At 47.2% G+C, this 144,179-nt stretch overlaps 2 protein-coding genes and 1 long non-coding RNA gene across 3 annotated transcripts in view; all 3 read right to left on the bottom strand.

The window, feature by feature from the left end:
- LOC119445743 (monocarboxylate transporter 12-like) overlaps nucleotides 1-834 on the bottom strand; it is a 438,947-nt gene extending 438,113 nt beyond the window's left edge. The window contains exon 1 of the mRNA XM_049663576.1: nucleotides 715-834. The gene's annotated coding sequence lies outside the window, so the exon portion shown is untranslated. The remainder of the gene's footprint in view (nucleotides 1-714) is intronic.
- Nucleotides 835-32,187: 31,353 nt separating this feature from the next.
- Nucleotides 32,188-100,949, bottom strand: LOC125943957 (monocarboxylate transporter 13-like). Its single transcript, XM_049663575.1, has 6 exons — nucleotides 100,839-100,949; nucleotides 84,992-85,233; nucleotides 77,292-77,435; nucleotides 42,204-42,507; nucleotides 39,019-39,551; nucleotides 32,188-32,556 (listed from the first exon to the last, which is right to left on the bottom strand). The coding sequence occupies exons 2-6, from the start codon at nucleotides 85,224-85,226 to the stop codon at nucleotides 32,390-32,392; spliced, it is 1,383 nt and encodes a 460-aa protein (XP_049519532.1). The 5' UTR covers nucleotides 85,227-85,233; nucleotides 100,839-100,949; the 3' UTR covers nucleotides 32,188-32,389.
- On the bottom strand, nucleotides 48,577-52,897 carry LOC125943958 (uncharacterized). The gene is made up of 4 exons (XR_007466018.1): nucleotides 52,569-52,897; nucleotides 50,879-50,935; nucleotides 49,734-49,854; nucleotides 48,577-48,650 (listed from the first exon to the last, which is right to left on the bottom strand). It is a non-coding gene; the product is annotated as an uncharacterized LOC125943958 (long non-coding RNA).
- Nucleotides 100,950-144,179: the final 43,230 nt, after the last annotated feature.

Below are 144,179 nucleotides of genomic sequence, written 5' to 3'. Positions count from 1 at the left end.
GCGCGAAACTGAGTTAGGCATCCCCTCCATGTGCTTTATTCAGCAGGCGCCCAGGAGCGTCATTCATATCGGCGGCAACCGTCACGACAAGATGACGCCATTGTTTTATTTCCGTTACACCCGAAGCTGTCATCACTGCCGTTGTCGAGGATTGGCGTTGCGATTGACGAAGTGTTCGCCAGAGAAATCGAGACGCTAAATATTTCCCTTTGCGACTCGTAGCGCATGCGCCTTCTCACTGTTGTGCCAAGCCAGTAACACAAAGAAAATTAAGAGACTAGCGAGGATGTCAGGCGCGGGAGTGCTCGGTGCGTCCTCTCTAGTTGTCGTATAACCAAACTGCATGTGTGATAGTTGAACTCGCATCGAAAATTATCAACGTAAAGAAATTGCTTGCATTTGATGTGCGTTTGTGGGGCTTTGAAACTAACGCCGCACCTGAAAACAAACACTTGCGTCATTGTTATATTTGCGTGAACGGGTTAGGTTTGGATAAACAATGCATGTAATTTGCCATCATCTACGTTACATGTCACCAAGATTTCATTTCATATATGTCATGTTGCGCAAACATTTTCCATCAGGAGAGTTAGGTTTTCACATTAATTTGATATTTGCGCCGGAATCAAAGAATGATTCGCATGACACTTACAGAAACAATGCATGATTTCGGCAAACATTTCCTCTATAGTTTAGTACCACGTTCCTGTTTACCTTCTATGGGTGGACTCACCCTTGGCACCGGTATATTAAGAATGACGCTGATGACGAGGAACAACCACCATGAGCTAAGTGCCAATGTGCAGGGCAACGATTACGTCCCCGATGCATAAGATGTATCCCTGCAATCGTCCAACCAACAGTGCCAGCATTACATTTCCGGCAGATGTCATATAGATAGGGGGCAGAGACAATTCATCCGCAAGCGGATAGAAAAGTGAACTGTTAAAATCTGACCAACCAGAAACCGTGGAGGTAGCCTGGTACTGCCGGACTAGATCTTCACCAGCACTCCGGGAGGGTCCCAGGCACAGACGCGAGGCGACCCACGTAACGATCAACAAAGAACTATTAAAGGGACACTAAAGAGAAACAGGAAGTTCAGCTGGAATAAAAGAGGACCTTCAGGAATGCATGCCGTTTTTGTTGGGTGCAAAAATATGAGTTATTAGCGGAGAAATTCGTAAACAAAGACCAAATATCTCTTCCTCAATTTCTCTCACCCCAGATTTGGCGCTGAAGCAGTGTCGTCACAGATTGCATTGCTCTCAGCGAATCAGAATGCGCCATGATACGTCACCGCTTGCGTAAACGGCCGAGGCGCTGGGCTGGATGCATCATGGCTGCATGCATGGTCGCTGCGTTTGCGTTCGCCGCGATGGATACCGTAGCTGCCGCTGAACCTTGCAACGAAGAGCACGCCAGGAAAGCAGGACTGCATTTCAGCGATATTCAGTGAAACGGAGCGCGAAATGATCCTCTGTGCTCGAGCGGTAGGTGTTTCCGCGTGCGATGGCGGTGAGCCGCCGGCCGCGCCGGCGGAATGCAGAGCTTCGTTTTCGTCGACGGGAGGCGAAGCGTCCGGTCCGCCAGGCGACGATGTTCCCGACAGAACAAGCGTAGAAAGTTGTGCACGTACTCGGTATGGTTATTTCGTGGCTTTATTTAATGACATTCAGCACTCACCGAGCCGCCAGTTTGCTGCTGCAGGGGCACCGGTAGGAGGTTTGATGAAGGCCGCATTGAGGGAACAGCTGCTCGAGAAAGGACTGGCCTCTGAGGCACGCCAAGATACTTTCCGAGGGCAAGATTATACACATAATGTGAGGGCGAGAAATGCAGAGAGCACACCATCGGTTTCTCTGGCTCTTTTGCCGTTTTATCATCGGCAGAGCACTGAGCCATTGCGAACGCCGTGGAGCCGGGGCTCTCCGAGCGACGCCACATGAAAGGACACAATCGAGTCAACACAGCCGCTGCCCCTGATCAAGCGCCTTGGGCCATTTATACAGCCCTCAACACTACACACACGAGGCATTTTCTGGCTGTTTCCCGCGAAGTCAACGTTTTTCGAGCCATGCAACACTCAACCAAACACCGTAGAACGGAACAGGCGCGCGCGACGATGCATTGACCAAAAACGAAACTACGAAACTATCACGGCCGCATGTATCACCATGCCTTCTTATTTATTTAATTTTGTGCTAAACTTGTACTTCCTCGCTTGAAACGATTTAAAAAGTTGGCAAATGCTGTTTATGTACGTTTAAGGTGTATTTCGTTCTGCATTTTATTAACAGCCATAAATCGCTCTCGACCAATCGCGACCGGCCTGCGTTTGTAATCTCCGACGTCACGACACGTAGTGCGGGAATTTCGAAGGGGCGTCAGCACCTATTCTTCAGTTTTTCGCCATTTTCTCGCTTATTAAACATCTGTTTGCAGTAAGAATGGTATGGCTGTGATCGTGAAAGGATAATCTACCATTTAAGCTCAACTTCCGGTTTCTCTTTAGTGTCCCTTTAAGGAGCGGTAAGCTATACACGCTTCCTGGTGGCGAGCGGCACACACTGTATCTTGTGCTCAAGTTTTCTGAATGCCGAAGCCTTTTTACAGAGTCTGGAACGCCCTCGCTCAGGAGAAGGAGAGAGCGAACGTTCTTCACGCTTGCACCCGCATCTCGGTACATGGAAGCCAGCTACACGGATTTCGTAACCACCAATGGCCCAGCAGAGGAAAAGGCACTGACGCGCACGCACGCACACACAGACTCCACCAGTTTCTTTCTTGCCGAGGAGGAGGAGGAGGAGAAGGAGCGAATCCGCCCACGAAGCTTAACCTTCCCGCTCACTGAAGGGAGAGAGCACTGGCGAGCATACACAGACATTAGGGAGTCACGCGCGCCATGGGGAAGGAGGCGAGAATGCGTTAGCCTAACGCCTTTTCGCCATTGCGGCCTCTTAGGCTTTTTATTGTGATAACAATTATGTGGACACTCCAAGCACAATTCTGCCGTTGGCGTCGCCGTCCTCGTCGCCGTCTTCGCCGTCGCCATGAGGTTCCGTGTAAAGTCCGACGGCGATAAAATCGTCTACGCGCGCCATACGCTGTGTGTGCGAGTGAAAGCGTACGAGGGTGAGATAGCGAACGCGAAGGAGGAAGGCAGGCCGGAAGCGCGCGGTCTTCTTTCGCGCGCGAGGCACGGGGGCAAGATGAGGGAGAGGGAGGGGGTGCTTTCTGCTTTGTCGACTGCTGCTCACAGTGCGGCCGCGCGGGCGCCGTGTGTTGACAGCGATCTGCGATGTGGGCGAGGGGTGCGCCCGCACGGCCCTCATCTTCAAAGCGATCTGTGATGGGGAAAAAGTGCACGCACCGAGTGCCGTTAGCTTCATATGTGCTTTGCTTTCGACGTTTTATCCGCGTTGAAGAGAGCCAAGAGACAACGCGAAGGTCAATATGCCCGCTGCTGCTGGCGCTATTTCTCACTTCGGCATTTCAAAGCGAGTTTCCGGGGTCATCGAGCGAGATGAGTTCATGTTTGCCTGTGCGCGAGTAACACCGTGCTTGTCTATTTAGTTAGTAAGCGAATGTTCACGACATTAAGTTTACGGCCCATTCAACTACTATGCTTGCTTCGTGTAGATCTCTACAAATTTGATATCGCAATCGATGCTGCGCCTTTCGGGCGATACTGTGACTTTTTTCATTGGTTACGGGTGGCACGACGCATTGGAAACGACCGGGCTTTCGCCGTGGCCTAGGCGGCGCGAGACATATATTGTTTATTTGCACAGGCCAGTCGTAGCACCACGTACACAGGACGGCGGATGAACGGCACGCAGACTGTCAGTAGAGGCACAGCAAGACTTCGCAGAAACAGTCCAACTAAAATAAAGGTTATCAAGTGCTCGTCATTATGTAGCACTATGCCTTGGTCAATCGCGTAGTCCATCATTCTCTCTATTGTCTGCTTATGTGTAGTCTGCAGGGCATATGGTGAACCACGAGAACACGAAGTGCCGCAACGATAAATAGCTCCAGGACTTGACTGAACGAAGCGGTTTCTCAATGTCACGGCATATACGTGTTCTGGGTGCGTTCTGTTTATCGCGGGTTTCTTAGCTAAATAACAATGGATATAATTTAATATATTGCTAGGATTAACATTTCTTGCATGACTGTGATGAGATGAGAATTCTGAAATGATAACCATGGTTGGGCGACAGTGTGACGACGGTGGCATGAGGGCAATAGAATGAAGATGACTATATGACGACGATGGCATGCCCAGGACGGCCTGAGGAGATGAGAACAACAAAGCTGGAATGGCGACGGTGAAACCATCATGACAGCATCACGATGACGGTGTGGCAACAAAGGCATGACGGTCACTCTATGAGGACGAAGCAGTGACGACGATGGCATGGCAATGGTGGTATTATCACGATTTAATGACAGCATGATTACGGTGGCATGATGACGCGAAGCTTGAAAAGATTTTGAATACATACTACACTTAACCCAGGAGAAAAACAGTCCGCCCGTTCGTCCCGTAAGGCGATCACTTTTAATATAGGGCCCGTAGAACCAATGAATTGACCTTCGTGCCCCCTCTCACTAAGCCACGAGAACACAGCGCTCACGGAGCTATCAGCACTAGCCGCACCCTCTCGCACATCACAGATTGCTTTCAAGATGGCGGCCCGCGCGTCTCGCTTCAACGCGACCTAAGCCAGACTGAGCAACGAGAACCCAACGCGCATGAAGCTATCAGCAGTTGTCCCGCTGTGTCCTCATCGCAGATCGATTTCAAGATACGGGACCGCAGCCGCGCCATACGCAGCCGCCGCCGGAGTACAGTTGGTCACGGCTGATAAATGTTCAACGAGGATGGTTAAGGCGCTAAAGATCTATATCGACTAATAATGTTGAGAAAGTTATGAGCACGCCTGGCCCCACCGCCTGCAGTAGTTTACTTGCCTCATCAATTCAGCTTGCGCCGCCATCCAAAACCGTTCGTGTCGCCGCACCGCAGTCCTTTATACTGGACGGATCAAGTTTCATAACATTGATAATGACACCGGGCTGCGTGGACATGAGAAAGTGGCACAATGTGTACACATACTTATGCAACTCGCAGAGGAGTTTCTGCGTGAATATTTTCAATGCAAAGAATTTCTGGTGAACATTTGCCACTTTGACAGCATCTATCTATCTAGCCGCCTACGTCTGGGTGCTCTCATGGCCGTTTCGTTTATTTGGCATGTGCCAATATTGGCATATTATGAGAAGAGTGTATGACGAACATAAATGATAGGTCAAGAAGTAAATGTCATGACATACGTGTCATGTAGGCCATGAAACAGTCACCTACGTCTTTGTGCTCTCATGGTCGTTTGTTTCATTAGCTTGGCAGGTACCAAAATTGGCATAGTATGACAAGTGTATGAGGAACATAAATGGTAGTTCATGACATGAACGTCATGACATCCGTGCCATCTAGGTCATGAAAGAGCCACCTAAAATGACAATGACCTAGCGAATAAAAAGATCAACACTAAAAAACCACTGAAATGTGTTTGGACAAGGATGATGGTATAAGTCATAGTCATGAGCATGACTCAGCAAAACTGGCAGTGGCTAAGCTAAAAAAATATTAACACCCAAAAAACACAGGAATGGGTTCAGACGTGGGTACTAACTGAAGAAAACACTAAAGAATGATGGTAGAAGTCATAGTCATGAGCACGACTCAGGAAGAATGACAATGACTCAACGAAAAAACAAGAACACTCAAATACCACTGAAATGGGTTTGAACGTGGGTACTAAGTGAAGAAGACATTAAAGGATGGTGGTAGAAGTCATAGTCATGAGCATGACTCAGCAAAAATGACAATGACTCAACAAAAAGGAATACCGCTGAATTGGGTTCCGATGTGGGTATCAAGCGAAGAAAACACTAAAGGATGGTGGTAGAAAACAGTCATGAGCATGACTAAGCAAAAATGGCGATGACTCAACGAAAAAAGAATAACACTCAAATACCACTGAAATTGATTATACTTCGGTACTAAGTGAAGGAAACACTAAAGGATGGTGGTAGAAGTCAGTCATCAGCATGACTCAGCGAAAATGAGAATAACTCAGTGAACAAAGAATAACACTCAAATACCACTGAAATAGGTGTGGACGTCGGGTACCAAGTGAAGGAAACTCTAAAGGAGGGTGGTAGAAGTCTTAGTCATCAGCATGACTCAGAACAAATGACAATCACTCAACGAAAAAATAATAACACTTAAATGCCACCGAAATGGGTTCGGACGTGGGTACTAATTGAAGGAAACACTAAAGGAATGTGGTAGAAGTCGTCATCATGACCATGACTCACCAAAATTGACAATGACTCAGCGAAAAAAGATGAATGCTCAATAACCAATTGAATGCGTTTTAATGGGGTACTAAGTGAAGAAAAAGGTTAAAGGTTGATGGTCGAAGGCATAGTAATAAGCATGATTAAGGCTCTCGCTTTAGGTCTCTTAGGCGTAGCTAAAGGGACTTCTTACTGAGGACTCATGACATGAATCTCATGACATGCGTGTCATGTAGGTCACAAAACAGCCACCTACGTAATGGTGCTCTCATGGTTGTTTCCTTAAGTTCGTAGGCTCCCCGCACACTGCTTCACATAACATAACATTGATTCCCACAGGACGTGGGATCTGCCGATTTTTTCTTGCAGAGCGGCGGAAAGATGCTAGATAGAAAAACCGCACAAAGTGACTGTGCTTGGATAATAACCCTGATGGCGTGAACAAGCTATTTGACGAAAGTACGGGAAATAATGGTACAGCAAGCACTCTTCACAAAGATCGTCTGGAGAACTCGTTGCAAGCAAAGCACTAAGCCATACTTACTGGCACCGAGAGCACGCGCCACTCCACTAGGGCGAAAAGCTGCGACGATCGAGGTAAACTGTTTTCCAGGACAACTTTTAGCAAACTGACCAAATGGCCTTGCTATGAAGAGCAAAGGGGCGTTAGAGGTTTAATCGTTTAAGGTTAGCTTCTTTTTATCGCCGTGGCAGTCAACTGTCGCTTAAAAAAATTCCCGCACATGGTGTTGTTCCCGCACATGGTGTTGTGACATCTGTTATGGCGGGGCCTCTCCCCCACTCACGGAGCTCAGGCATGGGAAGTTTTAACAGATATATTTAGCTGCCTGCAAGGATTTCATGCGACGGCACGTGGCGGTATGCATACATGGGTAAAACGTTTGCTACACTGTTATGCTGGCAGCTGCCCTTGGCTTTAGCACTTCCTTTCACATTCCTGGAAAACACAGTCTGGTACAGGAGGAGCAGGGAACGAAAAGAAAAGGTAGGGATATTAACCAAAAAATAAACTGGTTGGGAGAATAGAAGGGAAAGGCGGATAGAAAGATGAGAAAGAGAGGAATGAAGGAAAGACGTGGTGGGTTCTCGCACACGCGTGGAGGGCACCACTCAATAAAGCGCGGAGGAACCGCAAGAAACAGAAAGTCCATTCGCAGCTTTGTCAACTGATGAGCGGTGGGGATGGTGCTCCAGTAGTGCCTCCACGGCCAATGTCCGATAGTCCAGTCGTCGCAATGCGATAGATAGTGTTTGTCTTTCTGATTTTTCTCGACGACTATGGCACAATAAATGCTCGATGTTCTCTTCGATGACGCAGAGGTCGCACGCGTCACTTTACGCCATTGCAATATACGGAGTCTAAGCCTTCGTGCAGACCACTTCCAATCACAGCCGCTATAGAAGTGGTGCCTCACGGGAATGAACCCCGGTTCGAAGTTGAGCCGGATTGAACGGTTCAGTCCGTTTAATCTGGTGAGGTTTACATTCGGCGTATTCTACTCCGCTGCATAGAGCGTGAGTGCCAGGTGATGATGAGGCCCTGTAGCGCTCGTCCTGGAAGGAGGAATGGGAACGTTGTGTTCTTTTTAATGTGACGCTCGGGCAGCTTTCTTGGTTAGCGTGATCATTTCGAATGATGGAGAAATGACCAAGTAACCACTGTAAAATAATTAGGTGTTGCTTTTGTTTGGCATCGTTGTGAATTTTGATCATTTGGTACGTCAGCAGTTCGTGAAATCCACGTCGCATGACCGTCTGCGCAAAGTGTATTGATTCGCAAAACAATGCCCATTTTCCTTGACTGACTGAATGGAAGTGCACTGAGCAGAGCCGCGAATTCTGCAGCCGTAGATGTCATGACATGTGACGTCTTGAATTCCAGTGTTACTCCTTGTCTCGTGATGAACACAGCACCGCCAGAACTGATCGTTGTGTTCGATTTATCTGAATTGATGTGTACATGGGTTCTCTAATTATCGTACAACTGGAGTGAGTTGAGTTGTTTTAGTGAAGTCGGTGGTAGATATGACTTTTCCGAAGTGCTGGAATCGTGAAGTGTAAATCAAGATTGCACAAACACGATAGAGGAAACACCGGCCTGGCCACAGGTGCGTACACCAATGTAAGCAAGATGCCATATGCCCCGAACAAACCTCCGCGAAGAGGTTGTGAGAAGTGTCCGCCAGTTTTTTGTATATGCCTTGATGTGCACTGCGTTACCACTAATACCTCCATACATTATGAAAAACACTGTATTCGATATTCGAGTGCGTTTATAAGGAGATTTACTGACGGCAAGCGGCAGGCGAAAAACCAGCACAGTCAGAAGAGAGCGATGGTCTCGGCGCCAACAGCTCGTGATCTGCGCTCACACCCTACATCTGAGAGCGCCCCACTACTGCTTGCACCCTGTTCTTCTGCATTACAATAACCCCGGCGGCGAAGGGGAGCCATCCTGGCGACTCAAGGTGACGAAAGGATGCGAAGGTCGGGATGCGGCTTGAGGTGACGTGGACCGTGTCGCGACCGAGACGGCGCTTGTCCGAGGAGGGGTTGACCGGCTCAATGACATAAGTAACGGGATACCGGCGCTCGATGACGCGGTATGGCCCGTAGTACTTGGCAGCAAACTTGGGAGTAAGGCCAGGACAGTTAAAGGTATTCGAAGCCAGATGAGGGATCCAACGGCAAAACTGTGCACATGCTGATCGGTGTCGCGGCGATCTTTCTCAAGAGCTTGGCTGTCGGACCTGAACGAGCGGGCCAGCTGACGACACTCTTCTGCATGCTGGGCGCGTCAGAAATTAGACTGAATTCGGAGGCGCCCGGCGGTACGGTAAAATTCCGTAAAGTGTGGAGGATGGTGCACGGCCATAAAAGAAAAAAATGGTGAAAAGCCAGTCGTAGACTGTGTAGTGGTGTTATACGCATAAGTCACGAAGGTAAGTATGACGTCCCAATTGGTATGATCAGAATCGACAGCATGTCAGCATGTACATCGACAGCATGTCACCGAGCGAGCGGTTGAAACGTTCCGTGAGCCCATTCGTTTGAGGGTGGTAGGCAGTAGATGTGCGATGAACAATACGGCACGAGCGGAGGAGGTCTTGTATGACGTTGGACAAAAAAACACTGGCCTCTGTCGCTCAGCAGCTCCCGTGGCGCACCATTATGGAGTATGAATTGACGCAATATGAAGGAAGCGACGTCACGAGCACCAGCTGCAGGGAGTGGAGTTGTTTCTGCGTATGGCGTGAGATGGTCCACCGCGGCAATTATCCAGCGATTGCCAGCAACAGAGCACGGAAGCGGTCCATAAAGGTCTGATCCGATGCGTTCAAAAGGGCGGACAGGGCATGGTAAAGCCTGCAGCTGACCGGGTGTATGTTTAAACGTCTTCCGTCGTTGACATCCGGAACAAGACCGTATATATTTACGGAGAAATGTGTACATCCCACGGCAGTAGTAGCATTGGCGGAGCTGCTGATACGTTTTCAGTCGCACCAGCATGGGCACGTTGCGGATCAGCATGGAAGTTTGCAAACACATTGGCTCGCAAGTACTTGGGTATGACCAGCAGCCATTTACGTCCGTCCTCCAGGTAGTTGCGGCGGTATAAAAGTACATTGCGTATTGCGAAATGCTTGGCTTGGCGACGAAGGGCATGGGTTGGCTAGCGGATGAAGAGGCGCAGAGAACTTTCAAGAGGGACGTGATCCATGGGTCCTCACACTGTTCCGAAGGCATGTCGGTGATGGTGAGAGCATCCAGGGAAAAGTCGACTACAGAAGGGGGCCCTGCTTCGGATTTCACGGGTGAACGAGAGAGCGCATCCGCATCAAAATGCTTGCGCCCGGATCGGTAAATGACGCGAATGTCGAGTTCTTGAATACGAAGAGCCGATCGACCGAGACGACCAGAGGGATCTTTGAGAGAAGCCAGCCAGCAGAGAGGATGGTCAGTTGCAACGTCGAAAGGCCTGCCGTACAAATAGGGGCGACACTTTCCCAACACCTATAAAATCGCGAGGCACTCTTTTTTGGTGACCAAATTATTTGCTTCCGCCTTGGTGAGGACGCGCCTTGCCTAGGCCACCACATACTCAGGGAAGCCGGGCTTGCGTTGCGCGAGAAGTGCACCAAGGCCGATAACACTGGCGTCATAATGGCGTAGCACGGGTGGGGAAGTAAGTAGGTGGAGCAGTGTCGCAAATGCGTCGTCCCAGGCCGCTGTCCAGTGGGAAAGGTCGCAGGGGCCGGCGATGAGCTTCGTAAGCGGTGCGATAATGGAGGCGAAATTTCGGAAGAAGCGATGAAAATAGGAGGCCAAGCCGACAAAGCTTAGAAGTTCTTTGAGGGTGGAAGACTTCGGAAACTCGGCAACAGCACGTAGTTTGTCCGGATCAAGGAAAATGCCATATTTGGAGACGACGTGGCCGAGCATGGTGAGCCGGCGAGCACCGAAGTTACATTTCTTCAGGTTGAGTTAAGGTGTGCATTTGTAAGGCAGCGTAGAATAGTGCGTAAATGAGAGATGTGTGGCGAAATCTGGGGAGAACATGACGACGTCATCCAGATATCACAGACATCTTCCATTTCAAACCACGTAAAATGCCCTCCGTCAACCGTTCAAATGTTGCGGGCGCATTGCAAAGTCCGAAAGGTATAGCGGTAAATTCATACAGGCTATCCATCCGGTGTGATCAACGCCGTCTTGAGACGATCACACTCTGCCATAGGGACCTGCCAATATCGCGATCGCAAGTCGAGGGAAGAAAAAAAATCGGCAACTTGAAGGTAATCGAGGGCGTCGTTTGTTCGAGGAAGAGGATAAACGTCTTTGCGAGTTATCTTGTTGAGGCGTCGGTAGTCCACGCAAAATCAAATAGGGCCATTTTTCTTTTTGACCAGTACAACAGGAGAGGTCCAGGGGCTGCAAGAAGGCGTAATGACTCCGCGCTGAAGCATGTCGTCAACCTGCTGCGTAATGACACGACGTTCTGCAGATGAAACACGGTAGGGGCGCTGTCGCAAAGGAGCGTTAGGCCCAGTGTCAATCGTGTGAGCAACCGCATTAGTTCGGCCTAGTGACACTTGCGGTAAGTCGAACGAAGTGCGGAACTCATGTAGAAGCGCAAGAATCTGCATCCGTGCAGCCGGATCGAGGTCGCCGTCGATGGAACGTTGAAAAGAATCCGAGAGCACGGAGTCGGACGCAAGGTGAGGGGCCAGGGCGTTCAGCTGATACTGAGTCTCAGGCTCAGAGGGATCAAGGGGTACGATAACATCAGCGTCTACAGGCTGAAGGTAGCCAAGCGTTTCATTACGGTACAAAGTCAGAGGGCCTGAGTTGGGGTTGCAAACAAGTACTCCGGGACTGTCCTGATGAAGCCCAAGGATGGAAAAAGGCAGTGACGTATTGTGGCGGCATCGATGGCGTGAACAGAACGGTGGCGTCGGAAAGGGCGGCACAGGAAACGGGAACAATGACGGCACTCTGAGATGGCAGGTCAGTATCGGCGGTGACGACAAGCTTTCTATCCCCAGGACCGGCCACATGGGTGCAAGGCGTCTCAGGAAATACAGATAGCTCTACATGATCACGAGCGCAGTCGATAACAGCGTGGTTACGCGACAAAAAAACCCCTCCGAGGATGAGGTGATGGGAGCACAAAGGTGGGTGGGTGGGTGGGATAACTTTATTGTAAGGAACACGAAGCTAGCACAGGAAACTGAACGCTGTAGATAACGTCTTGTAGGAGCACCCTGGCCGTACATGCTGCAACGGGTTCAATATATTGTGTGCTCGCAGTACGGAGAGAAAACCCTGAAGGTGGCGTCGTCACTTTACGGATCGAACGGCAAAACGTATGGCTGATCAAAGAAATAGCGGCGCCTGTGTCCAGAAGCGCAAGAGTTCTACACCGCCCACAAACACTTCAATAACAATCGCGGGGGACAAGCGAGGATTTAGACAAGTGAACGGCGGCGCAGCTCGTGCCTCAGGTGCTGCGGCAGTCACTTTTCCGCCTCAACAGCACTGCACCGGAGACGCATAGGCGAAAGAGAACGGCGGCGTGGTGAGGGTGACGGACAAGCAGGAAAACGTTGCGCATCGGAAGTCGGCTGGGCATCACGGGCGTATGCTGCAGGCTCTCGTTCTCGCTGCGTGCGATAGGGAGGTCGGAAGGAGTACTCAGGATATCTCGGTGTACCTGTGGTCGCCGCGAAGCGTCGGCGACAGAAGCGTGCAACATGACCCGGAATTCCGCAAGCGTAGCAGATGGGGCCGTTGTCTGCAGTGCGCCAAGGATTTGCGTACTGTGGCTGCGCCCCGAAAAGTGGCGTCGCTGGCGGTCGAATTGGTGGTTGAGGGGTCACTACTGGCAGAGGACGTGGCTTCATGCCGGCATCCGCATACGTCAGAGGCGCGGCGACAGGAGTCGGCGGCGCAGCAGACCGCAGCACAAATGATAACGGTGCTGTAACAGCAGTCGACTGACAGTCAGACGGCAAAGCCTCGGCGACCTACTTGTGTATCACCTGTCGGATGGTTGGTGTCAGACAGGGCGTAGGCACTTGCGCGGTAGGAAAAAACGAAAGCTGTCAAGGGACTTCCTCACGCACAAGCTCCTTAATCCGTGACAGGAGCGCCCCGTGGCCGCCGCCGATGATGAGCGCAGCCAGGGAATCGTCTGTTGATGTCTGCCGCCGAGCTAGGACGCGCTGCTTACGTAGTTTGTCGAAGCTCTGGCACAAGGTCACGAGTTAAGGCACGGTGCGTGAGTCCTTGACCAGTAACATTTGAAAGACGTCGTCGTCTATGCCTTTCATGATGTGTTTTGTCCTGTCTTGCTCCATCATTGAAGGATTCACGACCTTGCACAAGTCAATGATGTCTTCAATATAGCTCGTGATGTTCTCGCCCTGCTGCTGCGCCCACCCGCGTATACGCTGTTCAGTGCGAAGCTTGCGCACTGCGGGGCGACCGAACACTTCCGGGAAGCTCGTCTTGAAAGCAGTCCAAGTGGTGATGTCGGATTCATGGTTATGAAACGAGAGGTTCACGAGGTCTGTTAGTTAGAATAGGACGTTCAGTAGTTTCGTAGCGTCGCCTCACTTGTTGTGCGCGCTCATCCTTTCAAACAACGATAGCCCATCTTCTATGTCGTGGTCAACGGCGCCGCTAAAGAAAGCGGCATCGCGCTGGCGCAACACGCTTGAGATGATAATCGACGGAGATTGGGCCGCGCCTTGCTAAGTGGCGTCATCAGGCATTGTCGGAGCGGAAGTAGGCAGTGTCCGGCTTGGGAGTTACAGGTTTGAAGAGGTTATCCAGCGCCTCCACCACATTTGATAAGGAGATTTACTGATGGCAAGCGGGAAGCGAAAAATTAGCAAAGTTACAGGAGAGCAATAGTCTCGGCGTCAACAGCTCGTAATTTGCACTCACGCCCTACATCTATGAGAGCGCCCCACTACTGATTGTTCCCTGTTCTTTTTTCATTACAGCATAAAATAATTCAACAATGTGATACGTTGATAAACCTTGCGCGTTAACGTGGGATACATGACTTACCTGCGGTTTTCAGACAACTTGTGCTGTTGATCAACCGGTGAGATGACTTACAGCAAATTAGTAAGAGCCTGAGAGGGCAAGTTGAGAGGTTATACGGTTGCAGATCATTATAAAAATGTGATATACTGCTCGTTAGGCTGACAAGAACACAGGACTTCCTAAGTAGTAAAAAATCTCTTATAACGCTGATGGAGCATATTTATATTGGTGAACTAAATGCAGAAGAACCGGACCATGAAAAATAAGTGCATTATTGATCGCATTGAACGCGTCCGGAAACACTTTATCTGTATTCTAAAGCCCCGGTATGCGCTTCAGGCGACCATGGTCCAACTCTCTCATCTGTACCTCAACGCGTTAATCTAAAAATCAAAACGTAATAGATCAGACCTTTCTTTTGCTCCTTTACAGGGTGGTTCATGGCACAATGCATTGCTCAATGCTACATGAAAGCACACAATTTGTCATGCCGCAAAAGTACATCAGCAAGCATTCCGCGCTTTCTGCGGAGCCTTGTTACAGTAGTCACTGTCCTATAGAACAGTGACTACTGCTGTTTTTAATAATGTTTTTAATAGACCTATATATAGGTCTATTAAAAAACAAAATTGATACCCCGCCTGCAGTGATCCATTTCAAAGTTAATCATCTGTGTTCTGCACATACGTAGGCATTAATTTTTGTAGGAATTACTGCCTTTGAAGCCTGCCTCCTCGCTTTCTTTATTCGTATTTCCTTCTCTCCCAGAAATGGTTTTGTCGACCACATTTGTATTTTCCATACATAGTGTATTTTGCATTAGCATTTAGGTGCGGCAGTACAAAGCTTCTGTAGCTGCTACTGGGCATCAAAATAAACACTTGGTTGATTTATTTAGTTACTCATTGTAATATTGTATAAGGTGGTAGTGGTAAGCCCTGTAAAGTAGATGCAGCCAAGGAAACGAACAACTTTAGAGCTATTTTTAAGATTAGCATGTGCCCTAATAATGAAAGTACGAGTTGTAAATTTATAGAATAAAAGCATTATTACCATTCAAGACGGTATAACTTCCGTGTGTCTTCTGGTTCGTGGCATGTATGTCCTATACTACTCCCAATGTGGATATCTAGAGTGACGGAAGAATCGGCTGAATTTCATGAGAATTGGAAGCTGCTATCAGCAATTGAATATTGCTGAAGCGTTGTCACAATACAGTGAAAGATCCTGTACAAGTGGGGGATGGCGACGACTATAGATAAGCATGATCGATGGTCCTCAAACCAAGCGAAGTGGCTAAAAGGCTGTCCAATGTATACACAGACCTTGACCGCATAAGTTTGATAAGCTGCTATAATTATCGGTTATCAGATGTCTGTGATTGACCTGTAGACCTTTCTACATGACACATGTAGACTTTCCTACATATGACTGGAACCGCGAGAGGCAAGTACGCTCAGGTAACGCGTTCTCATCTCGTGGGATGACCTAAATGTGACATAGCGTAATTCTTTTATTCTAAGAAAACGTGCGCGGTAAGATTCACGCAGCTGAAGGCGTCGACACAATTATTCTGACACATTCTATGAGACAGCCATCGTTTCATTTGCAAAGTTGTCAATATTGCTCAGGGTCGTCATACCGTTATTATTTGTCGTGGTCGTCGCTACATCATCGGCAGTCATCATCATCAGCCGTCGGCGTCGTCGTGCACACCTAACCACATCCACTTAACCATCAAATGCGGTGATCTGTAAGAAAACTTATGTTTGCAGATGACATTTTCCTATTCAGCAAAAGTGGGGACAAATTACAGCAAATGATTGAGGACCTTAACCGAGAAAGTGTAATAGTGGGGTCGAACAATAATATGCAGAAGACAAAGATAATGTTCAATAGCTTGGCAAGGCAACAGGAATTCAGGATCGCCAGTCAGCCTCTCGAGTCTGTAAAGGAGTACGTTTATCTAGGTCAATTACTCACAGGGGATTCTGATCACGAGAAATAAATTTACAGAAGAATAAAATTGGGTTGGAGTGCATACGGCAGGCATTGCCAAATCCTGACTGGTAGCTGGCCACTGTCGTTGAAAAGAAAGTGTACTATCATTGCATTCTACCGGTGCTAACATATGTGGCAGAGCCATGGAGGTTAAGAAAGAAGCTCGACAACAAGTTAAGTACCGCACAAAGAGCGATGGAACGAAAAATGTTAGGCCTAACATTAAGACACAGGGAGAGAGCGGTGTGGATCAGGGAAGAAACAGGCAAAGCCGATATTATAGTTGACATTAAGCGGAAAAAGTGGAGCTGGGCAGGCCATTTATTGCGTAGGATGGATAACCGGTGGATCATTAGAGTTACAGAATGGATACCAAGAGAAGGGAAACGCAGTCGAGGACGGGAGAAAACCAGGTGGAGTGATGAAGTTAGGGATTTCACAGGCGCATGTTGGAAGCACCTAGCTCAAGACAGGGGTAATTGGAGATCGCCTTCGTCCTGCAGTGGACATAACTATAGGCTGATGATGAAGATGATGATCCCAGGGTGAATTTTTTTGAAGTCCCATGACTGGTATGTTTCGTGCAAGGTTGCGCGCAATGAAATAAAAGAAAGGTCTTGTTGAGAAGAAACCTTCCGCGTGCCAAGGTAGACTGATGCAGCCGGATAATCTCGTAATCAGCACACAAGTAAAACATGTTTACTCAGCAAAGCAAATTCAAAATTTGGCTATGACCGTTGTCGTGCGGGAGCTCAAAAATATTTTCAACCACCTACTAAACCAAAACTAAACCCAAAGATCGCTGTGCAAGTTTTTCTTTTTCTTTTCAGTGTTTAACAAACGGAATGAAGTTGCTGCTTGGAGGCAAAGAACCTCTCAGTCACAGATCAACGCACACAATTCACACCAGCAATAAAGTGGCGTGCCTGCAGCGCCTTGTTTTTATATATATATATATATATATATATATATATATATAACATACTGCGGACCACAAATCGGTTCTTGCAGGAAGGACACTCAAGCGTCCCAGGCAAAAAATAAATTATAAAAGTAAAAAAAAAGAAAAAAAAACTAGGCAAGCAGTAAAAAATACGCAAATATAGAAATATAAATAAAATACAGTAAATACAAATAAATGTACATAACAGAGAACATATTAGCAACGCACTTCATTAGGGAGGTTTCAATACATCGCGGGACGGGAGTTCCACTCAGACACTGTTCTGGGGAAGAAGGTTTCTATGTATTTGTCCGGGCGATATGAGGAGTTGATGCATATGTGTGATCATGATGTGCATGCCTTGTGGATAAAGGGGTAACGTAAACCGCGGGGTCTAAGGATAATTCATGATTAATTAGTTGCTTCAGGAAATTCAGGAGACGCACCTGCCTCCGTGTCTCGAGGAGGGTAATGTCATTTGCTATCATAAGCTGCGTGGAGGAATCGGTGCGCTTACGCATAGAATAAATGAAACGAACAGCCTTTCTCTGAATTCTCTCCATGATTTTAATGTTATGTTTAGTGTATGCATCCCATGTGATTGAAGCGTACTCTAGTTTAGGTCTGTTGAAAGTAAAAAGACTTAATAATTTATTGCTGGCAGGCGGATTTCTTAGTTTGCGCTTTAAGAAGCAAAGTTTACGAAAGGCAGAACAACAGATTTTGCTAATATGTAAATTCCAGGAAAGGTAATTAGAAAATGTTACGCCTAGATTTGTATAACTTTCAACTTCCTTTAACGGTGAAGCAGCCAGTGTGCATTCATATTGGAAAGTGCTGCTTCTTGCGAGTAAAACGAAGGAATACTGCTTTGTCTTTGTTCAAAGCCATGCTCGACCTATCACAGCATTCTTGTATATTTTGTAAGCTTAAATTAGGTTCGGTCTCGTCATGTACTGAAGATATTCCACGAAATAAGACGCAGTCTCAGAAGCGCCTGCCTCCGCAAACAATTTAATTTGTGTACCTGGTGTAACAACGGTGACAGTGTCATTTATGTAGAGTAGAAACACCAATGGCACCAGGATGCTATCTTGGGTTACACCGGATGTTACGGGTAGACAGCTGGAGTTGTTACCTTCAATTGAGACAAACTGCACGCGATCCAAAAGATAAGCTGCTATCTAAGAAACTATAATGTTAGGAAGATTATTATCTGTAAGTTTTTGAATCAGTTTATAATGAACTACTCTGTCGAATGCCTTACTAAAATCTAAAAAAAGGAGCGTCAATTTGACCAGTTGCTATCTAAGGATTTTGCGAATGTATGAATTACAGTTAACAGTTGTGTGGGAGTTGAATGTCTTTTTCTAAAGCCATGCTGGTAATCTATTATCATAGAATTTCTTTCTAAAATTTTTGTGATATGGTTGACGATGGTATGCTCAATTATTTGCAGCATGACGAATTTAATGATATTGGGCGGTATTTTTCAACCGACAAGGGATTACCCTTTTTAAAAATTCGCACAACTTGAGCTGTCCTCCAGTCGTTGCGCACTTGAGCAGACAACAAAGAAGCTCCTAAACAGTATAAAAAAATCTACCAATAACCTCGTCATAACGCTTAAGAAACACATCTGGTAGATCATCTGGGCCACACGACTTAATTCTTTGTCTTCAAGTTTAAGAGCATCGACAAAATAACATTGTATGAAATGAAGTTCACTTCGTGTGGCTGAAAAACAGTACAATCACAGAAGTTACCCGCGTTAGACTTAGAAAAAATACAATGAAAGTAGTTGTTGAAATGTTCGGCCGAATTCATTCGTGTCTTTGATAGTCGTTCCGTCGATCATTATTTCATTTACAGGCCCCTTCTTGTCACTTAAGTACCCCCAAAAAATTTCCGGTGCGTTTTTCATGAACCGAGGTAGCACTGTTTCAAAGTAGTAATCTTTAGAACTATGAACCGCTGATTCCAATTTGCCTTTTATTGCAATGATAAGCTGTAGCGGAGCGCGCTTCTTTTTGTTCCGTTTTAAGTTGGCGCTTTAGTTGCCAAATCTTACACGTCATTCACGGCGTTTGTTTGCTGACTTTTTTTGTGTTTTATTAGGCACAAATGTACTTATACAATGCCACACATTTTGAGAAACATTGCCCAGAGCGTGAATGCGTCATTCTCACCATCACCGAAATCACTGAGGAACGTTTCCATGTATTCTATTATGTTTGAATCATCGGCTCTATAGAGAGAGAGAGAGAGAGAGAGAGAGAAACAACTTTATTGAAATAAAGATCATGCTCGGTTATTGTGTGTTGAGCCCCTCTTCCAGGGCGCCACTGGCTATTGCGGCACGCCGGGCCTGGTCGAGCGTCGCCAATTGGCTTCCCAAGTCCAGTTCGTAGAGTCGCGCCTCCCACTACCAATTGCTAAGTGTATCGCTAAATAGCGGCGAGACGGCGTCGGCCGGACGCTGCGTGCATTGGTAAGTTATGTGTTCTAGTGTCGCGGTGGAGTAGCACCATGGACATCTGTCGCTGTGTTTGTTGGGAAATATTTTGTGGTGTCTATTTAAGTGCACGTAGGTGCTTGTCTGTATTCGGCGCCAGTCCCTCGCCTGTCGCCTGTTGAGCTTGGGGTGAGCTGGAGCTTTGGTTCGTCTTCCAAGTCGTTGTGCCTCAAGTATGTCTCTTGGTGTGCTGTCGGGTGTCGGAGAGGAGTCCATTCGAGCGGTATGTATCGCGGATCGGCCTGTTATACCTCGAGCCAGACGATCCGCCCGATCGTTGCCTTCCACTCCGGTGTGCGTGGGACACCAGGTTATCCCGTGGTCCATTTGGAAGCTTGGTCCTAGTATGCGAAGGACCCCGGCCGGTAGAACTCCCCGTAGAAAGAGCCCGCAGGCGTCTTGCGAGTATGTGAGTATATAAGCCGACAGGCTCTTGGCCTGATGTCAAGGGCGGAATCCGCAGCCATAGCCCTAGTCATCAGCTCTAGAATAGTCCTTGAAGCAATGTTTTTTTAGTGCTTTCAGTGATGACAGGCCCAATTATAGGCAAGGAGACAGTTACAAGCTGGTGATGGGACACACCATAATCAACAACATAATCAAAGCCACGATTCACAAAAATCAGATCAAGTGGAGTACTCGAAGAACCTTGTACACGAGTACGTTCTATAACTACTTGAAATAAGTCATGGCCTGGCATAACGTCAGAGATAACGTCAGTGTTTTGGTCAGCCTTAGAGCCTGCCTGAAGTGATTCCCAATTAACGCTAGGCAGATTAAAATCGCCAACAAGAAAAACTTTCTTATGCTGAAAACGAGACATGTATATCTTTAGCTTGATCATGTAATGGGGTGTGAAATGTGGGGATCTGTAAACCGCAAACGATACAAAAAATTCCCCCAGCATGATAACTTAATCTTAGGCACTCGACGTCGGGATTTTCATCGTTAAGCGTTGCTTCTAGCGTCTGCATTATAAGAACAGCTACACCCCCCCCCCCCCAATTGCCTCTGTCCCTACGAACAATTTCATAACATGGAAGGAAAACTAGGTCATTTGTAACCTGTTGATGTAACCAGGTCTCTGTAATGACAGTAACATGGAGGTCGTGTAGGAGCAACTGAATTTACAATGCGTCTGCCTTATTGATCCCACTTCGGGCGTTTATTTTGGCCGTACTAAACTGTTTTCTTTGTGGTGGACCCAAATGACCATGAACAACAAGATTGGCGTTATCTGTGAATGGGAGATTTAAATCGTTACTTTGGAAATTGTGGGCTTGCTGACCTAAGTCTGCACACGTGCATGACTTCTTGTCATAGGGCAATTTGGTTTTCCGCCCTCGTTTTTTTTAGTGGGCATTTTATCATTTTTTTTGTCCCAAACATAAGCCACCTTGTCAATGTGCATGTATGACCAAGTAGTCCCTTAGGACAAAATAGAGTTTCTTGTCTGTCTGTCTGTCAAGGTAACTTTCTCGTGCTTATCCCGGTTTGTCTTAGCACTTGCCCACAATTTTCGTCACGTCTCGAACCTTCGAAGAAAAATCTTCACCAATTAAAATATACGTGTTTTCAACTTATAGCCCTTTCTTAGAACGGCGTATTCATCTCGCGAGTTCAAAAGCCTTACGATAACCGGGCTTTTCTTGTTTGTTGCCGGTTGGCCTAATCTATGAATCCGCTCTAAGGTATACACGTTGTCGAGTTCAAGGATGCTTTAAAAATATCTTTTGTTAACGATTATTTCTAAACTTTCTGTATTTTCGCCTTTTGTTTCACTTATTTCGTAAATTATTAGGGCTAGATCGTCAGCTGCAGTTTTCCAGTTCATTGACTTTTCTTTCAAGTGACTGAACTACACTGTCAATGCGGTCAAGCTCTTTCTGGCAAGAGTTCATCTTCTCGTCCAGGTTTGGAAAGAGCTTCTGCTTTCTGTTCGATTTGTACTAGCCGCTTGTCTTTAAAATCCTTAATATCACTTGCTATTTCCTTCAGCTGCTTTGAAATCTGAACAAGATCAGGACCAGGGTTCGATTCAATGTCCCGTCCAAGAAGAAACAATTTTCTGAGAGCGAAACTAACGGCATTCAGCAAACAACTCGGCCGCGAGCACGGTAGCACCAGCCAAAAGGGGTCGCTTGTGCGAAAACATTTACCATCGCGTTTTCTCATCTGCACAGCAAGAAGAAGGGGGTTCTGAGCGATACACATCGTTACAGTGCCGCCGTGCCCTGAGACCAAGCGGCCAAAGGGTGGCCTCTGTATAGGCTCCCCGAAAGGTGTCGCTCCACACAGGCCATGCGTAAAGTCCCTATATAAGAAAAGTACCGCCATCCTTCGATAAACGCCGCTTCTCTCTCTCCTGTCTCTCCGATTGGACGATGATAGCGCGCGCTTTTCACTTCTTTATATTTTCTTTTTTTCCGCCTCAGAGCCTTGTTGAAAGTCCTCTGCGCAGCCGCAGTCGCCGCCGGCGGCGGCGGCGGCGCGCGCCCGGCCTGAAAGCTTCAACGTGGACTTTCTAGGTGCGCCACCGTCGATTTGGCTTTCGCAAGCAAAAAGTAAAGAAAAAAGCAAGCGCTTTAGGAGAGGAGGCGGCGGAGGAAAGAGTAGATGGCGGTACTTTTCTTGTATAGGGACTTTAGCCATGCGCGTAGTCCTGTGCGCCTGCTCATGAAGAGTGACCTGGCAGCCTGGCGAACGGCGCCAAGACGAGCTTGCCGGTTCCACGATTGTAGATGTCGCGGGGGACATGCGTAGTAGCGCTGAGCGCAAGCCGTTCTGGGCAGCTCGCAGTATGCAGGAGACCGAGTAGCGGCACGCGGCAAGAAGGAGAGGGTTTTGAGCGATCCACATCGTCACGGTGCCACCGTGCCCTGTTAAAACACGCATGATGTCTTTTCGTATTCTGTAAACCATAAGAGCTTTTCTGCGGCTTCCTCTACATACTCATGTTGATGTTGTCATTTAAATTAAATTCCCGTTTTTTTCGATTTTTTGGCAAGTGTTCAGTACTGGGTCGCCAGCGAAACGACTGCTTCACTTATTCAGGCACTCGATTCCAAGGTGAATGGGCTGTCTGGTGCACATGGAAGTGGGTTCGAGAACATTGGACAGATGGCGCCGTATACGGAACATCGTCTGTACGCTCCTGCCGTCAGGCTATATTAGAGCGAAACATTTTTTCCTAACTATAGGCACATTGAGTCTGTCTGTATGTGTTTGTCCTCTTACACCATCGGGATGCCACAGTGGTCGTTTCTTTAATTAAATCGCCACTAACTGGAGTTAATCATGATATGCATGACAGGACTCGAATGCATTGCCAAACATTCATCAGTGAGATGATTGTCAAGATCTAGTATCTTGCGCCATCATGATACCGCCAATGACATTTATTTAAATATATCATATCAGGGATATGTATGACGTGCATGCGCGACATGAATGACATTACATGAATGGCAAGCTTTCGCGACATGCATGGTATGTTATGATGTGCGTGCGGGACGTAATGTTAAGGTGTTCATGCCTGAAATAATATGTATATTATGATATGGATGACATGACGTGCATTTTATCGTGCTATATCACGTAATTCATACCATGTCGGTATGAATGACTTGATACGTTTTACCACCTTTTACTGGTTATGCTACTCGTCATAAACATTCCCAAGCAGTAGCGCCGTTTACCCCGCATAACAACTGCTTAAAATACTCTTATTTTCCAAGAACAATAGTTGATTGGAATAAACTTCCTGACGAAGTCGTTACACTAAATTCTTAATTCCTTTTACAGGTGCTCCGGCATTCTTGACTCGGTCGCACATAATTTATTTGCTTCTTTTTGTTTCCATTCTGTCCTTTTGTCATGTTGAATTCAAGCGTCGGCAAGATTACTTGTAATGTATTTTTGTGTGAGTGTACTTGTATGTTCCCACCCTGCTATGATCTTGTAAAAGTTTGCAGGTTCTATAAATAAATAAATAAATAAATAAATGTCATGCATGTGAATCCATGGGTGTATATTATTCACGTCTTGCATCTCATATGTCTTCAGATTGTGAAACGTTCGGAAAAAGGTTGAAGAAGGACGGCACGAGCTGGTGTCGGAAGACAACGACATGAGGGACTTGCCTGTGCTGCCTGTCTTTTGTATATCACTTGTAAATACATTTCACTGTTACTTAAATCATTGTGTCACAATCTGGCAGTCATCATGGCATTCCATGTCATTGATATTACGCATGCATGGCACGTGATTCATGCAATGTCATGTGTCTCATTACATGTCCTTCATACCAAGACACTTATGAAATGTAATGTGTGAATGACGTCATATAACACATGACACATAACATATTGCACGTATACATGTTTATCTTTCACCGGTGGCCGCTTTCCACCGGCTAACAAATGTTAAACGTTATCGCTCAGCGCAGGTCGCGCCTGCATCGGAAGCTTCTCGAAGGTTATCGATGCTTGTATCCGTCGTCTGTGGTCACCGACGCTCATTTAATCTGATTGTATGAGCGACGCGAATTGTCTATAACTTTCTAGAAGACACGCGGGCACCAGAGATTAATCTGGAACATTCGATGACTCACGCGTTTCGCCGCTGATCAGATTTTCGACGATCGCCGACTGTGTTCGCCGCTATCGTTGTGCTTTGACAGTAGCTTGCTTTTGTGGGCACAGGTTCGCCCAATAAAGAATCAGTTTCGTCATACACAGTTTTACGACTGTTTTCTTCAGCGTCACTACTACGGGACATCTGGTGGAGGTGCTTTTGTGTCCATGCAGCGGACGCCCCTGAAAAGCCGTGATCCAAGCCCGAACCCCGAAGAGAGTACCAACGTTGTCCCGGAGCACCGAGCTAGCCTCAGGCTACAAAACCAACCCCCGGAGTACGGACTTCTTCCCGAGAAGACCACAGTGATCAAAGTCAAGTCAACGACCCCAATGGCAGCCCCAGCGTCCCCCATCCTGCTGCAACAAACTCGGGAGCCACCGACCTTCCGTGGATTATCTGCTGAAGACCCTGAAATCTGGCTGGAGACATACGAGACGACCGCGACGTTCAACAAATGGAGCGACGACGACAAGCTGCGCCATGTTTATTTTTCGTTGGATGACGCTGCTCGGACCTAGTTTGAGAACAGAGAGACCACCCTGGTGACATGGAACCTATTTCGTGAGAACTTCGTGAGAACCTTCACGAGTGTCGTACGAATGGAAAGAGCTGAAGTTCTCTTAGAAACCAGAGTTAAATTGCCGAACGAGAACATCGCGATCTTCACGGAGGAGATGACTCGCCTCTTCCGCCATGCCGACCCCGACATGTCTGAAGAAAAGAAAGTTCGGTTCTTGATGCGAGGTGTCAAGGAGCAACTATTCGCCGGATTGATGCGCTACCCGCCCAAGACTGTCGCAGAATTTGCTTCGGAGGCCACAACGATCGAGAAGACGCTTGAAATGCGAGCCAGGCAATACAACCGCCGTGCATGGACAAACTACGCCGAAGCTCAAGCGCTAGGCGCCGACGACCTGCGATAGACGATCAGAGCGGTCGTACGGGAAGAGTTACAGAAGTTATGTCCAAGGTTGTCGCCTGAGGTGGCCTCAATCGCTGACATAGTTAAAGAAGAGGTTCAGCGGTCACTGGAAGTGCCAGAAGTTCCAGCATCGCCTCAACCACAACCGGAAGCGATGACCTATTCCGCCGTCGCCCGCCGTCCAGGACACCCTCCGCGCTCGCGCCAGGGCCCCGTAATGCTACAGTTCCGTCGTCCACTGCCGCCGCCAGCACGCCCGCCCGTCGCCCAGAGCAGCTACCCGAGAAAGAGCAGCTACCCGAGCTACCCGACCACCGCCCGCTCTGTTATCACTGCCGAGAAGCCGGCCATGTCTACCGCCGATGCCCATACCGCGAGATGGGCCTACGAGGGTTCGCCGTCAACGCGCCACGTCCACAGCTTGGCGAGAGGCCACGGGATATCGCCGACTACATCGCCGGAACGCAATGGAGACCCCGACGTCCATCGAGTTGGCCATCGCCGGGACGCTACCTGTCGCCGCAGCGCCGACCATACACTGGCCCAGCCCGGGGCCGGTCCGTAAGCCCTTATCCAGGAAACTGAAGGCAGCAACCGATGGAGGTGAGGTTGCTGTACGACGCAATGCCGAAGATCCTTCGCCGCCCACGAAGAAGATTCGCGAATCATCATGAAGAGGTATCATCAAAGAGCCTTGAAGACAACACTTCGCCGCCGCAAGAAGACCGGCCGACGCGACGTAGCAGCAGTGGAGCAAGCCGACGCAGCCGTGATCCGACGCCACGACTTAACCGTAATGCTAGACGAGGTCTACCGACTTAGACGTGCTAATCGATGGTCATAATGTCACCGCTCTCGTCGACACTGGAGCCGACTATTCTGTCTTCAGTGGCCCGTTCGCCGCCAAGTTGAAGAAGGTGAAAATGGCCTGGCAAGGACCCGATACCTGGACAGCGGGAGGCCACCTAATAACGCCGGCTGGAATCTGCACAGCGCGAGTCACGGTAAACAACCGCAGTTACCCGGCGAGCTTCGTAATCCTGCAGCACTGCTCCAGGGATGTCATCCTAGGCACGGACGTTCTAAATCAACACGGTGCAGTCATCAACTTAAGGTCCAAGTCGATAACGCTTTCAACGCACAACGCGATACCACCGGATACAAGCACCAGTTACCATGCCTTGAATGTGCTATAAGAACAAGTCGCCGTTCCGCCGCGCTCCAGCGTAATCATTTCCGTTGGTACCGAAGTGCCTGCAGATATCGAAGGCGTGATAGAGGGCGATCATCACTTACTGCTCGACCGTGAGATTTGCGTCGCTACAGGCATAGCTGAGCTACGCGAAGAGAAAGCAAGAGTGATGCTCACGAACTTCAGCCACGAATACGAGCACATTAACAAAGGCACCACGGTCGCCTACATCGACGAAATAGTACAAGCCAGCAGTGCTTTCGCCTTCACGGATTCTAGTGCACCTGCAACGACCACTGTAGTATCTGAACCAACTTTCGACGTTAACCAGAATCTTCCCAGGCATATGAAACAACAGCTAAAAGCTCTGCTCCCGCAATACAAGGACTTCTTCTCGTCGTCGTCAAAAGTTCGACAAACCCCTGTCGCCAAGCACCGCATCATAACCAACGAATATGTCCTCCCAATCCGTCAGAGCCCGTACCGAGTTTCGGCGCGCGAACGCGAGGCAATAAGGCAACAAGTCGACGAAATGCTATGCGACGACATCATCCAGCCATCCAAGAGTCCGTGGGCGTCCACCGTGGTGTTAGTGAAGAAGAAGGATGGAACCCTACGTTTCTGCGTCGATTATCGTCGCCTCAACAAGATCACGAAGAAGGACGTATACCCCCTCCCACAGATTGACGACGCCTTGGATCGACTCTACAACGCAAAGTATTTTTCGTCGATGGACCTCAAAACCGGCTACTGGCAAATCGAAGTCGACAAGAGGGACTGGAATAAGACTGCCATTATAACACCAGACGGACTGTTCGAGTTCAAGGTCATGCCGTTTGGTCTTTGCTCGGCACCTGCGACTTTCCAACGCGTTAAGGATACAGTACTGGCAGGCTTGAAGTGGCAAACTTGCCTCGTCTATTTGGACGACGTCGTTGTGTTTGCCTCAAGCTTCGAAGAACACCTGCGGCGCCTTAAAACAGTTCTTCAAGCAATAAAAACCTCCGGACTCACGTTAAAGCAAGAAAAGTGCCGCTTCGCACATGAGGAGCTCTTGTTTTTGGGCCACGTCATCAACAAGACTGGAGTGCACCCCTACCCTCAGAAATCTGCGGCCATTTCCAACTTTCCTCCGCCCGCCGACAAGAAGGCCGTGCGTAGATTTCTTGGACTGTGCGCCCATTACAGGCGCTTCGTCAAGGACTTTTCACGGATCGCCGAGCCACTGACGTACCTCACGAAGGCCGACGTCGAGTTCAAGTGGGAGACGCCGCAAGTCGAAGCATTTGAAGAACTGAAGCGACGCCTGCAATCGCCGCCCATAGTTGCGCATTTCGACGAAAACGCCGATACCGAAGTCCACACCGACGCAAGCAGCGTAGGACTCGGCGCCGTGCTTGTGCAGAGGACTGACGGACTAGAAAGGGTCGTAAGTTACGCTAGCCGGTCGCTATCGAAGGCGGAAGCAAATTATTCCACAACAGAAAAGGAGTGCCTCGCCATCATCTGGGGTACATCAAAGTTTCGCCCCTACCTCTATGGCAGGCCTTTTAAAGTTGTGACCGACCACCACGCCTTGTGTTGGCTAGCTAACTTGAAGGATCCTTCAGGTCGCCTCGCACGATGGAGTCTTAGACTTCAAGCATTCGACATCACCGTTGTTTACAAGTCCAGGGGAAAGCACTCTGACGCAGACTGCTTGTCTCGGGCCCCCGTCGAACCGCTGCCACAAGACGACCAGGATGACGACACTTTCTAGAGACCAATCAGTGCCGACGAATTCGCCGAACAACAGCGAGCCGACCCGGCACAAAGGAGCCTTGTAGACTACCTGGAAGGCAAGACCGTCATTGTGCCGAAGGTGGTAAGGCGAGGATTGGCGTCGTTTTTCTTGCAAAACGACATTCTCCTAAAGAACTTCTCGCCTCTCCGAGCCAACTACCTCCTCGTGGTACCCTCAGCATTGCGTCCAGAGGTTCTGCAAGCTCTCCATGACGAACCAACGGCTGGACACCTCGGTTTTTCCCGCACGCTCGCGACGATAAAGGAAAAATACTACTGGCCTCGCCTCTCTGCCGACGTCGCCCATTACGTACGGACATGTTGAGACTGTCAACGACGCAAAACACCACCGACAAGGCCAGCCGGACTTCTACAGCCGATCGAGCCACCTCGCCGACCGTTCCACCAGATCGGGATGGACTTACTGGGGCCTTTTTCGACGTCGACGTCCGGGAATAAATGGATCGTCGTAGCTACGGACTACCTCACCCACTACGCCGAAACAAAAGCCTTGCCCAAAGGCAGTGCCGCCGAGGTAGCCCGATTCTTCGTTGAGAACATCCTCCTGCGTCACGGTGCCCCAGAAGTCCTCATCACCGACAGAGGCATGGCCTTTACGGCAGAACTAACTCAAGCCATCCTACGATATAGCCAGACAAGCCATCGCCGGACCACCGCCTGCCACCCGCAGACGAATGGCCTCACCGAGCGCTAAATAAGGCCATCGCTGACATGCTGGCAATGTACGTCGACGTCGAACACAAGACGTGGGATGCCATCCTTGCGTACGTGACCTTCGCATACAACACGGCCGTGCAAGAAACGACGCACATGGCGCCGTTCAACCTGTTCTACGGAAGGAACCCGGCAACGACGCTTGACGCCATGCTACCGGACGTCACCGACGAAGACAATCTCGACGTTGCCACCTATTTGCAGCGTGCCGAAGAAGGTCGACAGCTCGCCCGCTTGCGTATCAAGAACCAGCAGAGGACCGACAGCCGACACTACAATCTTCGACGACGGTACGTCGAGTACCAGCCCGGCGACCGTGTTTTGGTCTGGACCCCGATACGCCGACGATGACTTAGCGAGAAACTCCTACGTCGCTATTTCGGACTCTATAAGATCATCCGACGTATTGGTGCACTGGTCTATGAGGTCGTGCCAGACGGCATTTCGCAATCACAGCGACGCCGTGCCCGACCTGAAATCATCCACGTGGTGCGTCTTAAGCCTTTCTACGCCCGCTTACGAGCTTAGCTACTTTGTTACTTTATTTTTTTTTCTTTATAACGCGTCGTTTTGTTTCCGCTTTCACGTTTGTTTGTAGCATCGGGACGATGCTTTTTAAGGGGAGGGTATTGACACGTATACATGTTTATCTTTCACCGGTGGCCGCTTTCCACCGGCTAACAAATGTTCAACGTTATCGCTCGGCGCAGGTCGCGCCTGCATAGGAAGCTTCTCGAATGTTATCGATGCTTCTATCCGTCGTCTGTGGTCGCCGACTCTCATGTAATCTGATTGTATGAGCGACGCGAATTGTCTAGAACTTTCTAGAAGACACGCGGGCACCAGGGAAATAATCTGGAACATTCGATGACTCACGCGTTTCGCCGCTGATCAGATTTTTGACGATCGCCGACTGTGTTCGCCGCTATCGTTGTGTTTTGAGTGGAGCTTGCTTTTGTGGGCACAGGTTCGCCTAATAAAGAATCAGTTTGGTCATACAAAGTTTTACGACTGTTTTCTTCAGCGTCACTACATACGTGACAATATATATGACGACATTCATGACATGACACTAATGACAAGTCATGCCACACAATACATGTTGTGTATGTCATTTATATTACGTATGTTATGTCATGCGGGCCTATCAAACATGTATTTAATGTCATGTCACTCATGTCAAGCGTTGTCATTACATTTCATGTCATTAATGCCATGACATTCGTTATTCAAGCATACCTTGTCATTTATATCATAACATATGTGTCATGCATGGGTGTCATTCATGTGACGCCATGCTATTCATGACATTACATGTCACTCATGTCAGGCCACGTGTGTTTTTGAATGAGCATCAGCAGAATCAGCATTGAATACATCGAAAATCGGCGTCACGTCCGTGATGTTAACTTCTCTGCAGATCGGCGGAACATTTGACGCCATTTTAACAACTTGGTGGCGCTTGGCGAGTAACAGCGCGAGCGGCGAAAGGAAAGGTAGGCGAAACTCTGCTCCCTCTGGGAGCCTATGCAAGGACACTAGGTTCCAGACTGCGGGATTATTAACTCTACGAGGCTGCGCCTCCGATATCTGGTGGTAGTCGCCACTTTCGAGATCGGTAGCGAAAAAGCGCCTAAAGCATGAATGCTTCAGCCTTCCCCATGTGCGGTTGCTGTGTATTATGTCCTTGCGAAAAACTGCGGCTGTGAAATACAATTACGGGTCGTCAGCTCCACTTGTCAGCAGCAAAGCATGTATTATTGTTAAAGGGGCCCTGCACCATTTTTAATGGAAGTGCGTAAAAGTATTTGCAGCGAAAATTGGGTATTTAAGAAATACTTTGGCGCAAAAAGTGCGTCATTGCGTTCAGCAGAAGCGCAGTTATTGGCAATCATACACGGCTTCCGCTGTACTACCATTCCTTCTTCAATGCCTTGCGCTGCGAAGGCTACGGCGGAATGGGGCGGGCTCACAACGCTTCGCCTTTGAATCGTCAACATGGCGCGCAGTTTAAATTTAATTGTGGATGTTAACGTAGATGCGACGATTAACAATTTTGGTGCCTACGACGTGCTAAACGTAAGCCAAACGCAGTTGTCCTCAGCAGCCGCAGTGCGCTTCGCCAGCAGACTCGTGGCTGCACCCCGTGGCGGCTGCCACGGGACCAATTGCAGCCGCGTATTTGAATATGCTTGATTACGAGATAAAGCACCCTGGAAAGAGCGAGGATAATGCCTTCTGTTGAAACGAGAGCGTTTGAGAGAACGGTGACTTCGCGCTCCACTTGCGAGCTCCATGCACCGCGTACGACCCCAAAACATGGCTGAGATGTTCACAGCAGCGTATGCTACCCGCCGAATATGCTATTTCACCAAGCCCGAGGGGTGGTTCAGGGCCCCTATTTAGAATAAGGTGCCGCATGCATGTCGCTTGCAAGGCTCATGCGAAATAAAAGTTGCGGCAGGATAGGCTGGATGGCGTTCCGATAGGTGAACCTACCTTTGTCAAAGGCGACCTTGTTATCCTTGGCGTGGTATTTTAGGTGGTTAGTAGAATGACGTCAAATGCGGTCACTGTTGGCGCTGCAAGACTACGTGTCACTGTCGGTGACACGTAGTCATTTCGAAGTCAAACGCCTGGGAACAACTAAGCACATCGGAATGGATCCCGCTGTGGTTGCTCAGTGGCTATGGTGTTGGGCTGCTGAGCATGAGGTCGCGGGATCGAATCCCGGCCTCGGCGGCCGCATTTAGATGGGGGCGAAATGCGAAAACACCCGTGTACCTAGATTTAGGTGCACGTTAAAAAACCCAGGGTGGTCCAAATTTCCGGAGTGCCCTATTACGGCGTGCCTCATAATGAGATCGTGGTTTTGGCACGTAAAACACCATAATTTATTTTTAAACATCGGAATGGAAAATATTCTCCCAGAAAGACCCGGAAGAAACGTCCACCTTGCATAAACGGCTGCATTTAAAGCGCATATAAACAATAACTTGTCAGCGGTCGAGATAAGCAAGATAAGTGTGGAGTACTGGTGAAAAAAAGCACAGAAGACACTGACAAACTGCAGCGGTTTATTGTATTGTATTGTATTATCGTATTGTAGCAGTATTGAAATTGGACCTTTAGTAAGGAAAGAAAAAAAAAGAAGGATATAGGTAAAGGGCTAGAGTGCAATATGTGTAATAAAACCTTTATAGCCCAAGCAGCCTAGGTGACTATGTGTCGCCGCCTCATTTCAAAGCGGAATGCCAATAAAAATAATCCTCATGATTATCACCATGTATTTCCATCCCCCACCCCCGTCTCCACTTTATTTTGAATGTGCTTGCATACTCATGGCGCTCTTAGCAAACGCATTACAAGCCGAGCAGGTTCCGCCGTACGTCGCATGAGTAGTACTAACGTGACACCATAACGAAGACAACTTTCATTCCCGTTTTACAAGTTATGAGTGAGATGTATGCGCTTATTGTCGGTACCTGTCTTTTTATTTTGAGCTTGATCGTTACATGTAAAACGGCAGCCAGTACATTTGTTGAATATTTATGGGGCACTCGTTAACTACAGACTAAGTTAGTTTCTTGAGGTCTGTGACGTCCGGAGCAGTAGAGACCAAAATTAGCAAGCGTTGATGTAGGTCGCATGTGTCGCCGAGAAAACAAAGCGAGCACTCGGGATTCATCGTTGGAAAATACAGAATAGAGGTCAGTATCGACGCGGCGACGTTTCTTCGGATTCCTTCATCGCAATTGACTGTCTTCGACCACGGTTCCACAAGTAAAATGTTGCAAAGACAAGAGCCGCTACGAGAGTGAGAGATCCCTGTATTCGGTAGTAGTTGTCGTAGGTTCCTTTTGTGTCTCGAAAGTATCCTGCATGAGGCAAAAAAACACAATAAAAAGAAAGCAAGTCATAAACAAAACAAGAAAGCGTCTTGAAACGGTCACATAATTAGTCTAACCTATAATATTGCTATTTTCTACTTGACGGAATAACCAGCGAAATTACATGTTTAAAGTACTGTAGTAAATGTAGCGTTTTGCTGGATAACTTTCACAATATTGTTTTCATTTATTAAGAAGTAATGTTGTCATCACGACGTTTCCACGCAGTATTAAACGTTATGAAATTGAACTCTTCTTAACAGTCTACATCGGCTTTTGCCGTCACTATCCGGTGACACTGACAGTACCAATAAAGTCAGCCGGTTAGGATGTATGTTAGGACGCATGTAGCCTTTCCCATCCCATCTGCCTTTAAAGACAATACCTTCATTAGCAGTTCATACCCTACTTTTCCGCATCGAGTCCTTCGGTTCCTAGCCTTCTTGTAGGCCGATCCCACAGATAGTGTGCTGATGCGGAAGGCTTTTCAGTCTCAAAATGTGGGCCGTTCCCGTAGGCAGTAGTAAATGCAGGCAGTAAATGTGTGCCGATCGTAAAGACAGGGCAATTTTAAAACACGGGCCGATCCTGAAGAATGTGCAGTCAAAAATTTAAGCAGTCCAGCGTTTCTCCTACTCCCCTCGCGCGAGTGGCCATGCGATAAGGGTGCCGCGTGCAGTGACTTCGCACCGTTCTGACCCCCAACCCGTCAGAAAGACATCCTTGATCGACATAAATAGGCGTTAATTCGCCTTCCAACTTTTTTCTACTACTTCTGCGGCTTCAAGTAGGCAATATTAAGACCAACTAGATTATTTACATTTGTCTGGTATCCTATTCTCTTCTATCGCATCCTTGCGCAGTTGGTAACTTGCTTTGAAATGTATTTGTCATCTTCTGGATTCTGGCCCTATCGGTAAGTAATGGCAGAATGCACTCATCGGCTGCATTTATTTCAATGTTAGCAGGAAGTGGCAAATCAACACTTGTGCGTGTCAGCGAAATACACTTTTATCCATTTTGGCATTGTGCTATATGCGTACGTACAAAGCGTGTCATTGTTTGCAACCTACACCATTTTTTCGCAAATTTAAGCAATCGACGCCTTGTTACGATAAGTTCACTAGTTAAGCTCGCATATTAGCATCCTTTGGGTCAAGATTTTGTTATGCAGTTACGGATAGAACACGTCTTTTTAATGAAAATATGATTTGCTCGTCCTAAACGGCTAATGTATTACAGACGTTGGAGGCCGTCATTGACATTACCCTGCCAGATGGCGGAACTTGTCAACAGTTATTTATTGTAGTAGCTACAGGAGCATTTATGTTACCTTGGAACGCTCACTGAATCAAAATATTACCATTGAACACGGCAACAGTGACGTCTATTTCTTGCGTCTTTCTGTTGTCCTGCAGCAATTGTTAGCACTGGCGTGGAACAGCGAGCAACTACTATCCGTTCCGTTAACTCTTCTTATCATTTGGCTTTCGGTGGCCCCAGCGTTGCAGTATTGGCACTGGCGCCGAGGTACCATAATTTTACCAAAGCGCCGACGTGACATTACACGAAAACAGAATTAAATAGAAAATGAGACATTCACCCAATCTCAGCAATTGCTACAAAGGAAACCCCATACGGGTTCCTCGAAAGAAAAGCCTCGTAGTTGAAGAAACATTCGTCCGGGTCCAGGACTCTAACCCGGGACCACCGCCTTTCCGGGACAGCCACTCTACGATCTGAGCAAACAAGGCGGCTAGCAGATGGCAGGGCGAAGTCGAATTTATCAACAACTCGAAGGAAAGACAAGTGTTTGGCATAATAGTAGGAGTGTGACGTAATTATAGGATGGAGATTTGGCACATCATGGGCACCATAGTTCTGGGCTGTTTTCAGAGCGATAAAAATGCCAACGACTGAAGCCGGCCGGAGGGTGTCATGGTGGAAGTGGAGAGGCGAGCGGGGACGAGTTAAGCCGGTCGTGAAGGCGACAGCGCACAAAATGGATTGGGCAACAACAATGACGTCACAGTAGCTCTTTACCGCAGTGTGTTGAGCGAGTCTGCCAACGTAATATAATTGCTTGCATAGCCCTCTGCGATAACTATTTTTCTCATAATTTCAGTATCCCGTTTGGCCTTACGCTGGTCGTGAAGAATGACTTAGAGAAGACACATTATTTACGTATTTTTACAAATTTCCTGATATATAGAGGCTACCAAGTCCAATACTGAAATGGTAAACTAGATGTCTTTACAAATAACCTACAGTCCTAATTAAGAAATATGGTTGAGGCCACAATAATTCCTTGTATAGTACAAAGAGGCACATGAAATGAAATCAAAATTCTTCACAGATGTATGCCAGTTGGCAACTGATACATCAAGAAACGGCGAAGCTGAATAACAGAGTTCTCACACACTTCCCGCGTGCCATGGATTGGGGGCACGTTAAAGAACCCTAGGTGGTCAAAATTAATCCGGAGTCCCCCGCCACGGCATGCCTTATAATCATATCGTGGCTCTCGCAGGCAAAACTAAAGAATTTATTTGTTTTGTAGCGAAGAGAGACGATAGTGGGTCCAGCGCTTTTGCTCGGCAACAGCGCTCGTGCTTGAAAGCCGTGTCTCGTTTTGACTGACGCTGCTGCGCTGCTCCGAACTCTAAGAGAGCCCTTTACAATATATATATATATATATATATATATATATATATATATATATACATACATACATACATATCCGACGCCGCCGCGCCACTTTCTCCGTCTGGCCACTTTTCCACTCGAAAAGGTCTACTGCTACCTTTTGCGACGGTGAACAGCACACAGGGCTCGAGTGCTATATTTATTTGTAACCCGTTCCCGTACCCTGTGCTGCTACTCCGATGAGAATGTCTGGGCATTGTCGAAGCTATCGAAGACGTACAGATTACGGATGTTCCAGAAGACACATACTGTGCCCGTTACAGTACGCTCGGCTCGATTTCTACGCCTGACCCATTGCCCATAGATGTGTTCGATTCTTCTATTGCCGATGACCTTACACCGGGCCAGCGATCTCAGCTTCCGTGCATCTTACAAGAATTTCGTACTTTTTTCGACGTCGGGCAACCTTCCCTGGGCTGGACGTCCACTCTTACGCACTACATCGATACTGGTTCCCAATCGCCATTGCGGCAACGCCCATATCGTGTATCGGCTACAGAACGTCGCGTGATTAATGAACAAGTGGCCGATATGCTCCACCGCGATGTGATCCGACCTTCCCACAGTCCATGGGCATCTCCCGTCGTCCTTGTTAGGAAGAAAGACGGTTCTGTACGGTTCTGTGTGGACTATCGGCGCCTCAACAAGATCACTCGTAAGGACGTTTAGCCGCTTCCGCGAATCAACGACGCTATTGGCAGCCTACAAGGAGCAGAATTTTTTTCATCTCTCGATCTGCGCTCCGGGTATTGGCAAGTACCTATGGCAGATGACGATCGACCGAAGACATCCTTTGTCATGCCCGACGGCTTATACGAATTTAACGTCATGCCATTTGGACTTTGCAAAGCGCCAGCAACTTTTGAGCGCATGATGGATACCGTTCTGTGCAACTTGAAATGGCACACGTGCTGGTGCTACCTTGATGACTTCGTTGTTTTTGCTCCGGACTTCTCCACGCACCCTCAACGCCTCCGGCGTGTTTTGACATGTTTGAGAAATGCTGTCCTACAACTAAATTTAAAGAAGTCCCGATTTGCAGCGTGGCAGCTGACAATACTGGATTACGTCGTTTCCAAGGATGGAATTCTCCCTGATCCAGCCAAGCTTCGTGCCGTCGCCGAATTTCCTGAGCCTGCGTCCATAAAGAACCGCGAAGTTTTGTTAGTTTGTGTCAGACGCTTCATTCGAAATTTCGTCGCCATCATATCACCTGTGACAAAGCTCCTTGGAAGCAACGGACCCCTTCATTCCTCGTCGTCAGAGTGCGTGGAAGCGTTCTCACATATCCATCGTTTGCTGACGACTCCCCCAATTTTGCGCCACTATGACCCGACGGCCCCTACGGAGGTAGACACAGATGCCAGCGGTGTTGGCCTCGGCGCTGTCCTTGCGCAGCGCAAACCTGGCTTTCCTGAATATGTCGTGGCCTATGCCAGTCGCACCCTTACGAAAGCCGAGACCAATTACTCTGTCTCTGAAAAAGAATGTCTGGCGATCATCTTGGCTCTTACTAATTTCCGGCCTTATTTGTATGGCCGCCCATTTGATGTCATCACGGACCACCATGCACTATGTTGGCTGTCATCGTTGAAGGATCCTTCAGGTCGTCTTGCCCGCTGGGCACTGCGCCTGCAGCACTACGATATCCGCGTGCTGTACCGCAATGGACGCCAACATTTTGACGCCGACGCCCTATCACGCTCTCTGTTGCCTGACGACAATGCCTGCTGCTCACTATCCCAGCTCGCTGTTTCTTCAATCGACCTTGAGACTATCACTTCCGAGCAGCGCAAGGACCCGTGGATTGCCTCGATTTTATACTTGTTTGCTGACCCATCACCACAGTCATCCAGTCGCACGTTGCGTCGTCAGGATCGCCATTTGGCGGTTCGCGACAACTTGCTTCACCCACACGGTTACAACGCAGACGGCCGCCAGTGGTTGTTAGTAGTTCCTCGCAGTCTGCGCTCCGAAATCTGCACATTCTTTCGCGCCGATCCACGCGCACACTCGCGAGTTTTCAAAACCTACCAGCGCCTCTGACAATGCTACTACTGGCGAGGAATGTACAACTACGTTGAAAAGTTTGTTCGCTCATGCCCCGACTGCCAGTGCCGGAAATCTTCACCCCAGATCTCGCCAGCTGGTCTGCAGCCTCTGCCCTGCCCTACCCGGCCGTTCGAGCGCATTGGAATTGATTTGTATGGGCAACTTCCCTTGACGTCGGCTATTAACCGCTGGGTCATTGTAGCAGTAGATCACCTCACACGATACGCCGAAACCGGCGCTCTCCCAGCAGCTACAGCGCGAGATGTTGCCTCATTCCTGCTTCGCCGATTCATCCTGCGGCATGGTCCGCCCCAGGAATGGCTCAGCGATCGCGGACGTGTCTTCCTGTCGGAAGTGGTTGAAGCCATTCTTAAAGAGTGCCACGTTATTCATCGCACAACTACGGCGTACCACCCCCAAACCAATGGCCTCACAGAACGCTTCAACCGCACGCTCGGCGACATGCTTTCAATTTGCGTCGCCTCCGACCACACGAACTGGGATGGCATTCTGCCCTTCCTCACCTACACGTACAACACCGCTACTCAGAGCACCACTGGCTTTTCGCCCTTTTTCTTGCTGTACGGTCGGCGTCCTTCGCACACCATTGACACAATGTTACCTAACCGGCCGGATGCATCCGAGGGCTCGCCTATTTCTGCCGCACCAAGGCATGCTGAAGAATGCCGCGACCTCGCACGTGTGTTTACTTCCGACGACCAAGAGCGCCAGAAGAGCACTCGCGGCTACTCCACTTCCGCGGTCACCTTGCTTCCTGGCGCGCTTGTGTGGCTCTCTGTCCTGTTCACCGCCCCTGGCCTCTCATCGTAACTACTCCCGAAGTATGAAGGCCCTTACCGCGTCGTCGAACGCGCATCTCCCGTGAATTATGCCATAGAACCAGTTGAACCGTCTTCGGACCAGTGCCGTCGTGGACGAGACATTGTCCATGTCAACCGGCTCAAGACATACTACGATACTGTCATCCTGACGAGCTGTTAGGTCGCCGGACGGCTCCCTTATCACTCCCGGGGTAATTATAGCGAAGAGAGACGCTAGTGGGTCCCGCTCTAGTGGGCCCAGATGATAGTGGGTGCAGCGCTTGTGCTCAGCAACGGCGCTCGTGCTTGAAAGCCCTGTCTCGTTTTGACTGTGGCCGCTGCGATGCTCCGAACTCTAATCAAGCCCTTTACAGTTTTCATGCACTTCGGATGTATTATATGTGCTTTGCTGCATCACGGCCTCGCTAAAACGCAGCTGTTGTGTTTGAGGAAGGTAGCCGCTTAGTCCTCACGCAGGCGGCATTGCAGCACTACAGCTTCAGCTTTCAACCCCGCCGCGGTGCAAACGCCTAGATGACCTCGCACATGGAGATAGTATGACGTGACGTTACTTAGAAAACTTGGCAATTACTATTTGAAAAAAAAGAGACGTGCATGCTGTTGTCTGTTGGTGTGAGATATACGGAAGGCAACTATTATTGCATAACCATGGATTATTACGTTTCAAAGTAAATTCGGAGCTCTTACGAATATTTTATTTTTGCATTTACATTTCATATAGGCCACCCCATGGCACACCGGCCTTCACCAAACGAAAGCGATTGTACACCTCCCCGTAACAGCTTTGTTCTAAAATTGCGCAATTGGAAACAGAGAACTGCTCGGTAGTTTGAGCGAATCTTGCACTCACCGGTTACGAGAGGGCTAACCAGTGTTAGCGGAATCACGACTGCACCCGCTATACCGCAGCAGATTGGCGTCTTCTCGACGCCGACGTATTCGGCAACCAGCACGTACTTGATGCACAGTACGTATCCTTGGGCGATTCCTTGTAGCACTGAGAGAACCGCCACGGAAGAAAGCGCGTATGCGTGAGGCATCGCCAGAAAGCAGGCGCCCAAGGTCAGGAAACTGAGCCCGTAGAGAGGACCCCGAAAGGAAGGCACCACATCAGCCAGAATCGAGACGGCGACGCGTCCAAAGAGCTGGCCCACGGAGGAGAAAGTTAATAACCTCCCCGCTGCATCCCGGTCAAGTCCCTTGTCGATGCCGTAATCCACTATAGTCTTGGGAAATTCAAGGCTCGTGTAGTCTCCGATGAGGATGGCCATGAGGAATGCGTAGAAAGCTGGCATGCCAAATATTAACGCTGCTCGTCTCGTGGAGCTGCCATGTTGATGCGTCGGTTCGTTTACTTCTGCGTCATGCTGTCGCGGTTGTGACCTGCAATGTGAGGGCAAATAAAAGCAGACGCCGAATATAACGCTTGCTGGTGCTGGTGCAATATTCACTGCGGTTTCCAGGAACTGCGGCTTTCTTAGAGGTGGCTCAGCTTTCTGGTAATCTGAGCCGCTTGAGAACACCAGCTGTCTTTCATCTTTTTTTATTTATGCTTGAAGCATTGCGTGCAAAAGATTAGAAGGAAGCATTGCGATAATAATTTAGGCGAAATCATTACCTCACGGGCTCCTATCTAACAACATGGAAAAGGAGGGATGGTATTTTTTGGAAAGCACTGCGGCAAATTTGGTGAGGTTTGTTGTATTCAAAACAAAACATTAAAATTTAGTGATTGTTGCAAATGAATTTTTTATTTATGCCGTCCATAGTTTTAAAAAATTGCCCAAAATCGATTATTTCAGGAAGATAAAACTACGAAGTTTCCAACTCTATGTCTATAATAATAAATTGTATCACAATTGTGTCAATAGGACGTAATAGTGCATCTAATTGTGCATCTAGGCACCATATTATTTTATTATATACTTCTCTGCTTGATACAGCTATTATGTTAGTGTGCCATTTTCAATACCGTTGTAAACATTGTAAAAAATGCACGTAAGCTGTCAATTCACATATCGAAATTGTCCGATTTAGATGCTCCAACGGATGCAGTTTACATATTGGCGATATCTCATTTTGGTGCAGAGGGGCTAATTTCTAAATTTTGGGCTTCCTTTTTTTACACTTAATATAGGAACCGAGGTTAGGTCTACTATAACATTGTGCGAGTCAGCGAGTGAAAGGCCTGATAATCATTCGGACTGATGGCAGGAGCAGAAGCTCTTTTTATTCTTCTTATATTTCCTTCTCTCCTCGCAGCTCGCAGCACGACGCATGAGGCACACGCGCCGGAGCGCACCACATGTAAAGGTGGCCGAGGAACATGATGATGGCTGCTACACTTAAAATAATTCAAAAATTCTTGTGAAAAAAATCCAGCTCCTAAACAAAAAATTTGCTTCTAACAGTCACTAGAATTTAACTTTCTCTCTGAAATGCAACAAATTTTATTGAACTCCCCTAAGGGCTTATTTACAATATGCATTTCTGTGTTCTACATGCATTTGAAGAGGCGGCGTCGCAGTTGGGCCAGATCTAGAGCTTCGTCCTAAACGAGAACGATTGGCTTGAAATCACAGTTTTGCACCTTTTGTCCTAAAAGTACAAGTTAGTTCTATGAGCCGTTGATAACCTTTCACGCCAGTTCCCAACCATATATACTAAACCGTACAGCCGACTATAGGTCCAATGCTCTTTCATATAGCTCTTCTGTTGCGTTTAAATATCAGCTTAAACATCAGTGTTAAGTAGGACAGGCCAGCGCCAGTGGTTCTGATTTATAACTCGTTTGGAGGAGTACTAAAGACGACAGAAGGAAAAACAACACAAGGGCATCCTTATGTTCTCTTTCTATGTCTGGTCATTTCACGCTCCTGAAAGTAAGTTTCAAAATGTCTAAACAAGCTCAATCTTCAACCCTGCTGCTTTATAAGATTGAACATAAGCTCAGAACGTGAACTTCTTTCCGCGCTATGAACTTCGGCCCGGAGGCGAAATCAACAAGCGATGACGAGACCATACTAGTGCATACACGACAACTAGTGCCCCTGTCATGCGCTTGGAATAACACCGAGCACGCAAAATTGAGAGGGCTTTGATTTGTAAAAGGTGGTAAAGCGGGAGGGAGGGAGCACGCCTCTTCCATGTCTTCAGCAAGACGAGATGAAAGATACTTCGAATGGGATGAGTGGGAAGAATAAGTGCACACAGGTAAGGCGCGTAATGCCACAATATTCTGTGAAAGTGGGTGTCAGGTCCCAAGACACAGTAGCAGCCTAATAGCTTTATTTTCACCCCAGTGTACCAGTGATGGTGCAGTTAAGTTGGGTGGAGCGTTTTCATCTAATAGGTGGTATCCGAATTCGCGCCCCAGCGCCGGCTGTCTGCGGGCAACAGAAACTAATCTCGAAGGCCATGCTTTTGCTAGCTACATGACTGGAAGGAATGGCAGACCTTGAAAAACCGCATCTGCGTAATGTTTTGGACACTCCCTAATTAATCTCTTTTGTAACTTGGCCCTCGTGTTCCTGGTGATCTAGTTTCTCTCCTGTATGTATTGCGCTATTTCAACCATTCAGCCGTCCTCAGTAAATATCGTTTGCAGCACTGCCTTTTTCTTTGGATGGCTAAAATGTATTCCCATTGCTAGGCGTTCGGGGAAATACTTAATGAGAAAGCCCTAAAATATCGTCGTTAGAATTATTTACATCTCAGGTTTCAAACCAGCAAGGTTTTACACAAAAGTGATCCTGTGGGAAAGGCAGGCATGCATTTATTTGCATAATTTTTAGAAGCGCTGCGCATCGCCGTGTATTGAGATCAACGAAATATATTTCCCCACCCTAGTTATAATAACATTACCGTCAACCGAATTAGCCAGTTCAGAGGAGAACGAGTCGACAAATCGCCGCATGCAAGCAGGAGCGAAAAAAAATGAAGATGCTTACAGTATTATTAGAATTAGGCGACCAATTGCAACATTGTTCCTTACAGCAAATACAAAACAATTATTGTTTGTACTCAATACATTACCTCGAGCAGACATCGCTTGTGCTGGAGGCGCATGCATTCCGCGTTCGCTTCCACCCGTGGCCCAGTGGTTGTGGATTCTTGGCTAGCATAACGATGGGTATCGAATGCAATAGAATTCCACCAAGTAGGAGAAATGCTCCTTGTAGGCCGTAGGCGTCCGTGAGAAGAGAAATCATGTACTGGCTAAAGATGCCGGATACTCCCCATGCGCCATACACAAAGGACATTGCGATTGATCTGTATTTGTCGAAGTAGAGCAATATGTAAATGCCCACTGACATAGAGAACATTCCGAATCCCAAACCTGCGTGCAGAAAACATTTCATTGTGTAATCACCAAGCAGAATAGGTATATTACAAAAAATAAGTTTCCCGATTCTTTAGTCAGCCATTCATGTATAGGAAGTTCTATACGTATCCGCATTAAAAAAAGAAAACCGAGCAATAAGCTGATTTGTCCATATTCTGCAAATGCAAATGAATAAGTCGGGCTATCGAGTGAACACAATTTCCTATGACTTGTTCTTTATTGGGGTAATAATATTGACACGTATACATGTTTATCTTTCACCAGTGGCCGCTTTCCACCGGCTAACAAATGTTAAACGTTATCGCTCGGCGCAGGACGCGCCTGTATGGGAAGTTTATAGAACGTTATCGATGCTTCTTTCCGTTGCCTGTTTTCACCGACGCTTATGTTATCTGATTGTATGACCGACACGAATTATCTAGAACTTTCTGGAAGACACGCGGGCATCAGGGATTAATCTGGAACCTTCGATGATTCAGGTATAAAAGCCGACGCGTTTCGCCGCTGATCAGATTTTCGACGATCGCCGACTGTGTTCGCGGCTATCGTTGTGCTTTGAGTGTACCTTGCTTTTGTGGGCACAGGTTCGCCCAATAAACAACCAGTTTCGTCGTACACAGTTTTACGACTATTTTCTTCAGCGTCACTACTACGTGACATCTGGTGGAGGTGCTAGTGCGTTCATGCAGCGAACGCCCCCGCAAAGCCGCGATCCAAGCCCGAAACCGGAGGACAACGCCAACGTCACCAAGGACCAGCGAGCTAGCCGTAGGCAGCAAGGACTTCTGCCGGAGTATGGACTTCTTCCCGAGAAGACCATAGCGATGAAGGCCATGTCAACGACCCCAATGGCAGCCCCAGCGTCCCCCATCCTGCTGCAACAACCTCGGGAGCCACCGACCTTCCGTAGATCATCGGCTGAAGACCCTGAAACCTGGCTGGAGACATACGTGCTGACCGCGACGTTCAACAAATGGAGCGACGACGACAAGCTGCGCCATGTCTATTTTTCGTTGGATGACGCTGCTCGGTCCTGGTTTGAAACCACCCTGGTTACGAGGGACCTTTTTCGTGAAAACTTCGTGAGGACCTTCACGAGTGTCGTACGAAAGGAGAGGGCAGAGGTTCTCTTAGAAACCAGAGTGCAATTGCCGAACGAGAACATCGCGATCTTCACGGAGGAGATGACTCACCTCTTCCGCCACGCCGACCCCGACATGTCTGAAGAAAAGAAAGTTCGGTTCTTGATGCGGGGTGTCAAAGGCCAACTATTCGCCGGATTGATGCGCAACCCGCCCAAGACTGTCGCCGAATTTCTTGCGAGGCTACAACGATCGAGAAGACGCTTGAAATGCGCGTCAGGCAATACAAACGCGGTGCCCTGACCAACTACGCCGATGCTCAAGCGCTAGGCGCCGACGACCTGCGCGAGACCATCAGAGCGGTCGTTCGCGAGGAGCTGCATAAGCTCTTTCCCAGGTCGCAGCCTCACGTGGCATCTATTGCCGACGTCGTCAAAGAGGAAGTTCAGCGCTCACTTGGAGTTCCCAAAGTGCAGCCACAATTGCCGCAACCCCAGCCGGAAGCGCTGACCTACGCCGCCGTCGCCCCTTCAAGGCCCCCCTCCGCGCTCGCGCCAGGGCCCCGTAGCGCCGCAGTTCCGTCGTCCACCGCCGCCGCCGCCAGCACGCCCGCCCGTCGCCCAGCGCAGCTACCAGAGGAAGACGCACATTTGGCGCGCCCCCGACCACCGCCCGCTCTGCTATCACTGCGGGGAAGCCGGCCATGTCTACACACTAAGAAAAAAAAGAGTATCCCTTACTCTTTTCGAAGAGTCTGGACTCGCCACATATATGACACACTTTGGGGGAGACACCCGAACTCCCTTTCGCCAGAGAGTCCGAAGACTATCTGTGATGTATACAAGGTGGTTACTTAACTCCTGACGCAGTAGTCTTGCACACTCTTTTCTAGTAGTCTCCCGGACCCTCTCAAGAGGGTTGCAAGGCTACTGCTGAGGGAGTCTGTTAACTCTTCTAGATGAGCCAGACGACTCAAGATAGAGGGTCACATGACTACTGCTGAGGGAGTCTGTTAACTATTCTAGGTGAGTCGGACGACTCAAGATAAAGGCTCACATGACCACTGTTGAAGAAATCAGGTAACTATTCTTGACGAGTCTAATGACTCCATTTGTATGTGTCGCGATACCCCTAGTGCTTGGTGCAGGACTCTTGCAAATAGAGTAATCTAACCAATCCATGTAAGTCATTCGACTCTCTGCTGGCAGTGTCGAGCCGCTTTTCAAAATGAGTCACAAACTTTTGCCGACAGTGCAAAGTGACGACTATCGTGAAAAGACAACATAGAATAATAATGAATCCATAGCTAAGCACAAGGGAGGTTAGCAACAAAAAGTGATTATTCTGTCATTTTGTTATTGTCTTCTGGAAGTGTCTTCTTTTTGGGGTTTTATGTGCCAAAACCGGTTCCGATTATGAGGCACGCCGTAGTGGAGGGCTCCGGATTAATTTTGACCACCTGGGGTTCTTTAACGTGCACTACGACGCAAGCACATGGACGTTTTTGCATTTCGCCTCCATCGAAATGCTGCCACCGTGGCCGAGATTTGATCCCGCCTTCTCGAAGTGTCAAATGTATCAGTCAGCAGAGAATCACCATGAACACCAGACAGTTCTCTTTACTATTAAACTGGAATCAATGGCCAACCAAGGAAACAGTTTTAAAGAAACACCCAATATGCACCTTGCAGCTGTATGTGCATGACACTGCAATGTCACTCTGAACCATAATGACACCATAAAATTGTATGTCACTCATGCAAAAGTTCGATTCACCCCAACACAAGTCATAATTTTATATTGTCGAAAGGTTCTCAAGCTAAACCTATTTCACTGTTCCCTCAGACATATTTTTATTTAGAACTTAGGATGTAACCTCCTATGCAAATAATGCACACATGAAATATAACAAAGGGCTACACTGGTGCAAAAAGGAGAACCAGATAATGAAGTGCAATAAAAACAATATTCCAACTTAGATTACATAATCTATGCAGTACAAAATTCAAGACAGCAACTGGTTGGCAATCGATAATCCAATTTAACAGTAAAAACAGCTGTCTTACCTTATGGTACTCTTGTTGGCACTTTTCCCACACAACTCATGCATGTTTCTTAGCTTGAGTTGAAAATTGATCTGAAAAACACCATATTAAAAAGTTGTGCATCAATTTTATTCTTTCATACAATCTGCAACAGTGGATACAAACTTGAAAACTGACAATATTACAAAAAACATACAGCAATATTTAAGCTAAACATTTTATTGAAGTTGACCTAAACATGGTTTTCTAGGACTAAGTTTTTTAAGACACCAACAATTTCACTGATTGCAATACGCACTAACACAAGACTTGCCATAAATCAATCATGCTGGCAAAATATGTAGCACAGGTAGCTGTATTTTGCATGACAAAGATAGCACATGAATCATGAGGACAAGGAAGGAAGCAGACCAGGTGGTAACTAATGGTAACTAAACTAAACTCAGCTGCACACATGCAGCTGTAAAAGACACATGCAGAAAAAGCTGAAAGACACATGCAGAAAGTAGAGACATGAGGAAGGCTTCTTTTACTCATCACAAGTCATCCTAAGAGCAGATTACGTAACGACTGTAATTTACTCTCAGTAAATGCATTTGCACGTCACTCATATAAAGTTCTTGTGATCGAAAGTTCATGTGATTATATAGAAATTGTGTCACTATGTTAAAGGCGACTATAGCAAGGGACACGTTTTGTTTATTAAATCTTGTGTTCAAGGAAAATGCTACTCAAAATGATTTTATTTTATTTTTTTGTACTAGAGGTTTGAAAATTAAGCCAATTAGAGGGTTCTTCAAGCTGATTTCATATATGTTATTTTTGTTTAGCTGCTACATTTCTTCAGTTATGTCTTAAACAATGGCACAATGTATATGATCTTTGCGGGCAGTTTCTTCTGTATTAAATTTTCACAAAAACCATTGTGCTAACTTAGCTCTTTGTAGATGACAAAGTGCCGATATCTATCGAAACATGTAAACTTAGTGGGACTATGCAAGTAAAGCTCCGTACACTTTAATAATTTTTTCACAATCCCATGCAAATAACTTTGTGCACTTACATTTGTCCGATACTAACGAGATTCGGCTTACATACTCTTAAGGTATGTAGAATGCTAATATCTACTTGAAATTGCAATATCTTTCAAAATTATTTCAAGTGTCCTATTTTTTGCATAGTTTCAGTAATTTTACATGCTGTTTGGGTAGATATCGGCACTTTGCGGTCTACGAGCTGAATAAGAAACAGCACGATCATTCTTGTGAAACTGTTATATACATTAAAGTGCCCGCAGATACTTTGCCACTGTGTAGGACATAACTAAAAAAAATATAGCAGCTACACAAAAACCACTGACATACTTAAAATCTGCATATAAACCTATATGCAGCAGGATTTTTTCAAATCTCTCACTGAAATAATTTTAAAAAGTTGTTTAGAGAAGCATTTCACCTGAATAAGTGGCTGCCAATGTATTCTACCAAAGCGTTAGACAATGCATTCAGGCAGAGCGCAGGGAGTTTTAGAAATAGCACACCAAAGCATCTGCCCCAAAGCCCCATGTCCTACTTGCATTTTTTGTTCTTTCGTGCATTCTGTTGTATGCCACCATTTGTGTCCCTTAACACTGAGTGCGCAAAATCTTAAACGCCCCATTATTACATCGAATTTTTAGCCTGTTAAGGAATGGTATGCAAATGGGCAACATCAACTATGTTGACAATAAACAAATATTTGTTCTCACATTAATGAAACGAGTCATATAAAATATATCACAAATTTGGAAATGAATGCCGAAAGAACCTTGCTGATTGTCAAATTAGTGCCACAAACAAGATATTTTGAAGTTTATCATTCTTAGTTTAATTCACTTCCCTCTAGTGCATGGGCTCTCAATGTAGTAGACTAACCCAGGCCTGGAAGGCAATATTTAAATTTGAAATAAAGACATACATCCCGCCACCACATGTCGGTGCTGTGTCATCAGAAGCGTGTATCTATAGGCATATAGCCTGTAAAATAATTTTTACATGATCTGCACCATTACTCTTGCATTCATAAATATTGAAAATTAGGAAATATAGTGGTGATTCAAAGCACTGCTGTAAACCTTCATGTTCGAGACATGCAATTCTCATAAGGTGTAACACAACCAATGTGTGCATGAAACCTACAGTACCGTTGGCATTCGTAAGTGTGGCAAGCCTATTTGCCATACTGACGAATGCCAAGCGTATCCTGGGTTTCATGTCTCAAACGTTGTCCACCAGTGCCACTGGTATCATTGCACTGAAAGGAAGTCACATTATTAAGACACTTATGATGGGCAGCCAGGTTTTCCTACTATAATACTGTTTTTTTACATGCTCCTACGTTCTTTCCTTTTTAAAAAATAACGGGTGCTTGAAATAGGTGCTCAATTTTGCTCTTGAATTTATCCTGCTATGGGGCACTAGTTGAGTTAAAATTCTTAAACGTTTTACAGCGCTGCAGATCAATAAATGAACAAAACATGATGTAAGTCAGTGTTTTAGTCTTACGCATTACAAGAGTTAAGAACCTATCAATTACATACACAAGTACAAAATAACTACGAGAAACTGGGCATACATAGAGATATAATAGCAGGAGATGTTAAGAATTCCAAGAGAAAGGAAATATTAAAAAGTCGGTACTAAAAACATGTAACTTATAACAGGAGTATTTGCCAAGAATCCTGAAGACCAAATAGAACATGAAGCCCAGGGAACACTCCATGCCAATATTTGCCTATGGTTCAACAAGTGGGCACAGCTGGCGATGCTGTTTGGATAGATGGCAGCCGAGGTACAGCTGCGAAATAGGTGAAACACATAGAAGGGTCAGCAAACATTGAACAGTGGGGCACAACAGGTTGCCTTGATCCCTGGCATCCTCTGACATCGACGCGTGGTGTCTGATTATGGCATCCTTTCCAAGAGGCCTGGCTCAAGTGTGTGGCCCAGCTCGGGTAAAATTTCGCAGCAACCTGAAAAACAGAAGCCCACACCTATAAACACCAAAATATTCTTCACCATAGGACAAATCTGAATCTTACCATCTACACATAGCAGATAATGAAAACAGACACAGGTCACCTGACTGAAGGTAAATAAATGTGCAAAAAGTATAAATAAATGTAAGGAACTACTTATAGGATGGAATGCTTGTCATTTTGTCTTGTGTGAATCAATAATTTCACCTTAACGTAATGCCAAGTGTATGTTACTTGGCCCTCCGTATGCCCCATTTCTGTAAGAAGGCTATTGCATACAAACTGTCCCCCCCCCCAACCTAGCCCTCGACCATTTCGGATTTCCTTTTGAAAAATTGGAGGCCCTTCAATATCAGACAAATTATGATTTTGTGAAATATTTCCAGGTGAAACATTTCTTTACTGGTGTAAGTTCGATGTGAATTTTGTTCTAAGGCACCGAAAGGCATAGCCAAGATACCGGTTTCTTCAATGTGAGAGCAGAACAAACTTTTCTCTGGAGAATGAAGAAGCCTTACACCTAAAATTGTTTTCCTTGATCATCAGTTTATTATGAGCCGTTAAATATGGGCAAAATGACCTATTTTTATTTTCAGAGAAATGGCTTCTAGCAAAAGCTGTAAACTAACGTGATCCAAGTGCTCAGGACATGTACTGTGTATGCACAATGGTTTCAGAAATATATATCTCATGCATAAACGCACAAAGATGAGGATGAACTCGCAGAAAACTATGTTTTGGCGTATGTTTATCTGCAGGTTTAACAATGAGGCGGTCCTAGTAAAAATATGCCAAATATCACTTCTGAGAGCACACTGTATTGCTTTCAAATGGGTAAAGCTTTATTATTGCTAAGCAAGAAAAAAAATTGTATAAGTGCTTTCCACTAGTATCAAAATGTGCATCGTGGTTCGTCTAATCCACATAGCTTTTTGGCGGCTAAAACAAATTGCGTGGACTTGAGCAATGCTGCACCAATAGAGGGACGTGGAATAGTGGAACTACTTCAAGGTTAATTCATTGCTGAGTGGCTACAGGCTGCTTCAGTCAAGACACTGCTGGATTGCATGTATTTACCTGCATCTTGCCGTCTGCCATCGGACTGCTTGGCATCATCACTAAGGTTGCCAACTCTCTAGTGGAAGCAGTCGGGACAGGGTGGTGGTGGAAGGCAGGAGCAGGAGCCGCCAAATTCTACCTGCAACAAATTTGCACAAATGTTTCAAGTCCTACCATGTCGTAATTTACAAAAATGCAGCAGTTGTCCATGTAACGTGGTTACTAAAACAAAAAAGGTAAACAGTTAGCTCTTACAACACTAGAACCCCAACAATAATGAAGCCAAAGTTATGTTTATGAAAATGCCAGCAAAGACGAAAAAGTGTGCAACCCGAACCTGAGCTCATGCCACCAAGTGGTGTGCTAATCAACTGCAAGCCTGCCATCTTAAAATGTCATTGTATATTTTTTAACCTGCCTTAATCCAAGTTGAGCATCTCTTGACAAAAGTAAATCAAGCTAATTTATTTACTAATTTCTATGGTTATTAATGCAATAAAGTGGAAGCTGCAAATGAAGCTGGCCAACTGGGTAGTGCTAACAAAGTGCTCCTCTAAATATTATTCTTGTTTCTCTGCCTGTCTTGGATCTAGCATTAGACTACAGAAAAACTTTCACATTCTTGACCTTTCACCCTGCCAATTTTTATTACATAATGCATAATACTTCAGCAAGAGCAATAATGGTTCCTTTTAACGGTAAATAGTGATAGAACGAGAAATGTCACTGGAGCCAACACGCTGACAAGAGGACTTGTATTATTCTCCTTGTCGAAACATTGGCTCCAGCAATGCTCTTTGTTCTATGACTCTTCATCATTTGAAGTCTCTTGTGTTACTGTGTGTGTACATATGTCCTTTCATTGTTGCGTTGATGAAATTGTAATAACAGAGAATTAGTAATCGTACCTGACGAGAAATTTTGGCTTGTTGGTAGATGAGGACAGGGTAACCGCGCAACATTCATACATGGACAAAGGAGGCTTATGTGTCCTGTCTCCTCCAGCCATGTCTCGCCCTTGAGTGATTACTCTGTCTCTATGTTAACGTATTACCATTTGCACAATACTAAAATGAATAAGGCAGGAACGAGGCCAAAAAATTACAACAAATCGCATCATACTGCTAAGAAGATATGCCAAAGTGCCTGCTACGATTTCTCACCCAGAACGTGCTGGATAATATGGCTACTTTCTGTGGCTGTTGCCGCTTCTTCAATACCTAAAATAAAATACATTTCAAAATTACAAAACGTGCAGGACAACAGCAGTAGCGTAAGAGATCACACAACATTGTTTCTACAAGGTAAACTAATCTCTGATACATGACAGACAAAATTTTTAAAAATTAAATTAGTATAATACACCACACCACATTAAATTTCATTCAACGCTGTCAGTGTTCCTTGGTACAAGAAAAAAAGTATTTCTGCATGGCAGCAGTAAAATAGTACACAGAATTCTACTTTTACAACAAAATATCCTACAGCGATTAAGCCAACTACAGCTGTATGTACTTGCTATGTATGTCATCGTCATCATCAGCCTATGTTATGTCCACTGCAGGACGAAGGCCTCTCCCTGCGATCTACAATTACCCCTGCCTTGCGCTAGCGTATTCCAACTTGCGCCTGCAAATTTCCTAACTTCATCATCCCATCTGGTTTTCTGCCGACCTCGACTGCGCTTCCCTTCTCTTGGTAGCCATTCTGTTACCCTAATGGTCCACCGGTTATCCATCCTACGCATTACATGGCCTGCCCAGCTCCATTTCTTCCGCTTAATGTCAACTAGAATATCGGCTATCCCCGTTTGTTCTCTGATCCACACCGCTCTCTTCCCGTCTCTTAACGTTGGTCCTAAGATTTTTCGTTCCATCGCTCTTTGTGCGGTCCTTAACTTGATCTCCGAGCTTCTTTGTTAAGCCCGTTTCACATGGTGCGATCTTTCAGTGCGTTTTTTGCACCAACAATTTCCGTAGATGCGAAATTCGCAATCCCGTTTCACATGGATCTATGGCAGCTGCGTTTTTCGCATACTCGTTAAGCATTCTGACTGGCAATAACGTATGAGCGAGCCGCCTCTTATTGGTCGTCTGTTTCCACCGCTACAGTGGCTACCAACGCATCTGCGTTTTTCGCAGAGAAGTTCAGCACGCCGAACATCGAAAAAACGCACGTACGAAGGGTCCGGCGGCCTATTTTCCGCAGCTGCGAATTCGCACGTGCGAATTCGCAGACAAAATCGCATCATGTGAAACGGGCTTTAACCTCCAAGTTTCTGCCCCATATGTTAGCACCGGTGCTATGTATGTACTATAGCTGTATTGTTATACGTACAATAGCCAAGACAGGATTAACTTGTTTGGGTTCATATGCAGCTCACTGGGAGGTACAACTTTGCAATGAACTCATTTCTGCTTGCCAAATATACAAATACCAATATACTCACATAAAAATACAAATGAAAGAACCATTTCTTTCATAAAACACAAGACACAAAATAGAAAATCGAGTAATAATAGTCTCCGCGCGCATTCCTAGGAAACGTCTGTAACTGCCAAGAGAAACGTCGTGCCAAGAGAAACGTCGCGCACAATATAGCCAAACCGGAAGGGCCGAGTACGCGCCGTTTGAAAACTCGAACAAAAGCTGGGGCCGTATTCTGAAACGTTCGCCTAGGCGAAATTTCTTTTTTCGCTTTCAGGCGTGCGCCGATTGGCTGTTTTAGCAAAATTGGATGAGCTGATTGGGTGGTTGAGCCCGACGTCATTCAATTTGCTCAACCAGCCAATCAGCGCGCATGCTGATTTCGCCTAGGCGAACGTTTCAGAATACGGCCCCTGATACACTCACCTGAGACGTTAAGAGAAAAATGGCACTGTCACTCCCTGCTGGTAGGCTTTCGTATGCATCCGACATTCTCTGTGCGTTACGATCTCTCACATCACGATGAAAGACGACGCAGTGCAGACCGCAACACTTCGGGTGCTAGCCACGGTCCGGCGAGCTATACTTGTTCGATGTCGGCCAAGACGAAATCGGCGACACGCTACTGCTGGCCGTTCTTGTCGTCGCAATCACGTAGCACGGAAAGAAGTTCCCATCGTAACTTGCCGTAATGTTCGGTTGCACTCGCCCCTAACGCAGCGCTTTCAGGGCCGTTCAACAACGACAGCGAGCACGCGCATTCATGTTGCAACACAACTACAGAATGGCGCCGGGCTTTGGATGGCTCCGACTTTGGATCACTTTGGGGCCGCAAAAATCATTAACTAGTTTCGGTTTTCTTCCCTCGCGCTGAAAAAAAATGTTTTGCTCACTGATAATTTTGCTTCACGTAAATAATGTTGACGAATGAAAGAGCCATGAATTTAAACAAGGTAGAACTATTTCCGTTTATTTGTGATAGTGATTATATGGACACAACCAGTGAAATTTATCTGTTGGCGTTGCTGTGAGCTTACGTATGAAGTCCAAGTGCGATAAGATGCTACCCCGCGCCGTTGACTGCGCGCGTGAGAGCAACGTGTTCGAGTCTGAGCCGCGCCGTTGACTGCGTGCGTGAGAGCAAGTGTTCGAGGGTGAGCCGCGATGGATGGTGGCTTGATGGGCGCGCAATGAAACGTGATAACACGCGCGAAAGCCGGGGGAAGGGAGGCGTTGGTTTAGCGCGCGTCTCCTCTTGCCGTTGCTCTGAAACCGGTATTGCGCCACACTCGCCCTGTTAGAGGTAATCTCCGATGGGTCCAAAAGCGGGGTGAACCGAGGTAGCGTAATTTAAAGTTTCGGAAACGCGTTGAAGGAAAGAGGCAGAAGAAGCGTGAGATCTGTTTATGTTAGCACGTGCGCGTGTGACCTCATGCTTGCTAATGTAATTAGTAAACGGATGTTTACTGCAATTTATACAGCCGATGAAACTACGAGCCTTGCTTCGTGCAGTTGTCTAATACATTGCTATAGCTATCAAAGTTACGTCTTTCGGGGAAACTGCGACTTTTTGTTATTATATTTCTAAGGGGGCTCAAAAGCTGTGTAGTGTACGCTGATGTTTCTTTCTGGTCGCGGAACGCAACGAAACGCGGTAGCCCAGTGGCTGTGGCATTGTGCTTCTGAACTCGAGGTCACGGGTACGATTACAACCGCGGCGGCCGCATTCCAATGGGGGCAGAATGCAAAACTGCTCGTGCACCGTGAATTCCGGGCACGTTAAACAACCCGAGCTGCTGAAAATTAAACTACAGTTTCCCATTAGGATGTATCTCATAATAAGATCTCGGTTTTGGCACATAAACCTCAAAATAAAGTTTTACGTCACAGAACTACATTTACAATCGGCACTGTTGAGTGCATCCACTGAACTTGTTAACTCGTTGATATGCTCTGTTTAGTAGCCAATCTTTTTTTTTAGATTTGCTAATGGTCATAATCCAGTGTGACAAATCCTGGTATTTCTTAACACAGAAAACCAGCTATCGCTTAAACATGCGAGCTGTCAACAGACATGGTCAAGGAAAATCCACATTGCAGAACGTGGGACGAAAAAAAGTCGAGGTTTTGACGGAAGCCCGTCGGGTCGGGAGGCATCATGAAGAAGGGTAAAAAAAGGACACCGACCACTGAAAGAATGAAAGAAAAGACGTTGCGGCTCCCGTGACGGGAGCCTTGTTCACAATCTGTAGCCTTGTTCACAATCTGAACCACAGATTGGGAACAAGGCTCCCGTCAGGGCAGCCGAAACGTCTTTTCTTGCATTCTTTCAGTGGTCGGTGTCCTTTTTTTTACCCTTCTTCATGGGACGAAAGAGTGAGACATTATGACAACCACGACATAAACCCTGCGGGTCTGCCTAAAGCAGAAGCAAGCATAAAGCCAGAAGAAATTATCTGGTATTTCTTTCCTGCATTAAAATCTTTCGTCAATTGCTGCACACAAAGAAGTCGCGATCTTTCACGACGACTCTTCGCAAGCCATTGGGAGTCAATTGACTCATGCAGAAAGGTTGACTCTTATTTTGTGACTCTACTCACGAAAAAGGGGGTCTTAGCCCAGAAAAAGAGAGTCACGTTGCTGTGACTCACTTTTGACCCTTTTTTTTTCTTAGAGTGTACCGCCGATGCCCATACCGCGAGATGGGCCTACGAGGGTTCCCCGTCAACGCGCCGCGTCCCGATCGAGGTGAACGACCGCGCGACATCGCCGACTACCTCGCCGGAGCCCAGTGGCAACCACGACGATCCTCACGCTCTCCGTCACCAGGCCGCTACATCTCGCCGCATCGCCGTCAGTACAACGGTCCCACCCGGGGCCGATCTCCCAGCCCTTACCCGGGAAACTAAAGGCAGCAACCGATGGAGGTGCGGTTGCTGTACGACGCAATGCCGAAGATCCTCCGACGCCGCCGACGACGACGATTCGCGATTCATCACGACGAGATATCAGCACGCCGCCTAGCAACAGCCTTGACAACACTTCGCCGCCGAAAGAAGACCTTCCGATGCGACGTAGCAGCAGCAGGGCAAGCCGACGCAGCCGTGATCCGACGCCACGAATTAACCGCAACGCCAGACGCCGGTCTACCGATCTAGACGTGCTCATCGATGGCCATAACGTCACCGCTCTCGTCGACACTGGAGCCGACTATTCCGTCTTCAGTGGCCCGTTCGCCGCCAAGTTGAATAAGGTGAAAACAGCCTGGCAAGGACCCGATATCCGGACAGCGGGAGGCCACCTAATAACGCCGACTGGAATCTGCACAGCGCGAGTCACGGTAAACAACCGCACTTACCCGGCGAGCTTTGTAATCATGCAGCACTGCTCCAGGGATGTCATCCTAGGCATGCACTTCCTAAATCCACACGGTGCAGTCATCGACTTAAGGTCGAAGTTGATAACGCTTTCAACGCACAACGCGATACCACCGGATACAAGCATAAGTTACCATGCCTTGAATGTGCTTGAAGAACAATTAAGTCACCGTTCCGCCTCGCTCCAGCGTAATGATTTCCGTCGGTACCGAAGTGCCTGCAGACATGGAGGGCGTCATCGAGGGTGATCATCACTTACTGCTCGACCGTGAAATTTGCGTCGCTAGAGGCATAGCTGAGCTACGTGCAGGGAAAGCAAGGGTGATGCTCACGAACTTCAGCCCCGAATACAAGCACAATTACCAAAGGCACCACGGTCGCCTACATCGACGAAATAGTACAAGCCAGCAGTGATTTCGCCTTCACGGATTACAGTGCACCTGCAACGACGACTATAGTACCTGAACCAACTTTCGACGTCAATCAGAACCTTCCCAGGCACAAGAAACAACAACTAAAGGTTCTGCTCCTGCAATACGAGGACTGCTTCTCGTCGTCGTCAAAGTTCGACAAACCCCTGTCGCCAAGCACCGCATCATAACCGGCGAAAATGTCCGCCCACTCCGTCAGAGCCCGTACCGAGTAACGCGAAGCCATAAGGCAACAAGTCGACGAAATGCTACGCGATGACATCATCCAGCCGTCCAAGAGTCCGTGGGCGTCCCCCGTGGTGTTAGTGAAGAAGAAGGATGGAACCCTACGTTTCTTACGTCGATTATCGTCGCCTCAACAAAATCACGAAAAAGGACGTATACCCCCTCCCACGGATTGACGACGCCTTGGATCGACTCTACAACGCAAAGTATTTTTCGTCGATGGACCTCAAAACCGGCTACTCGCAAATCGAAGTCGACGAGAGGGACCGGGAGAAGACTGCCTTTATAACACCAGACGGACTGTTCGAGTTCAAGGTCATGCCGTTTGGTCTTTGCTCGGCGCCTGCCACTTTCCAACGTGTCATGGATACAGTACTGGCAGGCTTGAAGTGGCAGACTTGCCTCGTCTATTTTGGACGACGTCGTTGTGTTTGCCTCAAGCTTCGAGGAACACCTCCGGCGCCTTGAAACAGTTCTTCAAGCAATCAAGACCTCCGGACTCATGTTGAAGCCAGAAAAGTGCCGCTTCGCATATGAGGAGCTTTTGTTTTTGGGCCACGTCATCAACAAGTCTGGAGTGCGCCCCGACCCTCAGAAAACTGCGGCCATCTCCAACTTTCCTCCGCCCGCTGACAAGAAGGCAGTGCGTAGATTTCTTCGACTGTGCGCCTATTACAGGCGCTTCGTCAAGAATTTTTCACGGATCGCTGAGCCACTGACGTATCTCACGAAGGCCGACGTCGAGTTCAAGTGGGAGACGCCGCAAGTCGAAGCATTTGAAGAACTGAAGCGACGCCTGCAATCGCCGCCAATACTTGCGCATTTCGACGAAAATGCCGATACCGAAGTCCACACCGACGCAAGCAGCGTAGGACTCGGCGCCGTGCTTGTGCAGAGGACTGACGGACTAGAAAGGGTTGTAAGTTACGCTAGCCGGTCGCTATCGAAGGCGGAAGCAAATTATTCCACAACAGAAAAGGAGTGCCTCGCCATCATCTGGGCTACATCAAAGTTTCGCCCCTACCTCTATGGCAGGCCCTTTAAAGTTGTGAGCGACCACCACGCCTTGTGTTGGCTAGCTAACTTGAAGGATCCTTCAGGTCGCCTCGCACGATGGAGCCTGAGACTTCAAGCATTCGACATCACCGTCGTTTACAAATCCGGGCGAAAGCACGCTGACGCCGATTGTTTGTCTCGCGCCCCCGTCGAACCGCCGCCACAAGACGACCAGGATGACGACACTTTCTTGGGACCCATCAGTGCCGACGAATTCGCCGAACAACAGCGAGCCAACCCGGAACTAAGGAGCCTTGTAGACTACCTGGAAGGCAAGACCGTCATTGTGCCGAAGGTGTTCAGGCGAGGATTGGCGTCGTTTTTCTTGCAAAACGACATTCTTCTAAAGAAGAACTTCTCGCTACTCCGAACCAACTACCTCCTCGTGGTACGCTCAGCATTGCGTCCAGAGGTTCTGCAAGCTCTCCATGACGACCCAACGGCTGGACACCTCGGTTTTTCCCGCACGCTCGCGAGGATACACGAAAAAGACTACTGGCCTCGCCTCTCTGCCGACGTCGCCCATTATTTAAGGACATGCCGAGACTGTCAGCGACGCAAAACACCGCCGACAAGGCCAGCCGGACTTCTACAGCCGATCGAGCCACCTCGCCGACCGTTCCAGCAGATCGGGATGGACTTACTGGGGCCTTTTCCGACGTCGACGTCCGGGAATAAATGGATGGTCGTAGCTACGGACTACCTCACCCGCTACGCCGAAACAAAAGCCTTGCCCAAAGGCAGTGTTGCCAAAGTAGCCCGATTCTTCGTTGAGAACATCCTCCTGCGTCACGGTGCCCCAGAAGTCCTCATCACCGACAGAGGAACGGCCTTCACGGCTGAACTAACCCAAGCCATCCTGCACTACAGCCAGACAAGCCATCGCCGGACCACCGCCTACCACCCACAGACGAATGACCTCACCGAGCGCCTAAATAAGACCATCGCCGACATGCTGGCAATGTACGTCGACGTCGAACACAAGGCGTGGGATGCCATCCTCCCGTACGTGACCTTCGCATACAACACGGCGATGCAAGAAACGACGCACATGGCGCCCTTCAACCTGGTCTACGGAAGGAAACCGGCAACTACGCTTGACGCCATGCTACCGGATGTCTTCGACGAAGAAAATATCGACGTTGCCACCTATTTGCAGCGTGCCGAAGAAGGTCGACAGCTCGCCCGCCTGCGCATCAAGAACCAGCAGAGAACCGACAGCCGACACTACAATCTTCGACTACGCTACGTCAAGTACCAGCCCGGAGACCGTGTTTGGGTCTGGACTCCAATACGCCGACGAGGACTTAGCGAGAAACTCTTACTTCGCTATGTCGGACCATATAAGATCATCCGACGTATTGGCGCACAGGACTATGAGGTCGTGCCAGGCGGTATTTTGCAATCACAGCGGCGCCGCGCCCGACCTGAAGTCATCCACGTGGTGCGTCTTAAGTCTTTCTACGCCAGCTGACGAACTTATATAGGTCCTTTGTTGCTGTGTTAATTTTGTCCCTTTCTGTACGCGTGGTTTTGTTTTCGCTTTCGTGTTCGTAGCATCGGGACGATGCTTTTTAAGGGGAGGGTATTGACACGTATACATGTTTATCTTTCACCAGTGGCCGCTTTCCACCGGCTAACAAATGTCAAACGTTATCGCTCGGCGCAGGACGCGCCTGTATGGGAAGTTTCTAGAACGTTATCGATGCTTCTTTCCGTTGCCTGTTTTCACCGACGCTTATGTTATCTGATTGTATGACCGACGCGAATTATCTAGAACTTTCTGGAAGACACGCGGGCATCAGGGATTAATCTGGAACCTTCGATGATTCAGGTATAAAAGCCGACGCGTTTCGCCGCTGATCAGATTTTCGACGATCGCCGACTGTGTTCGCCGCTATCGTTGTGCTTTGAGTGTACCTTGCTTTTGTGGGCACAGGTTCGCCCAATAAACAATCAGTTTCGTCGTACACAGTTTTACGACTGTTTTCTTCAGCGTCACTACTACGTGACAATATAGCGCAGGATAATTCTAAACAGGGCGCTGGCATAAATTTAACTTTTTACTAAATATGAAAAGAATCGCGGTCGCGCTGGCCATGGTGGGGCGATGGCCATAGTGCTTTAATGGTCTCAGCAAGTTCCTCAGTTATTTCTTAGATGCGAGAGTGCCGATCTTCGAGGTGCGAAAGCGCAACGGTCGCTGTTGCCACAGTACCTCTTGCCGAATAGTCAGCGAAGCGGTCGGCCAGCTCTACAAGATTGTCGAGGGATGTGCCTTCTGGTATGGCAGATAAAGCGACAACCAGATTCTGCGGAAGACGCTGAAGGAACAGTTCACACAGCAGCGGGCTGTTTGCGGTCCAGCCTAAAGTCACTGAGGCACGGCCGCATACGACGTAGGAGTTCCGACGGTCGGCGAGCTCCTCTTCGTTGAGAAGCTGCTGGAGACCCCTTGGCACAGACATGGAGTTGCGTTGCAGCAGCGTTGTTTTGGAGTTGTCATAGGGGGTGGTGTCATGGGATGCTTCCACGACGTGTTGGAACTGCTCAATTGCCTCTGTAGGAAGTGCCGAGACAAGAGTGGAGGAAACTCGCGCGCTGCGAGGTAATGCGCCGAAGGCCGAAGATGGCCTCCACCTGAGTAAACCAGGCTGCAGAATTTTGTGGCCAGATGGGCGGCGGTGAATCTGCGCCGTGACGAGGCCTTCTGTGCTTATCGTCGGTCTCCCGTTCTTGGCCTCGTCCATGACGTCGTGCTCGCCATACAATCGCGTCCGGGTCACCACGTTAAAGGCACCGAGGTTAGGTCCATTGAAACAATGCGTGAGTCGGCGAGCGAATGACGTGAGAACCTTTCGGACCGATGGCAGGAGCCGAAGAAGTTCTTTTAACAGCGAAGCTGTTCCAGCTAACCGTAAAAAGCGGCGCCTGCTGTCGCGAAACCTCGCCGAGCTATGACGCCACTGCGTTGCCTGGCAACCACCTCGTGGAACGGCGTGTGCCTCGCCTCTTCTCCGTGCCGAGCACGTTTCCTTGACATGGGACGTTAAGGAGAGGGAAGGAGAACATGTGCGCGGCGCGCGCAATGCTCGGGAGAGGAAAATGAGAGCGAGATAGAGAGATAAAAAAACTTGTAGCAACACCAACGGAGGCGGACTAGTCCGCCGGGAAGTGCGGACGCGCAAACATCGGCTCCCGTTTCCTCAAATGTTTTCGGTGGTAAAGTCCGCGAAAACCCTTGATTATTGTGCACCATTCAACGCAGTTTGTTGCGGTGATCAAGCCGATACCGGATTTATTTCGGTAGGTGCTTTTTTGGAACTATTATACGACTTCGAACTTTTCGCGACGCCGTGCGGAGCTAACCCTAACGGGCTAACACCGGTGACGAGTACGGGCTAGGCCTCGGCCTAACTCGGTGGTGGTGGGGCATCATGCCCGAAGTCGAGATGGTGGAGGGAGTAGAAATCACCCCCTAAGAAGCAAGGTGCCCCGGCTGGACCACGGCAACGGGCAAGAATAAGAAGGCAAGGCAAGAGGCTCCCAAGTCGACGCCGAGCCCGGTAAAGCAGGGAGGCGGCAGGGGCGGCCGCCGCACGGCAGCCCCGCGGAACGCGCTGAAGAAGCTGGCCGCCGCCTCAAGGCTCCCGAACCTGCCTCGGGACCATATTCGAGTCATCGTTAGGCCACGGGGTGGCCTCGACGTGAAAAAGATCAGCACCATTAGGGTGGCACAAGCGCTGGCTATGGCGGCGGCGCTTTCCCCCGACGAGGTAGGCGAAGACATCGTCTGCCCTAACAACGTGCAAAACATCTACGTTGTCTCAACACCAGAAGAAAGGAATGCGCGTGCTTACGCGATAGGTCAACAGATCCGCCTGCGCGAAGGGGTCTTTGATGTGGCCGCGTACATGGCCGCCTCAGACAATACGTGCAAGGGTGTTGTGAGGGGAGTCGACGCCGAGTTCAACGACGCTCAGCTGCACTCAATGATTGTAAACCACCGGAACCCCACCGCATTGGAGGTGCGTCGCATCAAGACCACCACCACGGTTATCGTCCTATTCGACGGACTGAGGGTGCCGAACTTTGTCATGTGCGGCGCGGGCATGCTGCCCTGCGCTCTATACAAAAGGCAAGTGGATGTGTGCTACGGTTGTGGGGAACTGGGCCACAGGGCCGATGTATGTCCGACCCCAAGTGTGAAGAAGTGCAGGGGATGCGGAGCAGCGTCCCCCACCGAAGACCACCAGTGTGAGGCGAGATGCGGCATATGCGGGGGCCCTCACCCAACGGCTGACCGTAAGTGCGAGCATCGCTTCCAAACGCCATATGTCGTTAGGCAGAGACGCCGAAGACGCCGGCGGAAGAAAACTGCCGCCGCCAAGAAGGGCGCCAACGCGGCATACGAGGAGAGCCAGGCACTGACGTCAGCGCTAAGGAAGAGGAGTTCTTCGAGGGGGCGCTCCCGCTCTAGAGGGCGCTCCCGCTCGCGGGGGCGCTCCGTGCAAGGAGGGCGCTCTCAGTCTAGGGGCCGCTCCAAGTCTAAGGCGCGCCTCCCAGGAGGTTCCACCTGGGCCGACAAAGTGATACAGACGAAGCCGACGGGCCAGACGAAACATGCCGCCGCACAGTCGAGCGAGCGGGCGCAGGATCCCACGATCGCGCAGTTGATGAATGAAAACGCCAGTTTCAAGGAGGAAATCCAGAGAATGAAGGCCGACTTCGAGGCATTCCGAAACGCCAGCGCTGCCCAAGCGGCCGCGGCAAGGCAACCTTCTGCGGAAGAAGGAGCCACAGCAAGGGCGGCCAAGCGCAGAGCCACCTCCTCCCAGGGTACGGTTGAGGACGTGAGCACGGCGGAGGCTGCCATGCAGAGGTCCTTGGACCGCATGCAGAAATCCTTTACCGAGCTGGTACAGAGCAACCAGACCCTTCTATTCAGAGTACAACTGTTCGAGAACGAGCTTGCCAAGCGCTGTGACGTACACTACGGCGACGCCGCCAGGCCGGAGGCGATGTCCAGTGAAATGCTAGACAACAACCAGCAGTCGCGGGCTGACGAGCAAGATGGCATGCCAGCCCACCTCCGGTCCAACAAGCCCAACCATGGCGAGACCGGACAGTAAGCTCATCGTGTGGCAGTGGAACTGCGCCAGTTTCCGGAGGCGCAGGCCTCAACTGGTGCAGTTCATCAAGACCCGGGAGCCGCAAGAGAGGCCCCACGTCATTTTGCTACAAGAAACGGGAATGGAAACAATTACCCTCCCGGGGTACCGAGCCGTCTCCTCGTTAGCGGAGAACGGGCATGGAATCGCAACACTCATTGCAAAGAAGTGTGCCTTCCAGGAGCACGATCTGCGCCTTGGCAACACCAAGCTGGAAGCGTCGCTCGTCGAGATCATACCCAACAGTTGGCTCAAGAACAGCGTCTACGTTATGAATGTGTACTGCTCTCCTAGGGACAACCGGCAGACCTTCTACAGCCTAACGACCAAGGCGTCGTCCAAGGCGAGAGAGACGCCGCTCGTTATGGCCGGTGATTTCAACGCGCCGCACGAAGCCTGGGGCTACGTGAGAAGCATTCCCAAAGGCTGCAGACTCATGCAGGCAGTAACAGACAGCTCCCTAAAACTGATCACCGACCCCCATTACCCCACGCGCATGGGAAACTCGATATCGAGAGACACCACCCCGGACCTGGCCTTCGTCAAGAACGCGCCGAGAGCGGAGTGGCATAACTTACAAGAGAACCTAGGCAGTGACCACTACATCGAGGAAATCTCCCTACCGGTCTGCGCGGCCCCGCAGAGGGCCTTCAAAATAGTGGACTGGGACGCCTTCCGCAAGAGAAGGAAGGACGACAACGAAGAATACGAGACCTTCGCGGACCTCGTAGCGAAGCTCAAGAAGGACGTGGCTGCAGTCACCAAGACCGTCGAAACGGACCTAAAGCTCGACCGCATGGACGCTCGATTGGCGCACCTGGTCGAAGCCAAGAATTCCCTCACGGCCAGATGGAAGACGCAGAAGCTGAATGGAAACCTCCGGAAGAGGATCGCGGCCCTCAACCGCGAGATCGAATCGCACTGCAAGGAGCTCGGCCAGCAGCAATGGAACGAAATCTGCGCGTCGGTCGACGGACAGATGCGCGCGGGAGGCAAGTGGAACCTCCTCAAGCAGTTACTGGACGACACACAGTCCAAGAGAAACCACACTCTGGCCATCGACAGGCTGGTTCACAAGCTCAGTAGCGAAGGCGCATCTACAAACGAAGTGATGGACGAAGTCGCGCGTCGCTACCTCCCCATCGGGCAGTCCGGGCCGGAAGATTACCCGGCCTACGGCGGCAAAGCAGACGAGGACCTCGACGCCCCCTTCTCTGTCTCGGAAGTCAGAGAGGTCCTTCAAAGCCTCAACGGAAGATCGGCTCCCGGGCCGGATGGAATTTCGAACAGACTCCTCCGAAATCTGGACGACGACTCGATCGAACTGCTCACCAATGAAATCAACGAGGCCTGGGCGGCCGGCACCGTACCGGATGCCTGCAAGGAAGCCACAGTGATCTTAATTCCGAAGCCAGGCAAGACACCGGCCATAGACAGTCTGCGACCCATTTCGCTCACGTCATGCGTGGGCAAGGTGGCGGAGCATGTCATCCACAACAGAATATCGAGGTATGTCGAGGAACGACAGCTCCTCCCGCCGAACATGGTCGGTTTCAGACCCTCGCTGTCCACTCAAGAGGTCATGCTACTGATCAAGAGGCAGATAGTCGACGTGGTCACGAGAGACGTCCGAGGCATCTTGGCGCTGGACCTCGCGAAGGCTTTCGACACCGTCAAACACAAGCACGTCCTCGACTCTGTGTCGAGTTTGAACCTCGGCGAACGCTTTCACGCGTACGTCAGCTCTTTCCTCAGGGATCGTAAGGCCACGATCAAGTTGGGCGAGATCAAGTCGGACGGATACGCGCTGGGAGCCCGCGGCACGCCTCAGGGTGCGGTGCTAACCCCACTACTCTTCAACATCGCCATGAGAGACCTATCGGTCCGACTCAACCGAATCGGGGGCGTCAATCTCAATCATGCTCTCTACGCGGACGACATCACCATCTGGTGCGGGGGCGGGTCGGACGCAGCGGTGGAGCAGGCTCTGCAAGAGGCCCTGGACGTCACGGAAAAATTCCTCGAGGGCACGGGACTGGTCCTCTCGCCGACCAAGTCGGAGCTCTTGCTGTACCGGCCCGACAGAAAGGGCCGCAAGTTCGACATGCCGCTGGATCAAGTACCGATCGATCTCAGAACGAAGACGGGTCAGCGCATCCCGAGGCTTGATTATCTCAGGGTGCTCGGACTGGTCATCAACGCAAAGGGCAGCAACGTGCAAACAATCGCGCGCCTGAGGGCGAAGACGGAAAACATGCTCAGACTCGTCTCACGAGTGACGAGCCGGAGGGGTGGCATCAGCGAAGCCAACCTCCTAAGGATCTACCACGCCTTCCTCATGAGCCATATCAACTACGTGGCTTCCGCACTAAACTGGTCGCGGTCTGAGGAAAACAAGATTGACGCACTCATCAGGAAGAGCATTAAACGAGTGCTCGGTATCCCTGTGACGACCAGCACGGATAAGTTGATGCAGCTCGGGGTCCACAACACCCTGAGCGAAATCGTAGAAGCACAGAAAACGGCACAGATCGTTCGCCTGTCTGCCAGCAAGTCCGGCCGCCGAATACTCGGGATGGCGGACCTCACCGCCATGGCCGCGGAGTCGTGCGCCGTCCCCCTCCAACAGGAAGAAAGGGACGCCTTTAGAGTCTCCACATTCCCGAGGAACGTTCACTCACAACACAACGAAGCCAGGCGCGCAGCCAGGGCCCGAGCACTCATCAAGACTGCCCTGCAGAACCCAGAGCTCGCATCCTTTGTCGACGCGGCGCAGTATCCCAGATCAAACTCGTACGCGGCCACGGTGGTTGACCCCCAGGGCAAAATCCTGAACGCAGCGTCCATCCAACACTCGACGGCGTCCGTCGCAGAGCAAGTCGCAGTGGCGCTGGCTCTGTGCGATCCCGGGCGCACCCAGATCTTCACAGACTCCAGGTCGGTGGCGATGGCCTTTCTCGCCGGCTCGGTCTCGGCCGAGGCTGCGGCGGTGCTTAGGACCCGCTAGCCAGGCACGGTCCGTCACGTTATCACTTGGTTCCCGGCTCACATGGGCCGGACCGTCTCTCCCGGCTCGATCAACCCCAATGAGCTGGCCCACGACCAGGCGCGAGGTCTCGTCAACCGCGCCGGTCTGAGGGGCCCGGCTTTGCAGGGGATCGACCGGACCACGGACCCGCTGCTTACTTTTCACGACATCACGGCTCACTACCAGCTGGGACGCAGGCAGTTCCCGGCTCCTCACCCGAAGCTCGGCAGACCCCAGGCCTCGGTGTTGAGAATGCTGCAGACGGGCTCATTTCCGTCTCGATCTAGGCTGAGCCACTACGCTCCGGGTGTGGATCCCCGCTTCCCCGACTGCGGCGAGGAAAGGTCGACCTTTAATCACATGCTGTGGCAATGTTCAGCATTGCACCACTCGCCTTTTAACAGGCAAGAAGACTGGGAAGAAGCCGTCAAGAGCGACGCCCTTCATATTCAGCTTCGGGCTGTCCAAAGGGCCTGCGAAAGGGCTGAAGATCACGGTCTTCCGCCCCCGGTGCAGGTGCGGCCCGCGACTACGACAAAGTAGTCCCTTAGGACAAAATAAAGTTTCTTGTCTGTCTGTCTGTCTGTAGCAGCACCAACGAAGCCACGCGCAGAGCTGCTGCCGACGCCGCCCGCGTTGCCTAGCCGCGCATGCGTCGAAGCAGTAGCAATGACGTCACCTCGCGTTGCCTAGTAACCGCCGGCGCAGGTGCGCGCTCGCTTCGCCGGACACAGACACGGCTCCTGCCTGTTTGCGTTTGTGGCATGCCAGGAACGCTGTCGCTCGTAAGCGCAGACGCGTCCAGCGCTTGTCCCGCGAAATATCGCGAAAAGAAAGGTACCTCTGAAAATGATTGCTCGAGAATACCTTCCCTACATGCGTAGGTTAAACCAAGGTGAGACCTAGCAGCAACCAAGTTAATACCTAGCCGTAGCAACCAGTCAGGCTTGAGGATTGACACTTTCGGTGTGCCTAAGCTTTGCACGACTGAGTGTAAACTTGCCCGCTTTTTTTTAAGCGAAGCTTGTTATAAGGCACATATTTCGGTGGCGTCTGTGTCCGCAAAAACTGTAATCATCATTATTGGCCCGAACGTCGTCTTCTTCCACAGCTGGCATTGGCACCCCTCCGCGCAATCACGCGAATGCACTCGTGTCATTGCTTCCGTGTTCGTCGTCGTCGTCGTCTTTTTCCGCCAGCTGAATCCGTTGCCACTCATCATTCCAGCTTAGAATTTCACTTCTCTTCTGTCGTCGTAATGGGGAGGCCGCGTCTACGGGGGTATGAGCCATTGCTAAAAGGGCAACTCCAGCGATTTTTCGATTTCAACGGCTGTCGATGAAATTCGCTGGGTACATTACTCTGCACACTTCCGTCGTGTCCTCAAAAAAGCAGGTTTGAGAGTTGCACATATTTTTTACAAATGAATTTATTTCACAGCCTCGAACACCCTACTTCAAGTCCTCCTCAGTTACAGGCCACATTGTGTATGACTTCAGTAGTGGTCCACGCAGAACATGCCGGGATCATGCAGACGACAGCGACGAGAGCCTGGAGGAGTCGACCAGACGACGTGAGCTAGTGCTTGGCATGAGAAGTTGCTGTCGCTAGAAGTTGCGTTCCCTGTGGACGCGGGCAAGTGATGGGTGTGGTTAGTGGTGTGGCGTCGTTGGCTGCACGAACTTCAGCCCTCGTCATCCGCACACACAGTTTGAGCCGATGCCGATCGCGTTCAGGCGAGGTTAAGCGTATATAACACAGTCGCCGAGTTCGTGCGCCTAGTGCTGGCGGACCTGAGCGACTGACCTGAAGCTAATTAGGCCATTAGGATGACGAAAACTGCTTCTGTAGTTCAGTTTTGACCATACGGATTTGGAATAAACTATTCCTCATTTCGGGGAGTGTACACGCAAAAAGTTAGAAGCGACGACACGACGTGCTATCAACATCCGTACGTTGCTGTCCTCGAAGGCAGCCAGTCGCACTCAATCGCCGGCGCTTCCATAAATTAAATGTGACTACGTATACGTGGTTTTATTTTTACGTAATAATACTTGTGCTGACTCAATATTTAGCTTCTGCAATGCACTGTTTGCCTCGTATGCCCTAAATGGCAGCAAGCTGGAGACCCCTTCGATACCGTAGCATAAACAACCGCCTCGTTCAACTGCCAACGGTGTCACATCGGCGTTTCCGGGCGAAAATGCGTTCTCTCTATGAACGATCATACGCGCATAGTGCTCATCTGTGTCTACTTATGGGACACATTGTGTGCATGAAGAGAATACGAAGAATGATGAGTAGGCAGCATAACGCTCCCGTACAATGGCCTCCCGCTCTCAATTTTCGAAGGTGTGTGGTCTCTCATATCAGCGAAACTCAGATTCAACGTGCAGCGGTGCTTACATGCACGAATTCGGCGTGTTTTGCTATGTTCTGACATTATTTGCTGTCACCGATGAGCGGCTAGCATTATATCTAAAGCGAACTACGAGCGGTCGCTGTACCTGCCGATGTAAACAATGTACCGGATTGGTGCTTTGGACTATCAGCTCCGTTCTTGCGGGATGCAAATGCGGAAAGTCGTCCTCCACATCTTACAGTGAGTATGGCAAGCGTTTCCCTGAGCAGGGGTATAACACCTAAAATAGCAAGCAGCACGTATAAAATCAGTGGTTACGGCTAGGCTTGGTCTTCATGTTGCAGCGCGATATGTTGCACATAGGCGCTGGCTCTCGTGGTGGCGGTTCCAATGCGAACGGCGATTCGTGGCTATTGAATTCGTCAGAATCATAGGTGTCAGTGTTTGACAGATCCGAAGAGGCGGTGCAGCTTACAATGTCATTACCTGAAGGTCCGGTGCGGTTACGAATCAGGTGAGCGTCTGCTCTCCGCCGGTTTCGTTCGCCCCGCGGGCGAAACCAGCATGCGTTGCGCGCCTTCCCCGCCGGGGGAACACGTGTTACGTCACACGAAGAGGTTCTCTCGGCTGCTTGGTCAGGTTTCGGTTTCGTTTTCGTGCTTTTTTTGCTTATTTAAAATTATTTTTGAATTTGCGGAACAATGCTCCTATCAGACGCGTGACAGGGGGGTCTCGGGAACCTAAATATTCCATTAGCTCGACATGGTCAAAAAATCGCTGGAGTTGCCCTTAAAGGGGGTAAGAGCCATTCATTGTCTTACGTGACGGACAGATTTAATTGTGAAGCAATTTAATTTTGAAGAATCGCAAGCGGCAATGGAAGGCGAATGTTGCTAACCACGCCGCCGACCAAACTCGAGACATCGAACGCAACCGTTTGTGGTTCGACAACAACTTGTCCCTTATCAATGTGATCCGCTCCGACGAACAGCGACACAAATATGAATCAATGAAGAGATTTTAAGCAAGGATGAAGAACAAGGGCACGTTGCAGTAAACTTAAAGTTGATGGCAAAGGGGACAATTAGGTATACAAAGCGACAGGCTTCACTTATCATCCATCTTCACGGAGTGGAAGGGCCGATAAATTTTTACGCGAGAGCGTTAAGGGATCCGTGTCAAGGAAAATCTAGCGCCGGCGTCAGCGTCGGCTTCGGCGTTAAGCATCGGCGTGCGTGGTGTGCGCGGCGGAGAAATTCATGCCCAACCACCCCGACCACGCAGGCCTCCGCGTGGTGCAAGTGGTTAGTGAAAAAAAAATAATTGAATTTCTCAAAGTAAAATCAGTCAGAAAAATTATAAAGTACGACTTAACTACAACCTACAGACATAATTGCCGATGGCGTCACGGCTTGCCGGTTACGTCGAGAAAAACCTCTTCGGACCACTGCGCATCTTCATTCTTTCTTTGTGAAGACTGCCCGGGACTGGAATGACCTTTCTGCCGACGCCGTGCACCACTCCACGCCACTCGGATTGTAATTTGAATGTGCGAGAAAATATAATTCTGTTACGAGGAAACTGAAACACAAATTCCTTTTCCAGCATTTCTAACATAACAACAGCGGCGCGCTCGGGTTGGTTACTTGCGAAAACCCCATCCAGATGGCGCTTGCCCCCTCCGAAGCGTACAGTTACTGTATATGCTCCCCACGGGGAGCATATACAGTAACTCTGTGCAGCATAAAACGGTAGCGGCGCGCAGAGCCGAAGGTGGAGAAAAAAGAAAGCTGCCGTTGCCGAGAAGCCTGACAAGCATTCAGGGATCTGGGAATGCTATCGCGTTCCTCGGTTAAAGGCGAAACTTAAACATCCCCCAGTTTTCTTATTCTTCTTCCATTTTATTGTAACCTAGTAGCACGAGGCACACGCGAGCGCGCCATATATAAAAAAACGGGCGAAGAAGATGACGATGGCTGCTAGAGGGCAAATACCACATGACACATCCCCAGTGGCCCAATGTATTGCATAATCGGCAAGACAGCAGCATAAAGCACTCGCAAAGTGTAAAAAAGAAGGCAGAAAAGCTTCGCATTACCAAAAGTGTTCTCACAGTGAAGAACCCGAAATCCCGAAGAACAAAGAAGGGAAAAACATGTAGGATATGGAGGGCGAAGAAGGATCGGCAGGCCAGAGTAGCAAGCGAGAGGACAAATACCCCTGCTCCTCCAATCAAAGCTCTACCTCGACTCGAAGATGATGGTGATGATTTATTATGATTCCCTTAATAACGGGGCGGGGACATATAGTACCCTAGCTCGTTTGAAATAATCAGGGATACTATAATTGCCTTGAATTCTAGCATATTCTATAGATCAGATTTTTTTTGTCCTAATATTCGTTTCCCTTAAAACTTTCACAAAAGAAGTAATAAAGAAGTAGGTATATACCTACTTAATACCACTCTAAGGGATCCGATCCTATAAGTATCTTCTCTGCATTTTTCCACTAATAATCTAAATTTCTCTTGCTTATTTCGACTGCTGACCGGTGGATGCTTCTATTGAGAAAGTGCTTAGCAGCCCCGCCTCGTGGCAAAAGTCGTCGCTGCGGTTCAGTGACACCCAGCAAAAATTCTTGAAAAGCGTGGCATCTTCTTTAGCCGAGGAGTGGTGCTGTGCTCAACTCGGTACAATGGACTCAGCACATGGGAAGGCAAAAAGACGTGTCTTGGAGTAGCCAGCCTATGGAGAAGTATTGTTAGCAGAGATGAAAATAATTAATTGACTGCATTATAATCGATATTATTGAGTTTATGAAATTGGAATTCTTCGCACTGTAAGAAAATTTGGATTTTACGAATTCTTCGGGTTATTTAGCCGTTTTTGACGAGAGATTTATTTCCAACGAGAATCTGTTATCGCTCCTGCTGAAAGTGAAAGTGGATGCATCGGGTGGCTCTGATAGCATACCTAATGCTTTCTTACGACGCTACGCTTAGCCCTCATTTTTCATTCTCACAGCTATTTTTCATTATTCTTTGGAAGCATCAGCTTTTATCTGTGACTGGTTGCTGGCTCGAGTTGTAGTAGTCCACAAGAAAGGAGACCGATTGCCCAAAGGAAAATTATCGACCAATTTTTTTAACTTCAACTTGCTGCATATTCTTAGGCCATGTCATCGCACACTTTATTATTTAAATATATTATTTAAACCAATGATTTGCTATCACAGTTTCAGCATGGCTTTCGAGAACGTTTGTCGATTGTCACCCAGCTGCTGTCTAATATTCATGAAACTGCCTTAGCTCTTGACGGGGGAGATCCGATTGATCTAATTCTAAATGCGTAAGAATTTCTATGCCTAACCAGCAAAGAAAGCCGCCAATTGGTCCGTCCGTCACGTAAGGCAATGGCATTCAAGATAGGGCCCTCAGCAGCGAGCGAATTCACCTTCGTGCTGCCTGTCACTTCAACGCGAACTAAGCGGCGAGACGAAGCTATCAGCACTCGGCGCACTATGTGCCCATCGCAGATCACTTTCAAGATAGGGCCAACGCCTATTGCTTCAACGCGAACTCAGCTGTGAGAACACAGCGCAGACGGAGGTATCAGCACTCGGCGCACACGGTCGCCATCGCAGATGGCGACCGTGTGCGCCATCTGCGATGGCGACCGCAGATCGCCCTATCTTGGCCCTATCTTGACCGTATTCAAGATAGGGCCAGCGAGGTGGTGCCATGCGCAGCCGCTACCGGAGTACCCTTGATCACAGTTCGTAATAGTTCGGGTTGGATGGATAAGGCACTAAACAGCGATAATGGCTTACAATGATCAGAATTTCATCAATCCACCTTGCGCCGCCATCCTCAGCACTTTGTGTCGCCGCAGCGCTGTCGTTTATACTGGTCGGATCAAGTTTCACACCATTGATGATGACGCCGGGCTGTGTGGAGATGAGCAGGTGGCACAATGCTTATGCATACTTATGCATATCACTACGGCGTGCCTCATAATCAAATTGGGGTTTCGCACGTAAAGTCCAATAATTCCATTCGATTCATTACAAACAAAAGCTCATCAGCCTCTTCCAATCTAGGCTTTCTTAGGCATTAGTTGAGGTTGCGCTTGCTGCTCGCAAACTCTTGGCTTACAAGTCTTACGTTTCACTAAAACCGGAGTATGCCAGTGTGGCGGGACCCTTCCTACAACAAAGACAAAATACTTGAAAATTTCGACAAATTGCGGTTCCTTTAATTTTTACCAATGCAATTCACCTACTGCTCAAATCCTCCAAAATAACATGTCTATGTTACCATTGCGAAGAAAGGTGGCCAGGTTAAAATTATTGTATTCAGTTAGCCATGGCTCTTTCAACTTCATGGCCATACGTATGCTCAACCGTTCAAGACCCGCACCCTACGTAATCGTCACGCGCAACATGTCCTCACCTACACGCACTTGTCTTTTGATAAATTCATTCATCCCGCGTACGATAAGCGAGTGGAAGTCTTTGTCCAGCGATATCGTTTCATCAGATAGCGCAGCCGACTTCGAACATGCCTTGTACTCCGCATTTTTAGCTAATACTCGTCTTCGCCATTTTCATCTCGCTTTTATCGCAGATAGTGTCTGTATACTGAAATGTTCTCTAAACTTTTCTGATACAAGACGCCTAGTTGTTCATTTGTTGCTATTCGGTATATTTCTGCTATTACTCTGATGTTCGATGTTTACTTTGGTGTTTGATGTTGTTTTGATGACCGTCAAAACATTTTCGCTGCACAATCTTTTACCTTACCATGTGCACTACCGTAATGATTGTATTACAATGCGTATACCATGTGCTCCTATCTCTGTATAACGATTTATGAAATATTACCTGCTTAGCCCAATGGGAATGCAGTATATTGTAAAAAAAAAACAGTAGGGCAAGGTGGTATCGCTAAGAGATATGGATGCGCCCATGAGGGATTTAGATCCATATATTGTTTACAATGATTGAGTGTGATGAACAGCACATTATAGTAGTTAACAGGTAGAATCTATCATGGACAGTAAGAACATGGCAATGCGGAAACTGACATTTATGTATCGACTACGCCTTAGTCCCAGAAACAGTCTACAAACGACTAGACCAAATGATGATGGACGAACATGGAAAAAATAGCCTGGGTAGCAATAATAAAAGTGTAACCTTAAAATTTAGGATAGATAGTAATGCAAAACACAATCCAATAGTATCATTTTTTTAATAAATGAAAAGCGAAACGCAGAGCTCGCAAGAAAGATAAAAGAAAATGCAGGCGTTTCTAACAACAGTCTGCGAATTCAAAGAACAAGTAGACGTTATGCAGAAGGAGGTAAGACAGACACGGCAAAAAAGTCACCGCATATCCACGAAGTGAATGATGACGAGTGGGCGAAGCACCGGGGGATCATTCGGGCAACCGTGACTCCCCCGTATTTGTATATATATATATATACACTGTACATGTGTACAGTATATACCGCGCTTATATAGCCCTTGTGCACCGCAGCGCGCCTAGCGGTCTCGATGCAAACCATAGCTACGGACGGACAACGGACGACGAGGGACAAGGCTCGGCCCTAATGTTGTTCGCCCCTAACAATTGTTGGATTGGAAAGAGGAAACGATGTAAGAAAAAGAGAGAAAGAATTCAGAGCAGCACCAACGAGGGAAGGCGCAGAGCTGTTGCCGAAGCCATCCGCGTTTCCCCGTTTCCCCACATTTCCTCACCGCGCGCGGTCCCCGTGACTGCAACAGGCGCCTCTGGCGGCGACTCGGCAGGTTTCGACCAGCCAAGCCCCGACAAGTGTAGAGGCGCAGCTTGGCCGTGGCGCCACCGGGGAGATAAAGCTCGGAGCCGCCGAAACAGCGGCAGAACTCTCGTTGACTCTGCGGCCATTATATATACCCTTGACATTGGACGACCAAAGAAGATCCGGACACCCGAAGAAGAAGCCGCTCAACTTGAAGCGCGTCGCACGGCCAAGCCAGAATCTGCGCGTTGGCGGCGAGTCGATTCGAAATACCTTGCCTAGCAGCATTTAGAATTTCCTAGCAAAACTTAACCAAGCCTTGTAAAACCTGGAAGAAGCTTGGTCGATCAACACCTCCTCTGTTTACTCCATCCTTGCACCACTAGAGCAAGCTGCCCACGTTTTTAAGGGCGAAGCTCCTTAGGGTGTGGGTCTGTCCCTCCTCTGTAGTATGTAGCAGTAGTAGTAGTCGTCGTAGTAGGTAGCCACGTCTACTTTTATGAAAAAAAAATGTCACAGTTTCGCCCTAAGGGCGAAGCAATGAATGCGATAGCAACACAGCAATGTGATACGAAGTAAGGTGAGCGGCTTTGGTAGCAATATGAATTGTAGTAAACATGAGCTGATTAAGTAAGCAGGTGTGCTGCGGCGTAAGTAGACCGACATGAAGAGAGACTCGATGACCACGAGAAGGCGCGCGTGAAACGGTGGTGTTGATGAGAAGCGCTTCCCGTGGGCAGCGCGTGCGAAGGGACACACCTGTAGCGCTGCACTGCCGATCCGGGCAGCATTATGCGTAGCGTGCGTTGGAAAACGTGGCCCGACTATTACTAACTGAATGAACGCGCGTGGTGTGAGCGCGCACAAACAAACATGAATAGATCACACTGAATGACTGCAGACAACGAGTGTCAAAACGCTGGCAGCAAGCCCATACGCTGCAGCGGGCGAAGGTACGTGCGGTCTATCGCTTCAACAGAAACTGAGCGGCGAATGCACAGTGAATAAAGGTCAGAGCCGTGTGGAGATAAGAGACGGTGCGGTCGAGCGACGAGCGCGGTGTTGGCAGAGTAGAAGAATACTGTGTCATAAGAGGCACGCGCCAGGCGCAGCAGTAGAAATTTTACGTCTCAGTGGAGATCACGCTGAATAGCGCAATGCCTTCCGCCAAGCCGCGCTGTATGGAACTGGAGCCCCAAATTTATGCGGACTGATGTATCGATATTTATAGTTGGCTTAGTATTAAGTTACGTAGCGATAGCCGAATATGTGATATTGTGCTGTTGAGGTGTCTATATTTTCTGCACAAGAGCAACGAAAAACTCTATCGTTGTGCTGTTTCCTTTATATTGATTACAAGGAACGTAGTGCAGTAACAGAATGTGGCGTTATATCATGACATTAAGCATCACAGATGGTCATAGCGAAATAGAAGTCATTTATATGTGAAAATTTGTTTATGTCTGTGGTCTCCTAACAGTAGTGGGAATTCATTCACTCAAGAAAAGCTATGAGGACCTTTGTTTCACTACACGACATAAAATTGCACAAATCTTACGATTTGTTGCAATTTTAAGTCAATATGATAAGTATTTGTTGAAAAATACAGGAGCTGTGTCAGCAAGGCGGCTGGACGCCCCATCGCTCTACCAGATGCACTAAGAGAGGCCTGCAGACGCAATTTTTTTAGGTAGCATTTCAAAGAGAAGCTTACTTTGTCTATCACTGTGGGTTAGGCGTAGTTTCTCCTGCTGTCTGCTGCTGGGTCGGTCGATATCGAGGCTCATATACACAGGCTCAAAGATATATCTAAAGCACACCAACCACCCAATGAAATAGCGGGTTATTTTTAAGGGATCCCTTGATTTGCTTATTTTCTTTCGTATTGCATTTTCGTATTTGCGTCTTTCCACATGCCTATCCTCCAAAATCCTCCAATCCTCCAAATAGCCAATCCTCCAAAACAGCTATGTGTAACTGTGAAACAAACGTTTCAAAATCATCAAATATCGCTTTTTGTTCTCTGCGCAAGTAACCTTCGTCACAAGTCTTTCCTAGGCAAGCATCATTCTTCGTCTTCGTCCTCGGCGTTGCGCTGCTAAGCCCTAGGTCGGCGATTCGACTCCCGTCTTCGGCTGCCACAGCTAAAATTGGTAGAAGTGCAAAACCACCCATGTAACGACGTCCGTTGTGTGGCCGTTACATAACCACAGGTGGTCAAACATATTCCGGAGTCTCCCACCACAGCGTGCATCATAGTTATATCGTTGGTTTTACACGTTATAATGATGTTTTAATAAGAATTGTTTTAAAGCAAAAGCTTTACTAACCTAGTCGAGCCGAGTTTCACCGTCGCGAGCAATTTGACCTTCATTTGACCGCAGCTGCGCCTTAGCCTTGCGACGCATCACGTGACTCGCCGCATCGAACTCCGCCGCCGCCGGCTTGGCGCAGGCGCTTTCCGCAGCTGGGTCGCCGCCTGACCACGGACTCGCCACATGCCTGGCTTAGAGGAGCGCCGCGCTCGCTCTCACCCTGCTCCCTCGTTCGTCGTCGTCGTCGACTTACGCAGCTGGCTGCGTTGCCGCTAATAATTCCAGCATAGAATTTCATTTCTCTTTTGTCTTTGTAATGGGGAGGCTGCGTTTACGGGGGTATGAGGCATTGCTTAAGGGGGTATGAGCCATTCATGAGCAACTGACGACGCGTCCTAACGCGTTTGAGCAACGCCGCCGCGAATGCGCTCGGGAACGGGCTTGTCGTCGACGTGCCGATTCTAGTGTGATGGCTTTCGAAGCCCCTCACACTATATCGAACGCCGGAGCAGGATGACAACGAAGCCAGAGCCTTCTTCTCGGAGCGTTGCGCGGAGAACGGAGGGATTTGACCCGTCGTCGGCAAGCGGTGTCTGACCGCCCCGCAGATATCGCCCGGCGAGCTGCTTCTCTGGAGAGGGTCCGGAATGCCAAGCACGCGAAGCTAGCGTCGGAGACTGAGGAAGCGCGAGCTGTTCGGCTCGCAAAACGCTTGCACTTGTCGGCTTATAATTTATACGTTGCCTAACGATTACTGTAAACCTAAGAATAATAATTGCAGCTAAATCAAAGGTTAAACAACTGAAACTGAGGCTGAACCAGGCTAAGCCAAAATTTCGCTTCGCGTATCCAGGGTTAGCTGACCTAAGCCGCAGCCATTTTTTCTTGCTTCTCGTGAGACCTCTGCGTAGACGTTTTACTCTGCATCCGCATGATTTGTTTTCATTTTGACAGCGCTTCTGAACCGTATACTGCGTAAACATAACTATCTCATGAGATAGTGAACATTTAGCAGTTCTATGGTGTATTTACACAAAAGAACGTCGAATAGTTTAGTGAACTTTGTGTTGGATAAAAAGAAGCATTGCACGTCGTTGCACTCTGCATAGGCTGAAAGCAAACGCAATTTTACGAACTACGATTGGGGGTATATGTTTTAATACACGACGATCTCTAATACACAACACGGCAGATATCAAGTGAAATGATGAATACGAATTAATATGGTTCGTAATCAACTCACTTGAAGGAATAATCGCTCGTTACCAGACAAGTTCAATATTAAATGCTGAATATTATGTCCACTCCAGGCTTACAAGTTCGCTTTAAATTGTGAAAGAACCACATGCTCCTAATGCCTTTCAAAATTTCAACAGTGTTAAATTTGACAATATTTCTTACCTTGTATGGCGCCAAATGTTACTGTCATCCACAAAATATTTGGGGCGAAAGCTGACGCCACCATTGCGAAGCAGACAAGGACGGTGCCGAGTAGAATGATGTGATAAGTCTTTAAGCAGCATTGTAGGGCACAGACCACAAGTCCTGTAAAAGGAATTTACATCCATAAGTTACAACAAACCTTTAGTAACCAAAGTGCTGAACTAATTGAGTTCAGGTTTTGTCAACCCTGTTAAGATATCGAGAAACGAGAAACGTAGAACTTTGTTTGATGACCCTGGCATCCAGTGATGACGACAAGAGCGACGTCTAGTAAAAAAATGAGAACAACGAGCATGAGAATATAGTGTTAATTGATACAATTGGTATACATCCACACTTGAGACAATGGTGCCAAAATGTGCCCGTGAAAGAAAATAAAAATAAATGGACGTAAAATTGGGTGCCCTTTGTTCTGTTTCTGAGTTGTCATCTTATTACTCCTGTTGGTGTTTTGGGTGATATATGGTTTTAAAATAAATTATACATGTTCTTACCTTGCCAAGCACTGTCAATCAAGGTTATTGCTACAAACGCATTCCATAAATAAGCCTTTCATTAAAATTCTACGCGAATCACATTCTATCTTTAGGTATGACTGGTATGAGCGTGAAGAGAAACTCCAGGCCTTGCCGTTAGGGGGAGCGCTTTAAGCTGCGGCTGACTGATTATGTGCTTCACCGTTGGCCACGAAGTTTCGAATTGGAATCCTAACCGCGGGAGTCGCATCTCAATGTGCGGTAAATGCAGAGATATTTGTCTATTAGATTTATGTATGCCTTAAAGAAATGCACTTTGTAGGGAATAGCACATTCGAATTCATTGCAGAAGTTGTAGTATTATTGTGCGTTTAATGAAAGCGAGGTGGCATTGTGGCCTACCAATAAGTTTACGTATGAAGCACCGGAGCTTTTCAATACCAAGAATGGCGCTGCGTTCATGAACCAGCGTTCTCACGTGCTCCGCATCAAATAGTTTGCTTTTGCGGACTGTTAAAGGCCCTGCTGGCGCCAACTGGCTTTTCATAGCGTCTGCTTCTTTTTCTTTTTTTTTGCGTGTGCGACAAGAGATAATTTATTTCCGTGTGCTTGGTACAACAGCGTATGCAGTGATTGTACAGTCCAACCCGGTCATATCAAACGAACGTACAACGAATTATTGAGTATATCGAACAATCCCCTTGAAAATCCCATGCCACTGTATAAGGCTGGTGCACGCGTATATAGAAGGCCCGTTCATCCCCGCATTTGATACATCGAACGCGGCGCCACGCCGAACACCTCAAGGTGCACTTCATTGTTTGCCGATGCCAACTGCATCGTGCAAGATAAGAAGTATTTAATCCATGCGATAACTAGAGGATGAATGTTATACCTTGCTAGCTTTGTTAGAAGACGATGGTGTGGAACACGGTCAAATTGCTTCGAGTAATCAAGGAGTATTGCGTCGTCCTGAATACCAGTATCTATGGATGAATGCAGGTCATCAATAAAGCCAGCTAACTGAGTGTCGCACGAATATCCCTTGCGGAAACCATCATGATACTTAAAAATGAACTTGTGTTCTTCTAAATAATTGATAACCTGCGAGTGTATGACGTGTTCTAAAAGCCTGCAGATTGTACTTGTTAAAGATATGGGTCTGTAGTTTAGGGGTGAAGAACGCTCGCCGGACTTAAACACTGCAATTACCTTAGCCATTCGCCAATCGCTAGGAATGCTTGAGTATGACAAGGATTGTGAAAATGTTGCGGAGAGTATACGCGATACTCCTTCAGTTGTGTTTTCAAGAATGTTGTGATTGAATCCATTGTGGTCATACGTAGACGATAATTTTAGTCTGGTCGCCAAATAAAAAATACCTACTTTGTCAATTACTATTTCAGACATGCCCACATCAGAAATGGCAATTACCAGCTCGTCTGTTTCGTCGACATCGTTTGTTTTTAACGTGCGCGATGGTAAAAACAAACGATGTCGACGAAGCAGAAGAGCTGGCAATTGCCCTGGCCCTCACTACACAAGGCAGGACCAGAGTGGTCACAGACTCGCAACAAGCGTATAGGAGCTTCCAGTCGGGCTGGGTGTCCCGGTTGGTGCTTCGGGCGCTCAAAGGCAAGGAACTCCAGAAAGGGGAGGAGATAGAATTATTCTGGGTTCCGGCCCACTCCGCAGTGGAGGGCAATGGGTTTGCCCACCAGCAGGCCCGAGCGCTATCACACCGAGCCGCAGCCGCGGAGAAGGAAGAGGAGGACGCAAAGAGCCAACCACTGGTCGCGTACAAAGACATAGTGGAATATTACAGAAACGGGAGACAGAGCTTCCCCGAGCCACACCTCACGTTAACGAGGGAGCAGCAGACAACATATAGGCAGATCCAGACAGATTCGTTTCCTCACCCCCGATTACTAAACCGCATGTACCCGAGCCAGCACGGGCAAGAATTCCCCGTGTGTCACGAGCCAGGTACACTCCAACACATGATTGCAGAATGTAAATTTAGCCAACAACACCCACCACTCCTCACCAATCCTAACCCCAACATGATCCCCCTACCCATCCAACCCCTTAGAGAGCGATGGAAGATGTTGCTGTCCAGCCCCGCCCTGTAAGACCAGCTTTGGCTCGTAACCAGGGGCCAGGCGGCGAGAACAGCATATGAATTCCCGTGTAGTGAGTACCACTTCCATCCGGCGCATGCGCTGAAAAGCTCATGAAATAAAGTTTTTTTCATTCATTCATTCAGAAAGTGTGTCCAATGTAGGACACGTTGTAATACCTTCATGGCTAAACACTGAGGAAGACGGGTCATTTAGAAACTGCGCACGTATAAAGTCCGGAACTACCTCGCCATTTGAATCTGCGAGGATAACATTTGGATAGGAAATCGGATTTATTATGCGCCAGAACCTGTGAGGATAGTGCTAAGCATCGATGCTAAGTCATGACGAAAAAAATGCCGACGTGTTGTTTTAAGCAGAGATTGGTACTGGGCACCGCATTTTTCGTATCGTTTCCATGATACAGACTGCCTGTCTTTGTCGGCGTTTCGATAGAGACGTTTCTTTTTGTTATTGAGACGTTTGAGTTGATTATTTACCAAAGTGTGTTATTGCTGCATTTTATAGTAATAACTGGTATATACTTCTCGATCAGTCTACAATACGTATTCCTAAAAAATACCCAGTTTTATTCAACTGTTCGTGATCAATGGTCCTGTAAAAATTGTTCTGTAAACAATGACAACTCCTAATTGACACTTGCATAATCAGCTTTTTTATAGCATCGTATGCGCTTAGACGTAACTTTCATGTTGTTTGGCGTTTGCGTCAATTGACCAGTGATGATCGCATGATCGGACAAGCCATCAAGAAGAGTAATATGCGAACAGGAGGCGGGGCCATTAGTCAGAATGAGGACAAGGATATTGGCTGACGTGGCTGAAGAGTGCGTGGGGTCTGTAATGAGTTGTGTTCATGAAAAGTCCAGACATGCATGAAGGAATTCACGTGCGTCAGTTTGCGAAGCTGGAACAGACTGAGTGTTCCAATTAATAAAAGGAAAATGGAAATCACCAAATATAATTAGCACTGAATTGGGAAACATTTCCAAGACTTCTCTTATCACGCGAAGAAATTCGCTTGAGAAATAAGTGTTATTTGGCGGGCGATAAAACGTTCCAGCGATTACAGTACTATTTACCATCGTTCTACAGGGAATACCGATGATAACGCATTCAAGGAATGTGGTGATATTTACAGGTGAAACAACGTAATCTTTTTTTAACTACAATGAGCACAACACCACCTCTTCTTTGCTTGCCATCACAGTGCAAGAAATTGAATTCTGATGATGTGACAAGTATACTGCTATCAGGATACGTGTCATCCAACCATGTTTCAGTGATAGCTACAAGGCACGCCGAGCTTGAGTCAATAACTGACGAAAGAGCGATATTCTTAGATATCACGCTTCTGATGTTCGTGTACAGAAAGGTAAAACTGCGCGATTTCTCTGCACATGATGCCGAAGATAAATGGGCCACAGCCCTTGGGAAGTTAGTACAACTTTGTCAAACTGCCGGACACTGGGATAAACAAACTGCTTGCTTTGAATCCGTGTTCCAGATGTAGGTGTGATTGTTTAACACTAGCCTGTTAAACACAAGCCTCATGCGGTCACCATCTTTTCTGATTGTTTTTCTGTATTGCCACAACTTGCGACGTTTATCTCGCACATCCTGTGAGTAGTGGCGGCCAATACTGAAATCTGCGCTCTTCAGTTTATAGCCACGGCTTAGTACGCTTTATGCTTCTTTATCATTAAAATAATTGAGAATGATCGGTGGGTTTTTTATGCAGAAAAACGTGTCGATGTGCCCTGGCAAATGAAGTGACTGTGATTCCTAGATGATTTTGGCATAATTCTGTAATAACGCGCTCGGAAGATTCCTAGGTTTCATGTTGTTGCGAGTCAGGCCATAAAATAAAATATTTAACCTTCGAGATCGGTTTTCCAAATCATCAACCTTGTCCTGTATTTTTGAAATGCATTCATTGCTAGAGGATGGCGATGGTTACCAGCTGAACTTTAAAATGTAGGTCATCAATCGTGTGTTGAACTTGCGAAAGGTCTGCATCCAAATTGTTGGGAAGCTTAAGTAAGGCCACTGACTGAACCTTTCACACCAGTTCGACAACTCGATTACTTAGAAACTCTAGATCACTTTTAACCAATACATGAAGCTGTAATACCTTGGTTATCGATTCTTGACGGCTTCGTTATTAGTTTCAAGGCGCTTAACTGTTGAAAATACAGAATCAAGCTTTTCTTCCTGGGCCTTCGTCATAGGTCCAGGATTAGACTCAATATCCCCGCAACATATTAAAAGGCGCCAAAAATACACAGCAAACTCACGAGCACGCTTCAGAAAATCGGGTGCTAGAGAGTAACGTTATCCAAGAATCGAGTAGTCCATGGGCCGGCCCAGTAATTCTAGTCAAAAAGAGAGATGGCAAATGGCGATTTTGCGTTGGTTACCGCCGCCTCAGCGCCGTTACCAAGAAAGATGTATACCCTTTACCACGGATTGATGATGATATAGATTGCCTTTCTTCGGCCTCATACTTTTCAAGTGTAGACTTGCGGTCCGGATACTGGCAGATTCAGATGCACAAGGCAGACAAGGAAAAAAACGGCATTAGTTATACACCAGACGAACTTTTTTGAATTTAATGTAATGCCGATCGGGCTGTGTAACGCACCGGCAACTTTTGAGCGTTTCATGGAAAACATTCTGCGTGGTTTGAAGTGGGAAGTCTGCATGTGTTATTTGGATGATGTCGTGATTTTCGGACGCACGTTTTGTGAACACAACGCACGCCTCAATCTTGTGCTAGAAAGCCTAGGCAAAGCACGCTTGGTACTAAACTCCAAGAAATGTCGCTTTGGAAAACGCCAAACGCTAGTTTCTAGCCCACCTGGTTTACAAAGAGGGCATAAGACCTGATCCAGTGAAAACGGCTGTGGTCGAAGCCTTTCAGCAACCTTGCTCAGTATAAGAGCTACGAAGCTACTTGGGCCTTTGTTCATACTTCCGTCGGTTTATTCGTGGATTTGCTCACATCGCGCATCCTCTCGCGTGTCTGCTTCAGAAAGGCGTTCGCTTTGACTGGACCCCAGAATGTGCGTGTGTTTTTCGTGAACTGAAGTTCCATTTGACGTCCCATCCAGTTCTCAAACACGTCAACCCCATGGCTCCCACAGAACAGCACACGAATACTAGCGGTATTGGTGTCGGCGCTGTCCTTATTCAACGCTTCGACACCAAAGAACACGTCGTAGCGTACGCGAGTCGCTCTCTAAGCAAGTGCGAGCACAATTACACCGTCACAGAACAGGATTGTTTCGCGGTGATTTTCGCAGTACCGCGCTTTCGGTCATACCTGTACGGACGCCCTTTCACCATCGTCACAGATCATCACTCTTTGTGCTGGCTCGTCAATCTGCGTGATCCATCTGGTAGGCTTGCAAGTTCGACACATCGGCTACAGGAGTACGACTTCACCGTTTCCTCCTAAAGCGGTTGAAGGCACGCCGACGCAGGCTGCCTCTCGCGGCTACCGCTTGCCACGATGGACTGTGACGCGGACAACTTCGAACACTACATCGTATCCTTGGAGCTAGCATTTACTTATTTAAAAACCTTTAAAACTGAGCGGCAAAAAAACGACACCTTAAAACTACTGCTTGCTGCCAACAAGAAATCAACAGCCAATTGTTTTTGCACACGTGATCGGCTTCTATACAAGAACTACTCTACCTCAGCCTCACGATACCTCCTAGTGGTCCCAAAAAGTCGGCGCACTTCCATCTTGCGGGCTATGCATGATGAACCAACCTCCGGTCATTTGGGAGCCGCTAGAACGCTTTTCCGTCTTCAAGAAAGATTTTACTGACCTAATATGGCGTTAGACGACGCGGGAGTACGTGTCGATAGCTGCAAGGAATGGCAACGTCACAAACGTCCCACAAGTACTCCTCCTGGTAGACTACAACTTTGCCACCCCCAAGGACTCCATTCTAGCAGGTCGGCGTCAACCTTCTCGGCCCGTTTCCACGGTTCTCTAACAGAAAGGGTTAGATCTTTGTGTGCACTGACCACCTCACACGCTACTGTGAGACGGCTGCAATACCATCGGTTACTGCATCTGACGTGTGCCTTTTCTTACTATGTTTTATCATTCTTCGACACGGCACTCCTAAAGTCGTTATTAGCAATCGTGGGGGACAGTTTACAGCATATGTGGTCGAAGAAATTCTTCGTCCATGTTTTAGGCATTCTACTCCGTACCATCCCCATATAAACGGCCTAACGGGACGCACCAATAGAACTCTGACGATCATGCTGTCTATGTGCGACTCAACAGATCACAACACCTGGGACAGCGTTCTACCTTTCATGACTTATGCATTTAACACCGCCCAACACGAAACTACCGGCTACAGCCGCTTCTTTCTCCTTCACGCTCTGCGCCACGTTATACCCTTGATACGATCTCCCCATTTATGAACCACGACGATGCCTGCATATTTGAGACCATCTGTCATGCCGAAGAAGCCCGACGCCTCGCTTATTTGCGCACTCTTGCTTCCCAAGATCGCTCGAAGGCACGTTACGACCACCGACACCAACGCGTCACATATGATCCAGGTGACGTAGTATGGCTGTGGACGCCAACCAGAAAATATGGGTTGTGGGAAAAACTACTGGCGCACTATGTCGGATCTTACGTTGTCTTTGACCGTATAAGCGAATTGACTTACCGCATAGCGCGTCTCCATTCAAATGGTCGCCGCTCTTCAAAGACTGAAGTGAATTATGTTGCCCGCTTGAAGCCCTTTACCTCTCTAGGTGCGGTTTGACTTGCCCGGTGGGCTTCGTCTGCGCGGGGGGATGTGTTACAAGCGTGAAAGTGATGTATGATTTGGGTATGTGCCACAAGCTGTAGTGGGACACGGGGCAAGGGAAGGCAGAGAAAGAAGACGTCCACCCAGCGATAACTGAACCTCGGCTGGTGCTCAAGATCGTCGATTACGTCCCAATAAACCTTCTCTTCACAGAGAGTAGCCCGTAACAATATGTTAGCACAGTCACCTCACCTGACGAATGACCAGCTACGCTGAAGAGACTTTCAGGCCAGGACGCCACTTCTCTTGTCACTCCGAACCTGTCAATGATGAGCACAAAGATGACACCAATGGCGGAACAGGGCATGCAGAGAAACAACACGGCAGCCGACATCGTCATTGGCACACCCCAACATTTATCCGCCGGCACGCTGCATTTGTCTTTGTCGGGCGAGGTTTGTCCAGAACGCTGAGGAGACAGAGCCATCTTTGCGCTGCGAAAAAATTGCAAATCAAACCATTTCAGATATACAATGCAAGAAGCGCCACTAAAGCTCTGGCGGGATTGAATGGCGTTTGTTCTGTCATGCAACAAGTGTTCCATTTTGTTGCGAACAGAATGCTCTGGAAACCGAGGTCAAAAATAAATGGGCCACGTCATTTTTGTCTGTGGTGTAGCAAACCGAAGGTAGATTAAAATAAATGGGTAAAGTAAAGCCTACAACTATGTGAATTTTTCTCAGCCGGCATTGATGTCCACAAGATAAAAATACAGAATACACTTTAGTGTTAAACATTCGGACACAGATTGCTCCAATTACATAAATAAATGTACAATGTACAAACATACAGACTACCCACTTCAAATTAGTCCACAACATACTAGCAACCACTTGTAAGAAAAATTTATCGATGCTTACACAGAGAAGTCTTTTAAGAATCTTTTTTCTGGATTTCATTTGTTGCCCAAGATCCAAGAATCTTCTGCATTGCTAAACAACTCTTGTCCTGCGTTCCTAGTTTACTTTCTAGTATGTTCTTTTCTGGGGAGTACTCACGCCCATAAGTTTGAAACATGCTTGTTTAGCCCACTTGTTCCGTTATGAGGTGCAACCGGAATTTTTTTTCTCGACTTAGCAATTGTTTAATCTGTTTTAATAGCTCGTGTTTTTAGACTGATATCTTCATTTCATTATTAAAGCGATAGCTTTCTCAACCTACTTCGCCCACATTGGATGGATGTCGGCTGATTTTGCGATTCCGGAGTCCCCCACTAAGCATGATTTGTAAACTGATCGTGGTTTTGGCACGTAATATCCCAGAATTCTTTCATTCATTCATTCTCGTGGAATGAACACCGGGAGGAGTGTAAATAAAGAGCGGAGAGCTAGATTGCAGGTGAAGAGGGGGAGAGCAAGGCACCAGATTGGTTGGCATGCGTGGGTGACGGCCCGCGCTAAGGAGGGCACGTGCGTGAGCGCCACGACTACAACAGACACCTCCACATTGGGCGTGGCCGTTCGATGGATATCTCTTGCAACGATGGGGCAGGCAGGATACCAGGGATAGAGCAGTTTGCTACAGAGTATCAACTGGAGTGTTGTGATTACAACAGAATATAGCGTGTCGTGGTACCAATTGACATTGTGGTTGGCAGCGAGATTGCCAATTTGTGTTTCTGCCGATGTGCCGATAACGCTTTGTGCTACACGGATGGCATCGGGATATGCGGCAAGTTAAACAAGAAGGCTTGGCGCTGACTTTTACAATCATTTTCTATGGTTTCTGCCACAATTTATTATAATTACAAGAAGGTCATTCCCCGTCATTAATTCGCGACTCTCTTCTATGAGTTTCGTTTACTGTATATACCATGTGTCCCAGCTAATGTTAGCCAAGCTGTTTAAAGTAAATAATGATAATAAAAGCACAGTAGAAGATAGGATTAGAATATTTACGGTATGGCTACAGAACACCGTCGGTCCTTTAATCGTATTTTGCAATAATTTTTTTTCCTTTTTATTTATTTAAACAGCTTGACTAAAGCTACCTGGGGCACCCGATATACTTTGAGCTTTCCTGGCAAGTTTATTTTCTAAAGCAATTCAAAAGAAGCTTTCATTACTCGCTCCTCAGGACCAGGATTCACTTTCACGTCACCGGACACAGACGCAACTGCGGTACTTAGGCACACTTAAAAAAAAACACTGTAGCAATAACTAAATAAATGTTACAGACTAAAAAGCTCCTCGCGGCTTTTCATTTGAAGCAGTCGTGAACTACTTTTTATCGAAGTTGAGGTATGCCCTTGACGTTAAAATTTAATGTATCAGAAACACTTTGCTGCAAAAATTACTTCAATGCGTTCAGCAGAACCGGAGTTATTGGGAATTGGTATTACCTACCGCTGTTTTTCGAAGGCATTACAAACTGTTCGAGTGACAGCAATCTTTAAAAGTCGCGAAAAAAAATGTCACAGTTTCACCTGAAAGGCGAAGCATCAATTGCGATAGCAAATTAGTAGAGAGCTATACGCAGTAAGGATGGTAGTTTTATCAGCTGTATAAATATGGACATGCAGCAGGACCATGCTACGCGAAGAACTATTGTCGACGTTGTCGGCGTTATGCCCGCGTTCGCACCAAACGCGCGCGGCGTTGGTGACTGTGGCCGGTGCCTCTGGTGGCGGCTCGGAGCTTTTCGACGAGATCAGTACGGGAAACTCGTCGAGCAGCGTCGGAAGTCTTTACCACCTTCTCGCCTCGCAAAGTTTTATAGCGATAGCAATTATATTGACACTCCAAAGCAGATTTCTGCCGCCGGCGTCACCGTCGTCATCGCCGTGAGGTGCCGTATGACGTCAAGTAGTAGTAGTAAGTGGTTCATGAGGAAAGGGAAAGGTTAACGCTATCTTCTACAGCCCTTGAGGGAGCACGGCTCAGCGCCAACCGTATGACGTCAGCGGCGATGAAATCGTCGCCGCGTGCAGTATGCTGTATGTGAGAGTGAGGGGCGCGAGGGACGCGCGCTTTTACGGGGAGCGAACACACGGCGGAGAGCAAACGAGCGTTCTGCGCCGTGCTCCCTGAAGGGATGATAAGTGGTTCTTCAGGGAAAGGGAAAGGTTGGCGCTATCTTCTGCAGCCCTTGAGGGAGCACGGCTCAGCGCCCAGAAGGGATGCAGAATTAAGCGTGTCTTTCCTCCTTTACAATCACCATATATATAGAGCAAACGCGACTTATTCCGTCGCGCGAAAGGCCGTGGGGGGACGGGAGGGAGGGAGGGGAGGCGACGTTTAGAGCTGCGGCACCAAATGCGTATTTATAGAAAGCTGTTGCGAGGCGAGAAGGTGGTAAAGACTTCCGACGCTTCTCGACGAGTGTCTCTTTCTGATCTTGTCGAAAACCTCGGAGCCGCCGCCAGAGGCACCGGCAACAGTCACCAGCGTCGCGTGCGTTCGGTGCGAACGCAGGCAAAACGCCGACGGCGTCGGCAACAGTTCTGCGCGTTGCTGGTGCTGCTGCATGTCCATGTTTATACAGCTGATAAAACTACTATCCTTGCTCCGTATAGCTCTCTCTCCTAATTTGCTATCGCAATTGATGCTTCGCCTTTCGGGTGAAACTGCGACATTTTTTGTGTAATTTTCTAATTGATCCGTTAACTTTCTTGCGCAGTCACGGCCGCTGTAGTACAATTACATATTTTTTATTGCGATAATTGAAACTCAAAAGCAGATTTCTGCCGTAGGCGTCGCCGTCGCCGTGAGGTTCCGTATGACGTCAGTGGAGATGAAATCGTCGCCGCGCGCCGAACGCTGTATGTGCGAGTGAAAGGGCGCGAGGTGCGCGCGCTTTCACGGGGAGTGAATGCACGGCGGAGAACAAACGCGCGTTCTGCGCCGTGCTCGCTTAAGGGCTGCAGAAGTAGGCGTCTCTTTCCTCCGTTACAATCACCATATATGTAGAGCAAACGCGCCTTCTTCCGACGCGCGAGAGGCCGTGGGGGAGGGGGGAGGAGGAGGGAAGGGAGGCGACGTTTAGCTGCGGCACCAAGTGCCTATTTATATCAGAGGCTCCGGCAACAGTCACCCAACGCCGCACGCATTTTGAGCGAACGCGGGCAAAACGCCGACGGCGTCGACAACAGTTCTGCGTGTTGCCGGTGCTGCTGCATGTCCAAGTTTATACAGCTGATAAAGCTAATATCATTACTCCGTATAGGTCTCTACAAATTCGCTATCGCAATTGATGCTTCGCCTTTCAGGTGAAACTGCGACAACTTTTTTCAGTAACCAATTACATGTAACCAGCTGCATTATTGAGGAGACAAGCTGTAACAAGCGACACGGCTTTGAGCGCTTGAATTTGGCGATAACTACACTGGTATTGCCCGCAGAGGTAAGGTACTATCATTTTATAATAAACATAACCTTCTCCTTGATTTTCAACACGGTTTTCGAAAGAATCTTTCCACAGAAAGAGCACTGCTGACTCGAAAAGAAATAATAATAGAAAAGTTACAAATAAGGAGATAGTTGCAGGAATATACACAGATTTTACCAAAGCTTTTGATTTAGTCAACAACATAATTCTGCTACATAAACTGGAATCACATGGTGTCCGCTGCAAAGCACAAGACCTTATGAAATCCGACCAGGCTTAGACGACATAATATGTAGATATTAAAAATCCAATGTCTTCAATACAAAACATTCATGCAGGAGTGCCTCAAGGTAGCATTTGGGAGCCGCTGTTGTTTTTAATTTATCTAAATGATATCGTGCATTGCGCAACTGACCGTAAATTTGTGTCTTACTCTGATGACACTTCAGTGTTCATATCCGGGAAATCAGAAAGTGATATCGAAGAGAAAGCAAGTAGAACGCTACGAACAATCTATCTCTTCCAGTGTTATTAAATACGTTAAACCAAGGAATGTTGGACCCTTTGGAGCATTCAAATATTGTTATTAAACAATTTTTGCTGAACAAGTTTATGTGATGATACCGCATGCATTTTATAATTATATTGTTTCTTTGTCATAGCATTGTTGCTATTTTCTTTTGTGTTGCAATGAATACCGTTCTTTCTTACATAGTGTTTTCTATTATCTTGTCCTCTGAATGTTTGTCTTTTAATCTTATGTTTTAAAATTATCTTTTGTTATTGATCTCCTGTACTGCCAAGTTGAAACAGGGGGTAGGACCTCTCTTTTAGTGCTGTCTCCTTCTCTATTTCAGAGAAAATGAAATACTGATTGATTGGTTTATTCATTAAAAAGACCGACCTCTGAACCCCTTCGCGGTGCTCCCGGTCCTGTTTCAATCCCTTGCACTCAGAATGCTAGGGCGGAGTGGGGCGGTGCCCACAACACTCCGCCTACTCAACGTCCTCGCGGCACGCAGTTCGTATTTGATTTTGGATGATCACATAGGCGTCATTACTTCCGACTTTGGCGCCTACAACGCGGCGAACTCAGAGGTTATCCCCTCACCTTACGGTCGTGTTCGCGGTGTCTCATTCCTATGCGGTGCTACAGCGTAGTAGATAGGTACGCACGGCTATTCGCGCACCGAGTGACACGAGTAGCACTTCCGCCCTCATACCTACGACAATCACACAATTTGAGAGCGCCGAAAAATACTTCATCTTGATGTTCGATCGTGCGAGTACGTCGGCAGCGCGCACATCGGCTAAGCGATGTATGCTGCAGTCTCGACTCGCCCTGAACGGATGGAGACACACCTCGAGGGTGTGACACTCGGGGATCAGACGACCTGTTCGTCGGATGTTATGCCCAGGCCTAGTGAGCCACATCACCTACAGATACCAATCAGAGCACGCTGTTGCTGTCAGCGAGCCGCAGAAGCTCAGCGAGCGCGCTCTTCGCGGCTGCCGCCGTATTTGATTCACGCTGCAGACGCAGTGACATGCAACTACAGTAGTTGCGTATTATATGCTCAACATGGCTGAAGTGCGTGCTCGCACTGATGTGCTCGAGTCTGAGTGTTCTATGTGGTGCAGACCAGCTTTGTACCAGCACGCAAGCTTTGTCCTGCAGCCGCAAGCAAGCTGGTGCAGGGCAAAGCTTGCGTCCGTAGTAGCTGAATACGAAGTGAACGTCGGCCAGGCGTCTACCTCGGAGCGGCCAGGAGTGAGCACGCTCAGGCAGGCACGCATCTCGTCTGGCCTTGACTTTCAGGTAGTTCAAGGCTAGTTGAGTGTACAAAACTAATCGTATTTAGCAAGACGCGACGGCTACGACAATGAAAAACAGCGTGGCCAACGTTTCATTCCTATGCGGGCGGGTGTGCGGCCGAGCGGTAGCAGACTATTCACCACAATGATTATAATGATAATTTATTGGCCCCGCCCTTGAAACGTGGCAGTGACAATTGGTCACCTTGACCGCTTGATTTCACCCTCCACGCTATACAAGTTTTTCATTCGAGCACTTTTGTATATACGCCAGCAAGTTCATGCGAGGCTACAGAAGGCGGCAACACAGGCAGCTGGCTATCTTTGCACACAAGGCCTATCCATCTCGACAGAAAAATGTGCGTTAGTCGCGTTTACGCGAGAAGTGATGCAGTGTGCATCAATGGTCAGCGGATCTCCTACAAGAGAACTCATCGGTTTTTGGGTGTCAATGTTGACCGGGACCTCTCCTGCAGCCCTTAGGTTGGCCACTTGAAGAAGCTCACATCCATTGTCCATGTCTTCAAATTCATCACCCGTAAAACATGGGATTCATCAGTGGGCTCCAAGCTACAGTTGTACCGAGGACGTTCAACAGCGGAGCTGTTTAAGCGGGCCGTAATTTGTGCCGCGAGCCGCAAAACCTCGCCGATCTCAAGTCAAGTCTAGGCAATTTATTTCAGCATTTCTTTTGTACAAAAACAGAAGAATGCTAGGAAAAGCACAAAAAGCTGCTAACCTGCAGCTTGACTGGGTGCTTGCCCCATTACTTGGCAGAAACAAGAGACCGAAAAATACATTTGAAAAAAAATAAACATTGTCAACGCCCGTGACAAATGGTCACCTTGACCGCTTGATTTCATCAGCCATGCATGAAGGGGGGTAACCCCTTCACACCTTCACACCTGTGAAGGGGGGGGGGGGTTGCTAGTGTGCGTGCGGTCGTAGCAGCCATGGGGGACCGAGGAAGAACCGCACTCACGAGGAAGAGGCCACTTTCCGGGAATCAGGCGGCTTGGCCAAACAAGAATACAATCGCCGGCGTCGATATGATCCTGCACAGAGAGACGAGTAAGCCTTAGCCAAGCGACGGCGCAATCGAAGATCCAGAATACGCCAATCGAGAAAGGGAACGAAGACGGATCGGTATGCGTAACATGCGTGAAAACCCTGACTACAGAGAAGCCCACGCATCAAGACACCGAGCTCGTAAGTCCATGGGAGGAGCGTACGGCCGTTTCATGCGGGACTTCCTCAACATTGAGTTTGGTCATTCGTGCCGCGTCTGTGACCGGCTTAGCAAAAGCTAGCAAAACCTAGGAAAAACTTGCAAAATCTTGCAAAACTTAACGAAACCTTGCAAACCCTAGCAGCACTTAGCAAAACTTAGCACACCTACCAAAAACCTAGCAAATCCTACCAAAAACTTCGTAAAACTACCAGAACTACATGATCGTCCCTCCGCTTTTCAACCCTTGCGCTATAGGTCTCCCATGCTTGCTAAAACACGCAACTCAAATAGTCGAGCCCTTTAGAGCGTGCAAGCTAGCACAGGCATCACACGTTTGCCTCGGCCTTCCGCAGAGCGCCTCAACATCAGGAACAGTTATCACGGCTCAAGACCATCCGATCCCGACTTACGTGACCATCGACACGCTTAGGGCCCATATTCGCCACGTTTCACGGATGCAATCAAGCTGTCTTGGCTGCCTGCCCGAACGACTGCCACAGGCGTCATTCTCGAACGTGGTCAGCATTCATCGTGCCTCCCTATCATTGGGCTTTACACCCTCGACAATTTCACTGTCAGCATTCTGGTGTTTAAAACATCCTGAAGTGCGCCTTCCAGTTCCAGGAATAAGAAGACTGACCTGCCGCTTGCTTGAAGCAAGCATCTCTAGATTGCTTGCACACTTTCTGCTTTGACCGAGTCCACATATATGCGGAGGGCTCTTCCACTCAGATCAGCTCCACCGGCGCAGTGCTTATTCCATCCCGATCAATAAGCATCACATACAAAATTAATCACGTCACATCATTGACCGGTTTGGAAGCTTGTTACCCTCCGAGGTGCTGTTGATTATATTATCAACCAACCAGCTAATCGGTGGGCAATATTCTGTGACTCAAAGGCGGCTCTACAATGTCTTTTGTCAACTCTTCGTCGCGGGTCCTGTGAACAACTCGTGTCGAAGATACGCGAAATGCGCCATCATATCATCGCAAAAGGACACGACGTCGTGTTTCAGTGGTTGCCGGGTCATTGAGCTATCTCCGGCAACGACCTCGCCGACGAAGCTGCTAGGAATGAGCAAAAGAAGGAGCAAACCTTGTTTCTGGGCCTTTATCGAGGACTGACGCCGCCCAACATCTAAGCAGGCTAGGGCACCGTATGACATTGGAGAAGTGGCACACACCTGAATTCACCCTGCATTGGTTGCATTCTCTCGGCCCATCTATGCAACCGCGGCTGTTACGTGGATTTTCACGAAGTGAGGAAACCATGATGTGCCGCTTACGCTTGGGTGTTGCGTTCACCAATGCATACACGTGTTTGATTGGAACGGCTGATAGCGCTGAGTGCAATGCCTGCGGTGTCGATGAGACCATAGAACACCTACTATGCTATTTCCCATCATTTGAAAAGGAAAGAAATGGCCTGGGCGCAGGTCTAAATCAGCTGGATAAATAAAACCATTCACCTTGAACAAGGTTTTCGGACCATGGCATCGAATATCACAGCTACAAAGGGCCACAAAAGCGCTGCTGCGATCTTTGAAAAGTACCGGATTGAGTGACCGTCCGTGATCCGGATTGAGTGATCGTCAGTGATAGAGCAGAGATCTGTTGCTACGTCGGCGATATCCACTGCGGACTTTCTATTCTCTTCATCTTTGTCTCCCCTTTTCCCTTCCCCCAGTGTAGGGTAGCCAACCGGGCTCAGTCCTTGTTAACCTCCCTGCCTTTCATCAATCATTTTTTTCTCTCTCTCTCTCCTCAATATTTTCTTATCCTTCAAAACGTCTCTATCTGCCTTGTACCGGTACCTATGCCTGCAACAGATGGAGTCGTTTCAATCTTTCCATGCTTTTTTTTCCACCAATACTCTAAACTTCTCTTGCTTATCTGGACTGCTGACCGGTTAATGCTTCCGTGCAATTTAATTTCAAGCGCTTCTGGAAGGCATACACTACCTAGGGGTCTCACTAGGATGTGCTTAGTGGTCTCTGAAATTTTGCGGCAGCCTAGGCATGCCTCACCTAGCTCCCAATATATGCTCCGGTGTGTTTTCGTTTTGCCCTTAGGCAACCGGCTCGAGCCTCAAAGATGAAGGCACTTACCTTCATGTTATCGTGCATATTTTACCTTCCAATTTTGTCCTTCTCATTTTTGTAAATCTGCATGGTCTCTTTTTTGTTTCAAATCTTCGTATCCAATTTACTGTCTCTGTTTCTCTGACTTTCTGATGACTACTGGTTTTCTCTTTACAGTTTGAATTATCTTGCACTTGGTTGGCAACTTTCTTAACGTCTTCCTCCAGTCTGTGTCGACGCTTTTCAGATACAGATACTTGCGCACTTTAGCCGCCCATTTATTTTCATCCATGTTCCTGAGTCTTTATTGAAAATTAATTTTGCTCTACGCTTCTCTGACTGCAGAAGACGCCCAAGGCATGTCAGGATGCACTGCCTCATTTCTGGTTTTACCGTGGGCTGCCAAAGCCAAGAAGCCTACCGATCTTTGGTTAACATGCGACCCCGACAAGATACCCGATTTTAATCACAATGGAATTTTTGAGCGTTACCGCTGACACCATTACTCCTTGCCAGATTCCATGCACCACCTCATACTTATTGTGGCCCCAAAGTGCTCCATGTTTCACTAATGCTCAATTCCGCTTCCCCTATTATTCCACATAATTTTAGTGCGTGCTTCAGGGAGTATTTTCTTCGTTTATGTATACGACGAGGTATATATTGCTTGACTAGGGGTATGAGTTGCTGTTTAAATGACACCACGTAACTGCGCTGTCTCTTCAATAAAGATGATAATGCGCGGTTTCGCTGTGCTAAACCCAAGGCTTAGACTTGTCGCCGCATAGTCGGGCATGTTTGCAAATGTCTGTAAAGCTCTTGCATTGTCCGCTAGTAGCACTATGTCATGCGCATACATCAGTCCAGGGACCTTCTGTTGAACCATTTGTCCATTACGAATGTAGGATAAATCAAACCCTAATTCGCTGTCTTCCAGTCATCTTCCTGTGCCCTTGACATGAAGCATGAACAACGATAGAGCCAGGGGATATCTTTGCTTCAGTGCTTGGTAAGTTCCTAGCACTTCATTACCTTTTCCACCTTACCATACATCTTATACGCGCTTGTCTCTATATATCTCCCTCAGCAGCTCCACAAAATCGCCATCTATAGCTTGGTGGTTAAGAATACCCCACAACAATTCTCTGCCTACATTGTTATAGGCTCCTTTAATATTTAGGAATGCTATCGATAAAGGTCTATTCTGAGCTACTGAAATCTATGCACTGGGTTAGTAGAAACACGTTATCCTCTGAGCCTCTTCCTGGTCCCAACCCATTCTGTAGTTCCCCCTGTACATCGTTTTTTCCACCCACTTCACCAGATCTTCTTTTACAGCTTGAGTTGCCATCTTATATATCGCCGACGTTACTGTAACTGGCATCTACGAGCTCGTCTTTTCCTTATCACGCTTGCTTTTGTAGATGAGGTTCATCTTACTTTCACGCCATCGAACCCGAATTTTCGTTCTAGTCATTTGGTCTACGGCATTAGTCAGCTCTATGGCCGAGGTATTGCTTAGCTGTTTTGGGATTTCATTGTGTTCTGCTGCCGTGTTATTAGGGACATTTTCTTCTGCTTTTATCCAGTAAAATCTTTCTATGCTACGTTTTGATCTCTCAGGCTTCTCTGTTGTTGCTGGATCTGCTTGAGTCTCAACTACACTTTCTATTGTGCCGAAGTTATCCGTGATAACAGCTGCGATGTACCGCAGCGCGACTCCAAGTCAACGCTCGCCACCTAGGGGCCGTGCCGAGAACCAGCCGATCCAGGCTCAGGCTTGAAGCGAAATACAGTCTCCTATCATGGCATGCGCTGGATGCCTCGTAGTTCTCAAACCGTCGTGATGCGGCCGCGCACAATCCCTAATAAGACAGAAGACGTATCTGGAAATACTTTTGTTGTGTACGATCATGCGTTTAATCTCGGTGGAAAGACAGGAACGTATGATTTCATCGTTTGCTGAAAGAAGCAGGCAATGCGCATCGGAGAGATACTTGGATAAGAAACTTCCGCATTCGGAAAAGCTGACTGTTTTGTTAGAAACACTTCACTCCGGACGACTTCTCCCTTGCCGGCGAGTAGACCGTTGCTTTCGTTTTATGTATTTTAAATGTCTTGCTTGCGTTTTGAATCTCGGAGTGTGCTTCATTTAGGCAGACAGTTTAATGAATTATTGTGATATACATTCAAGCTTTATTTGTGTGTGTTCTTTGTTATGTTTCCACCACAGTACTAGTGCTACTCATGGTGTAATCAGCAGGAATAATCTGGCTAATGCATTTTTGTCTGCAGGCATGATAGCAGGAATGATAACTTACTCAGTAGGTCTGAAGTTGATCATTACACATGTTAGGCCGCAAGGCTCCATATCGCTTTTATAGCATGCTTAAGATTAGCGGCACAAGCAGAAAATGCTACCTTTTCGATCATTCATTGCGATGAGTTGTCAGTTTATTCGCTCGCAATAAATTTAGATGTAACTGCAAACAGCACTCGTTCCACCTTTGGAGTATTTGACCTGACTACATCGCCACTAATTTGCTTTCCAGCTCCGGAATTCCAGCTGCGGAATTGAATTTACTGCGCTCTGTGGGCGCAGTATATTCAATTAAAACTGGTTCAATTCGTTTCCAAGAGAGATAGAGAATATATTTGAAGGAACGCAGAGACGTCGCACAGAGTTACCGTGCTCGAGCCGGCTACTCTGCACAGGGGGAGTGAACGGGCACGTAAAGGCTGGATGAGGGGTGACGACGACGTAGAAGGACACACAACGATGAAGGCAAGTTCAGCGTCCTCATGGTTATCAACAAAGTCCAAAAAAGTCATACATTTACACTAATACATTTGCAGACTTTTCCCAAAAGAAAACCCTCGCAAAATTTTGGAATCCTGTTGGATTAAACTTCAGTTGGTCCGATTGGTTGTTATTCACTTAATTGTCACATTTCATCGGGGTTTAAGAATTTCTACGGGGAGCAGGTGCCTGTTGCTTTCTCGAGCCAAGGCCCTACCTCGAACATTGCACACTGCGAGCACAAACAAGCGCCGGTCGTAGGACGCAGACGACCTTATCACACCTATAAGCTAAGAGTAAAAAGGTGCACCCCGATTCACAAACGCAACTCAAATTTGTTTTATTCTAACACACTGACCAGGTAACATTACAATTTTAGAGTATAGCTCTTAGGCGACCATTCCTGCGGCTAGCGTCCGCGTCCTAGACGTAACCGAGCGAACGAGCACAGCGACGGATGAAAGAGCGACGCGGAACCCAACGGGGGTTAAAAGGTGGCGATAACGACGAGAGCGTGGGGAAGAAAGCAGAGGAGGGTGCAGCGGAACCATGAGGCAATATGCGGAGAAGGAGGGTATGGTGAAAACGCTACAAAACAAAAAAATGTAGTTCTTCTTTCTGAGGTTTTACGTGCCAAAACCAGTTCTGATTATGAGGCGCGCCGTAGTGGAGGGCTCCGGATTAATTTTGACCACCTGGGGTTCTTTAACGTGCACTACAACGCAAGCACACGGGCGTTTTTGCATTTCGCCTCCATCGAAATGCGGCCGCCGGGGCCGGGATTGGATCCCGCGACCTTGTGCTCAGCAGCGCAACGCCTTAGCTGACTGAGCCATCCCGGCGGGTCACAAAAAATGTAGTGCCGTGCTGCACGGGCTCTTTGGTGACGATAGCTACGAGATGGCACCAGAAAAGCGCGTACTGTGTTCACCGATGATGCCAACGATAAGGCATGCGGCGAGCGCGTCCACCGATACCATAAATGGAAACAAAGCGCTGCATAAGCGGAGGTCTGTCTGCGGCTGATTCTGTGAATCGCGCCCACGCGTCTCCCACGTGCTGCCTCTCGCGATCTCCCAATTAACGAGACAGTCGCGCCATACTTTGCTCCCTGTGCAACGTGTCGCACAATACAGATTGTCTGCGCCAGCCAATATATCACGAAATGAAAATGCGTATAGAGCTGCGCTAAAATTTCGCTTTAGGGAGTATTGTAATCGTCGGGGAATTTTTAGCCTAGTTCTATCAGCGTAGTGTATCTGTATTTAGCTTCTGAAAGCCCGACAGATGACATTTCCCATATATTGTGAGATGATACATGTGACGTGCTGCACAATCGCAGTGCGGAGTTGCCTATGATGGTCGAGAACTGTCAATTATCGTACCTGTACCAGTGGAGCAACGCCGCGAGCAATTGCTTGCACCTCTCAGAGAGATTCGCTACGCACAAGCACTTTCTTTTTTTAACCTTCAGCTCGTTTGAAAGGCGCTTTGTTCTTATAGAAATCTGACGCGGCTCACTGGGAAGGCTGGACGTTTGCACGCACAGCGCAGCTATTTTCGCGGCTTTTTCCTGAAATCCATGAGACCGATCTAAATAATGAGATCGGCAGGAAGGATCGACCCCTTTCGGCTTCGGCGAAACACCTCGATTTCACGCCACAAACGAGAAACATCACTAAAGCACAAAGAGAAATAGCCACCGTGAACCAGGATGTGGTAGCCATCTTTGTTTATTTTAACAGTGTTACCATGCACAAGTAATTTATTATGTAGTAGCCAATAGTCAGCGATGACAAGGTAGTCCTACTTCCGGAAGCACGCTCAGGTTTTTGCTTACTTCAGCCTGTTCATAAACAGCGTCAATAAATATACAAAGTAACAGTAGGAAGAAGCACACTGATCCAAACACCCTTCCTGATTCATGTCTGCTATTGGGCTATTGGCTTCGCGAAGGAATATTCTACGATGAATCATATTCATGTCATCAATCAGGTAATAAAGAAATCTCTATATGGCTCTCATAGATTATGAAAAAGCGTTTGATTCAGCAGAGATACCAGTAGTCATAGAGGCATTGCGTAACCAAGGAGTACAGGAGGCACATGTGAATATCTTGGCAAATATCTACAAGGACTGCACAACAACCTTGGTTCTCCACAAGAAAAGTAAAAAGATACCTATCAAGAAAGGAGTCAGGCAAGGAGACACAATCTCTCCAATGCTATTCACTGCATGCTTAGAAGAAGTATTCAAGCTCTTAGACTGGGAAGGCTTAGGAGCCAGGATCAATAGCGAACATCTCAGCAACCTTCTGTTTGCAGATGACATTGTCCTATTCAGCAACAATGGGGACAAATTACAGCAAATGATCGAGGACCTTAACCGAGGAAGTGTAAGAGTGGGGTTGAAGATGAATATGCAGAAGACAAAGATAATGTTAAATAGCCTGGCAAGGGAACAATAATTCAAGATCGCCAGTCAGCCCCTAGAGTCTGTAAAGGAGTATGTTTGTCTCGGTCAATGACTCACAGGGGACCCGGATCATGAGAAAGAAATTTACAGAATAATAAAATTGGGTTGGAGTGCATACGGTAGGCATCGCCAAATCATTACTGGGAGCTTACCACTGTCGTTGAAAGGAAAAGTGTACAATTATTGCATTCTACCGGTGCTAACATATGAGGCAGAAACTTGGAGGTTAACAAAGAAGCTCGCGAACAAGTTCAGGACCGCACTAAGAGCGCTGGAACGAAAAATGTTATGCCTAACGTTAAGAGACAGGAAGAGAGCGGTGTGAATCAAAGAACAAACGGGGATAGCCGATATTCTAGTGGACATTAAGTGGAAATATGGAGCTGGGCATGGGCAGGACATGTAATGCGTAGGATGGATAACCGGTGGACCAATAGAATTACAGAATGTATACCGAGAGAAGGGAAGTGCAGTCGAGGACGGCGGAAAACTAGGTGGGGTGATGAAGTTAGGAAATTTGCAGGCGCAAGTTGGTATCAGCTAGCGCAAGACATGGGTCATTGGAGATCACAATGACCCCTGTCATTGACCCCTGCCTTCGTCCTGCAGTGGACATAAATATAGGCTGATGATGATTGGGTTATAACAGCTCCGTATTGGAATCTGCTGTATGATGAAATATAGCAGCCCCGAAAAGAGCTAGCATAAGGGTTCTGTAGAAAACAGATTTTGAGAAAACGGTGATTTCACTCTCCGCTAACGAGCTCCACGCACCGCGCACTACTACAAATTTGGGCTGAGATGTTTATACCAGCGTATGCTTTCCGCGGACTGTGTTTTTTCAAGAAGCCAGAGGGGTGATTGAGGTCCCCTTTGAACTCGTAATAACACACACTTGGTCTTGTTTATGTCTCCTGCATGCCTCACATTTTAATGACTTGTGCGGGATAGCTGGGACACCCTGCATGTCCTATGCAAAAGAATCTAAAGCGCCGCTATTATTCTGCGCAAACAAACCCCAGTTGTACATGCTATAAATGAGTTCAATATAGTTACCCCTACAAGACTACAGTAGCTTCTTGTTTCGTTGTAGACATTTTAGCTGCCCTCCACCTCAGCTCGATTTCTTCGACCGTACGCGTAACCATTGCAGCTTACACTTCCCCGAACTTCAGACTATGCGTGCGCCCAATTTACTGGCCATGAATAAAAAACGAAATCACTCTAATTAGTAACATTATTTCCTCCTTGAAGTTCCCGTACACTTACTGCTACACTTACTACACTTACTAATACTTTATACACTTACTGCTAATTATTGTAGAAGCAAATATCTTGCACAAGAATCAAACAGGAGCATTTCTTACATATGCTGCTTGCAGGAACTGTGCTCGAATGTCTCTACATTCACTGAATGAATGAACAGTCAAAGGACTGACGATGTTATCTCGTCGCGTTCTCGGTGGAAAAAAAACCAGAGAGAGAAATCTGAATGTAGCCTGTATGATCCTCATTTTGAACAAGTTTTTGTAGGTCTGTGCATCGAACTCTGAAACCGGATGTGTGATACCCGCTTTGTCTCCCGGTGCAATGCTCACTCTATAAAAGCCTCGTACGCCTGAACCAATTCCTTTCAGTAAACCCACACATTTTATTCGCTTAGCGCACTTTGCAATCTCCTAAATGTTTGAACCAATGCAGTTATTAACTTTTAAATCCAGTTTGGCTGCTTTGAATACTGCGATAAGTCATGATGACAACGACAGTCTAGAGTACTTTCTTTAATGGGAATCAATCGTCTTATGCTGGTGAGAGTCGTTTGTTCAATTCCAAGGCACGAACATGATACGTTCTCCACCTACGCAAGCGTCGTTTCGAGCCGAAACTGTTTTCAATGCTGCGCAGCTGCCGTCTTCTGTGTAGTGTTTTTATATCCGTATTTCCGGCCAATCCAATTGTTTCATTGTTCATTGTGGAACTCCGCGAAAATGGTACTGGTGAACTGTGTCACCGACAGCAACCGGATGCTCTAGAAGCGTCAGAGAGAGACGCATAGATCATAAAAGACCTGAGGTAGTTAAGTGAGCTCAACATCTTTCAGGACTATCAGCTCAGGTTATCGCCCTTGTGCAACTGACAATCCAGCTTATTTTTCAATACGTGAAGGCCACGGGATACTTAATGTTATGATAGATTCAGAGATTTTAATGACGATTTTACTTCAGTGGTGTAAAAAAAGCTTCAGGTGACAGTTGCAAAATTATTTTACGGTAACGAATGTGTATGCGGTGTCACTGAATGCTTTTTCAACAAATACGAAGGCCCAAAGAAACGAATCAAGTGAGCGTGCCTACGTGCGATATTTCAACAATTTGTCCTTTACTAGTGCTCTCTTCAATGAGTGTTTTGGTCGGCTACGGGGAGACACGGATTCAATATTCCAAGTTGCTGGCAAATATTGACGCAAGCTTAGATTAGCTTGCCACTCAGATTACAGGAGAGGTTCACCGCTCTGGAAAATAACAGGCAGGTCGCCATATACTCGTTTCGGTAACTTGTACAATAAACGTCGCGGAGAACCGTCAAAGCGGCACAGCCGCCATTCCTGTTAATTCTGACCCCTAGATTCCTCAAAACTCTGTGCTTAGCTCACCTTATTAGTCTACCTTCCGATATTTTTTCCCTCCGCTCCACCTTTCGTTTTCACCCCTGCTCAAGTGACAACGCAAAATATTGCTTCGTGTGCAATCTTACCTGCTTAGTATTTTCAAGATAATAAGTGATTACTTTTGAAATTCTGCACATTTACTGCTGTATCAATTCAGTCAGCACTTCCAAAGTGCAAAATATTCTACTATTGCCCCTTGATAGCCTTTTCCCCACAAACTTAAAATCGTTCAGTTGAATATGCGGCCTGTGTTCTTGGTGCTGCATGCTGTATCAACAGTTCGCCTAGTAAACGTGGTTTTATTCATTTATTCCTACTTTCGGTATCCTTCGTATCATGCTTTTCAGAGCCCCCTCCCAAGGTGCGTTTTCTCAAGAATCTCAAGCTCTTCGTGAGCTGGTAGCGTAGAAACCTTGCCCTTGCTTTGTCGTAAGCAACCAAATGCGTGCCGCAACCGAGGCTAGTAGCGCGACCGCTCGTTCCGAACCACAGCCCCTTCTATTCGCTCCGAGATGTTTGAGTGGTGCCCTCTCGCGTGTGAAGTCAATGGGGGGACTCCGCTGCCGCACCACGCGCTTGCTCGCTACTATGAAGGCAACTTGAAGCAGTCGGCCGTCCTGCTCTGCTCGAATTTTTAAAAGTGAGTCTGCAGGATTTTTGAGCAGTATGTACGGAACGTTCCAGGACACGATTCCCTGGGAAATCGAGCGGCGTAGTTCGTCACCACGCTCAGTTTGAATTGCTCCTGGCGTCGTCTGCTGGTCTCCGTGTGTATACGTGCGTGTAGGGCGTAGACTCCTCACCGTTGCTTTTATCTTTTCATGGCGCTCATAATGATTCGTTGGCCATTTTTTGACAATGAACTGCGATATTTGGCCTTCAGCTACGGTGCCTGCGCTGCAATAGTGTGTTTGAACGCGTGCTGCGTGTTCGGTCACCCACTCAGTTTGCCACAGACATTCCGATTTCGTTGCTGCCCGATGCGTTGAGCATATCACGAAAGTTGTTAGATGCCATTATCAAGAAACCAGGTGGTCACTGCGGTACGTTAATGCATGCATTGCTGTAGAGGCGTTTCAGCAAAATGTAGGCTGGAATTTCTGATACAAGGGCGCACAAAATTAGCGAGCAAAACTTAATTACGTAGCCTTGTGCTGCAGTACTGACCTTCGCATAATTTTTCATTAGAATAGATTACTTCCATCGTGACACAGCTCGCCCCTGCATGTTAATCGGCTCAGCGTCACCCTTTGCTTGCTTTTTCAGCACCAGTTTCGAGATATCATTTCTCAAAGTCTAGAACAAGATAACTGGGGCGTTCCAGTCACTTTTGTGGTTTAGTGTATAAAACATCATGTTAGTAAAAAAGTAAGTGGAACAACAATGCATTTTTACGGCCAGTTTGATGGCGCATATCTCCAAACTGGTGTCATTCTGGAAATTTATTCCAAGTAGATACGCCTGACAAGCTCACCGGCTACAATTCGTAAATTGCAATATGTGTCGTAAAGTTTTTACCTAAGAAGGTAATTTGTGAATTTTTGTTAATCAGTTGAATATGTGTTTCGATTTATCATGCCACTAATGTCCACCTCATCCAAAAACCCATCTCAATGATAAGAATTATGCTACCTGCCACAGGCAATTTCTAAAAATTCCGTAAAACTTAAAAATGAACATCCTTTATTGTGCTTTGTAAGCGGTTCATGCCTATTCAAAACTAGAACAAGAATATTGATAACTTTTGGTTTGCTGGGAACTATTTCTGAATAAGTTTCTGGAGTGCTAAACACACGAAAAAGGAGGGGGGGGGGGCTGACGTATAAAGGCGAAATGCTTACAAGATTTTCTGTGTTTTCTTTTACATAACGCTTTTATTATTACGCAGACAAAATATTTTTTTCCGAGTGGTTACCGGTAGTTGGGAAGTGCGTTGAACAGAAATAGTATTATGCTAACCTAAACAAACGCAATTTTTTTCTTAATTAGTGGTAATGAGATTTATTTTCACGAACATGGTGCAAAATATGCTTAGCATATTGGTAACGATAGCTCGTGGCGCCCCACTAAGGTTCAAGGTAAACCACTTCTCAGTAAAATAACGATACTTTATTGTCTGAACAAGTTTTACATTTGCGACCCCAAGTTAGGGGAATTACGCGCGAAATGTGAAATTCCCATGCAACAACAATGCCGCTTTGTCGACGCGAGATTTGGCGCATGACCCCTGCAATCGTGCTTCATTTCCAAAGCTGCGTAGACTCTCACTTACTGGCTTGGCGCGATGTTTTGTGAATGAGTCAGGAGATGGTGTCTCTGCCAGCGAGAGATGGGTTCATATGAAAAATGAAAATATATCTTTAAAAAATTCTGATATTTTACGTGCCAAAACCACCATATTATTATCAGGCACGTAGTGTAGGGCTCGGATTAATTTTGACCACCTGGGATTTCTGGCCGTGCACCTTGTTCTAAGTACACACGAGCGTGTTTGCAGTTCGCTCCCATTTAAAGGCGGCCGCCACGGAAGAGGGGGAATCAATGACCTCGAGCTAAGCAGCGCAACGTCAGAGCCACTGGGCGGTTATATGGAAGACACATTTAATATACAAGGTTTGTTGCCCTTATAGTGCTGGCAATAATAAAAATAACACTAGGAAAAAATACACATGCTAATTGGATAGCGCCATGCTAAGCGAGCGCGCAGTTAGATCTAGCGTGAGCAAACGCATAAAATTCTAATCGGAGCGTAGCGGAGGATAAAGGCGAGTCCCTCCTCTGACGTCATGGCAGCGCCGTTCGCAGCGCCGCCATCGGTAGCGCACGAGGCCAATTGAGCATTTATTGTTTCATGGTGCCTCTAAACCCCCTCTGGCATTGTTTTCACATATTTTAGTAATCTTGTACGGTGTATCGTGACCACGATATTTCACGAACACGGAACAAATTCAAAAACGATAACGTTCTTCACCCCGGCCTTTGTTCGCACGTCGTGATCGCAGCAGGATGTTGCTTCTGACGTCACCGGGCTAAAGACCTACCGAATCATTGGTCGATGACTCACAATAGCACCCATATGAGGACAGTCGGTTGTGTGTTCTGAGAAGGGATGTATTTTTGCCCGTTGTGTACCAATGAATCTTTTGTGAAACTTTCATTCAGTCATCGTCGCCCGGAGGGCGATTAAACGGAGGTGTTGCAGGAGGTTTTCTCCTGGTGTGCTAGCATAACACTGCTTTCACTAGCTTTCACTGTACTGCATGGAGTTGGAGAAAGTACGCGGGCAGCAAGTGAGAGCGCCAGTGGGGTGAGTAGCGAAGGTGATTGACAAAGTGCGGCGCCCGCGTCGTCGTTCATCAAACTCGTGTAGCTAGGCTATTATTTCGGCACCTTTTCGTTAAATTACTGTGGCTGTACGTTCATTGTAGCCTAATACTCAGCAACCATCATGTAACAAATTTTATACCTCCGAATGGATAAGGAGCCCTTCAAGCATACGAAAATATTTCGCTTGGCGTCTCATATTAAACTTTCAGCCACTTCCTTTAGTATACCTGTGATTTATTTGGAGAGCAACGTCGTAGCGTGATACCATATCTATCAGGCCGCAGGCTGCAGCTTCTTGCTTTAGCATGTGGGTTAACTGTCTCATATCAGGAATTTCGGCCGTAAAAAACTTTCAAGTTGAAACCCAGCCAAAACACTTGCAGCCTATTCTACTACAAGACGCATTGCTACCATTTCGCTGTACTCATGTATTGAAACTGTGAACACATGCGTCTTTTAAGTATTAACACTTGTTTCAGTTCAGTAAATTCCAGGTGCACGACTTCACATCTCTGATCTAAGTGTTGACGCAAGACGAGTTCGTCTGGTCGTGCGCGGTATTTGCCTCAGTTAACCTGGCATGAGCGATGCGACCTGCCGTGTTTTCAATGTCTTCAATGAAGTTTTTGATTGTGGATCTCTAAACATGCCCGTTATTTGTCTTGTAGAAGCCGCCATGGTCATTAATGTGGGGCTCTTGCGGTGTAAATGAAGAACTATAGAAATAGAGTCGCAAGCACGACAAGTCTTCCATTCTCCGAGTTCAAGTGGTCGTATCTTTACCGCTATCTAGTTAATTTTGCAGTGCCACAAGGTAACGTGACTGGCAACTTAGACAGCGTTTCGGCTTCTATAAGATGCTTGCCTGCACGGCGGATGAAATCAAAATCATACGGCTGAAGCTCGTCTATCTGATGAGCAAGCTGCCCTATGGATTCTGGCATATGTAAATGATGAGTTAGTTCGTGATGACATGCATATTCTAAATTTTATTCCGTTCATCCATGATTAAATCTAATGCCCAGTCACTAGAATGATAAACGAATATTTTTCAATTGTGGAATAGTTAGGGCTGCACGTGTGGCAGCATAATAACAAAACCCACAGCTGCTGAGCTTGCAGAATCACTCAAGCCTCTTTGGCATATGAACCACCCTCATTTCTTTTATCGATGCGTCAGTGTACATGCTGATGTCAACATTTAGGTTAGCGTCTCTGATTTGAGAACAAGGTAGTACTTTGCTGTGTGCAGAGTGACCTTACCAGGTAATAAAAGTACGGGCATCAAAATGTAAAGACTGGGGCGCTATAACGTAAAATGATTCCAAACTATTTGATTCCAATTTCTGCAATCAGCCTCCACGATTGGTCAAAACATTTTCGGGCCGCTCCCAACTTCGCCTGTCTGTCACGCGACGTCACGAAAACCGCAATAGCTCCCCATCTGATATAACGTGTGCACACTGATTATGCATTATTAAACCGCACAAAAGAAAAATAACCATTCCTGATTCGATGTCTTTTCACCAGCAGCTCTCTGCTATTGGTCCAATGTTTTCTGGCTACGCCCACTTCGCCTGTCTGTCACACGACGTCACAAAACCACGAACACTCACCACGTCAAAGTGACGTGTACGCGAAAAAAATGCATTAATATGCCGAACAAAACTGAAAATTTTTCTGAATAGCCACAGACTGCCCCGTTCGGAAAAGGAATCAAAGATGGCTGCCCGCCGATCGCTGAGGCCCTCGCTACTCGCACCTGCCGGTGAGAATGTATTTATTTGCGCATGATAAACCTTTTTTCGTGGCAGTAAAACGCTATCGAGCCCTTTAGGCATGCATACGACATCGCTCTGTCAACTCTTCCTTGTTGAGGATCCGTTTTAGCGGCATTCTTATCCTTCCGTTTCACGCCGCCTCGATTTTCGACCAGCCACCGCTAGCTAAGTAAGGCGAAGCGGACCAATCGGAGAAGCCGGCACCACCCTCTTCATGCGGTTATCTATTTTCACGGTGCTGGCTCGGCCCCATCGAAACCCTCTCCACTAGAACGTGCTCCTCGCCTCTTGTCAGCCAATTAGATAAGAAAAACTGCTGAGTGTAGACAATGTTATTGGTTTTGAAAACGAACAAAGGTGACATCCTATAAACGAGGAGAGTGTTTGATTGGGTTGTTCAGACAACGCTGTGGGTCACCGCCCGATGCTTGCATCGGTGGTTACGTAAAGTTTACGTCAGGAGTTTGGAATCAAAACGGTTTGGAATCATTTTACGTTAAAGCGCCCGTGATGTGCATTTCTCGGCCTTGATCGCACAAGCTTCATTTTCAATTTTTGCAGACGCGCGGCGGACCGATGAAACGCGCGATAGGAGAATATGAAAGTATAAATTTCTGGAGGTTTTTTTTTTGTCCACTCAGACATGTATCAGTCAGTTGCCAGCTATAAGCTATACAATGTTTCGTTGGGAATTAACATAAAATGCCTAAATAATTGTTGCTTCGGGCTTCGGGCATGGCGGCGTTGACACATTTACAAAGGTCGACGACGTCTTCAATGCAGCTAGTGAAATTTTGACCCGTCTGCTGTGCACGGGCTCGCAAGCGATGTTCAGCGCGTAGTTTGCGCACAGCAGGTCGACTAAACACTTGAGTGAAAGACGTCTTGAAAGTTGACTATGTCGGGATGTCGACTTCCTGGTTGTGGAACCAGAGTTGGGCAACGCCAGTGAGATAAAATATGACGTTGGTCAACTTCGTGACGTCGTCCCACTTGTTATACGCGCTCACCCATTCATACAACGTAAACCACTCCTCCACGTTCGTTTCATGTGTGCCGATGGAGACCTTCGGATCACGTTGCCGAGGAACCCCGGTGCAGATGACGGACTGGGGCGCAGGCGCCGGCGGGTCTGTGTTGTCGGTCATGATGGGCGGAAGCGTTCGGGTTCGAAGTTCCAGGGTGCAAGTGGCGGGGGAAATCCAGCAACCTCCACCAATTGAGAAGAGGTTTATTGGCGGTGTCCTTCAAGGACGCTACGAGTTACAAGAACGGTGAGGCAGCGCGGAGCACCGTCTCCAAAGACACCAGCGACCAACAGCGCAAGCAGAGTGGGCCGAGCGTTGGCGATGCCGCTGGACGGAGGCGCGTCTTCTTCACACAGCCTAGAGAGGAAATTGGCACCGATTACTTTTTATTATCGTGTCGGCGTTTTTCTAATCATCGACAACGAAGTTTGGAAATCCCACTTCGCACTCTAGGACTGCCTTTAAGCAGTCCAGTTATACTCTCACTTGGAGCCATGGTGTTAGGGTATGGCCACGGGAATGTTTGCCGAGCAATTTATAATTTTCTTTGTGACACAAAAAGATTGACTTATTAATATTTTCCCATCTTTACATGATTGATTTATTTATTCTTCAATAAATTATAGATTTAGCAAATTCAAAAAGTAATGTCACAAAATCACAATTATATTAGTGTTAATATTATTATAAAAATTTACGTCTATCCTTTACTGTATTTAATTAATTATTAAATTCATAATAATATTCCTATCTAGGTAAGGCTGACTGACTTGGTATAGACTACTTAATTCCTTTATTATCGGTTCGCTTCACATTTTCAGTTATTTATTTATTTTCCTTTAATTTTCATTACTTATTTATTTCTGAACTAATTTATTTTAAATTTGTATCATAATACCACCCGGTTCGTGGCCTATCCCCCACAGTGGGTTGTGCCATTGTTTGAGGCATCATCATCATCATCATCACCGCTCTAAAATGGAGAGGGCAATCGGAAGATGCTGATCAATAAGCCTTTACTAATGTAAGTTAGTAGGTAGTAACAATGCAAAAAAGGTCAAAAATATCTGTTTGGCCTATATTTACTTACGTATCCCAAAACTATATTATCCTCCAGAACTTGCGCGTAGGGTGTAATTTGAAAACGAAGGATTTTGTAGACATTCTGGCGTTCCGGTAATTACCAGGATAGAACTCCACAAGCGCTGTTTCTGAGCAGCTCGTAGAAATATATGACCACGATAATGTATACAACCTTGCTCTAGACATAAGCGGAAAACGACAGCAGTGCTGTCATGGAAATGACGCTGTCGTCGTTGGTGGGCGCCACGTAACATTTGTGAGTACAGTGCATGAGGTTACAGACAGTTTTCCTGATGTCACTGAGTCACGGCGGGAGCCTACAACCAAATAAATAATAAGTTTTACACTAATCACTGCAAAACAGACAATTTATATCTGTAGTGCTAAAAAATGGCCAGGAGAATATGAACGAATAAATAATTGCTCAAGCAGCGAATTTGTGCATGTAGAGCTTGAAACGTTTGCAAAAAACACTAAAAACATGTATTACGAAATTTTTTAGCGTTTTTATAACGTATGAACAACAAACGCGTAGCTACACTGAAAAAGGCGTTCAGTGAAATCAGTGTGGACAGGTATACAAGGTCCACTTTGGAAATGAGGTTTAATACCTTGCTTTGATTTCTCGATGTTTGTGACTCCTGGCGATGCAAGGCTGTGGAATAGTTCCGGCTATGTTTTCTTTCGTATTGTGTATCAAAACTCGGATCTGTTAACGTCGCTTAAAGTGCAATGTGGAATTGACAACAGTAACTCGGATTAACACGTAAAGAAACCTCTACTACATTAGGGCGATTATTCAGCCCCGCACACATAACCAAACAACGAGCGGTCGTGTGCTTTAGAGACCCATGGATTAACCGAAACAGAAAGTTCATGGTGGCCTTTTCGAGCAGATAAAGATAGTGGTAGCTAGACACCGACTGCTGCTTGAGACAACAACTGATACTTCGTACATATAACTGAAAACGGGTGAGTTTGACTCAACCTGTGAGAATGAGCTTTCAGCACCAGACGAAGGCCATATGTAGCCACGTGCTACGTGCTAAATTAAACAAGCACAAGAACTGGCATATGTGGTACATGTGGTAAACCCCGCTTAATGATTTGCACTAGTTGTCCAATGCAAATAATCGTAGCTTTTATTCCTTTGTACACAACGTGGTACGTAATTGTCTGCTTTCTCAAGTTCTAAGTGGTGCTAATTGGCACACCGTGAGAAACAATTGTCTTTAATTCCCCTCCAGTGCTATATTTTCTAACACAGAACTGTGATGTTGACATGTCGTGTGCGCCGATGCTTCTTATTATGAAGCTGGGACATTAAACAGTTGTAAAATTGGCGGACGCTTAAGTTTCGTCTTGAAAGAGCCCCTAGACTACCTCTAATATTTTTTTAACATTTCAAGTAAACGCGCGCGTCGAGTTCAGAATGCCGTCACAATCAACGATACCAAACAAGGCAACGTTACTCGCCGCGGGCGCGCCACAAAAAACAAAAAAACAACAACAATGCCATGCTCCTCTTCGGGCCTTTGCGGTATCCGCAGCAGTGGTCATGGCGCCAACAGGGTGCATCTGGTGATGTCAACGGGGGGCGACGATGTCGATTGGTCGAACAAGAACCGACGACTTCCGGTTAGTCTGCTAACAGGTACGCGCGCATTCTGCGCTTCCTCGTCGTGCTGCTCGCTTGTGCCCACTTGCGAATCGGTAATTACAGCCCCCAATGCAAGTGCGAAATCGCTCACGTTCCAGCACATCGTGCTTAGTCGTCTGATTAGCTGTGCGAACAGAGTGCGACAGTGTTGGCCTTTCCAGACGTGCGCGCGACACAGGGAACATAACGGCACGCTTGGCATAAGCACGGGCCGGCACGGCAGCAGCAGCACGCAGCCCAAAAGGCCGTTTCACATGGTGCGATTTTCAACGCACCGGAATTGCGATTTCCGTCACATGCGACGAAAATCGCAGTCGCAGGGCCGATTCTGCGATTTTCGGCTGCGACCAACTGGTTGGTCGCAACGTCGCAGCAACCGCTGCGATTTTCCGTCAAAATTGCGCCGAGAGCTATTTCGCGATCTGTTTTTGAAAATGGTGGTGGTCGCTCAACGCGAGGTTTATTGATGCCTTTTTGTCTATAAATATTGGCTCAATAAGCCTCGAACAGTGCAACTAATTGAGCGGAGCCTTAGATTACGCAATCGGTACGTAATATCAGCACCGACACGCGAACAGTGCAGATAAAAACTCGTAGGTCAGATTCGGTTCTGTGATTTCTATGTGTTTGTTGACACGCTACGTTGCTAATCACGCGACGCCTTTTTTAGGTTGGCTTTGGGTGCTGATAGTACGTACTTTTGCGCGATTTTCCGTTATTCACACGCGCTGTGAGTTTGTAAATACTACGAGGTGTCCCTCACGGGATGGCATGGATGCGGATGCCGTTCCAATTTTCTGGTTCTGAAGACAACTCGCGATATACGAAAACGCTACAGTTTTAGCGCGGTGTGCTTTAACGGACGGAACAATTTAAGGAATATGCAACTACGGCCAAATGCTATGGTCAAGAGGTCACGCGTATGGCGTGACCTCTTGACCTAGTGGTTTGGGCTTTCACGCACATTTTCCACAATGAATTATCTCATTTAAAGGTTCTGTTACTTCCGCTGCGAAACGCGACTACTTATCAAGCTCGCAAAGCGAACGTGCAAACTATATAGCGTAATGAATGTTCTACAATACATATTTAACGCTTTGACTGGGAATAAACAGTATTGTCAATTTGTTTTCGAAGCAATATTTAAACAGTTTTTTTCCTCATTTTTCTGATGTATCACTTTTCTCCTGCTCAAAAACAAATAAATCTTCAGTGTGTTGCAGACTTTGTATCCTTACTGCATCTGTATTAGCCCTCACATTAAAATGTAATTGCATATTTCGCTTACTTCAGTGCATCGAATTACTTTTGTTTATGCTGGTTGTAACATATCGCATACTCTAAGAAACTACTTCGCCATAAACATCCTTGCCTTTTCTTGCTTCTCTGTCTCTACTTGCTGTAAAACACACGCAATAATGCGAAAAGCAGGCAGAAACCTCGTTTTCATAAGCAATAGATAACTCATTAAACAAAATCAGGTCAAAATTGGGCAGTGAAGTCAGGCAGTTGCATTCCTTCATGTGAATGATAGCATCTTTTCAAGTGTGGGTGGTTCTTCCATGTCCACAGCTTATAAAGTGTGCAGAGTCTGCACTTATATGTATTACTGCATAAACTCGTGTAACCATACCCATCATTACTCAGTCCAGCTTGCTCAGAGTCATATTCACCCAAATTCTACTTATCCAGCTTGCTCTGACTCATATTGACCAAAATTATACTCGGCCGAGCTTGATCTGACTAATATTCACTAAGATTCTGCTCAGGAAAGCTTGCACCAAGTCATATTCACCAAAAATCTACTTAGCCAAGCTTGCTCTGACCCATATCTACCAAACTCCTACTCAACTGAGCTTGCTCTGATTTATATTTATCAAAATTCTACTCAGGCGAACTTGCACTGAGTCATATTCACCCAAAATCTGCTTACCGAGCTTACTTTGACTCATATTCACCAAAATTGTACTCAGATGAGCTTGCTCTAACTGAGATAGGACATGGAAAACTTTTCACTGGCTTCCAAGTCACTGCGGAATTATCGGCAATGAACGGGCCGATCAAGCTGCGGGCGCAGCTCATAAAGATCGCCAACGTCCCATAGCACTTTCTAGGACTGATGCTGCGCGGAAGCTCCGCGTGCCTGCTCGCCAACGCACAAGATCACAACGGAATGAGCCGCAATTTAGGCGTGCTCGCTTCTACTCTCTGGACCGAACACTAAGCCTTTGAGTACCATCAAGGCTTTGCCGAGGGGATGCAACCCTTTTGTGCCGATTATGGTTGGGCGTTGCGTTTAGCAACGTTTATGCGTTCCGCATAGGAATGGCCGACAGCGCAGCCTGTGACCAATGCGGCAATGAAGAATCGATTGAACATACCTTGTGCGACTGCCCGCACTACGTGCGCAGAGACAATCTCCCAACAACACATTCAACCAATTAGACGACCGGATTCTGTCGGAAGAAAGAATTCTCCACCACAGACTGGACTTAACGTCACATAAGAAGGCCGTGCAGGCGCTTCAGCGCTTCCTGCGAGCCACCGGCGTATCTGAACGACTGTGATTAGAACGCTGTTCCGGCGTGTGCGTTTTTTATGTGTGCGTGTTTTTTATTTATTTCTCACTCTCTCTCTGTCCTTTTTCGAACCCCTATTCCTCTACCCCAGTGCAGGGTAGCAAACCGGATTCTAATATCTGGTTAACCTCCCTGCCTTCCTCACCATCTCTCTCCTTCGCTTAGTACCCACGGCCGAACCCATTTCAGTTTTTGAGTGTTAATGTTTTTGAGTCATTGTCATTTTTGCTGAGTCATGCTTATGACTATAACTTCTACCACCATCCTTTAGCGTTTCCTCCATTTAGTACCTACGTCCAAACCCATTTCAGTGATTTTTCAGTGTTAATGTTTTTTCCTCGAGTCAATGTCATTTTTGCTGAGTGATGCTCAATACTATTACTTCTACCATCATTCTTTAGTGTTTCATTCACTTATAGCTTCATGACCTACATGACACGCATGCCATAACCTATTATCTATGTTCGTCATGCACTCTTGCCATACTATGCCAATTTTGGTACCTACCAATTTAATGAAGCGACCATGAGAGCCCCAAGACGTCGGCGGCTGTTTCATGACCCACATGACAGACATGTCATGATATTAATGTCATGACCTATAATTAATTTATGTTCGTCATACACTCTTGTCATTCTATGCAAGTTAAAGAAGTTTGGTACTGATGTGGGACAGTGGCCTAGGTAAGCTCGGCGGTAATGCAGTTCCACTCAACCTGAAAGCTGGGGAAGTGTGAAGCAGTGATTCTCCGGTGTTTCCCTTGTGTCTTACTTAAGTTTATGTTGTTTTATCCCGTGTTCCTCTTGGGTTTAGCAATGCATCACCCGTTTTGACACCTGTGCTAAGGCTCAACTGGTGGGAAGCCGCCACGCACATGGAGCCGAACCAACACGCACATGGAGCGAAAGCCTTTGTTGATAGAAGCAATTTCAACAAATTTCTGTTCATTAATTCGAATAATTCGTCAGCATTCCTATCTTCTAAATTACTCTAAATCATGCCGGTTTATTCTGATCTGGTTTTTATCAAGTGTTCACTTGTTTTGACCCTAGCTGTCTTGAAAACTTATTTTTGCGCGTGATCACAACGACATGAGATGAGATTACAAAATTTCACGAGTTTCTGGTAATTAATTCGCTTAATGCTTGATTATTCTAATCTTTTGCATTATACTGAATCTTGTTAGTTTATTTGAAACCGGTTTTGATCAATTCATTACTTGTTTTGACACGGTTTTGACACGTGACCATGACATGAGATCACATTACACGCTGACAGCCCGAGACCCCTAAAGCGATTCGCACTTAAATAATTTGGAGCTGCTCACAGGATCCGAACCGGTCAGTCACAGATTAGCGCAAAGAATTCACACGAGCAATGAAATTGGGGTACCTGCACCGTGTTTAAAATACACGTGGCTCCTTTTTGTACATCGTGAACGAGGAACGCTTTCTGGCGCCATTTTGACCTCATTAATGCTGATGTCACCTTTTAGAATAAAGTGCTATTTTTTTATTTGCAGGCATATGCTGTTTTTTTTGTCACCAGATAAGCTACAGCTTGACGCCAGACTTACCCTGATCTTTGGGTTTAATGTGAATGGCCTTTCCGGGAGTACGTGATAGCGTGTTCGAGTGCGCCTGGGCATGTATATGCATTTAGGCACATTTTCGATTGTCCCAGTGTAGCGCTCACTCGAAAAAGTGTTTTTTTCTCGCTAGAAAAGGTTAGTACTAGATAACTGAATGTATAAGTAAACAAATTAGCCCAACCAACGATTAGGTATTGCATTGTTGTCTGTAGTGGCTGTCCTCACGGTTCCAAACAACGACCGGGACATCTGGCTGTAGTCGCTAAGTTCGCATCGGCATGCAAAAAAAAGCGTCATTCGCTTATATGATTTGGCCCGATCGAAGTGCCGCTGCGGTGTGTTATCGCTTCGAGAGGTGAGCAACAGCTAGGAAAAGCGATCACGAATCATCAACGCAACTTGTCAGCAACAAAGCATGTGCCCATATTGAGAATAACGTACCGCATGCGTGTCGCTTGCAAGCTGATGTGAAATAAAAATTTCTTCAGACAGACTAGCGGACGTTCCCATAGATATACTTATCTTTGTCAAAGGTGGTCTTGTCATCCTCGGCGTGTAATTTTAGGTGGTTAGCAGAGTGACGTTAACTGTAGACGCTGTGGGTGACTACATAACTCCGTGTCGCTTTCGGCGACTACGATGACTACAGAAAAAGTGTGGATAGGTGACTCAGCACATTGTAATGTAATGCCAAGCTATTCTCCCAGCAAGCCCCGGAGGAAACGTGCACCTTCCATAAGCGGTCCATGTAAAAGCACATAAGGAAGCATTTTTTCCAGTTATGAAGATAAGTAGGAGACGTTTGATGTATAGGGGGAAAAGTAGGGAAGATATTGATAGAACTGTAGTCGTTAGAGGCATAATAAACGGTACAATATAGGTAGAAGTTGTATTAAAGAATGAAAAGATCAAGGAGAAATAGCAAAAGGCTAGACTACAATAAATATAGTAAATCATCATCGCCATCATCATCATCAGCCTATATGTACGTCCACTGCAGGACGAAGGCCTCTCCCCGCGATCTCCAATTACCCCTGTCTTGCGCTAGCTGATTCCAACATGCGCCCGCAAATTCTTTAAATTTATTACCCCACCTAGTTTTCTGTCATCAGTAAATACTGAGTAGCAAAAGCAGACTAGGTGACTATTTGTCGTTGCCCCGTTTCACAGAGGATACCAATACAAAAATCGTCGCCATCATCATCATCAACAACAACATGTGTTTCCACCTGTGCCACTCCCGCCCTTCACACACGCACACACTCACACACTTTATTTTGAATTTGCTTGCAAATTCATTGCGCTCTTAGCAAATGTATCACAAACCCAACAGGCACCGCAATAGGTGGCATGATTAGTCTTAAGGTTATTCCATAAGGGAGATTACTTTGATTTACCAGTGTCGTTCGATTGAGTACGTGCTTCTCTATTTTGAGCTTGATTGTTACACGTAAAACGACAGCCAGTAGGTTTGTTGAATATTTATGGGGCACTCGTGCACTGTAGATTTTTCTAGGTTAGTTTCGAGAAGTTACTGGTCTCAGGAGTAGAAGGCACCAAAAAAAGTAGGTGTTCATGTAGGACCCATGGTTCACTGAGCAAGGAAGTGAGCATTGGGGATCCATTATTGGAAGATACGGAATAGATGTCAATATCGGCGTGGCGATGATTCCTCGGATTCAGTCATCCCAGTTCTTCCTCTTCGACTACGGTTCCACAAATAAAATGCAGCAAAGACAAGAGCCGCTACGAGAGTCAGAGCTCCCTGCATTCGGTAGTAGTTGTCGTAGGTCCCTCTTGTGTCTCGAAAGTATCCTGTATGAGCCGAAAAAATGGAGAAAAAGAAACATTAAAAGAACGTCTTTAAACAGTCACAATATTAGGGAAACTTGCAACAGTAACATTTATTAATTTTTACCTTCGCGGTGCTACCAGCGGCATTATACGTTTAATTAACTATAAACAAACACTGGAAATAAACATTTGTGAATACTGGTTAAAAACGCGCATTAAAGTTGTCTATTTATGTGAGATGTATGGAAGATAACTGTTACTTTAACACCATTGATTACTATATATACACGTTTCCAAGTCAATTCGGGTTTCCTACGCATGTTACGTTGCATTTGTATTTGATATCGACCGCGCCGTGACACGCGGACCATTGCCGCACAAAAACCGTTGCGGAATCCTACTTAACAGTTTGGCTGTAATGTTGTGCATTTGAAACAGAGAACTGCTCAGTAGTCTGAGGGAACCTTGCACTCACCAGTTATGAGAGGGCTAATCAGTGTTAGCGGAATCAAGACCGCACCCGCTATGCCGCAGCAGACTGGCGTCTCGGCGACCCCGACGTTTTCGGCGACGAGTACGTACTTGATGCTCAGTTCGTATCCTTGCGCGATCCCTTCTATCACTGAGAGAACCGCAAGGGAAGAAAGCGTGTATGCGTGAGGCAGTGCTACAAAACAGGCACACAAGGTGAGGAAACTGAGACCGTAGAGAGGACTCCGAGAGGAAGGCACCACATCAGCCAGAACCGAGACGGCGACACGTCCAAAAAGCTGACCCGCGGAGGAAAAGGTTATTAACCTCCCCGCTGCATCACGGTCCAATCCCTTGTCGATGCCGTAATCCACGATGGTCTTGAGAAATTCGAGGTTCGTGTAGTCTCCAATGACCATGGCGATGAGAAGAACGTAGAAAGCTGGCATGCTAAATAGTAACGCTACTTGTCTCATGGAACTTTCATGTTGATACGCCGGTTCTCTTATTTTGGGGTCGTGTCGTGGTTGTGACCTGCATAGTAAGCGTATATAAATGCCAACGCCAAGTAAAACGTCTGGTGATGCTGGTTCAATATTCAATGTTGTTTGCAAGAACCACTACTTTTTTACGGATGACTCAGCTTTCAGGTATTATAGTCTGAGTGCCTTGAGAGAACCAGCTTTATTTCAGCTTTCTTATTTCTGCTGGAAAAATGTCGTACAAAGATAACATTGTCGTACAATGTATATAGTCGCGGTCTTACAGCTGCGTTTAGGAAAAAACGACGTAATTTCCTGAGTGGCTGCCAATTTTCCACTGCAGTTGCCGCCCATGTTACCCCAACCGTTTGGCTGACTGTAGGCCCAATGCTTTATGTCGCACTTCGGGTGCTTGCAAATGCCAGCGCGGCCTCATATGTTAAGGTTTTAAGTAATACCGGTCCGGCTCCAGCTGCTGTGATTTTCATAAGCTTAAACATTTGCCAGAACGTAAGCTTCATTACACGCTCTAATCATCGGTCTGCACACGCAATCAACAAGCGATGACAGAATCATGCCAGTCTATACACAACTAGTGTCACGGTCATGCGTTTGCAACAATAATGAGCTTACTTCACAGCGATTTCATTTATGAACGACCGGAAAGCGCAGGCTGGGTTAATGTTGCCAGCCAGTGGAGACGAATTAAAGAAAGAGGCTGGGGTGAATGGAAAGTTGAAATACACACAGCCAAGAATATACGTAGCGCATATAGTTTAAGTGAGCGTCTGGTCCGGCAATAGAGTGTTTAAGAGTGTGCGCGCGACAAGGTGCTCTTAAGAAGGAATAAATGCGGAGAACGGTAAGGCACTAACGCAGACAAAAACTCGAGTACTAAATGTTTGCGTGTGATTAGCAATCAGTGTGCTGTTGTGTTTCCAGTTGACCATAGGTCACGTATACTTGTAGAGAACACCAAGTACAGAACCGCAGTACATCAAAAAGCTTAAACATTTCACACATTAGCATGGCATAGGAGAGGAGGTGTATGTGGTTGTGGATGAGTAATCATGGAACAACAGTAGCTCGTACTTCTATAGCTCGGGACAAGTATTAAGAGCTATGAGGTTTCGGCAACTTCAGTTGTATGGTTTTTAGTCTTTACACTAAGACAGACTTGGAGCAAGTTACAAAGCTTAGTCAACTCTCTGTACAAATCAGAGGTGAGTGCATAACGCAGTGGTGCAAATAATTTGTGGGAGGAACTTATATTATGGAGAAGTCGAGGCGGCTTTAGAATACTTTTGTTTTTAAATTCTACAATACACATATTGCGCGCTTGTCACAAACACTCGTTTGTACTGAAGCCTGTGAATCCAAGGTGAGCGCAAATTATTTCAACCTTGTCCATAGTTTCATTTATAACAGAAAAACGTAAAATCCCAGAAAGAAGACAACTTCTCCAAAAGATTCAGCTTGATCACACATCTTGAGCAAACGTACTTCGGCAAATGTTACCTTACGCGTAATATAGTGCCAATCCTGAGTAAGAAGCGCCCAACGTTTTACACAGATGACAGTAGTTATACCTTCTAATTTTTGAAACGGTAAATTAAAAAGATGCAGTCTCGCCCGAAAGCAGAAGCATCGATTCCGATAGCAAATTAGTAGACAGCTATGCGCATTAGGGATAGTCGTTTTATCGGTCATCTACACTTGGAAATATTCGCTCATTGACTATTAACAAGCATGGTGTCAGCGCGCACAGGCAAACATGAACAGCTCACACTCACTGTCAAAACGCTGGCTTGAGGAAACGCGGCAGCAGCAGCGAGCCAGGTGACCTCCGTCCTGTCTGTCGCTTCAATGCAAGCTGGGCGAGGAGAACCCCGCACTCACAAAGGTATGAGCCGCCTGCTGATCGCTTTCAAGATAAGTCGCGCGTGGCCACGCGCGGCCGCGCAAAGAACGCACTTGGTGCCGGAGTAGTACGCCGCCTCCCTCCCTCTTGCACTGGCTATCCGCTTCCCTCCCTGCGCGCGCGAGATTGAGCCGCCATCGTTGATTCCCCATGCGCGCAACCGCAGAATATGCAGTTGCTGTAGGCGAAGAAGCCCTCCCCCCCCCCCCCCCCCCCTCGCTGCCTCTCATTCCCCCACCGCCTTTCGAGCGACGGAAGACAGCGCGTTTCCTGTCAGCTTGCGCGCGCCAGATTGAGCCGTCTTCGTCGGCTCCCCTCGGGCGCTTTCACTGCCCCTTGCTCCGTGGACGCCCACCACTAGAATCTACGCACAAACACCACGAACAGGAAATCCAACTCCACGTGAGGGTTGCTGGAACCATATCCTCGGTGTCCACCATACGGGTCCTCGGCATAACCATTCAAGCCAACGCAGCCAACTCAACGGCTGTATCCAAGATCCACCGAGAGACAGCCAATACGTCGCGGCTGCTAAAACGGGTGACCAATCGGTGACATGGCATGAAGGAAGCGAGCTTCATCCGTATTGTTCGCTCGTTCGTCATCTGTCACATCACGTACGTCGCCGCCTTCCATAAAGGGTACAAAGCAGAAAATACTAAATTGGACATCATTATACATGGCGCCTACAAGCTAACCTTAGGACTGCCAAGCAACACCAGCACTGAACGTCTACTCCAATTAGGACCCCATAACACCCTCGACGAAATGATCGAAGCACAACGCCGGTCTCACCTGGAGCGTCTCACCCTCACATAGAGATGGGTCGCTCAGGAGCGAGCCGGATCTTGTGAGCGATCGTTAAGTAAAAATGAGCGGCGTATCTTTTTGAGAAAGGGAGCCGGTTCTCTCGCGTTCAGAGCGCCGTGCCGATGCCTTCCGTCAGAGCTGTGTCTTCTGCTGGGTTTTATGTCGCAAGAGGATGCAGCGCCGCGACGTATCATAGCGGCTACCTGACAAAGCGAGGATTGGCGCAACAGCTCATCGGCGTCATCGCTTGCGCCGACGCAGTCTGAGCAGCCGAGCGGACTGAGCTCTCCGCGCAGCTTCCCTCCAGATTGCGTAACTTTTGAACCCGCCGTTACATTCACCGTTATTTATGTCAGGACCAGACGTTAAGTTCCTGACGCGTATTCGTTCATGAACTGCGGAGCGCCAGACTGCCTTCCACATCTTCTTTGCTCACGTAAGTAGTCACTGCCATTTTGACACCTGTCGTGTTTAATTATTTACGGTTTTCAGGCGGGAGTTTTAGGTGGAAGTTTTAGGCGGTAATGTAGTTTTGCAATGAAAGCGCCTTGATTTTAACTGGAATCTCTAATATTGTTTAAGAGGCATGTTTACGTCTGCGTACGTTTCTTTTATTGTGTGCGTATTCAGGTTTGCCAAAGCTGTCTAAAATTACCTCTGTGACGTTTCGTTGACTATTGATCGTTAGGATGACGATGACATTCCCGTTTAGCGCAGAATGATGAGACGTGCTACGATCTTCGCGTAGCCACAGCATTCTTTCGTCAACGCTCTTGTGCAAGATCACTCGTGTGTTTTTCCGAGCGTGAAAGATGCCGCGAATACACGCAAAACTGCCGAACGACTGGCCCCACGAGGCAGTTTGCGTGTATTGGCAGGCATCTTTCACACTTGGAAAAACACTTTATGTAGCTCATATTGGTAAACAGGAAGCGGTATCAGGGGTTTCTCATGTTGCTTTACAATCTTCTCATTGGCACTTTTCATCTAACTATAGTAATTGAGAAATTAATTATTTAGAACTAATTATCTAACTAGGCGGAACGCAAAAAATAATCTGAGTATCTCCAACATTACCTCGGTTCTGTCCTGGTACGTGGCACTTGCATATTTTTAAAGTTTGGCTAAACTTAAATGAAACACCCTGTATGTAGTGCACTGTTGCCTTGTTTTTTGTAACATAATCCGACAGTGTAGCTATTTACAGCATCTTTTTTAGGATACCTAACATTTTTTGGCTTCAGTCATGCAACAAATAAATTTTCAGGTCGCACTGGCGTTTTCTTTTTGCAAGTCTGTGCAGTAACAAAATTCTGTTAAAAAAAGAAAAATTCCAATATACAGTTGTAATAGGCACTGCTGTTACATTATAACATAGATATTCCGAGTTTATCAGCATAACAATAAAGAGTTTTTTGTAACTTATTATGCAGGCACGTACCTACGTGCAAGAGAGAATGCGCGTGAGGGTGAAGACACCGATCATGTACCCTCTACAGGTGCCAAAAGGGGCAGACGAAAACGCCGCCGCCCAAAGGGCCACCACGAAACTCCTGAACTCCATGAACCCTGGTAACTGTTATTTCATATTAAAGTCGTAGGAATTAAATTTTCAGCGTGACACATATACAGTCGTATCTCGATAATTCGAACTCGAAGGAACCCGAAAGTTTGTTCGAATTAAAGGAAGGGCTTATTTCTGAAGTATTCGTGCACCACAGCACGACGTACGAATGGAGTCGTTATATATCACGGCGCGCAAGCAGATGGCGAGTAGGGGCCACGAGACTGCCCACGTCGGCCAACGCTCGCAGAAAACGATGCTGTAGCGAGCGGGCGGCGCCAGCACGGCGGCGCCGGGCGCGCGCGGACACGTCGAAGGTGAGGGAGGAGGGCGTCAGGGAAGCGGATTTGGCTTCAGCAGACGTGACCCCGTCGCTTCGGTGGCTCCCCTCACTCTCCCTCTCAACTCCCCTCGTAGCTCCCCCACCTTCTACTGTCTCTGTGCGCGCCCGCCGCCGGCCCGGCGCCAGCTTAACCCTCTCTCTTTCTTTTCCTACCATTGAAGCGAGCGTTGGCCGGTTGTGAGCAGTTTCGTTGGCCGGACTGGGCCTCCGTCGTTGCTTCCCTCTGCGTCGCAGCCGCAGCGTTGAGACATCGACTCGAACACGCGTGTTACGGCGCGAGGACGTAACGGCGACCTTGCCATTTGAGAGAGAGAAATTTACGCCGCGGTTCTTTTTCTTTTATTGCGATAGAAATTATATGGGAACTTCAAGCGCATTATTGCCGCCGTCGTAGTCGTCGCCGTGATATTCCCTATAAAGTGCAACGGCGATGAAATCGTCGCTGCGCGCCATGTGTGGGTTTTAGTGTGTGGGCTCATTTCGGTGTAAGCAATAAATTCCATATGCAAGCACTCTAGATCATAATTGATTTATAAACTGCACGAGCTTAACCTTTTCCCATTGCGTAACTATAAATGTCACGAAGGTCAAAGTTAGTGAAACTGGGTGGAAAATTACGGCTTATGTTCCCACGTTGTGTGGATGACTCACTGTTTTTGTAAAAAAAAAATTCGCTACAAGTGCATGGCAATGTTATTGTGTGGAGGTTTTCAAACAGGCAAGTCATAGGCGTGGAAAATTTTAATGGTTTAATTACAAGCAACTGAAGTTCTTATTGTATATGCTTGAAGCAGCCGTGCTGCAAATAGTCGCTTTTACTCAAGGTTGCACTCGTCTGCTGTCTTTTATTTTTAAGGAGTCGCAATATATTTTCTCAATTTGAAGTATGCGATGTGTTTAATAGACTGGTGTTTAGGTATATGCTCAAGCCTGCGCCATTTCTGAATTGGCTATGTGATCTGTGGCAAATAAAATTGGGGTGGTGTAACAATGCTGTCACACTGAAGCTGTGCCTTTGCAGAGCCGCACTTACCTCTTTTCTCGTACAACATTATCAGAAATGCATTATCTATTCCTTTCTTTGAATGCTAATTGCCACCTACTTCGCACATGTTTACGAGGCTGCTGTCATCTACCAGTCGCCAACTAGTCAAGACAACAGCCTCCTGAAAGCTAGCAAAATAGCCGACACTTACATTGGTTAGCGATTGTACATGCAACAACATCAGTTAGATGTAAAGTATGTCTTAAAGGCAACAGAAGGGAATTTCACTTGTGATCGGTTAATGTTAGAACCATGTTAATAAAGGTGGAATGCTCCAAAACTGTGTGCTTGGACCAATATATTGTAGTGCTGCCCATTGCCAAGATATATTGCAGTGCTTATTGCCAATGCATTGAAAAACTATACGTTCACTATGAAAAGTGTGCTTCAATTAACATACGTTTTACACATGCCTAATGTTTTTGCAGTAAGAAAACCTGCTGAATTAAGGAGCTACAGCCCAGCAGCCTGTTCGAAACCAGGTTTATCAAGGTCGATACATGTAATGGACGTTACTCGGAGGCACTCATATTTAATGTTGATTGCTAGCTTGTCTAGTCGTGTGTACTTTTTGCAATAAAAAATTTTATTGCTGTATGTGTTTCGTGTATTGCACAAGCGCAAACCTGCATGCCGCCGGCCGGCGAAACGCAGCAGGGGCATGGGGACAGGGAAGGAAAGGGAGACGAGGGGGGCGCTAGAGGGGAGGGTGAAAGAAAACGGATGTCAAAATCCTGATTGTAGCAGGATTCAATCTGTATTTTTTATCTGCTTCTAATGGTCTTACAAAATCCCATTTCAAGACAGGATTTTTCGAAACTACTTTAAGCAGGATTCTAGAACTTCTTGCAATAGTCATATCCGCCGAACATAAGCAACGATATACGACCGTTTATCACCTTCTAAACGGACAGCACGGATTTTTTAGTGCGCCTTTCAGACGTTCATTTAGTCTTGGCGAATCGGTATGGAAGCAGTTTTCTATCGCTTTTGTGCTAGCTGGGTACGTGTTCGTTGTAGACTCGTGCACAACTGCAACACCACAACTAAATTTCAACCTCTGGGTGGTTTAGGAGCCCTTTAACGACAAGAGGTGAACGTACAGTTTACGTCCTGGTCTTCATTTGTGCTAATTAGTGTAGTCATGAAAATGTCGCCCATAACATCCACTTCAGTGCATTTACCGAGCGTGTATCATTAGCACGTCAATAAAACGAGGCCAGTGATCTGTTGTGTTGTAATAGAACTTCATTTCTTTTTTCTTGTCCTGGTGTATGATGGCATGATCGCCAGTATCGCGCGTGCACTCAAGAGAGAAAAAAAACGAAAGGTACGTGCGGCAGTTTTGTGCATCTTTCGTATGATTTTTGTATTGTACTTCAAGAAATGATTTCTACATTCAATTTGCATGGTGTTACAGTTTACTCATATTATAGTGAACGTACGTATGTGAATAAATGAATAAATTGAAACATAATGTACAATCATTTTGTGTTCTTAGTTTGACAAAAGTTGATTTGAAAGTACCACAAAAACTGACGAGCTTCTGTAATGACGAATGAAGTTACATTTTTTTTCTGAAAAATGTACGTCGCATTCTACCTGCCACAGTATCATAAGCATTTTCTCGCCAATATCAGAAAAGAAAGCTTCATTACAACTTAAAATTAACGCTTTTAATATATGTAAAAATATTCTCTCAACATAGCGAAAATACCAATAACACGGTTAGTAAATTATGCATATATCGTTTTTTTTTTTCAAAGCCACATAACTATAGATTATGCATAACACAGGTTACACGTTTAAGTGAACCGGTGAGCCGTTCAAATGAACCGGTTCATTTCAGTGAGCTGAGCCGTTCCGAGCCGCTCACTGAAGTGAGCCGTTTTGCCCATCTCTACTCACAGAAACGGGCCGGCACATTCTAACTAAACTCGGCATCACCTACCACGGTCAACATGGAGGCAAATACCCAGTTCCACGCGGCATACAGACTTGGCTACATGCCGACCCTATCCCCCAAAACATGCACCCGGACTACAATAAAGGACGTCGGAAAGCAAGGGCTGCCTCCCTCATTAAAGCCTATGGCGATACCACGGGCGTCACCTTCGTCGATGCAGCTGAATATCAAGACGGGCACCGCTTCGCGGCGGCTACCACAGTAGGCGGCTTGCTCAAACATGCCGCCAGCATCATAACCCAAAACGCCGCGGCGGCTGAGGAAGTGGCCATCGCCCTGGCCACCCTCGATCCGGACTGCCACACCATTGTGAGCGACTCCAGCACGGCAATCAGCAATTACATCAAAGGTCGTATTTCAAAACAAGCACTACGCATCCTACACCAAGCCCATCACTCATCTGGAAACCAAATCACTCTCGTCTGGTTCCCAGCGCACGTCACGAACCTCAACGAAGTCACTCACTCCGTAGCACGAGGCCTTTTCAACCGTGCCGCAGACAGCGCATGTGGACCCGCGGAATGCGATCGCGTCACAGCTACAACGACCTTACGAAATCATACTATCTCGCAAAAAGAACTTTCCCGTCCCTCATCACAAGCTAAACAGAGCACAGGCAACCACCCTTCGCCTGTTACAAACACGTACGCCTCACTAACACTTTACCATAGGATCTACCCAGACACCTCCCCCTGTAACACTTGCAAGATCTGTAAGACTCAGATAGCATCCTTTCCCCACATGCTATGTGAATGTAAAGACCAATGCCCGACAATTAATACTGTGACCCTCTCGTCGAGATGGCACGCCGCCCTGAGCAGCTCCCACCTCGACGACCAACTCTGGGCTACCAGCAAGCCTGCGAGGCGGTGAAGAGGCAAGACCTCGACGTCCCCACATATCTGGCACATTTATTTTACCCTGTACCAGCTGCCAAGCGCCCCGGGCAGATCTTTTCCACTGTTTGTGGAGCTGCCCCAAGCCCATGGCGGTACAACCTATTCCCAACCCTTCCTTTTCCACGTGGGAGGCCGCTCTTCGGGCCACTTGCTCGGATGACCAGCTCTGGCTGGTGGACCGGGCCTGCCTAGAGATGTCGGCCAGGGGGCTCCCGGACATATAGGGGCCCAACCACATTTAAATAGATGAAATAAAGTTTTTATGCATCCATCCATCCATCCCCACGTGGGAGGCCTAGGCCCAGCCAACTAAACAGCTGGTTTCAATAAAAGTTTGTTCCTCCTCCTTAATTTTCGATTTTGTGCATGGCTCTAGTAATGTATGTCAGTGCATCCCATCATTATATGGAACGCCAACAGCACACTGCGCTCGGAAAATCACTACTTTATAAATGTAGCGGTAATTTGTTTTTGCGATAGCAATTATACGGACACTCCAAGTAGATTTCTGCCGTCGTCATCGCCGTCGCGTTGAGGTTCCGTATGAAGCCCAACGGCGATGAAATCATCACCGCGCGCCGTATGCTGTATGTGCGAGTGAAAACGCGCGAGGTACGCGCGCTTTCACGGGGAGTGAACGCACGGCGGAGAGCAAACGCGACATCTTTCGTCGCGCAAAAGTTCGTGGGGGGACGGGATGCAGGAAGGGGAGGTGACGTTTAGCTGCGGCACCAAATGCGTATTTATAGAAAGCCATTGCGAGGTGCGAAGGTGGTAAAGACTTGCGAAGCTTCTCGACGAGCATCCAGTTCTGATCTCGTCGAAAACCTCCGAGCCGCCGCCAGCGGCACCGGCGATAGTGACCAACGCCGCGCGCGTTCGGTTCGAATGCGGGCAAAACGCCGACGGCGTCGACAACAGTTCTGCGCGTTGCTGGTGCTGCTACATGTCCAAGTTTATACAGCTGATAAAACTACTATCCTTACTTCGTATAGCTCTCTAGTAATTTGCTATCGCAATTGATGCTTCGCCTTTCGGGTGAAACTGCGACATTTTTCTTTTGTACTATGCTTTAGGAGACCTGATTGCCGTAGGTGACAGAGCCAATATCCCAGAGTCTATGTTTGCACCAGTTGGCCGACTATTCAAAGATTAACTTGCACAATCCCTACATACTGAAACAGCAGAACGAGACACATGAGTCCTAACTTACAACTGGGTCTCATGAGAACGCTTCACCTCAGTTCTCTGCTGGCGCAGTGGTGCTCTGGGGTGTAGAACTTTCATCAAATTGTCAGTTAAATGTGAGCACCCTTCTTACCTCACCCTTCTTTTTAAGTCTTGTGGGTATTGCGCTATTTAAACCTATTACGCCTTGTCGGGAACGTAAGATTTAATATTTAATCAAAATGTTGGGTAATATTATTTGATTATAATGACAATAGATCATTCATGAAAATATTCAATTAAATTGATGACCTAAGATCGTTACCGTTATGCGTCAAGTGTCTGTTGCTTGTAAAGTTTCAAGCCACGACCTTTTTACAGAACACTGATCCCGTGAGAACCGGCCTGCATTGAGTTTATGGTGGAACTTTCGGAAGCGCGGTGGGACGCTTACTATGCTGACTTAAAGTCAATGCATCATCACGCTCCGCTCCAGACAAGCGAACATTTATTTGTTTATTAACAACACCTTGAAAACATCGGGCGTTTTAGCGTAGAACCAGTCTGCAGATATTTGTATGTAATCAGGAGAAGCAGAAAAGCTTAGCGCGTACATCATTACTTGGTTAAACAGCCACCATATTGTGCAACTCTCTAAAATATTGTAGAATACTGCAATGAACAAAGAATAAATGTATGATCTGAGTACATTACCTCGGGCCGGCATCGCTTCCATTGTGGGCGCATATATTGTTCATTTGCTTCCACCCACGGTGCAAATCTTGAGGATTCTTGGCAAGCATAACAATTGGTGTGGAGTGCATTACAATACCGCCAAGCAGGAGGAATGCACCTTGTAGGCCATAGGTGTCCGTCAAGAAAGTCAGCACATATTGGCTAATAATGCCGGATACTGCCAGTGTACCGTACAGAAAAGAGGTTGCTATTGATCTGTATTTGTCGAAGTATAGTAGTATATAAACGGCCGCTGACATTGCGAATATTCCAAATGCCAAACCTGCGTGTAAAAGACATTGCCTTCGTTAATGTTCATGCAAAATAGACATCTTTGAAAAAATACATCCTGTTAGATATTAAGCCAGGTATTCCTCATAAAGGCAGACAGACTTGTCCCAATATTATTTCTAAAAAAGTTGGATAACAGCTCTTGTATTCGTAATATTAAAATACGAATAAAAAGGTCGGCAATCTCGAGCGAAAAAAGTGTCCTTTGACTATTTATTTATTACACTAATATATAACAGCATAGGTCTCAGTGAGGAGCTCGCGTAAATGTGAATTGAACTGAATATGACAAGCGTTTTCGTGAACTAAAAACAGAGTTTTAATAAATGGTATTTCCGTTTTAGGTATGAACGGCTCTTTGTTTCTGCATAAATTTCATGACCCGACTAGCACAAACCGTCACGATTATCCCCAAGCTATGTAACTTTGGATAGCTATGCATTGAAAGATACAAATAGTTTAAACTGAAGGCAATGATCAGTCATACACGCGTTCTTTTGAATGCAAATCGCATTTTGATTTGGGGTGTGCATAAATAAAGAAACGTAAAGCTAGAAGCGCGACGTTCCTGGAGTGGAGAGCGTGCGAATCAGCCAAAAAATTTAAATCTACTGTGGGTGCAACGGGAATTTAAGATTCGGACACGCGGCTACCCCAAAACAGAAGATTCCTGCGTTGAGACGTAGCGCATTTCTATAAAGCATGTAGCGATGATCCTCGCAACGATCCAGAGACACTGCGCGTCTAGCTCTTCTACTTCACGTTGCTGTTCACCGGCAACTGCAAGATAACTGACTTCATTACTGGGGAATTCAACGGTGATGCCACTTTCGTGAGTAGTTCTCACCGGAACACACACACACAAAAAGCAGTGCAGTCGACGAATATGTCGCAATCGTCTATAAGCCAAGCAATGTTTGACGTGCACAGAAAGGCCATCACTCTTTTTTTTATTTCAGTGAATGAAATGCATTCCTACGTAATACTCCTACAAAATGGAGGCTCTGGTACCATTTTTTTCATGTAACTTCTTTCTCCGCATTCAGCTGCTTCTCTTCCCAACCTATTTTTCTGTTGCTGACTTCTTCCCTTCAAGTCTATTCGAGCACCTGCTCGGTATTCTCATGCCCAATGGTCCATGTTGTCTAATCGGCAAGGCAGCAGCAGCAGCAGCCAGTATGTAGCACCAACAAAGAGGGGGAGAACAGGCAAAGAAAGCTACGCTTTAACAGTGTGCTCACAGCGCAGAACTTGAAATCTTTGAAATCGATGAAGAAAGAGATTCAAAGTAAAAGAAAAAGACCGGAGAAGTTTACGCAAACTATATTGCATTTTTCGCATCTCCAAACGACATCCACATGCTATATCCACGCGACTGCAAACTTATCTTTATGCCCTGGAGAGATTGTTACATGTTAACCTGTCTTTACTCAATGCCAGCAAATTTGCCATTCTCGTTTTTCAGAAACATGACCCAGAGCATATCTCATTGTCTTACTACCTTCAAGGCATGCCACTGGTAGAGTCTATTAAATACCTTGAAATAACTTTTAACGCATCTCTCAAATGGTGGCCCCACATAGATGATGTGACCGGAAAAGGTGCCTGTGCTATTAGAATTTTGTGTATGCTAAGGAATCGCCGAATAGGATTGAGAAAATATCCACTCCAATTGGTATATCGTATGTACGTGCGCCCGGTATTAGAATTTGATTGCTCACTCTTCTCTGGATCTCCAGCCTACACGTCCCGCCCTGTGATCCTCTTAGAATGAGAAGTATTACGTTTGTGTCTAGGACATTCTGGTCTTTATGTCGAATCCATTGCCGTGTTCCTTCTCTTTCGTGCAGGTTTGGTCTTTTGACAGTGCAGATGTTCTTGAGCTTCTATGAATCACCGCTGCGACGTTCTCAAACAATATTCATTTCCTAGCCTGGCTTGTTTTTTGGTGTTAACTGGCCTCGGTCACATAATGCGGAAATAACATTCGCGCAAGAATTACTTGAATCTTTGGATGTGCGCATCAGCGTTGCACTGCTGATTCCCAACAGAGCCTGTTATCACTGATATTGAATTCGATGGAATTTTTTTCTAATAATGAAAAGTTACTTCCATATCGTATTCACCACTGACTATTACAAGATCATCTGCATATCCTTTAAACAAACATCGTAATTGCAACAGCTGCTTCGGAATGGGAAGAAAAGTCAGGTGTAGCTATATTTTCCCCGATTCTCGATTGAACGTTTTCTCTTCGGCTGCCGCATTTTATACCCATTTTTTAGCCGAATTCAATGCAGTCGTGCTCATACTACGCAAATTAGGCCCGCCTATTACGTAAGCCGTGATAGTCACTGATTCATTGTCAGTGTGCTCAGACCTCAATTGTTCTCGTGACTCGCGAAGTGAGTACGTTTTATACATCGGTACCTGATTATATGAGAAGTGTGCGTTTAAGTTGGGTGCCTTGCCTTAAAGTAATAATTATATATGAAATTGCAGATTGTCTAGCCAAGGCACGATCCTCCCGTATTGTCCTAGGACTGCTCATGTCACAGTTGTTAGATTTCGCAGGAGTGTCATTATGCAGGCAGTGTCAGGCTGTGCTATAACTAACGCTATGTATTACTGACATCTCCTATACACTTGGCACATAGAGTTTTGCCAAACACAAAACATTTACGTGGTCATCGCGAAGCTGCCCTTCCGTATAGCTGCGTTAAACCTCTGTCTACACAGGTCTGGTCTGGTCCCTTCACCATTATGCTCATTCTGTGGCGAAGCATTGACAATAGACCATGTCTTGTTGTCTTGCAGGCGTTTTTCAGTAATAGGAAAAAGGATAATGTAAATCCCGCTTCAGAATATTGGCCTAGATTTGTCGGTGCCTGTGAACCTATCTTTTGGAGGCTCCATTATTGGGTTCAGTCGCAAAAATACTTGCTTGGCAATCCAAAGTTATCTGACTGAACCTAATTGATTACCAAACTAGACTGACCGTCCCCTCTCTACCACAGTTATCTTTTACTAATAAATTACTTGTTCCCTATTATTAGTTTTCGTTTTATATACGGCTTTTGTATGATTGTTCTTTTCCTGTCACAAAATTTTACTTTGCAATTTCGAATGTTCAAATTGTTAATTTCCTTGTTATTATACACCTAATATAACCACCCGATTCATGGCTCATCCCCAACTGTGGGTATGCGCTACAACCACTCAGGTCAACAACAGCAATAACAAGAATCCACAGGTCTGGTTAAGGATTGGCATGTCAGTAGTGCAATCAAAATGACGCATTTCTTTTTTTAATGTTATAACTACGCAGATAAAAAATGGCATATCAGCGTCGCACTCGGGTTTCGCATATAGGCCGTTCCCAGAGGCTCTCTAATGAAAAGCGCGAGGGGATCAATGCCGATTCGGCCGCAAGATATGTGTCCTCATAGAGGTTGTAGTGCGATAGCGTTCTACAACTAAAACTATGTCTTCAATGCTGCAGGAACGCATGTACCCTTCGAAGAAAGTGACCAGATGCGAGTGAAAAATCAAATGAGCAACAGCGAAATTCTGCAAGAACCCCATTCATGATCAAAGTCGACGTTACTGTGAGTAGGATTGAAGCAATGTACCGACATACCGTATTGCCACAACCGAAAGACGTCACTTATAAGGCGTGTCAGCAGCCGGACTCTTCTCTCGCTCATCGATGGTGATGATTTATTGACATCCGCTTTGTAACGGGGCGCTGAAAACACTCACCTAGCCTGCTTGCGCTAATCAGGTATGCTATACATGTTTCTAGTTCTAGTATTTTACCTACTCCTTAATATTTTCTCTCTTCCCTAGAACTTTTTTTTATCTACTGTGCAGTTATCTGTGCCTGTAACAAATCTGGTCCTATACATCACCAACCTGCTTTTATTTCAGACAATACTCTACGAGAAGAGGCCGCAAACCCAGGGGATGGATTCCTCCTGGGGAGAACGATATAACGCTCTATACTAGGAGCGGAAGCGTCATCCCTAGGGTGGACTCCATCCGGGTCCTGGGCTTGGTGACAGAAGCCAACGGGTCCAATAATCAAACGATTCAGCGTGTCGCTAAGAAAGTGGATAACGCAATTAGGCTTATCAAAAGAGTAACTAACCGCCGACATGAACTTGAAGAAGACAACGTCGTTAGACTGCTTCACGCCTTTGTGCTATGTCACTTCGCCTACGTAGCATCCATGGCCGAGTGGCAGAGATCCGAAAGAGACAAACTCAATACATTGTTAAGGAAGGTAATCAAGGTAGCTCTTGGCCTACCTAGGCACACGGAAAACGAAAGACTCTAGCAACTAGGAATGCACAATACCCTGGAGGAAATAGCCGAGCCACAAGAAAGAACCCAGTTCTTTAGACTCTCTACCACGCTATCAGGAAGACAGATCCTCAAACGAATTGGTATACCAATTACAGCAATAGATAATAATCATAGAGAAATTCATAAAGATCTGCGGATTAATATCACAGTCATGCCTGTTCCAAGGAATGTTCACCCGATTCATAACGTGGGCAGAAGGCAAACCAGAGCCAAAACCCTGATAGAGAAAGCTCAAAATCAGGCTGAAGAATGCTCGTTCGTCGACGCGGCTTTCATGCCCAATAGACGAGCCTTCACAGCAATGATTCTGAATGGCAAAGGTGAAGTCGTCAACTCGGCTTCCACGTACACCAGGCAACCAGACATTGCCGAACAAGTAGCCATCGCATTGACACTTTAAGACCAAAAGAGATCCAGGATCCACAGGGGTTCTAGGGCAGCCGTCCGAGCATTTGCCAAAGGAGTCATCTCTAGACAGGCCCTGGCAATTCTCGACGGAAAGGTCGTCAAACCCCACACGATCATCTGGTTGCCTGCTCATATGCGAGAAATCAACGGTGCTCCCGTGCACCTCAACGAATCTGCCCACAATGCTGCACGAGGACTTGCCAACCATGCAGCCACAAGGCAAAAATATGCTGAGGTTCCTGATTGCAAGGACCACCTCCTCACGTACAACGAGTAACCAAGCACATCTACCTACAACGCAGGGTCCTCCCCCCCCCCTCCGCACAGTAAATAAATAGAGCTCAGGCCATTACGCTAAGGCTCTTACAAACAAGAACTGATCCGAACCCTTTAATAATCAACAAGATCTATCCGGAGATATCTACTAATACAACATGCGATAAATGTAAGGACACCATAGATCTAAGTCATATGCTCTGGCGTTGGCCGCGTTACGCAGCGACAAGGACAACACTGAAGAGCGGTGGGACGCAGCTCTACGCATTACATTAGATGAACAGTTATGGGCAGTCTGGGCCTTTCGGTCCCAACGTGGGAGCAGCCCGCTTCGGGCTAGGAAACTAGCGCGACCCAATGGACCAAAATAAAGTTTTTCCATCCATCTATCCAATACTCTACGAGTTAGCGGATATTGGCGCCACATTGACCGCCTGCCGAATAACACACCGATGAGCGCATCGGTCATTCACCGTCGTTAGTGACCACCACTCTCTTTGTTGGCTGACTAATTAAAAACACCTTGTGGTCAATTGGCGCGCTGGTGCCTCAAGCTTCAGGAATTCGACGCGATTGTCGTATACAGGTCAGGGAATAAGCATACCCAGACCGACTGCCTCTCTCGGTCACCAGTACAGCCTTCTGTCACCGAGGATCAGTACACGGACGCGGCATTTTTGGGAGTCGTCGATGAATTTACCATTTTCTGGCTGCAGCGCGACGACCCAGAACTGCTTCTGCTTATTGATTTCTTGAAACGACGAGGCAAAGACCTGCCTCGACTGTTTCGAAGAAGTCTGGCGTCACTTTGTTTGAAGGTCAATGTTCTCTATAAGACGAACTTTTCTCCGACGGGCAGCACCTACTTACTGATCATGCCTGCTTTGGTTCGCAATGAAATTCGCACAGCATGTCATGATGAAGCCACCTCAGGTCATCTGGGCTACACACTATCAATGTCCCGACTGCGGCGCAAGTATTATTGGCCGAAGTTCCCAGCCGATGTTAAGCATCATGTACGCACTTGTCCTGCCTGCCAAAGATGCAAAGCGCCACCCGACAAGCCAGCTTGTCTCCTACATCCATTAGAGGTGCCGGGAGCGCCATTCGCCAAAATTGGCATGAATTTTCTTGGACCATTTCGAACGTCGACTACAGGGAACAGCTGGATTATTGTCCCCACTGACTACCTTGCCCGTTATGTGGAGACAAAAGTGACCCAGAGGTGAACAGCAAATGAAGCCGCACAATATTTAGTCGGAAACCTCGTCTTTAGGCACAGTGCCCCAGCGGTAGTAGTTACTGACAAAGGAACTGCGTTCACGGCCGAACTTCTATAAGCAAATCTCCAACTCCGCGGCACAGCCCACGGGAAAACAACAGCCTATCATCCCCAGACGAAAAGACTAACGGAGCGTTGGAACGAGACACTCACAGACATGCTATGCATGTATGTCGACGTGGAACATAAGAACTGGAACGAGATTTTGCCTTATGTAGCCTTTGCATGTAACTGTAACCTTATGTAACCTTATGTAACTGCACCGCTCAACAGGAATCAACTGGTATCACACCATTCAGCTTGGTACACGGTCCCGAAGCCACGACAACGTTGTATGCAATGCTGCCGCACGACTGCGACGACATCCATGCAGATTCTGAAGAATTTGCTCAACGTGCTGAAGAAGGCAGACAGCTTGCACGTGCACGCATCCGCCACCAGCAATACCAGGCCGCAATGTGGTACAGTCGTCAGCACAAATTTGTCGCCTACACACCCGGCGAGAGAGTGTAGGTTTGGATACCCATTCGAGGCCTTTCTGAAAAAGGCGAAAGCTTGCACTAGGCCGCGCGAAGCTGACGACACAGCGAAGGTGGCCGATTGATTTCGTTTCTTGGTTGTAGCTATATGTTATCTCTCTCTCTCATCCTTTCTTTCTCTCCTTCTTTCTTTCTCTATTTGTTTTTCTCTCCCTCCCCTTCTTTCTCTTTCTTAATCTTTCTCTCTCCTAAAGTAAGTTGTAAGCCATACAATGCAACCGTATGGCTTCCATAAATGCACGTTCTGCAAGTGCCGGTCTATAGCGCAGTGGTTATGACGCTCGCCTTCGGAAAGTGGGTACACGGGCTCGAATCCTGCCTTGCCAAGAACGTTCATTTAGTTTTATTTATGTATTTCTCTCAGGCGGCAAGTGCAGACGCGCCAGGATGACGTCACGAAGCATGCGCAGTAGCGCGCAGCTGGCGGGAACTCGGCCTAGCCGTGTCTGTGTGGCGTCGCCTGGTTGCCACGGCTACGGTACGGCAGTTTCGTGCCACATGCACAAATTACGGGTTGCTTAAACTAAGGAAGACGACGATGACGAAGTTCGAGCCCATGCTGATGAGGATAATTTTGTGGCACACGCACAAATTACGGATGGCTTAAACTGCTTCGCTGTGAAATAGGCTATGGCGATATTTTGCACCATACAATGTTATACGACGCCTGAACGACGTGAATTACGAGGTCGTGCCAGATGGTGAAACTTGTTCACGGCGCCGCAGCACCCACCCGAAGTGGTGCATGTGATGCGCATGAAGCCGTACTTTTCCAAGTGACTCCCGTTTTATTGTCCCGTACATGCATACCCTTAAGTTACCCACCAGAACGATGCTTCCTTTGGAAGGGAGGCAAATACCGCGTCTGTAGTGCGGCAAAGAACACGACGTAATAAGACATATCGGCACTTGTGAAAAACACAGAGATCAAGAAGAAGAAGCCATGACTCGCGCGTGGTATTATAAAGCCGTCCTTTCTTGTTGCTGTTCATGCTGTTCCACGAGTTGGTTACTGTTCGGTTGTTACTGTTCCTCGAGTTTCGGGACGCCGCGACAATACGTTCAAAACTTCATCCTAAATATAGCACAAATTTTAATTCCACACATTGGCTTTATATCTAAAAAAGGAAGATACGATTTTAACCTCTTGGAAAACTTATTAATACGCTCGTTATTACAGTTATTCTTACCTTGTATGGCTCCAAACGTTATGGCTATCCACAAAACATTTGGGGCGAAAGCTGACGCCACCAGTGCCAAGGGGACGAAAACGGCGCTCAGTAGAATAATGTGATAAGTCTCGAAGCAGCGTTGTAGGACATAAACAGCAAGTCCTGTGAGAGATTTACGTCCAGAGCACATAAAATACACTTAGTAAGCAAATTCTTGAACAACTTCAGTTTACACCATAACAGCGAATCTGATGCGAATTGGGTCAGTAGATACATACGCACAGATACTATAGCGCTAAAAGGCGTGCTTATTTAAAGAAAGGAATCGAATCGATGTAAAATGAGAAGCCGTTCATTTTTTTTGGTTACGGGCTTCTATAAATACCTTGGTTAGTGCCGTCCAAAAAAAAAAAAATTACGTAAAGGGTCTCTTGCCGAGCGCTCCCGGCCAGGCTTATGACCATAAATGCACTCCGTGAATAGGTACTTCACGAAAATTGCCACGCAATTATTATTTCCCGTTCCTTTTGTTATGATTGATATGAGCAGGGAAATAAAGAGCACAGCACCTTTCAAGCGGCACAAGCCGCATTCTTCAAAATTAAGAAGTATCTGCGAACTTAAATTTCCAAGGAGTAACAAACAATAATTAGTGTCTCACACGCTAGAATTATCTAAGCACCTGATGACTGACATGCTGAAATAGATTCTGAGATCCAATGGTGTTAATTTGATTGCAAGTACGTGGCTTATGACCGTATATTTCTCACATTTCGGTCTATCTATCTGTGTGCCTTGTCGTTATGCGGAGCATTTTAGGCCGTGGCTCAGTGGTTCTGGTGCTCAACTATTGGCCACAATACGATGGGGGAAGAATATAAAACCCCGTATGTTCCATGTTATGGTGGCTAGATGGGTAGGTGTGCCGACCGAGCGTAGTTCACCACTTCTCCGCATCTTGACGCAGAAGTGGCGCTGCGGACAGTATAATGGTTCCGCTGCGCGCAACGTCGGCAGCGTTGTATAGACGAGCAGTGTGTTAGATAGTATCGCTGCCTTTGATTTTGGCTTTGAAGTATGCGGTATAATCCCGTTCTCAGCAGTGTGTGTGCAAAGCCAGATGAGGAAATTGTTATGTCGTTAGTCAGAAAACACGAAAGGCTGAAGACAGCTTTTTAGCTTCCCGAGTGGTCACATTTAGTGGTATAAACGCGGCGCTCCAGCCCATTGCATTAAAGACGTAGATGAATTCTTTCCATGCATAAAACGATACTGCAATGGTTTTATACGGTATATGAAAATGTGCGTACGCGGTGTTTAGTTAGTTCCAATGTTTCAATTTCAACAAGTTCAGCTAATTTTCTTTTCTTGCGTGGCATGGCAGCTTTTAAGCATGGATTTACTGCCTTGGCATGGCAGCATTTTGTCGGCTTCTACAAGGAGGGAGCTGATTTCTACTGCAGCTGCAGTTGCACAACCGTTCATCGCACGTTAGATTACACGCTTCCAGGAGGATCACATTATTGAGCGTGATGTTGTTTCCGTTTTTCACGCAACCCGAAAACGCGGCAGCCATTTTACTTCTCACTGAATTCCAGGTCCAACGGCCGTGAGGCAGAACACACGAGATGATTATCTCAGCAAGTGTACGTCTAGAAAACAAAGTTGTCGTCGCCATTTGCACAAGCTTCATTAACATCTTGTTCCTGGGATCTCTTCGCATTCGCAAAACAGATTGCTGTCTTAATCAGTTGTTGTGATCGCAGTCCCAAACAGACAGACAGACAAAGAACTTTATTAAATAGGTCCTGAGAAGCCCTGCCCTAGGGCAGAGCTGCGGGCCGCTCCCGCATCGCTGTCCCAAAGAATTTTCTATTTTTGGGCATTACTTTAGAGTCGTAGGCGAGAGCACCTGGCAGAATGGATGGCACCGCATCGTTGGTAAGTCGTGGACGCTCCCTTGGAATCAGGACAACCTCTCCGTTGGCCACGTTGGTAAAATCGCGCTGAATGAAATGTTCTTGAAAGTGCTGCTCGCACACAACCGATGTCGGCTACAGTTGCTTGTCCGCTCGATGAAGGGCCAGTTCTCATTTCCTAAAAAGGTCAGGGTCTTTTTGCTCTGAAAACAAGGCTATTTAGGCCTCTTTCTCAGAAATTTAGAGCCCCACTTGCAGTTCGGAGCGAAGCAGTAAGTGTCCTTGATGGCTTTCTTTGGTGGAGCAAGAGCGCCGCTAATCTTGTCGGTCGTTTGTCCGGCCAGGAACACTCCACATCTCTTCGGAACTTTCAAAGAGTAAGAGAGACCCAGAGCTCTTCATATTTCACACTGACAGGACTCACAAATATTTCATTACGGGCTTCATTTTTTACACGCCGTCTGCCACCTGTAGCAGATGACGCGCGCTGCGGAACCGTTATACTGACCGCAGCGCCAATTTTGCGTTATGACGTTGAGAAACGGTGAACTACACTCCAGACGCGTCGGTTGCCACACCTACCTAACTATCCACCGTACCCGTGTTCTTGGGGCACCATAAAGTACAACAGATGGTCTAGATAAATCCGGAGCACCTTAATACGACGGTTCATATACACATGGTTTGCATTTGGCCATTCAACCTGGTGCTTTGTTGGCGTGCTTTAAACCGTCTTGTGATGAGTAGGGACAATAAGGCCGCGGCTTCGTTACCATGACACGAAGGATATCAAGAAGAAAAAATCAAGTGACACTTAGTTATCCCTACGTCGATGAATACGAAAGTATTGCGGCCACCTCACGAAGCCTATGCTCTTTCAACACAGCTCTTTCAGATGCAATGCTCTTTAAGATGCCTATGTCTATGATCGTCATTGTACAGTAGCACATTCCTATGGCACATACCTAGTTACCCAAGTTGGCGTCAAATACGTTCGTTGAAGAGCGAGAACCCCCACTGGCACATGTCCAGTGCCCAAGGTGGCATCAAAGATGTGCATTGAAGACCATCACGGCCTACGTCGAACATACCCAGGGCTCCATTTCGGCGTCAAAGAGGTAGCGTGTTCGAGCGTCTTAATGAACTCTACTTTAAATAACTGTGCCCTAATTAACACCAATGGTCGTGACTTCAACTCCTACCGAAGGTCGAGGGTTGGTAGCCTTTTCGGACATCGTGGTCACGCCGGATTTTCTGCCTCATGGACCAAATAATGCTTTCGCATTAAAAGTGCGTGTGGTGATGCGGCACGGTGCGGCGCGTGAAGTCACCGCGATGGCCCTGTTAGATTGGTTGTGCGATGGCTACTGTGCGATGGCCACTGTTCGAGTTGAGACTCGACGAGGGCTGTCGGAAGCGTCGCAACAACTCAGTCCTGTGGGCGATCGCGAGCGGCGCTGAGGCGCCTGCATCCTCCACATTCAGGACCCACCTGTTGTTGTGAGCGGGCGACTACCGGTTCACTCAGGCCACCTCCTTTGTAGAGCCAAAGCTGGGTTCCATGGACGAGCGTGGGCAGCTATTTGGTCCATCCAGCCACCTGTTCCTATAGCGAAGGTGGGAACTGCTGAAGAGCTCGTGTGACTCAGTGGTGCGTTCTGTCGCCGGGCTCAACCCTCCTCGCGACGTCACTAACAAGAGCGGCTGGTTCCGCGTCACGAACGGCAGTCGGCCTATCAGAAGGCAGTCGCGGTGCCGGTGTCACAGCGCTTATTCCTCCTTTGCCGGCGTCCCGGCATTGCTCGGCCCTTACTCACCAACTCCATAGTACCCTGAGGGAACAGAACTACCAGCGAAAGACCGCACGGAGCTATAGACTTTGGCCTATAGAAGGAAACGTTCGAGGTAGCAACTGAGTCGCGTTAGTCTCGGATGACGTAACCAGTGCCTACTCTATCTTTAAAATGTTATTTAGCGTGTGTGTGAGATTAATGTTCCACCTAAACTCGAGCTGACCATAAAAGTCGTTTCTCCATGTCCACATTCCCATTTCTGTGTTCTGAGCTCCTTGTCCCACGAACCTAAACAATTGGCGAGCTTCCCAGGATCGGCACTTACCACCTTCCATACGATATTTGGTCACGCACAAGAGGCCTATTAGCACCGAGAGACAACCTTTTATTGAAGACGGGTTGGTACGGCCCTGCTCAGAATTTATAATGAATGCTGTGAGAGGACATCGAGGCCCAACATGATAGTATACAATTTGAGCTTCATTTTGCGTGCAAACAAGACTATGAGCTGGTGAGTCTGGAAGAAGAGCATCGGCATTCAGAGGTGAGAGTGGCTTTCTTGGAGATCAGTGAGACTTCGAAAAAGAAGCCAAGGCTTGACAAGAGTGCTAGAGCAGTTTAAATAGATCTCTCCGGCAGGAGACGGGCATCTCTGAGGAAGAGAACTATTCATCCATGACACGAGAAACGGTGCATGTAACGAAACAAGAGTACATTGTTCGAGTTGTGCTTTCTGCAATTAGAAGTGCTGCCAAGAATGAGACATGCGAGAAAAATGAAACTTGTGTTGGAAGGAAGCAGATAAGGCACTCCATTCCTCACACCAGGTCTCTTGACCAACATAAACGCATTAAATGTACATACGTCTGGTCGCAGAGTCACATATGACTATGGACGCCATGAGTAATGAGCACGGTGCAGTTACCGCTAGCACGGGTACTCTATCTATTGCCTGAACCTACGGTCTTCTGTTACAGAATACCAGCTGAATGCACGCAAGAGAGAAGTGAAGCATCTATCTTTAAATATGAAAGCACCTTTGCTCAGCTACCAAGACAAAACCCAGAAGCGGTGAAGAACGCTGAAAGAGAAATAACTACAGGCGCAGCGGTCCCATAAGATGGGTGCAAACCTTCTAAATACTCGCATCTGCATAAATTTGGTGATCTGAAAGAATGAAAGTTTGTATCGCTGAAGAACAAATATGCTTATAGAGACTTGAGAGCCATTGCTCAGTCCTGGAAGCATCACCTCCTCATGTATTATATAACGTGGCCGGGCGTTCTAGCGCAAATGATGGGACTGAATGCTGTCTGTGTGTTGGCAATACCGGAAAGCCCCAGCAGCTCGCAGAAGCGGCTCGAAAATGAGAGCGATAGTTCTGTGCTAGCTCTTCGAAGAAGACAACAAGAAAGCCCTGGGAGTTCACTGTGGTCGAGCTTGTACAGAACGTAGCCCCTGCTCAGATTTGTCGATGTACTTTTATGCTAACTGGCGCCTCATTGAAATACCGGTGCGAGACATCTACGTGTTGCTGCTGTGTTTGCAAAACCATTAGTCGTTGATTGAAGACTGTCAGGTGACTTTCAACAAAAGTACTTGAACTGTGCCAGCGCCTGGATGTCAATTTTTGATGACTCTTTCCTGGAACTAGAGACTTATGCCAGTCCATTGTCTACGCGACCATGATTCCTATTTTTGGCGTGACACTCCATCTCATGGTGATTACGTACCGCGCATAGCAGGTTTGTTCAGTAGTTTACTGACATTTCTGCCACGCGTGCTGCGTTTTTGTCCGACGCAGATTTGGACATAACTGTGCTAAACCGACCGTGTACGCTGAAAGACGGCTAATACCACTGGGTCACTGTACAAGATAATGAAACTTTCTTCTTTGCATTATTTATTGTTGTGCTTGCTGCTCTTCCTTCCAAAGCTTGCCGCATTCTATCAAGTTTTTTTTGTGTGTTCTCTCTCACCTGTTCTCTTAGTTCTCGCTCAGGTGATCACTATGTGGGAGATGTTCCTATACTGCGCTTTGTTTTCATAGGGTTTATGGGCAAGTGCTGTCCTGGGCATCGTACAGTATAAATGCGAATCTACCCTCGGAAACGCAAGAAGTGCACAGTTCACCTAATCGCCTCTGCAACTAATTAGGCTTCCAGTTTTTCGCTGAAGTTACAGGTTTTAGCAACTCATCAAAGAACTACTAGCGAATACGCGCAACGTTCTTAACTTGGGGGCAAGAATGAGGTGAGAGGGCCATGAGGTGTGAGAAAACTTCTTCAACCGGCGGCTTGTGACCCCACAACAAATGCCCAACGCGTTTACGCCACGAAGACGCTGATTGCCTCGTTGCCCGATGCTATGACCATCGCAACGACGGTGCGCTTGAGTATTCGCCTATTAATGACGCTGACACTCATTTACCGTCTCAGCTAGTGAATAGAAGCGAGCTATATGACCGTGCTATATGACTGGCATTGTTTATCGAAGAACGGAACTTGAGCGTCTTCGCTAAGACTACTCAAAGACTAATTTGACAACGAACCGGCATGTGGTAACTGTCCATATGTAGGTATTATCACCATCCTTCTTTGTACAGTGTCCATGAACAGCTCGTACAGTGTTTCTCCATAAAAACTGTTTGTTCATGTTTACTAGGCTCTCTCTTGTGCGCCCGATGGCCTCAGCTCGTACACAAAACCCTTTCCCACGATACTCTTCACAAACAAAGAAAAGTTGCGTGGTTTTACGTGCCAAAACCACGATCTAGCTGTTTGTGAGGCACGCCCTAGTGGGGAACTACGCAATTATTTAGACCACCTGGGGTTCTTTAACGTGCGCTTAAATCAAAGTACACGGATGTTTTCGCATTTCGCCCGCATCGAAATGCGGTCGCAATGACCGAGATTTGTTCCCGCTACCTCGCGATTAGCAGCCCAACACCATAGCCACTATGAAACCACGGCGGGTCACAAAACATAAAGAAAACATTTGTGGCATTCTCTGATTTAATTCTGAGCTTTCAGTAAGCATTTCTAACGTCGCTTATTGTCCTGTAAATACGTTTCTGCCGCGCACACCTCTGTCGAGCAAAAGTAAAATGGAAATATCTCAGCCGGTGGTACGTTGACAAACAAAATGAAACTGCCTTGGGTTAGGAGGACTTTTTAAGTCGAGATCGGTAATTAAGAAATATCTGATTCGATCATCTCCCCTCCCCCTTCACATCTACTACAGATATTCATTTATCTCGTACACTGCTCTTTTAATTTCTTGCCACCACAACACTCATGGCTCTTGTAGACTATTTTAATCAGATTGCGTCTCCACCTTGTTGCTGGAAGTCTCAACATTTTGAGCTGGGACCGATAGTAAACTGTCTTAAATGCTCAAACCACCAAGAAATGCTAAACGAATACGCGCCTAGTTAAGAAATCCAGGTTTATATTATAAGGACGGAAAGATACAAATTCATTCCAATTCACCGGGGCTCTGTTCTCAGTCTAGATCATTTCTAAAAACAGATGGATAGGCCGAAGAAGCATGACTAAATTAGGTATGTTAATACAAAATTCATTTGATATACTGCTTTCATTCAGTTTCTTCTCTTATTGCCCTTGTGATAAATTCATGGCAACCACAAAAGTATCTGATCAACTTCATTTTGACTAAAGTAAAATGA

This window comes from Dermacentor silvarum, chromosome 3 (assembly GCF_013339745.2).
Source record: "Dermacentor silvarum isolate Dsil-2018 chromosome 3, BIME_Dsil_1.4, whole genome shotgun sequence".
In the NCBI taxonomy this organism is placed as follows: domain Eukaryota; kingdom Metazoa; phylum Arthropoda; class Arachnida; order Ixodida; family Ixodidae; genus Dermacentor; species Dermacentor silvarum.
This window is presented reverse-complemented; position numbering and strand designations above follow the sequence as displayed.

Excerpts from the sequence above, each read along its gene's own strand:
- LOC125943957 (XM_049663575.1), bottom strand. The coding sequence starts at position 85,226 with ATGGCTCTGTCTCCTCAGCGTTCTGGACAAACCTCGCCCGACAAAGAC. Across the intron at positions 77,436-84,991 it reads CGTAGCTGGTCATTCGTCAG|GACTTGTGGTCTGTGCCCTA; the intron begins GTGAGGTGACTG and ends TTCCTTTTACAG. Across the intron at positions 42,508-77,291 it reads AACATTTGGCGCCATACAAG|GTTTGGGATTCGGAATGTTC; the intron begins GTAAGAAATATT and ends TTCTGCACGCAG.